Source organism: Hylobates moloch, unplaced genomic scaffold (genome assembly GCF_009828535.3).
Source record: "Hylobates moloch isolate HMO894 unplaced genomic scaffold, HMol_V3 SCAFFOLD_1, whole genome shotgun sequence".
In the NCBI taxonomy this organism is placed as follows: domain Eukaryota; kingdom Metazoa; phylum Chordata; class Mammalia; order Primates; family Hylobatidae; genus Hylobates; species Hylobates moloch.
The window spans coordinates 1846977-1989490 of NW_026652276.1; the positions used below are offsets into that span (position 1 = coordinate 1846977).

Sequence of the window (142514 nt, forward strand, 5' to 3'; positions counted from 1 at the left end):
TGTAAGTTTCTTATATAGCTCAAAATACAATTTCTACATAACCCAGAAATTGGATGCCTTATTTATTTATCCAACCGAAATAAATCTCTGTACACACAGATACATACACAAATATTCATAACAGCTTTATTCATAATAGCCAAAATATAGAAACAACTCAAATACCAATCAACAGATAAGTAGATTAAAATGTGTGGTATATTCATATGCTGGGGATAGTATTCAACAATAAAAAGGGAACAAATTATGCACCCAACAATATGGATGAATCTCAAAAACACGTTAAGCAAACGAAGCCATACTGTATGATTCCACTTACACAAAGTTCTAAAAAAGGCAAACATAAATCTATAGTGACCAAAAGCAGATCAATAGTTCCTTGAGACAGTGGGTAGAGATCATTTGCTGCAAACGCACATAAATGAACTTTTTTGGAATGACTGAATGTTCTATCTTGATTGTGGTAGTATTACATAATTGTATACATTTGACAAAATTCATAAAACTCTGCACTTAAAATGGAGTATTTTAATACATTGTAGCTCATAAGATTGTATCAAAAGGAACATTCCAATAAGAAAATCCTACAGCAATTTGATATTTGGTGAAATATTGTAAGTTCTCCCGCCACACACACACACACACACACACACACACACACACACCCCACACAAAAATATTCAGGTTAATTTATTCTTATTTCCATTGTTTCAAGATAATTTGTTGAAGAGGCTATCTTTCCCCCATCAAACTACCTTAGTACTTTTATCAAAAATCAATTTACCATTTATATGTGGTCGATTTCTGAATCATAGCGTATTCTATACCGCTGGACTACATATCTGTCATCATGACAATCTCACACTGACTTTATTACCGTAACTTTGTAGTAGGTGTTGAAATCAGGCAGCATCATGACAATCTCACACTGACTTTATTACCGTAACTTTGTAGTAGGTGTTGAAATCAGGCAGTAGATATCCTCCAATGTTGTTTTTCCTTTTTTTTTTTCAAAATGGTTTGAACTTTTCAAGGTCCTTTCCTTTCTATACAAATCTAGAATCAGATTTTCAATTTGTGAAGCCTGCTAGTATTTTTATTGGGAGTGCATTAATCTATGGATCCATTTGGGAAGAATTAATATCTTAACAATATTGAAATTTTTAATCCATGAACATGGTATATCTTAGTTTAGTATGGTATATTTTATTTTAGGCCTTTGTCATTTTCTTTCAGGAATTTATTTTAGTTTTTGGTGTTTCTCTTATCAATATTTTGCAGTACTCAGGCTGAGAATTGACAAAGCAGTAGGGTCTTCTGGCCCAACAACTGGTTGGAGACCCAAAGTCATATGTACATGTGTGGGGAAAAATGGCTGAAAGGTGGGACTAATTTTTCTGGGACCCTTGACACAGGAGTCCAATGCACTGTGGCTTCAAACCTGTTGGTAAAGTCCAAATGGGGGCTACAGTTAGATTGAGTAAATTGGACACACTAAATGAGAATCCATAGAATTGCCAGAACTCATAGAGGTTATTAATTTGAAACAATATAGAACACCTGGTAGACAGAAAGAGATTACCACTTTAATTGACAACAGAAGCAGGAATGGTTATAAAGAGATTGTTTGTTCTACAGCTTTGTGGGACCTGTGAAAAGGTAGATGGATCATGGACACTATCAGTGGATAATCAAGCCTTAAATAAAGTGGTGAAGCCAATAGCTTCAGCAGTTCTTAATATGGTTTCAATAATGCAAAAAAATACAGCAAGTAAAAGGAGATTGTGCTCAGTGACTGGTCTTGGAGGTGCTTTTTTTCAATCTCAATCTCAGAAGAGGGCCTTTCATGTAGAAAGGATCTCAATTTACATTTATTTTACAGCTACAGGGTTGTTTGAATTTACCAGCTTACTGTTATGATTTAGTTAGAAGAGATTTCAAATTGATGCAGGTCTTGAGTGTAATAAAACATAAAAAAATTGATATCGCAATAATATCAGAAACTGAAAAGCAAGCTAGAACTGACCTGAAGAGGATGCTGATACACGTGACTAACAGAGGCTGGTTGATAAATCCGACAACAATAGGAGGACCTGTCCAAAGGGTGAAATTCTTAGGAATAACATGGGCAGAAACCACTCTTGACACTCCACAGGCAACTAACATTTAATTGTTGTCATTGCCTACCCCTGGAACTAAGGAAGAAACACAGTGCATGACTGGGACATTTGGATTTTCAAGGATGCATATTCCACAGCTGGGAATATTGGTAGCTCCAATCCATGACACTACCTGAAGGAGGCCACATTTGAACAGGGACCCGAACAAAAAGCAGTAGCTCTATTGATGTTCTTGAGCCCTAATGAGACACACTCAGACATAATTCCGGAATTATTGGCCACTCACACTGCATGCAGGCAGGAGCTCACAGCTAAAGCCTATGAGTGCCACCCAGTGGCAAACACAGGGATTTTGAACCGGAATATTTCCAGATGCATCAATATGACGTAGACTATTTGAGAGATCATAACTAGTTTGCTATTGGGCATTCATTGACACTGCCTCTGCGACTGAATGACAGGAAACAATCTTGAAACCTGAAATGCCCGTGATGTCTTGGGTGATGTCAGAGAAATACTCTCATCAGGAGAGCAAATCCCAGAAGAGTTCCAGAATACAATGGAAATGCTTTACACAGGAGCACGCTACAAGGGGATGCCTGGAAAGTATTCATTGTATTCACAAAACAGCAGCTCTTTTCCTCCGTAGCTGACTTTAGGACCACCTGTGGGACTGCTAGATCCCATTGCCACATGGGAGGTGCCCTATGAGCAGCTCTGGATTGACCAAGGAAAAGCTGCTTGGTTTAGGGACGGTGGTTCCAAGGAGGATAGGTAGCATCCTGTTTGGAAGGCTGCCACCCTATGACCAACTGATGGAAAAACTGATTGAAGAAGGTAAGAATAAACCAGTTCAGTCGGTGGAAGTGCGTCCTGTTTTCCTTGTAGTATTGGAAGAATTGAACAACAATAAGAGCCCTTGTGTTTGGGTGTTTACGGACTCATGGGCAGTGGGCAATGACCTGGGTATGTGGGCAGGCAGGTGGGCCATGGAAACTGCACTATTAAAGAATTGGGTAAGGCCCCATGGCAATCACTATGGGAATTCCAGGGGGCGCATTAAAGGACATATCAATGTCTGTCAGAAGAATCCCCTTCCAGGATGCGAAAGTGATTGGAACCAGCAAATGGAAAACCTGGTGCACTCACTTGAGGTGGCCACCAGGGCCCATGGAATGAGTGGACGCGGGGGCTGGAGCTGTGCAAGGAGGGAGTGCACCTGGATATGCCCCCCTGCACCTTCTGAGGCACAAGATGCCAGAAACAACTGTCCTGCCTTCAGATAAGAGGGACGGAGACAGAGATGGTATGAAGCAGACTCCCTGGGTGGGCACGGGAAGGGGGAAGGCCCCATACCTAGCTGGGCAGTAGACTGTCACGGCACTACTGGTCACTCCAGGACATTATAAATTGGCCACGCAGGAAGAGACACTTGCTCTGGACTGGGCATTGCATACCCAGTGGTAAATGCAAATGCTCAAAATACTATGAAAGGACTGGAACAGAAGATGCTACACCAGTTTGCTCCATGGAGTTACGTTTCCTCAAGCAAGAGCCTCGGAGAGCCAGAGTGACACCATTTTAAAATCAACTCCATCTTAAAACTAGCAAGGAACACTCCTTTCCAGTCACGACCCATGGTCCTAAGATGTTTACAGCTAAGGAGGCAGCTTGGTGCTGCCTGCAAAAACACACTCCTCCAACAACACAAAGTCCAGATGTGCTGATGCCCGTAACAATACAGGCTTGACAGATAATTCTAGCTACGCTTTGATGGACTCACACACAAAAATATTAAGGACAGTTTTCTTTAAATCAATAGAATAATGCATTTTGTCATGCTGTCAGCTCATCCGCACACAGACACAACTTAGCTTAGTCATTGCGTGGACGAGACACTTACATAAGAAAAAACTTAAAGCTGAGGTGCTCCCCATCTTGCTGCTGCTGCTTCTTTTTTTTTTTTTTTTTCCAGACAGAGTCTTGCTCTGTCAACCAGGCTGGAGCGCAATGGCGCGATCTCAGCTCACTGCAACCTCCACCTCCCAGGTTCAAGCAATTCTCCTGCCTTAGCTTCCTGTGTAGCTGGTACTACAGGTGCACACTACCACACCCGGCTAATTTTTGTATTTTTAGTAGAGATGGGGTTTCACCATGTTGGTCAGGCTGGTCTCGAATTTCTGACCTCAGGTGATCCACCCACCTCTGCCTCCCAAAATGTTGGGATTACAGGTGTGAGCCACGGTGCCCAGCCCCCGTCTTGCTTTCTGAGGATGCCCTGCTCTGTAACAAAGCAGCTTTCAATGAGCTCTCTTCTCACTGCCCTCTGTGACTGGCCTTGAATTCCTTCCTGCGTGAGACCCAAGAACACTCTCTTGGGGTCCGGATCAAGACCCTTTTGTCCAGTAACAGATGCAACTAAAACCAGGTGGAAGGCTTGAGCAGGTACATCAGGGAAGGAACCAACTGGCCAAGCAGCATGTGAGCAGGTGCCAGTGTTATTAGCAACGAGGGGAATGCACACTGGAAACACAGGCAGACGCCCAAATGGACAATAAAGATAAAAAATGTGAGATCATCCATGTCGTGTGGATCGATATTCATTTGTTCCGATTGCCAAACAGGACTCCAGCACACAGATGCACTCCAAAGTGCTTATCCATGGACCTGCTGAAGGGCAGCAGGGCCATTGCCAGCTTTGGGAGATGATGGATGGGGCTGCTGTAAACATTCATGTGAATATAGCTTTTGTGTGAATACACATTTACTAGAAGCCGCGAGACCATTTTCCAGAGCAGCAGTAACACTCTGCATCCACACCAGCAGCGTGCGAGGCCCCAGCTTCCCTGCCTCCCAGACAGCATGCAGTGCTGTCCCTGCGTTTTATTTCCGCTACTCTGATGGGCGTGCAGTGGTGTCTCATGACGGCTTTGATTTGCATTTCCCTTGTGGCTAATGGTGATACACATCTTAAAAATCCTCTTTGATAAAGTGTCTGTTCCAGGCGTCTGCCCATTTCCTTTATTCTTTTTTCTTTTCTTTTGCTTTCTTTTTTGTTTTTTTTTTTTGGACAAGGTCTTGCTCTGTTGCCGAAGCTGGAGTGCAGTGGCACAATCACAGCTCACTGCAGCCTCTGCTCCCCTGCTCAGGTGATCCTCCCACTTCCGCCTCCCGAGTAGCTGGGACTACAGGTGCGTGCCGCCACACCTGTCTGTTTTCTTTTTTTGTACAGATGGGGTCTCACTATGTTGCTGAGGCTTCTATTTCTTAATTGAGCCCTCCTTTGCTCTGTCTACTAGCCTTCCTGAGAGTCAGAAAGACCTTGGCAAGTTGGAGTCTTTCTTTACAGGAATACCAACCCTCCCCCACTGCCTCCTCCTGTCTTCTCTCCAAACAGTGTAGCTCCCAGACTTCCTAGGCAGGGACAGGCCTCTGGGTGCTCTCACTTCTTCTGCCACCAGAAAACTATCTTTTGGAAATATTTGCAAGACAGATCTGTTTGGGCTAAGACTGACACAATGATGTTTATGTTGGCTGTATATTTGAGAAAAGAAATTATTATCTTATGTCAGAAACTCAAATTTCCCTGTCCCCTTGAGAGTGACAACATTCCTGGATTCCGGAATAGAGTAGAGTCCCTCCAAGTCCATGTTCCCTGGACCAGGTCATGGCCATTGAGTCTAGAAAATGCCTCTGTCCCCAAGCAGAAGTCACACCCCTCTCTGACCCCAAAGAGAGAGGGTAGCAGAAGTTGTGGTGGGAACAGGGCTGTATGGGTGGACTCTGAATGGACAGGGGAGGAAGGTTGGTCAAGCGTCCCGAATGTCTGGACAGGGCACCAGGGATGGTCAGCAGTAAACGGGGTGAGTTTCTTACTATCGAGGGTTGGGGTCGCTCCTCAGCCAGGCACCACCCCACACATGAGATTCCAGGCTAATTGGCAGTGTGGGGCAGTGACATCTCCATGGCAGGATAATTGGACCCTGGAGTCCCCACATTTGTACACAACAGGGAAGGAAGACACAGCCCCTTCTTCCCTGGTGCCACCTACAAACCAGCTCTCAGGACTGGCCGGGCTGCATCAGAGGCCGATGGGTCAGAGGTGCCAGTGGGCAGGACAGAGGGAAGCGCTGGGCTGCACCAGGCTGAGGACAACCACCATGACTCCCGCAGCTCTCCAGGGTAGGTTTCTTCTGCCAGTGAAGTGACTGAGTCTGGGGGCAGCCCCAGGATCTTGTCCCTCAAGGGCAGTGGTCGGGGTTGAGATCCCTGCCCCACGACTGGCCTGGGACGTGACTGCACAACGTGGGACTCCCCCTCGCAGGGCCCCGCCTCCCACCCCAGCTTCCTCTCCCTCTGCAGCCTGAAATCTTCACCCAGGGGCACAGGCATAATTCCCATTCCCATGTGCCCACCCCCTGGTTTGCCTGCCTGACCCCCAATGTAGAAAGATGGGAGAAGCCACTGCAGGTCTGCTCACTGCAAATCTGTGCCAAGCGTGGCATGTGGGTGGCACCTGCTCTGCCCTCTTCCCCTCCCTGCCTGTCCACCACACACGGCCTCTCCCTTCTCCTGCTGCAGCCTGCTGAAAGGATGCTGGCAGGCACATTTCCGAAAGGCCACGTTCCCTGGGTCTCATGCCAGTGACCGGCTCCCCGCTGGCTGCAGGGCCTGAGCAGGCAGGGCTGTGCTGGGGGGCAGGTGCAGGAGGTGGTGGGCTGGAGCTGCTGCCAGAACAACCACCTGTGCCTGTGCCCTAGAGACGCGGAGGGACCAGAACTCAGGGGGAGGGCTGCCCCTCGCCTGTTCCACCTCCTCCTCTCTGTCTTTCTGTCTCCTCTTTTGCCTCCCTCATTCGAACTTCCTCTTATCCCATCTTTGATGAGGCTGAAAATAACAGGAGGTTTTCCTCGCAAGTGGGAGGTTTGAGGGCTGTGAGAAGGGCAAACAGACTCGAAAAGCCCTGAGCATCGCTTCCCGCAAACATGACGCTCCAGCCAAGTGGATCAAGGGTGCCAGGGAGGCGTCTGTTCGGAAACAGGACGGTTCCCCTGACCCTGATCCAGCCACGGGCCTGACCAGTCCCCCTGTCCGACTCCCACAGGGAGTGACGGCCCCGAACCATCACACGAGGCCCCAAACTCAAACCTGTGTCCATTCCCAGACCCACCCCAAACTCCATCAACAACTAGCAACTCGGGGGGCTCCCCTCATCCCCTCACATTGGGCCTGGGCCAGACTTCGCCATCTTGGTGATTCTGGGGACAGGCGTGACAAGGCATGGGCAGGAAGATGTAGGTTTCTAAGACCCTCCACCCCCCCAGACCTTGCGGCCGCATCCCCTCCAGCCAGCGCCAGCATGCTCGTCTCCACTGCAGTTCAGAAGCACGTGTTCCAGGCATCATCCCTGGAGACAGATCTTCCCCAAAAACACATTCTGGAGGACTCTTGTTTGCTGTTTATACTTTCCATTGTGATATTAACTCCACAGAACTGGGTTCAGAAAAGCTTTCAAGTAAAATACCTACTTACATTTCAAGATACCAGAAGTACAAGGATGAAATGTTTTGGGAAATGGTAAATTGCGAAAGTGCATCAAATTGTATCATTGTTTTCCTTCCTGCTGAGAGGCGTCTGTTCTTGCTAGCTCTGCGCCACTTCCTTTCCAATCCTGCCTGCCCGATTAACATTGAGCTTCTGCTCCCAAACCCTCCCTGATGTGTTTTCCCTCTGCGGTTACCAATGGCCTCCTACCAGCCAATCAGGCTCCCTCCTCTTGGAGGAGCCCCTGTGTCCTGGCTCAGGCCACACGTCCCTGAGTGTCTCCCCACATCTCCCACCACCTTCGCCAGCCCCTCTTCCTCCTCCTCTTCCTGCTTCTAGAGGTGGAGGCTTCCCAACCTTTATTCTTGCTCTCTAAATCTTCACACTTTCCTTGGTCAATCTCATCCACATCCCCGTAGTCAGCACAGATTGACTTCCTGGTGTCACTTTTGATTCTCAGGGACCCAGCCAGGAAGCCTCGTCGAGGCTGCCTTCAGCACACACCGGACAGGTTTGCTCTTCCCAGGCCTCCTGCCCTGGCCTGCGCTCCTGCAGCCTCTTGTCCTGACGACCTCGGGGTCTCTGCACGGGCTCTCCCTCCTCACCTGACCCCCTCCAGCCTGATCTCAATGCAGTGGTCAGAGTCAGCCATCTACAGTGTGGGTGGTGCCACGCCACTGCGGTCAGAGTGAAAGCCACCGCCCTTACCATGGCCAGGAGGCTGTGAGTGGGCTCCTCCTGCTCTTGGTTGACACAGTCTCCTGCCACTCCCTATCACTCTGCTGCAGCCAGCCTTGCCCCAGCCCCCTGACCCCCTTGTTGCACTCCCCAGCCTGCGGCCTTTGCATCTCCTCTTCTCTCCAGCTAGGTGTGTCCGACTGACAGCCACAGGCTAACTCACGTCTCCTTTCAGACTCTGTCCTGGTGTCATCTTCTCTCTGGCGTGTTCCCCCATCCCCCGGCTGCCCAGTCATGCCCACCCTGCCCTTCTCTTCCCATCTGCTCACCACCTCTCACACTCTAAATAATTTCCTTACATGTCACGGGTATTATTTATGTTTCTGACTTCTTTCCTGGCTTCACTAGAATTTACATTTCATGCAGGCACGAGTTTGGACTGTTTTTTTTTTTTCTCCTGATTTATCTCAATTGCCTGAAACAATGACTGGCACATATTAGACACTTAATAAACCTTGGACAGACCGCCCCACACAACTTGACATCTGACCTCGGTCTCTGGTGGGCGTTCTGGATGTCAGGGGTACTCCTGGAGCTCTCTACAGGGTGTCCCATAGGCGCTGCAAGCCCAGCATGCCCCAAACTAAGCCCCTCATCTTCCTCTCCGCAAGTGCACTTTCCCCCTCTGCAGGGAAACCCTAATGAAAGCAGAAGCCTGGAGGCGTCCTGAAATTCCTCATCTCTGGGAGCATCTAACAATAGCATCGGGAGCCTAGGTGAGCCCGTCAGGAGGAAGCGACATCTGAGGCAAGTCCTGAAGGGCAACTGGCAGGGCAGCAGTGGGAACCGAATCAGCACGGTGCTCTCACAGCACTGAAGAAGTGCCTCCTGCAGCAGCCCAGGATTCCAGGAGGGGCAGGAGCAAGAGAGGCAGCGAGGCCACAGAGAGGCTGACCCAGGAGCAAGCGGCTTATGCTAAGAACATGTGATGGACGTGGCTAGGAGAGAGGTCTGCGTGTCATTCCCTGCCACTTGGATGATGGATCAGACAGAGTCAGGAGAGACTGGAGGAAGACCAGTGAGAGAGCAGTGACAATAATCCAGCCTGGGAGGGACGGAACCTGAACAAGGACAGGGTGGATGGCAGCCTGTGAGCGTGGAGACAGCAGACCTCATTCTGGACGCATTTAAGATGTGGGGCAGAAGGACTCAGCGCTTGCTCAGGTGTGGAGGGAGGAGAGGGGAAGAGTCCACACTGGAGCTCAGTGGGGCATCTGGGGGGAGTGGACGGCTGCACCACTCCCTGAGAGGAAGAGCATAGCGGGCAGGGGCTCCACGGCCAGGGGAGGTCTCGAGTCATTGGCTGGACACAGGAGTTGGTTCTGCAGAGGGATCAGGGGCAGCCTAGGGGTCGTCAGCTGGAAGTGACCACGGGAACCGCAGAGGGGGGTACGTTGCTCTGAGTGTGGATGGTGCGGACGGAAGGCTGGGGCCGCAGCGCCAGACACTGAAGGAAAGGGGAGCAGAACAAGAGCCAAAATGTGGGGCCCAGAAATGAGCAAAATGTCACTGGCATCTGGGACAGCCAGTCCCCGAGGTACGCGGCGACAGAAGCCGCATGGCAGTGGGAGGAGGGAGCATGACTGCCAGTGAGTCTTTATGTATGGGAGGAAGAGGGGCTTATCAGAGGCATTCGTGGGAATGTGCACCCCAAGAAGACAGGGGACATGGGGACCCAGATGTATCTGAGTAGGAGCAGAGACACATCATTGCCTGCCTGACACCCTGCTCCACAGCTGCAATCAGGTAACCAGTGGGCAGATGGGGCAGGCACTCCCAGAGAGAGGGGCCATGCCGGAAGCAGGGTGCCTCTTGCACTGTCCACAGGGTGTATTGTGAGTGCAGGACCATGAATGGTGTTGCCTCAGATCTTCCAACTTTTAAAAAGAAGCCAGATGTCGGTGCCTCTGTGTGAAATGTTCTGATTTTCAAAAACAAAGGTCACAGTGAAAGTTTTAGAGAATTGTCCTTCTGAAACGTGCAGGATAAATGACATCCCAATATACCCAATATACAGGCATGTGATGAACAGGCTTGAGAGGTGCTCAGAAGCCACTGGAATTCTCGCTCTGCCCCACCATAAAATCCGTCTCCCTATTTATGCTTAAGAAACGGTGGCTCATGCCTGTAATCCCAGCACTTTGGGAGGCCGAGGTGGACGGATCACCTGAAGTCAGGAGTTCGAGACCAGCCTGGCCAACATGGCAAAATCCCGACTCTACTAAAACAAATACAAAAATGAGCTGGGCGCCTGTAATCCCAGCTACACGGGAGGCTGAGGTGGGAGAATCGCTTGAACCCGGCAGGCGGAGGTTGCAGTGAGCCGAGATCATGCCACTGCACTCCAGCCTGGGCAACAGAGAGTGAGACTCTGTCTCAAAAAAAAAAGTCACAAATAATCTTTAATTGGATTATTCTTTAAAAATCAGTGCTGAAAGGAAATCAACGAGCAGGCTATGCGTGTCGGGCCCACAGGCTTCCAGCTGGGGCTCTACCCTGTTGCGTCCACAGAACAGCAGCTTAGGAGAGGCTGGAGGACCGGCAGGCATCGCAGGCTCTGTCCATCTGAAATGCATTTTCTGATGTAACATATGAAGAACAGACCCAGTTGGTTTTTTTTTTTTTTCAGACTCGGTTGGTTTTTAGCATGGGTTTAATGAACTATCTTGACATCACGTTTAACACAATCCAGGCTTTCCTTGTTAACAGTGTCACAGAAATCCTCAGCTCTGACGAAGGGCTTTCTATACTGTCTCTATGCTGTTCCATTGACTTTATGGTGGTGCTCGTTATCTTTAATATTTATTTTATTAAATTATTATTTTATTTTTATTGTAGTTTTTCTATCCAAAATAGAAACGCCTCTTCATTAACCTGCTTCTCTTTTCTTCTTTCTGAATTATTTTAGCTATTCTCATCTGTTTCTATTTCCAGATGATTTCAAGAATTATTTCATCCTGTTTCAAGAAAAATAAAATTTGGTGAGATTTCAAACAGAATTGAGTTAAATTTCAAAATTAATTTGGAGATATTGACATCTTTACAATATACTTTTTTTTTTTTTTTTTTGAGACAGAGTCTTGCTCTGTCACCCCGGTTGGAGTGCAGTGATGCCATCTTGGCTCACTGCAAGCTCCACCTCCCGGGTTCACGCCATTCTCCTGCCTCAGCCTCCCGAGTAGGTGGGACCACAGGCGCCCGCCACCACGCCCGGCTAATTTTTTGTATTTTTAGTAGAGACGAGGTTTCACCGTGTTAGCCAGGATGGTCTCGATCTCCTGACCTCGCGATCCGCCCGCCTCGGCCTCCCAAAGTGCTGGGATTATAGGAGTGAGCCACCGTGCCCAGCCAATATACTTTTTTTAACCTAAGAATATTCTAATTAGTAATTGTTGGTATATAGGAGGACTACATTTTTAATATTCATTTTGAAATCCCTTAATTATAATAGCGTAGCAGATTTTTCAGGTTAAAAATCCTGCCATCTGGAAATAATGATAATTTTGTCAACTTCTTTATTCTGTTCTGTGGTAGCTAGTACAATGGCACATTGTTACGTAGCAGTAGTTACAACAAAGAGCCCTGTCTTAATCCTGACCTTGGCGGAGCAGGAATGATCCTGCTATTTAGCTGTGGGGATGCTGTAGCTGTTGGTTGAGGCTAGTATTATTTATCATATTAGGAAAAATCACTTCTTTGGGGATGACAAATGCATGAAAGTTTGGGGAGAGTTTTTAATCAAAGCCTTTTAGCATCAGCTAGACTTGAAATGTGATCTTTTCAGCAGATTTGCTAACCTCGAAGTCTCTTTGCACCACTGAAATAATCATGCTAGTGCGACGTGAGCTCTTTCAAAGTGCTGCTGGGTCCTGATTGCTGACATTTTATTTGAGTTTTTTAAGTACAGTTAAAAAAAAATCATTGATACATAGTTTTTCTTCCCTGCAATCTTCATCAGGCTTTTGTATCAGGAATTTGCTATTTTGTAAAATGAATCGGGACTTTCCCACGCTCTGTAAGGGTTTACCGAAAGTAGGAAAGATCTGCTCCTGGCATAGCTAGAAACTGGGCACAGGTGAAGTATCTGGGCCTGTCAGTTTTCTTTGAAGCAATTTTAACATCATGATGCTGTTGAGCTTTCTGTCTTCACTTCACTCAGTTTTCTCAGAAAATAGACCTTTTCTTGACTTTAACATTCACTCTTATATGATTGCTTTTCATAATCTTCTAAGCTCCCAGTCTTTCTTGTCATCTGTAAACTGAAGCTGTTAAGAGGACCACTGAATGGAAGACATATTAGGTGCTTAGTAAATAGCGCCAACCCTTCCCTGTCATTTGGTGGGTCTCCATCAGCAGTTTACTCTTCTTTTAGTCTCTGAAATTGTGCTGCATGCTCATATTTTCCTGTTCATTAAACTAGCTAGAGTTTCATCTATTTTACTGTCCTCAACTCTAAACCTACTTCAGAACAAGTTTTTGCTGCTATCGATCAATTCTATTATTTTTTCTAATTCATAAAAAATGATTTTTATGCCATCATTTTTAGGGAAGTGTGTTATCTGTGATTCTGCTTTGGAGATAGATTGAATATTTTTTGATGCCATTGCAGATGATTTCTCCACATTTTCTAAACAAAGGTGTATATTTTCTCAGGGTTGTGAGTTTATTCTCCCTCATATCAACATTTCAAAGTTATACTATTCTAATTCTAATACTTGGCATTCTAATTTGTTTTTACCTTTGAGATCTGTCAAGTAGTGAGAGGCTTGTACTAGAGTCTGCTGCTGCTACTTTATTTCTGTCTATTTCTTTTTTTTTCTTTTTTCTTTTGTCTCTCTGAGACGGAGTCTTACTCTGTCACCCAGGCTAGAGTGCAGTGGTGCCACCTCTGCCCACTGCAACCTCTGTCTCCTGGGTTCAAGTGATTCTTGTACCTCAGCCTCTGGAGTAGCTGGGATTACAGGTGCCCACCATGATGCCAGGCTAAGTTTTGTATTTTTAGTAGAGACGGGTTTCACCACATTGGCCAGGCTAGTCTCGAACTCCTGACCTCAGGTGATCTGCCTGCCTCGGCCTCCCAAAGGGCTGGGATTACAGGCGTGAGACACTGCACCCGGCCCCTGTCTGTTTCTTCTGATACTAAAGTCAGGTTTTTGCTGACTCTGTGTTGAGGATATATTATTCACGAAAAGGTTTATAAGTAAAACAGACCATTGGGGTCTGAAATTTTACTTGATCAAATGCTAATTCTGCAATCATGCTTTCTTTTTGTTTGATCATACATCTGAGCCTACGGTTGTCATTTCAACCTGAGTTGAAGTTTTTCTTTGTGCATCTTGGGATATAACCGCAATTACTTTTGCACCAACCTAATACAATAGATTCTTCTTCTATGACTTGGGCGTTTTTTCCTTTTACCAGGTGAGTTTATCCTACATACATTTATTGTCACAACTGATTTTTTTTTTTACTCCAGTCATTGTTGTAGTTAGTTTTGGGTGCTTTCTTTTTTTTTTTTTTTTTGAGACGGAGTCTCGCTCTCACCCAGGCTGGAGTGCAGTGGCGTGATCTCGGCTCACTGCAAGCTCCGCCTCCCGGGTTCACGCCATTCTCCTGCCTCAGCCTCTCCGAGTAGCTGGGACTACAGGCGCCCGCCACCACGCCCGGCTAATTTTTTGTATTTTTAGTAGAGACGGGGTTTCACCGTGGTCTCGATCTCCTGACCTCGTGATCCACCCGCCTCGGCCTCCCAAAGTGCTAGGATTACAAGCGTGAGCCACCGCGCCCGGCCGGGTGCTTTCTTATGATTTCCTTTATTTCTATATTTTTTGTTCTTTCAAGATTTATAGGATTTATACCCTTTTAAAAACCATGATTTACTATTAAAATTTTTAAGGACTCATATTACTCTAACAATAAACTCCAGGAATATAACATAGCCTTTTGATGATCTCATCTGAAAATGAGGCAAAACACACTTTTTTTCTTATTACAATGCGGAAACGCATCTCTTTCGTTGGGTGCATGACGCGGCTCTACTTCTTTAGCTCCCTGGTGTGCACCGAGCGTGTGCTTCTGGCCTGCATGGCCTACGACTGCTACGTGGCCATCTGCCGCCCGCTGCGCTACCACGTCCTCGTGACCCCGGGGCTGTGCCTCCAGCTGGTGGGCTTCTCCTTTGTGAGCGGCTTCACCATCTCCATGATCAGCGTCACGTTCTGCGGCTCCAACGTCTTGAACCACTTCTTCTGTGACATTTCCCCCATCCTCAAGCTGGCCTGCACGGACTTCTCCACTGCAGAGCTGGTGGATTTTATCCTGGCCTTCATCATCCTGTGTTTCCGCTCCTGGCCACTGTGCTGTCATATGGGCACATCACTCTGGCTGTCCTGCGCATCCCCTCGACCACCGGCCGCTAGAGCCTTCTCCACCTGCACCTCTCACCTCACCATGGTCACCGTCTTCTACATGGCTATGATTTTCATGTATGTCCGACCCCAGGCCATTGATTCCCGGAGCTCCAACAAGCTCATCTCTGCCATGTACACTGTTGTCACACCAATAATTAACCCTTTGATCTACTGCCTTAGGAACAAGGAATTTAAGGACGCCTTGAAAAAGGCCTTGGGCTTGGGTCAAACTTCACACTAAGACAACTAAATGTCCTAGAGTAAAATCTGTAGTCACGAAACAACATTGTATATGGCACTTTCTGCTCTTTAAATTAATTTTTAAGTTAAATTTAACAAACCTACAGAACTAAGTGAAATTTAACAAACCTACACAACTGTGCACAAGTAACAAGCCTTCGTCTGCATGTTTTCACAAAAGGACCGTGCTCATGGAACCAGCTCCCAGATCAAGAACTAGAAGCTGCCTTCACGCCCTCTCCCAGTCATTATCCCTCCTCCACAAAAAGCACTATCCTGACTTCCAAAACCAGATGCTAGCATTGGTGTTTTTGAGGGGCTTATGCAGAAAGTATGTACCTTGTTACGTTCCGCTTCTTTCATTCACCGTGCTGCTTGAGTGAATCCTTGATGTTTTTGCATGTAACAATAATTCATGCATTCTCATTGCTGTCCAATATTCATAATAAATAATACATTTATACTGTATAATACACCATGCATAATACATTTATACTGGGATAATACATACACTGGGATAATGCATATACTGTATTACGTATTATGTAAACATAATACATTATGCTGGGAGAAACCCTGTCCCACCTCTCCCAGCAGGTGTGAGCCGCTATGCTCAGCCATAATTTATGTATCTAAACACAAAAAAGGTAAGTAAAAATATAATGTCATAATCTTATGGGACTACCATCTCATGTGCTGTTCAGTCCATCATTCACCAAATGTCATTGTGTGGTGCACTACTGTGTCAGTTGAGAATATTTGCGCTGGCTTATTTCTGGATCCTCTGTTCTGTTAAATTGATCTACGTATCTATCAATATCACACCCTCCATTCATACCACACAGTCTTGATTTATATGATTGTGTAGTAAATCTTAATACTGGAAGAGTGACTCCTTCCACTTTATTCTTCTGTTTCAAAATTATTGTGGCTATTGTACGGCCTTTACATTTTTATATACATTTTATAGTAAGCCTGTCTATGTCCACAAGAAAATCTCACTGAGATTTTGCTAGAAATTCCGTTAAACCTAAAAATCAATTTGGGAAGAACTGACTTCATTGCTCTGTTGAGTCTTTCAATCCATGAACATAGTAAACCCCTCCAATTATTGAGGTCTTCATTTTTTAAATCAGCGTTTTGTACTTTTTAATATGCAGATTCTGTGTGTGTTTTGCTGGGTTTAGACCTGAATATTATATTTTCTTTGAAGCAACTGTAAATGGTATTCCATCTTTTATTTCAGTTTCCATCTGTTTGTTGTTAGTACATAGGAAGCAGTTGATTTTCATATGTTGATGTCGCAGCCTGCAAACTTGCTGCGCTCACTCATTAGTTCCAGGAATTTTTTGTAGATTCCTTTGGGTTTTCTATGTGAACAGTCATGTCAACTAAAAATAGACAGTTGTATTTCTTCCTTTCTGATCGGTATGAATTTTATTTTTTATTTTTTGCCTTACTGCATGGGCTGTTTCTAGAACTTCCAGTGCTCTGTTGAATAAGAGTGGGCAGAGCAGATATCCTCGCCTTGTTCCCTCCTTAGAAGGCAAGTATTCAGTCTTTCATGATTAAGTACAGTGATGCAGAGTTTTCGTGCATGTGCTTTATCAAGCTGGAGCAGCTCCCCTTTAGTCCTTATTTGCTGAGAGCAGTTTTTGTTTTTATCATAAATGAGTATTTAATCTTGCCAAGGGATGCAGAAAACTGCATCAGGCCATCTGGTCATAGATTTTGTCTTCTTTCACCTGCTGGTAAGGTGTATATTACATTGGTTGATTTTCAAATACCAGATTAGCCTTGCATCTTTTGAATAAACCACCTTGGGTTGCGGTGTATGATTCATTTCATATAGTGTTGGATTCAATTTGCTAACATTTCGTTAAGGATTTTTGTGTCTAAGTTCACGAGAGGTATTGGTCTGTTGGGGTCTGAAGTTATTTTCATGCTGTCTAATATAGTGTGGACGTCAAAGCGACCTCCTAGAGAACATTCCTAGCTCTCAGAACGTTCTAGCTGGGGAGGGAAAAGGGAAAAAGGGGGGCGAGGAGCGGAGGGACGGGGAAGTATACAGTAATACTTCCCTTGAACCAGTAAAACATTCATGCAAATAGGTTGTAAGAAGTTACGTCTGCGTGCTGTGATACCTAGAGCAACCACTACGAAAACTATACATAATGATATTTCCCAAGACATGACCAGTAAATCAAGATGGAATTCTGAAAAAGTGTACTGTATCCATTGGAAGGTACAAAAAAAAAAGGCAAAGGAAACAAGACAAAAAACAGCAGACATGAGCCCTAAAGCTTGTTAAATGGATTTCAGGGGCCCTCCAGGATCTAAAAATCAGACCCTCCTGCGTTGGGGACCGGGAATCCGTATTTTTGACAAAAAGCAATTCTTCAATTATAGAACCATCCATAGAACCGGCCTTAGTTTACACAGCCGCATTCCCACTGTTTTACAATCGCATGATCATTTCTGAAGAGTTGAAAACAAAGTTAAAGAATATTTAAGGGGTTAAGAACAAAAAGCCCGAGGAACACAAAAGATTATAAAAACCCTTCCAAACAGCAGGCATACATGGAAGGGAACCTCACATGCAAGGCTCCTACGTGGAGCCCAGAGCTCAGGTCCTGACGGGAGCACATTTTAAGAGATGGACTTGGAGCGTGTGCTTTTGTTTTCTATGCTATTCAATGTGTTCACAGCAGGTCCCCTGGATGAGACCACTTAGCCTTCAGCTCCAGAGGCGACCCAGGCCGGCCTTGCCAGGTCCCTCTCCCTGACAGGCGCCCCGCGACAGGGGTCCCACCCCGTCCCTCCGCTCCTCGCCCCCCTTTTTCCACTTTCCCTCCCCAGCGAGAACGTTCTGAAAGCTACAAATGTTCTCTAGGAGGTCGCTTTGACGTCCACACCGCGCCTGGGGGAATTCTGCGGGGAGCACAGGACCCTGGGACGAGGCGCAGAAGTCGCTCCACGCCCTGGGCGGCCTCAGCTCCCGCGACACCGCAGCAACTCAGAACCCAGGCAGGGGCCGGGCAGCCGGCATGCTGCCCCCACCTGCACCTCCAGCCCCCGGCTCTCAGCCCTCACCCCAACCCGCAGGACCCTGGCAGGGCGCTGGCGGCCTCCGCGGAAGCCCCCGAGGGCCTCGGCGCGGCCCCGCCCCCTGGAAGGTTCCCGACAGGCGCCGCGGGCACCCCGGCCGTGACGTCACGGCAGCGCGCCGGCCGCGGGAGAGGGCCCCGTCGCGACCGCGTCCCCTTGGGTCCTTGATCCTGAGCTGACCGGGTAGCCATGGCCTTGCGGCTCCTGAAACTGGCCCCGACGTCCGCGTCCGCCCGGGTTGTGGCGGCGGGCGCCCAGCGCGTGGTGAGCGGGGGACGGGGCGGCGGGGCGGCGGGGTGGGGAGCAGTTCCACATCTCCCCCGGCCTCTGGCGGCGGCTCCTAGGGTCGCTCTCGGGGTGGGTTTGGGGGACCCCTCCTGCCTCCGGAATTGTTTGGTCTTTGGTCGTGGACAGACCTCAGGGGGGGCCACGAGCTTCTCCAGTCCATTTTATCTCAGCTTTAAGCAAAACGCTGGAGCGCGGAGGTGATCGGCCCCGAGGCTGCCCTGATGCGGGAGAGCGGTGTGCGGGTGGCAGGCCGGGGGCACGCGCGCTTGGCATTCGATAATTCACGTAGCAGCCCTGTCAAGAGCCGTTTAAAGGTCGGGCCCTGCTAGGTGCTTGGGTGATGCCATGTTGAGCAGAAACGGAGTTCAGTGCTTGTGTCCTCTTCTGCCTTTACTCTTAGCGACTACTCTCATTTCTTAGCGCTTTGCCCCCACCTTCTTCAGTGAAATTGTTTCATACATTTGTAACACAGCTGGATTGCTTTGTCACATTCTGCCTTACATCCTGGGATCCTTCTACCTAATGAGTTTTTAAAAATGTGCATACATTGAGTGCATTCTTTGTGCTATAAGGGTCTATGGATTTTTTCTTTGTGCTATAAGGTTCTATGGATGTTTTCTTTGTGCTATAAGGTTCTATGGATGTTTTCTTTGTGCTATAAGGTTCTATGGGTTTTGACAAGTGTGTAATAGCATGTCTCCACCATGATAGGTTCATACAGAGTACTTCACTGCCTTAAAAAATTTCCCTCTGCTTTACCTATTAAACTCTTCTTTTCCTCCAACCCCTGACAACCACAGATCTCATTACCGTTTCCATAGTTGCCTTTTCTGGAATGTCATATAATTAGAATCATACAATATATTGCCTTTTCAGACGCCTTGAATACTTGGAAATATCTATGTAAGATTCACTTATGTCTTCATGGCTTGATAACTCATTTCTTTTTAATCACTGAATAATATCTCATTGCATGGATGTACTTCAATTCATTCAGCAATTGAAGGGCATCTTGGTTGCTTCAAGTTTTTGGCAATTATGAATAAAGCTGCTGTAATCATGTACATGCAGATTTCTTTTTGGAAATACATTTCTATATCAGTTGGGTAATACCTGGAAGAGTGATTATTCATATAGTAAGACTAGTTTTCTAAGAAGCTGCCAAGCCATCTTCCAGAGTGACTGTGCCATTTGACTCCCACCAGCAGTGAAGGCTCTCCTTGTTGCTCTGCTTGCTCGCCAGCATGCGGGGCTGTCGGTTACTTTGGATTGCTATCCATTCTGATAGATGCGTAGTGGTATCTTGTTTTAACTTTGGAATATCTCATGACATACAGTGTTCAGCATCTTTTCATATACTTATTTGCTATCTGCGTTAATTTCATTTGCGAGAGGTGTTCACATCTTTTGCCCATTTTTAAATTGGGTTGTCTGATTTGCATTGTTTTGTAACTTGTTTCTTCCTTACTCCCCACTTATCAAGATCGAAAAATATCTTGATATTTTATATTCTCCTGTTTTATTTAAATTTCACAATAAAGTATTTTAATATTTTTGTATTTTCCTGAGTACTTAGTATTCCATAATATGGATATTCCTTAAATTTTTTTAACTATTCCTCCGTTGTCGGACATTTAAGGGTTTCTGTTTGCATTTTTGATGTTACATCATACTTCATTGAGCATCCTTATAGGTCAATCTTATGTATATACCCTTTGAATGGATTCCTAATGCTGTAGACCCGGTGTCCTCTAGGTTTCATGACCATTAGCAGTTTAGGATGGTACTCATTGTCTTGTCCTAACTCTGTAATCATTTTTTAAATTATTTCTCATTTTGATACATGAAAAACTAATGTTTCCTTGTTAATAGTCTTTTTTTTTTTGTAGCAAGGTTGACCACTTTTTCATGTGGTTTTTGGCTATATTTTATAATTTTAAAGTAAGCTGTGCGTTTTTATTCTTTGTTTTCTTATTGTTCTGTACAATCTCTGTATATAGTAAGGCTATTATCCCATCGTATGTGTTGAACTTTTTCAGTTCGTTTTACTTTTGGTTATGTTTCTTTTCTTTTTTTGGGAGGAATGTTTTGGCTTTAATGTGGAGAATAAATTGGGATGCTGGAGACAGGCATTGAAGCAGGCCTTTGCCTTGTAGGTGAGAGGTGTGAGGATGTCTACAGAGTCAGCGCATGGCATAGGGAGGTGACGCAGTGTCCAGAGAGTTTGAAGAGTTAGGATTTTGTGTGTAATTCTGCAGTTGAAGGAAGGAGAAGGGTATCAAAGACGACATTCAAATTTGCTCTCTTTTGCTTGTTAGGTAGTGGATATTCCTTGCTGTGAGGGAAAGCAGATTTGGGGGCTAGGGTATGGATGTTGCATTTCACCTTAGCTCTGTTACCTTCAGGTGCCTTCAGGACATCTAGGTGGAGCTGTTTAATAGGCAGTGGGGTAACTAGGTCAGGAGCTGGGGACAGAAGTGTGGATTAGAGAAATGTTTTTTATTCCCTTCCCTTCACTCCCAAGCTTCCCTCCATCCCTGTCTTTCTTCCTTCCGTCTGTCCGTCCGTCCATCCATCCACCCCTCCCTCCCTCCCTCCCTCCAATTTTTATTGAACATAGTAAACATATTTAATGAAAATTTCAGACACTGTTCCAGGGCCTGAGGATTTAGCAGTGAACAGACAGACGATATATCTGCCTTTAACGAAACTTACATGGACAGAGTGGTGGGGGATAGACAGATAATTAAACAAATTAATAGGCAATAAAGATGTAGATGTTGGCATTTTTATCACCGAGAGGTTTCTTGGTATTTTTACCTAATAGTTACTAATGCCTACAGGAACCGGAGTGGTCACAATGTGCTGCTGTGTAATTTTGTGTTTTTCAGAGAGGAATTCATAGCAGTGTGCAGTGCAAGCTGCTCTATGGAATGTGGCATTTCCTACTTGGGGATAAAGCAAGCAACAGACTGACAGAACGCAGCAGAGTGATAACTGTAGATGGCAATATATGTTCTGGAAAAGGCAAACTTGCAAAAGAAATAGCAGAGAAACTAGGTATGATTTTATGTTATACAGAAGGATACCTTTTTCTCAGGTATATAGTTGCTTATTTCACTGGTTTTTCTTCAATATTAATATTAAATAATATTAAATATTTAATAATTGGGCCTAAGGTGGGTATTTCACATTTTTGTTTATTGAAAAAGCTGTTTTATAAAACAAAACAAGAAAAAGCTGTTTTTAATCTTTTATGTTTGGAAAATTTGTAAAAATCCACGCTGGTTGTCAATTTGAATTGGAATTTTATGTGGACAGTGTAAGCAGGGCACTTCCATGTAAACTGTTGTGTTTGAACTTTGTGACAGCCTCTGAAATAGAGCTGAGGATGGTACTCACTCACAGATGGGTGTACTCCTGAGTGAGCAGATGCCACATAGCTGGGTCCCAAAGCCAAGGTTAGAGCCCCTTCCTGACTCCTGGTGCAGCTGTGTGTCCATTGTACCTTTCTGTAGCACCTGCATGACAGCAGCTGCCCGCTAGAGGGGGCTCCTGTGGTTACAGGGAACGGTCAGGAGGAACCTGGATAAGGGCACTGTGCAAGCTCTGTCGCTCACATGCTTGCTCGTATATGTTGTGTGTTCCCTTCATACGTGATGAAACCCAGGCATGTAGGTGACTTTCTCTAGGTCTTTGGCGCCATCCCCGGCGGTGAGATTCGGGCGGGCTGTGTGTTTTGGCTAGTCCCCGCTGCTCCCTGCGGGGAGTGAGTGATGTGCATCAGACTGCATCCGACTGTTTCTCTTTTCAGGCTTCAAGCACTTTCCTGAAGCAGGGATTCATTATCCAGACAGTACCACAGGAGACGGGAAGCCCCTCACCGCGGACTATAGTGGCAACTGTAGTTTGGAGAAATTTTACGATGATCCGAGAAGCAATGATGGCAACAGTTACCGCCTGCAGTCCTGGTTGTACAGCAGTCGCCTGCTGCAGTACTCGGATGCCTTGGAGCACTTGCTGACCACAGGTGCAGTATTTCTGGGCAGTTAGACTTGTTCTGTACTTGAACGTTATTCTAGAATTCAACCACGTTAAATTGCCACTGAGTCAAGCTTTCCTTTAAGGGTGTTTGATGAGGTAAGTTTTGTCTTTCCAACAAGATCATGAATTTCTTGAAATTGTGTTATTTTTGCTTCAGAATTAAATTAATGCTGTTTCACTATGGATACTGGAGTGAGATTTATGGATTGTATAGAATTCTCAAGGCACTGCTTTAAGCTTCTATACTTACATATTCATTTATATATGAAATGTGTCAAAACAAAGGGGAAAAGAGAGCATAGAAGTGTCCAGGAGGAAATGGGATCACACTTATGAAGATTGTGCATGTGCCATACAGACAGAGATGTGGATGCCAACAAAATAGCGTTGTCCCGGAGGGCCCAGAGATAGGCTGGAATTCACCATAAAGCCACAAGGTAGACGTTAATCTTGATAAGATGACAGGGGGAGGCCGAACACACAGGGTCCCATAGGCCAGTGCAGTAGGGAAGGATGCTTCCCTTGAAGATACCCAAAGCAGGAAGGAAATGGACAAGAGCTGTGTACTGGGGAGCCTGGGAGATGAAACAGGGATCAGAAAGTATAGTTAGGAGAGGAAGGGAAGGTGGATGAAAGGGCATGAACATGGACTACTTGTGTGCAGAATGAGGTTAGGGTCCAGCCAGGGGTTACTATAATCATCCTGGGAAACAGCAGTGCATGCTAGACATCCTGAGAGTTGGACCGCAGATGCAATACCAATTTTTGGTCAAAGCTACCAATTCACAGATAGCAGCAAATGGCCCATCTGTGTGCGGAGAGAGGGAAATGGGTGGATTCTTAGGGCCTTTGTGTCTGTTTTATATTGCAGTGCTTGCTGCGTTCGCTGATTGGCAGTGCCCCGATGAGCTCCTCACGCACAAGCTCAGCTGCCACTAGGGTTGGCTTCATGGGATCTGAACCGTGAGAACAAGAATGTGGTTTTCAGCAGGAGTGGCCGGCTCACGGGCTGCTTCTCAGAGCTGTGCTAGGAGCCGCTGCCTATGCTCCTTCAGGTCTCCACGGATGCGGTGTGTGTCCATGACACGTATCTACACAGTTGTACAGCGGTGGAGTTATTGTCTTGCTTTTCCAACATTTTGTTAGTGCTTCTTTTTTTCTTATATGAACATAAGCCCTGATCTTGGTTAGTGTTACTCCTAAGAAAACAATGTGGTCTGCTGTTTCTGGTTTGAGGTTCTTTACCAGGAGCCAATGCAGGAGCTGATGTCGTAGTGTGGACTTCATACTGACATCCGGGCTTACTCCACGTTCTTTTTAAAGCATTCTTCAACCCTGTCTTCTGACTACTCACTTCTTAAAATGAAAAACATTTTACTTGTTAAATAAAACCTTGCTTTTTTGTGTGCTATAGTAACCTATTTCCCATTTAGAAAAAAAAAGTGCAGCTTGCTCCCATCTCAGTATTCTTGGGGCAAATTGGAACTGGGTTAATGTATTCATTAAATATTTAGTGCATGTCTGCTGTGTGTCAGACCCATTCTGGGAGCTAAGGGTGCCACAGGGAGGGAAGCCTGTGTTGTAGTAGAGGGATGAAGACTCGATGTAGAAACAGGAATGTCTTGTCCCAAGTGAGTGGTGGCTGCTCTGAGGAAGGAGGCCATGGGGAGAGGCTGGGTAGGAAGATTAGGGGAGGCCTCTGCCCAGACACAGCAGGGCTGACTGCAGGGAGGCTGGCTGGGGACTCTGGGGACTAGTGCTCTGAGCTGCACAAGTGTCCGTCGGGGCTGCTGTGATAGTAACACAGCCAGTGAGACTGGGAGTGGACAGAGGTGAGGTTGAGAAGGAGCCCCACATCGGTAGACCTGACTGGAATGGTGGGGGCAGGAGCAGGATGGGATGGGCACCGTAGGGGTGGAATACATTATTTAAAAACAAAGCACTTTTTGTATTAACTGGATGCTTTCCGTTATAGCTGACTTAATGAAACGATGTTATATTGCTCAAAACTGAAAAGATATTTCAGTTTTTGAAAATGTTTTCCCACTTATAAATATGTATATGTCCTTTTCAGTTTTGGTGTGGAAATGGAATTGTAAATGACTGTTATTTTCTTTTTTTCTGAAATGCAGTGATCAGTTGACAGTGCTTTGCTATCGGTCTGATTGTCAATTTCTGTCTGCCTGTGTTGAAACAGGACAAGGTGTTGTGTTGGAGCGCTCCATCTTCAGTGACTTTGTGTTCCTGGACGCGATGTACAACCAGGGATTCATCCGAAAGCAGTGTGAGTCAGCATTGCAGACCCGCTTTTGGGTGTGTGGTGTGACTTTGCAAAGGCCGTAATAGACTCACCTTGCACTTACTGTGTTTATGAATGTCTGTTAGATAAATGAATAAATGCCATTACTTAATCGGTCTCCGCTGGAAAAAGGGACTTCCTAAGTGTCTTCCACCCTTTCTCCCTCCTGAAGTAGGTGTCTTTTGTGCTATCGTCTCCCTGTGAAAGCAGATTGGAGCCCTGGACCTCAAACACACATAGCTTAAAGTGCAGCCTCTACAGCCTCCCGTTAGAACCTCGCCCTCTCTCAGCTTGCCCTAGCAATACCTAGGCTGTAGCTCTAATTGTAACAAACTTTCCAGTTTCTGGTGTGTGATTTTGATGAATTGGGATGTTGGGCCTGCCAGTTGCCAGCATCATCACAGTGCTTCCCTCTGACACGTTGCCGTTTTTCAGGACGGTAGCTTTGTGTTGCTGTATTGGGGAAGGTCTGTCAAGTGGCAAATGGAGAGGAGCAAAGACCCCCTGGTTTGAAGCAGGCTGCCCTTGAGGAGTCAGGGTGGGGTTGGGGTGTCTGTGACTAGGACTGTGTTGGGCGGTGCGTTGAACCGGCCTGGTGGACAGTCTGACTGACGGCATTTTCATCTGTAGACTGGGGTGGCTGGAGCCGGTAGAAAGCTGGAATCTGGGAGCTCAGAGGAAGTACTGCTGGTTAATGAAAGAGGAGGCTGAAGCAAGCCAGGTGATGATTCTGTGGAGGAGGCGCCTGCTTCTGGCTGCTTGTGTGTCCTGGTGTTGCTGGTACTCCACCTGACCTGTGAGCTTGCTGCCCACAAGAGCACTGCAAGCCCCTGCTTCTGATAGGGGCTGATCCTCTCTGGACATGCTGAGCAGCGGGTCAGGTCACCAGCAAGTGTTTCTGGAGTGCCCGTGGTGTGCCAGGCTCTCTTAGGTGCTGGGGATATGAATATGAAGAAACTTAAGACAAGGCTCCCACGGGCCCGGGGTTGGGGGCTGTTGAACCAACGGGGATGGTTAATTGCAATAAAGTGTACTTAGCAGCTCCTGAGCATTACTCCTGGGTGCTTTGGGGGCACATAGGAGAAATGTGTAACCGGCTGGGAGATGGGATAGTGTCAGGGACAGCTGTTTTGACGAATGGCCTGACATCTGTAGTGCAGTGGGAGTGAGGAAGGTGTGGGGATGGTGGAGAAGCCTGCGTGTGCCGCAGGCTGGTGGTGGTGTCCTGTAGTGAGGGCGGGCGCTGGGGGAGAATGAGGCTGGATGAGGCTGCACGAGGAAGGAGCTGCGCTTTGGCGAGGATGCTTGGCTTCTGTCCTGAAACTAGTGAGGGACCACTGGAGGGTTTTTAGCACGGCAGAGATGCGGTTAGATGTGAGTTTAAAATGGTTGCAGGCCTTCATCTGAAGGATGCATTTGGTGAGGAGAGACGGAAGGGGAAGGAGCCTATCTGGGAGGAAATTGGGGTGGGACAGGTACGCCCAGCTGGGAGGCTGCACTGGGCAGTGGGAGTTGCCGCTCAGGAGGGACACTGGGCAGGCCTGGGTGGGTGGCTTCGTGTGTGCACAGTGGGGAGTGGCATGGACCTGCCCTGGCTGGTTGGCCGCTAAGGGGGAAGGATGCACAGGGGCAGTGGGCCGAGGTGGCTTCATGTTTGGACGTTGGATTCCTGAGTGTGAGGTTCCCATGGCAAGGTGGCAGGAGACACCTGTCAGCATCTGCTGAGTGTCCGCTGAAGTCTGAGGACTGGCCTGGGCTGGAGTCTACAGGCGTTGGGGGTCCAGCACTGACCATGGGCATGCTTGTCTTGGGAAAGCCCAAGGGGTGATGGGGGAGGGCTGAGACCAGATCCTTTGGGGACCATTTCTGGGGTGATGAGACCCCCCTGAGGGATTGAAGCTGAGTGATCAGAGGTGCACAGGAGGAAGCAGAGGGGATGTGGGGAGGGTTGGTTGTTGGTGTCACATGTGCTGTGACTGTGATGGGAACTGAGAAGTGACTGTCACGTTTCACCTTTGTGGGGCTGGTGACATTAGCCAGAGTCGTTTGAGTGCTGCGCTGGGGGAAAGCAGATCATGTTGGCTAAAGGACAGGTGGCATAGAGCAAGGTGGGAACCACCTGAGAAGTGGGTGTACTGACAGGAGTAAGGGTGAGGGCGGGAAGCAGGGTGAGAGCAGAGACTCAGTGAAGGGAGGTTTCACCTCAGCAGCAGGAGAGACCGGCCTGCTACCTACTGGTCCAGCAGTCAAGAAGCAGACCCGAGGTCCCGTGTGCTCTGCCTGGCTGCGGGTTTGTGTTTGTATGCTCAGGTGAACGGTACTCCACTGGCAGCCTCCGTCCTTTGCTTTGTCACACCTCCTCCTGGGTGGTCTTCCTTGTTCTTTAGCTCACGTTGTCCCTGACCCTGAGCCAAAGGCCCATGCCACGATTGCCTCTAGAGTGAGGTTAGTAGGAATGCTTACTGGAACTTTTTTTTTTTAATTTAATTTTAATTGAATTTTTAAAATTTTTATTTATTTATTTTGAGACTAGGTTAGGAGACTGGCTAATGTTTGTATTTTTGGTAGAGATGGGATTTCACCATGCTGCTCAGGCTGGTCCTGAACTCCTGGGCTCCAGTGATCTGCGCCCACCTCGGCCTCCCAAAGTGCCAGGATGACAGGCATGAGCCACTGTGCCCAGCCCATTTCCTTTAAAGCAAAATAATTGTCTTTCTGTGGACCCTAATGTGGCCATCTGTCACTTCTGGAAGGTTCCACATGTGAAAAGCTGCAGAGGGGATGGCTTCTCAGGATGGCCTCTCCACATGCACTGGTGTGCACTCCCTGTTGGCTTCTGGGAGGTCGGGTGTGCATGAGCACGTGCAGGTGCAGAGTGCTCTGAAGAGTGGCAGGGTTCCCTTGGGTGGCACGGGCCCTGTGGGTGCCGTCTGGATTATGCATTCTGTGTAGTGATCACTTTAGGAGAATTGTTCCTCAGCCTTAGCTGCTTTCAATTTCATTTTGTCACTAAATCTGACTCAGTAGATACTTCTGTGCAGCTGATTATACTTACTGAACTGGGATAAATGTAGCTTGATGATTTTCAGCTGAGTTATTTGAAACATTAAAGTATTTAAAGCTGCTTTTTATTCTCTAGAGAAGACCAGACTCTTGTATCTATTATTACTATGAAGAAATATAGTAGCAGGTATACTATATACCTGCAGATATACACTGCAGGTCTATGGAATATATTTCAGTTCAAAGGTCACTGAACTGTGACCTCCATCTTGCGTGACCTATGCCTTGCCTCAGGAGCAAAAGTGAATCCTTAAATGTGGCTAAGATGTGCTAAAGATCTGTCTTTTAGGATGATTAAGGTCACAGTTTAAATGCTGGTATTTTACTCTGTGTAAGTAGCTTAATTTCTCTGGGCCTCAGACCTTTGGTTTGTAAATACAGTGGAGGCAAGAAGCCCTGTTTGCAGGGTTGTGGGCACCACAGCTGCTGTCTGCCCATGCCCCGTGGCACCTGGAGCACAGTCACATGCCATATGTGTGGTCAGTGCTTAGAACTGTGACTGAGATAGGGTTTGTAGATTGGTACGTGGCTCTGAGAATTGCATATATGTGTGCCCTTTTATTCAAGGAAGAGTGTCTTAGAAACCCGTGTGGGAACTGGTAGGTGACAGTGCCCCTTTCTCTTGTGTGCCAGGTGTGGACCACTACAACGAGGTGAAGAGCATCACCATCTGTGATTACCTGCCCCCGCACCTGGTGATCTACATTGATGTGCCCGTTCCAGAGGTCCAGAGGCGGATTCAGAAGAAAGGAGATGTAATGCAGTTTTAAATCAAAGGCCAAGCATCTCTATTTTGAATGTAGATCAGCACTAAAAGCCCTGCTTTAATAGCATTTATACCAATTCCTACCAGTTGTCATGAGGAGGGTGACACATACCCTGGTCCCACCTGAGAGAGGGCATCTGCAGGGGTGGAGGGGAGACCCCAGGGCTCGGCCTGGTGCCACCGCCTGAGGACCTGCTGCCCACCAGTGCTCTGCAGTCCCACTGTGGTCCCCGAGTCCCCTCAGCTGGTTAAACTTGGGAGGCTGGGGAGGGCCTCCTGGCAGAGCGTCCTCCATCCCTCTGTCACGTACCTTTCTGTTCTCTGATGAGGTTTTTGTATCCTGTTGTTTTCTTCCACATGGGAAGCAATTTCTAATATCCCTCATCATTTCAATCTGTTTAACGCAAATCGTGCCTCTCCCCCTTTTTCTTACTTACCAATTCCAGAACAGTAGAGCAGTGATCTCCACACACATCCATTTACTCTTTGTAGTTTTCCTTGGATCTTAATTAGGTGGCCTCAAAACAATGCCTTTTGAAGTGACCCTGTGGCCGTCGGTAGCTCTGTTGGTGGCTTGATGGAGGATCCTGAGATGAAACAAAGACCGTCTTTGCTCTGAGGCGAGTTTTTTTTTTTTTTTTTTTTTTGAGACAGAGTCTCACTCTGTCGCTCAGGCTGGAGTGCAGTGGCGCGATCTCGGCTCACTGCAAGCTCTGCCTGCCGGGTTCATGCCATTCTCCTGCCTCAGCCTCCCGAGTAGCTGGGACTACAGGCACCCACCACCATGCCCAGCTAATTTTTTTGTATTTTTAGTAGAGACGGGGTTTCACTTCTTGTTTAATACTGTGTTATTTTCTCCTGGAGGAGAATATGGTCTCCTTTTTGATACTGTGATGAAAATGCAGGGCTGCCTGCCTGTTCCTTGCTCTGGTGCCCATCCTCAGAGCCGGAATTCTTGTAGGTGCACAGGAAATACCTTTCTGGATGGTGGGTTCTCGTCAGGGCAGTAGTAAAGCTCTGGTTATTTTTTGCTGCTCCTGAAAGATCCATGAGACTAACTTTCCTTCTCTCTGTTGCAATAGTAGAAACAGCGAGACATGTATGTATGCCTTTCTATTGCCACTCTGGACCTTTTATTGTTTAAGCATATGCTTTTAAGTATGTTGTATAGTTAGACTTCCAAGAACCTTCCATCAAGTGGCAAAAGGAGGGAACTGCAAGTTCAAAATGTTTGTTTCTCAATGGAATAACTGGACACCTTTCCTTATTATACTGACATTTATTGAGAAAAACAAAGTCATATATTTAACATTCTCCAGATAATTGTTTTGTCATCTGGGGAAACAGTATTTCAAAAATAATTCTGAGGTCTAAAGTAGAGCTGTCAACTTTTTAATTTTTCCAAGTAAAGTCTTCAATACCATCACCAGCTAAAATGACCCCATTTTATAAAAGACATCACATGATCAGTAAGTCTGTGTTCTTATTTTGATTTTTATTTCAGTGCAGTCTGTGTTTCAGTATTGCAGCTTTTGGGAATAACTGATGGGAATATCCGAAAACCATTTCTAGATTCTAAGAAAACAGTCAAAGTGATCAATAACTACATACTTTATCAAGTAACTTCAGTCAGATTTTTGAGATGGTTGTGTTTATGTTGCATGTTATGGGCTTATATTACACTAGAGTTTCTTTTATAATCGGTTAACATTTAATCTTATTCTACTTGGCACATAGCTAATGATAGCGATTTCGAATCATATCACCTCTTATACTTTTGTTGATTTCACTCACTCCTCTAATACAGAGCACCTCCTATATGCAAGGCACCTGTGCCAGGTACCTAGGAGGCTGCAAAGATGAACAAAGATGGTCTCTGCCCAGATACCAAGTCCTTATTGGAAAACAGAACTCCTAATTACAGTCTTTCACTCTTTTGACAGAGCAGTGAAGTGCAACATTGCCTGTATCATCCTTTCCCTGTGCCCCGTCTCATTACTGGAATTAATACATGTTCAGTAAATATTCTTTGAATGATAGGGTTTTTCTTATTTTGAACAGCTTTAATGAGGTATAATTTATGTTCCATAAAATTCACCCATTTTAAGGGTACGACTGATTTTTGGTCAGTTTACCAAGTTGTTGCCACTCTTGCCATAATCCAGTTTTAGAATGCTTTCATCATTTTTGTAGGTTGAAACCGCAGGCCTGTTCTTTTCATTCTTCCTTCCTCTCTCTCCTGGAAGTGTTGATTGAGCATCCACTCTGTACTAGATCCTGCTGGTGCCAGGGACATACCAGTGAGCAGGGTGGATGAGGTCCTCACCCGTGAGCTCATATGCTGATGGGGAGACCTATAGCAAGCAAGGAGATAAATAATAACATCAAATAGAGGTAAATGACATGAAGAAAACAGAACGGGCTGAGAAGATCGTGTGAAGCTGTAAGGAGTTTTAAATTTTAAAACTTGCTACTCATAATTGGATTTTCAAGTTTCTGAAATTGGCATAGCGCATTTCAGATGATGACGGAGGTGAGAGCTGTAGAAAGTGGGAGGAGTGGTTGCAGGGAGATGGGTGAACGATGGAGGTGGAGAGCAAGTTGGAGAGATGCAGGGAGAGTCAGGTGACAAGAAGAGAGTGTGCTGAGTACAGATGGCGGACAGACAGGCCGCTGCCCCCCATTTTTGGTGCTCTTTCATTCCTGCACTCAGGCATGAGGCAGGCAGGAAACACAGGCAGTGCTGCTTCGTAACAGGCATCTTTCTTGCCCTAAGTATACATCTTAGAATGTGTGGAGAAAGTCACGCTATGGGAGCACTTGGGCAGGCTCAGGTGTTCACTGTAGTAGAAGGAGAATGACTAGCTGATGTTGAGACCCTTTGCTGTCACCCCGCAGTCCCCACAGTGCCCGATGTGAGTTGTAAGGAGATAGTGCTCAGTAATTGTCTTCGCATTTTATATATGCACAGGTCAAAGCAAATGAACTCTAAATGTTTCCCAGTTTGATTGTTCTGCTTTTGTTTAGCCACATGAAATGAAGATCACCTCTGCCTATCTGCAGGACATTGAGAATGCCTATAAGAAAACCTTCCTCCCTGAGATGAGGTGAGCCAAACACACGACTGATTTATGGGGCTAAAACTTCTTCGGCACTCGTTTCTTAGGCCCCAACAGCCCAGGGACTTTTCTGTCTTATTTACTGCAGTGAATATTGTGTGAGATGTTTAATCTGATGTTTAAGAAAAACAGGAGACATTTCAGTTTGATTTTTGTGGGGTTTATTGGTTTGTTTTGGTTTGCATAATTATCTTGTCAATACTTTTGCTTTGCTATATTTCTGAAATTTTTTGATGCTAGAAGTAAACCAAGCTGTATTCCATGACAGGTTTTACCATAGAAAACTTGTGTATTTTTACTTCAGGTGGTAACTAAACACTCATGTTTACCTAGAAGGATTGATTGGAAGTGTATTCATGGAGAAAATTCATGAAAGATAACATTTTCTCTAGACATTCTTAATTGATACCTTTGAGAGACGTTTGGATTAGATGAAGGAAACACCACCAGACTGTTTTTCTTTCTTTTCCCCCTTTCTTTCTTTCTTGAAAGCACATGGAAAATGTGGTTTCACTCATTCTATGGCTTGTCATTCTGTGCTCCTTGGGTATATTCGTGTGTAAGGAATGTCTGCCACACTCATTCACGTCCAGTTAAACTCAGATTGTTTGCATAATGCTTGAATTGAAGATTTTTATACTATTTCTCATACTTTTAAAAATCCTAAGCCTCTTTTGGTGCCTAAAAATCTCATGTTATTGTCATTTAAAATGTCAAAGTAACTGTGAAGTTGTGAATAAAAACAAAGGTATAGCAATTTTAGAAAAAAAGTTTTATTTTTAAATTTATTTTAGTTAAATACTGAATATTTACAATGAACAACCTTAGAAGATAATATTGTTAGACCGTAGGTAATTAATAAATAAAATCAAAAGTGAATAAGAGAAATGTTCTATTTAGCGAGTTTTTTTCTGTACCGTAAGTATTAATGTTTATGTCATCTCTGCTTGTTTGTGGTGAGTGTTTCTTTCTTAGGTGGTAAGAAGACAGGGTGGCCTCTGGCTTCATTTTAACCTGTTGTACTGCCCTATTTCCAAGGCTACAATACCAAGGGAAGTATCTAGAGCCAACGTGAATAAACAGAGATAGTTGACCCTAGAGTTTCAGGCTCACAAATTACTCTTGGAGATCTTCTGGCTTCAAAAACATCACTGAGAAAGAGCCTTCTCATAAGTTCTCAAATGGGGTTTCTAGCTACAGCATCAGCAAAATAATGGCTGGTTTCAGCCTGCGCACAGGGCGAGAGTTTCTTTTACTTTGCCCCCCTCATAGACTCGTTAAGCCTCAAGCATTTATTTCTTACCACTTGGTCTTGCTGTGCTTTTAGCTCCTGTTTTAGGAACAGATACAGTCTCTGTTCATTGTTAAAGTAGGTCTTATCTGACAGCTCAAGCCGTATGGATTGATGGGAGCCACCTGATGTAGGGGTCATTTGTCACACATTGAAGAATGAGTACCAGATGTACTCTATGCAGTATGCATTATTTTAAGTGTTGAATTGTAGACCAAGATCAAACTGCGGCTTTGTGATGGACTTGGATCTTAAAAGTTTTCTCATAGAAATTCACTATGAAATTTGGCTGAAACTATTTTATGTAAAATTTCAAGAAACCTATAACGAGTTGTATTTTAAAATTTATTGACCATTAGCGTTTTAGAATTCAGGAGTTATTTTCCAACAGAAACAATATTAGGTTTCCTGGGCTTGTATATTTAAACCGTTGTTTAGTTAAATACTGAATATTTTTATTGTTAGATCTTAGGTTAGACCTTAGAAGACAATATTGTTAGATCATAGATAATTAATAAACAGTAAAGTCAAAACTAAATAGGAGAAATGTTTTGTTTAGTTTTAATACTAGTGTTTGAAATAAAGCAGATTGACCTGACAAGATGATGGCTCCATTGAAGTTCTGGGTCTCCTGTCTTTGAACAGTTCGTCCTGTGTTAGCCCTTCTCTCTGTCACATGCTGATAGATGGTGATGCTTCACTGTTTTTGTATGTGTTGCTTATGAATGCATAACGAGCATTGCAGCCTTTTCCAAAATATTTGTATTGTGGGATTTTAAGAGGCACAACGAGCTAACTCTCATAGGAATATGTATTTTCTGGCTTTGTCAAGGTTTATGACCCAAATCTTAGGCGTACATGCCTTTATCCTCATTACCTTAATTATGAATGTGTTAATGAGTATGAGTATCAGTTTCACAAACATTTGGCCATTCCCTTGTTCAACATATATTTATTTACTCAGCTCCAACACTGCTAGTTCCCAGTGTCAGTGTCAGCTGAGACACAGAGGTCCACAAGACCGGGTAGGGAAGGCCTTTCTGAGAAACAATCGTCTCCTCTGAGATTTTAGAGACAAGAAGAGGAGCACTGAGTGACCAGCCTGACATGTTGCGAGTTTTGTAACTGTCCGTTGTTTCAGATTGTTCTAAGGTGGGTGAGGAGCTGGGGAGGATCTGGAAGTGTTGAAGTAACTTGTGGGTTCAGGAATACAGCTTGTGGCTCTCCTCAGCCCCGAGCGACCTATAGGAATAACCACCATTGAGGTTGCCTGTGAGCTGCCGGCCCAGCCCTTTATGGGGATTTCCTCCAGATCCCTGACTCCATACTTGATACCTTCTTATTTTAGGCCTCCTTTCACAAGGCATTGGGAATGAGAGGCAGGTGTGACTGGACGGAGGTGGTTTTATTTGTCTGTTGCCGAGGTTGTTAGCATGCTGAATCGAGGCACACAGAAGATAGAAAATGGACTCTCTAGGTTGCTCTCAGCAGGTAGTTTGGGGTCTGGAGCTCACTGAGGGCAGGAGCCCTGTCTTCCCCACCTTCCGTACCCCACACAGCACCTGGCTCCTGGTAGGGTTTCAGCTAATGTCTGTTCAGTTATGTGTGTTGAACGTACCTATCACGTCGTCCTGATCTCTCATGCCCATTCTTGTGCAAATATGTCAAATAGTTTGTGACCTTTCATATTGCTGTATGAGAACAAATAATGTTTCTGTGCCAGCCCTGTTCATCAGGGATGTTTAAGACCTCTGTCTCCTGTACACTTCAGTTGAATATTCACTTAGGTGACTTGCAGAGGGAATTATTCTCCTTTGTCACTTTGTGCCTTTCTCTTCGTAATAACAATGAGTAGCTGTAGACGGTTCAGGAAGCAATACAGCAAGTTCCGTAATTAGCGTGGCCTTTTCCTTGCCAGCCCTAATGGCAAATGCGCTAAGTGACTTTCCTCACTATGGATTTATTGTTCACTCTGCTTACAGTTTCTGACCGTTTATGTTGAACTTAAGGGTGCTGTGAGGAGTGCAGTGATTTCGTTGCAGTAAGAATCTATTATCCAGTTGTATGACTCTGAACTGTGAGTTATAGACTTGTGTGGAACAGGTGTGTTACTGAGTGATTGTAGAACTTGAAGACTTTTTTCTTTTTCCTACATTTGGGAAGTGATGTGGGTCAGTAACGATGAGACTTAATAAAATACAAGCACTTTACCTCTACTGTGTAATTTAATTAACCAGTGGTCTGTTGAAGATGGTCAGCAGAGTTGGTGAAGTTTGTTTGGTACCATTGTAGGGGTCAGGTGCTGATTTCAGTATGAGAATAAATAGCTTGTACATTCTTGGAGTATTTATTTACCCCGTATGTTTACATCCTAAATGTGTGGAGGGTGCTGTGGTATAAAGATGCCCTCTGCCTGTGCTCGGTTAGGCCCTGGGCTGTGGAGGGTGCTGTGGTATAAGATGCCCTCTGCCTGTGCTCGGTTAGGCCCTGGGCTGTGGAGGGTGCTGTGGTATAAGATGCCCTCTGCCTGTGCTCGGTTAGGCCCTGGGCTGTGGAGGGTGCTGTGGTATAAGATGCCCTCTGCCTGTGCTTGGTTAGGCCCTGGGCTGTGGAGGGTGCTCTGGTATAAGATGCCCTCTGCCTGTGCTTGGTTACGCCCTGGGCTGTGGAGGGTGCTCTGGTATAAGATGCCCTCTGCCTGTGCTCAGTTAGGCCCTGGGCTGTGGAGGGTGCTCTGGTATAAGATGCCCTCTGCCTGTGCTCGGTTAGGCCCTGGGCTTTGTTGTCCTTTCCTGCGACCGACACCTAAGTGAGAAGATGTCCTTGGTTTATACTGGGCAGATGATGTGTGGGACACAGTAACCCCTTGACATTATGCTGGAAGGGGCTTCCAGCGTTCCTGCCGTGATGGGCACTCCAGTGGGCCTCCTCCTGGTCCGGCCTGTCTGATGGCCTCTCTGGCCAGAGTTGGGACTGCATAGGTTCCCTCTGGGTGGTCTGGAGATGATGGCAGGGGCAGCTTCTTCATTTGGTGAGGTATGGAGATGCCAACCTGCTGCTTTTCAGTCACCCGCTGGCCGGACAGCCAGGTCTCCGAATGGTCAGTGTAGGCATGTGGGGAAGCGAGCATGGCGAACTGCTGCTGCCTTCCTTCTGGGACCTGGTGCTAAATTCTCAGTGGCCGGACTAAAGACCAAGGACTAAGATAACTGAGTTGCTGCTACCCTGTTGTATAGTTTGGCTGAAACACGTTACTTTGAGGGTTTCATTTGTCTCCTAAATTCTAAATCCTAGTAGTTCAATTAACCTGTGTCCCACTTTGCCAGTTTTGTGCCCTCTGTGCCTCTCCTCGGTTAGGCCCTGGGCCTCGTTGTCCTTTCCTGCAGCAGGCACTGCATTTGGCGATGGTATGTGCAGCTGCCAACGTGGCTCATGTACCTTGTTCCTGTGGACAGTGATGGTTGTGGTCTGTCACGCCCTTGGCTTGGGGGCAGTGTAGTCAGGAGAAGGGAAACGAGGAAATGGACCTGCTGTTGTCACTGTCAAGCCAGCCATGAGAACATTCTGGCTTCTTTTAACATGTCCTCCTGAACCAGTCTAGCTCTAATGCGCCCTCACATGCCCAGCACAATGCCCAGTGCAGAGAATGTGAGGTTTTAAATTCGAGCAGGAGACTTTAGCGGTATGTATTCATTTGTACATTTAACTTCAGCTTGGAAAAGTTTACATTGAATTTCATCTTGTTTTTTCTTACAGTGAAAAATGTGAGGTTTTACAGTATTCTGCAAGGGAAGCTGAAGATTCAACAAAGGTGAGAAAATGGTTGAAAAGTTGAAAGTGATTCCTACATTCGATTCATGTGTGAGGTTCTTGCAAATCAGATCGTCAGTTAGATTCCCACTGGTCTTAACACATCAGTATCTTATCACCTGAAAGCAGTGCCAGTCAGATCCATCATCACACTCCCCTGGCCATGAGGTTCTGATTTTCTTTTAAGTAATTCAGTTTCTACGATCTGAAAATTATAGATGTCACAGAATCTGGGGTCATCCACTCCACCATTTTTATTAAAGAGATGGAAAATTGAAAGTTGGATTAGTTAGTGGGAAAGATTTATATGTAAAGATACAGTTTTCCCTAAATTAGTGTGTTTTGTGAAAGTCTAGTAAATCTTGGTGTAGTTTTCAGGGAACTTTATGAATAACAGCCGGACAAACATTAAAACATCTAAAGAAGAATAACGAAAGAACATTTGCCCTCTCACATACAAAAACAAACTATACGATTATAGTAAGGAGAGCATTGTGGTGTTAATGCAAGAATTAATAAAGAGCTTAATGGAACAAAACAAGAGTCCAGAAACATGTATGCACCTGTGTGTGAGTATCTTCAGTTTGGCAAAGTTAGTTCCTAAAAGGATAATTACAAAAATGAAGTAGAGGAAAATTGTTTCCTAAATGGTACTGAGGCAATTGAGCATACATTTGTTAAAAAACAAGTTTTTTTATTTTGTATTTTATAAAGCATAAATTACTAAAAACAAAACAAGGTATAACAATTCTAGAAGAAAATACAAGTTTCAGGATCTGGTCTTGAAGTGTGAGTGGTGCCCGCGTAACAGAGAAGCTTTGCGTAGTTGGCTGCTGGGGTGACAAGCACGCTTCAGTTGCCTCTCAGCATTGGGAGGATGAGAAGAGGGAGGTTAACTGAGCTTTTCTGCACAGAGAGTAGCATTCTCCTTGCAGAGGGAAGCCCTGCATTCTTGCCCAGGCTCTCCTACTACCAGTTGTAAAGTTCTTTTGAGACCTTGGTTTATTCTACTCAGACTGATTAAATTACATTTCATTTTCTCCTCGGCCTTCTGTTTCTGTTTTTAGAGTATTTATATACCTTTGAGAGACTGTTTAGGTGGCATGTATCTTAGAAGAAGAAGAATACATTTTGTCTCTAACACTACGTTATTTGAGTTCATTTTTGAATCTACTCAAATTCTCGAAACTAAAGAGGGTTCCTGAGTTTGGCCTATTGTGAGGAGAGAATGCGTATGGAAAGATTACTCCTCTGGAAGGTCAGACTGTGTAGACAGCCAGCCTTGGGGCCAGGCACCTAGATCATTAGGTCTCTCTAGGAAATGGGTTTATATCTTATTCTTTTGTCATTTTGAGGGGCTAGGTTTTGCCTTTTAGAAGGAACTTACTTGGGAAGAAATGAGTAGCCTGTCCTGAAGGCTGATTTTTCTCCCCTAGTCTTGATTGTTCTCACCTGTCCTTTTCTCCCAGCCTGCAGGGTAATGTCTGTCCTACTTCCTGATCCCTGAGTGTTAGCTAGGCAGGGCCATACTGCGATGCAACGCTCAACCCCGCCATTTCATTAGAGGTCAGCCAGCTTCACTTCCATTCTGACTGTTATGGTGTGATTCTTCCTGCCAAATACTCATAGCTTATAATGTATTAAAATGTTACCTCTTGGCCAGGCATGGTGGCTTGCGTCTGTAATCCCAGCACTTTGAGAGGCTGAGGCAGGAGGATCGCTTGAGCCTAGGAGTTTGAGACCAGCCTGGGCAACATGGCGAGACCCCATCTCTACTAAAAATACAAACATCAGCCAGGTGTGGTGGCGTATGCTTGTAGTCCCAGCAACTCGGGAGGCTGAGGTGCTGAGGTGGGAGGATTGCTTGAGCCCAGGAGGCCAAGGCTGCAGTGTGCTGTGATTGTGCCACTACTTTCCAGCCTGGATGATAGAGCCAGACCCTGTCTCAAAAAAAAGTTATTTCGTTTAAATTTCTAAAATGGAGTTCTCTGTTTAAATTGGAATTTTTCCTGTCTTAGGTGGTAGAGGACATTGAATACCTGAGGTTCGAGAAGGGGCCGTGGCTCAAGCAGGACAATCGCACTTTATACCACCTGCGATTACTGTAAGTGCATCTGTGTGGGGGCTGTTGCACGTCTGGGGTCTACTTGCATGATGGGGAAACTTAAGGAAGTTTGAAATAATTATGTTTCAAGTTAGGTGTTAGCAGCACCAACCCAATACTTAGATGCATTTTCTCTTCCAAACAGCTCCTGAACCCCCTGGTCTGGTACTTAATTTATTGAGTGCCATTATTAATTTAACAGGCATTTTGCTTCCACTGTGTGCAACAGCGTTCCAGATTTAAGAGATACAGTGTCAGATAAAATTCTTGATGTCTTTGAAAATGTGTTTTAATGGGGGGAGACAGAGTAAACAAATAGATAAAACTGTGTCAGGTCACAAAGGCCAGGGAGGGAAGTAACCCTGAGTAACGAGGTGGTGAGTAGCTAGGGGTGGCAAAGAGCCTGTCTTGAGATGAGGCCTAAGTGAGGCCATGATTGGGTCCTGTGGGCTGTGGGGTGAGCAGAGGGCAGGCTCTTGGCAGGTGCAGAGGCTCTGAGCCAGGAGCGTGGTGGGAAGGTGCGCCCAGCAGCCAGGCCAGTGTGGCCGGAACAAGAGTGGGGAGGGGAGGCCACGGCGGAGTGGGGCAGGACTAGGAGGGGAGGCCACAGCGGAAGGCGGGTAGGTCATGGTGCGTTTGGTGGGTTTTCTTCTGAGATGAGATGCCGTTTGGGGGTTTGAAGCAGAGGAGTAATACGATGTGACTTATATCCATTCAGCTATTGTGTGGATTCTTTGGTATCAAATGAAAAACAAAAACCATATCGATTAGGTAAGTTGAAAAAAGCTATCTTCATCTGCATCACTCTATTGAAACTGCTCCTGCCAAGGAGACGGCCTCGCAGTTCCACATGCGGCAGACCCTTGTCTGTCGTCATGCTGCTCCCTGACCCTGGAAGCAGCGCCGCTGCCCCTCTTCTCCACTCCCTTCTCTTGGTTCCATGTCCTCCCCCTCCCCCAGTCTCTCACTCCTCCACCAGCTGCTGCCCTCTGGGGCCGGGCTCTCCTTTTCTGGTTCCTTCTGCCTGCTACCGGGCTCTGGCAGGCACAGTGACCCCGGGCAGTGTCTCGTCCATTGAATTCAATTTCTTGAGGATGTACCTAGTCACACAGCTGTGGATAGCATGGATACCACCGTAGGTCTTGGCCCAGACCTTTCCCCTGCACACCCAGCAAATTTCCCCCGGCTGCCTCTTGCAGTGTCTGTGTGCACTGACCTTCCCACTGGTGATCCCCAGCTCTGCCTCTTCTGTCCTGGCTGGTGCTGGCCACCCGGGAATCTCATCCTGCTTGGGTCTCTCCTCCACCACCCACCCCCTGCTGCTTCTCATCACTGCAACGCCCAGTGCCTGGTACGGGCCTCATATCCAGCGTGCACTCAGGAGATGTATCTGGAGTGAGTGACTTTGATTTCTTTTAGGGCTATAGATTGTACAAAATTCAGAGATGATTTTGTAATGAAAAGTGCTGTTGTATCATAATTCTGATTATTTATAAATCAAGATTCGAGTAATTTGAGGGTCTTTGACCTGTGAAATGCAGGAAACATGAGTAGCTATTTGGGGATCCACCTTTTGTGTTAAGTCTCGAGCCCTTGGCCTGAGCCTGCCCTGTGCTGCTTCCTGCCTTTACCCAGGATGCTGGGTGCAGACCGCACCAACACCTTGCCTCTCGAGGGCCTGGAGGCACAAGGATGACCGGGGCACTCAACTTCCCTCTCCTCAACGTTTGGAAGTAAATTAGGAAGTTGGTGCCTGCAGATGGCAGCTCTGTTCTTGGCCCTGTGATGCTGGCGTTCTTAGGCCGTTGGTGCTCACCTTCTTTCTCTACTGTTGGGATGTGAGTGACACAGTAGTCTTCTGGGACGACCAGAGGGACAGCTGGTTCACTGCACATGCCACTAAAAGTTCACTGATCAAAAGGTAAACAGAATGTGTAATAAGTTTACTTCTGGCCAGGCAGGGTTCACGTCTGTAAACCCAACACGTTGGGAAGCTCAAGTGGAAGGATTGTTGCAGCCCCGGAGTTCGAGACCCGCCTGGGCAATATAGTGAGACCCCATCTCTACAAAAAATTTAAAAATTATCTGGGTATGGTGGTGCATGCCTATAGTCCCAGCTACTTGGGAGGCTAAGGTGGGAAGGTCACTTGAACCTGGGAGGTTGAGGCTGCAATGAGCTGTGTTCACGCCACTGTACTCCAGCTTGGGCGACAGAGACCCTGTCTCTCAAAAGAAGTTTACTTCTGTTTGATGTTTTTAGTACAGCATTAATAAGCAAAAAATAGGTTTACATTAAAAAAAAACTAGTCATTCTACTTAGTTTTTTAATTCCTGATACACTGTTAAAATAGTATTTGCAAAATCAGTTTTCTAGTTAGTGGAATGGATACTGAAGGGTGAGTGAGGTAGGCACGCTGTGGGGTCCTCACGTCAGACTGAGGAGACGGGAAGGGTCAGGTCAGCCCTTAGCTAGCAGTGTGACTTGGGACAAGTCAGGTTATCTGCCTGTGCCTCCATATGTAAGATTATGGCAGTGAAGTAGAGTGCTAGGCCATGTGTGTTGAAGGAAAAAACAAATATAAATTTTATATGTTCCATATATTCACTACTGTATAAAATGTTATTAATCTAAAAAGTAGCTTACTGAAATGATTGGCTCTCTAGAAAGACTTTTTAAGGGAATCTAGCAAATCTTCCATGAGAAAGTAAAACAAACAACAAAACCTGCTTTCCTTGTCTTTTTTTTTTTTTTTGAGTCAGAGTTTTGCTCTTGTTGCCCACACTGGAGTGCAGTGGCGCAATCTCAGCTCACTGCAACCTCTGCCTCCCGGGTTTAGGCGATTCTCCTGCCTCAGCCTCCTGAGTAGATGGGATTATAGATTTTTGTATTTTTAGTAGAGACAGGGTTTCGCCATGTTGGGCAGACTGGTCTCGAACTCCTGACCTCAGGTGATCCACCTGCCTCGGCCTCTGAAAGTGCTGGGATTACAGGTGTGAGCCACTGCACCGGCCTTCCTTATCTTTCTGAGCCATTGCTAGGAGATGGAAGTAAAGCACAAAGCACTGCTTTTGGCCCCTGAATAAATATTCTGCATCCTGGAGACAATGGCCAAAGGTTACAACACATTTCAACCTGAGGGCCGTGAGTTTGCTGATTGACAGGGTGACTGACCAGAAATCAGAGGGGTCCTGTGAGGTGTCTGAATGTAGAAGTTTCTCTGAGTCATTAAAGTCAGCTGGTCATTCCCTGTGCAGCCATTTTTGTTGCACAGTCAGTGTGTGCTTTGCTGTGAACTGTGGCAAGGGCCATCAAACACTGGTTCATGCCGAGTAATTTTAACTTTAGGACAGGGATGCGTAGGTGATGGAGACCAAGAGGAGAAAATAAAAGTATATTTCTGAGAAGAAAATGATTGTTGTAATACCAGAGACTCACCATTTCAAAACCAGGTCAGAAGGATCCCTTGAGAGGGACTCAGCCAGTCACCTGTCACTGTGCCCCTGGGCAAGCGGCCTAACCTCTCTGAGCCTCTGTCTCCTTGTTGTAAAGCAGGGAGAAAATAGAAGCTACCTCATAGGACTGTTGTGGGGATTAAATGTGGGAATAATTTGAAAGGCTCAGAACAATGTATATATATATCGTAAGTACTAAAGTTTTAGGGACTATGTTATGATACTGTTTATGGTATATTATTATACTCTGATTGTAGATTCATGATGTGTTTACATTTCTCCATTAGTATTTTTGTTCTTTAATACGAAGCATTTTTTTTTAACTTTTTAAGTAGTTTTTTTCTGATCTTAGAAATAATTTACATTAATTATCCTCAGTTCACGCTTTATGGAAATCTACAGTGAAGTTGAACCCACCTCCTAAAGACAACCGTGATGAAGATGCTATTCATATTTGTTTCTGTGCATGCGCCAGTGCAGTTTCTTGTTGTAATCCAGATTCCCAGTGTGCCCCGCCCCTTGGTGGGAGAGCTGACCTTCTGAGTGATGTGCCCACCAACTTTGCAGGGTTGAGCACCACAGGGCTTAGCATTGCTTTGTATATATAGTTCTGTGTTGCTTAACGACAGGGATATGTTCTAAGAAAGGCATCGTTAGGCGGTTTCATCGTCGTGAAAACACCATAGTGAGTATTTACACAAGCCTAGATGCTATAACCTGCACACCTAGGTGGTATGGTGGAGCCTGTTGCTCCTAGGCCGTAAGCCTGTACAGCATGGTACAGTACTGAATACTGTTGCCAGTTGTAACACAACGGTAAGTATTTGTGTATCTAAACATAAAAAATAATATGGTATAAAAGATGAACGTGATCCACCTGTCTAGGGCAGGTTCCGTGAGTGGAGCTGGCAGGACTGGCAGTTGTTCTGGGTGAGTCAGTGAGTGAGTGCTGGGTGAATGTGAAGGTCTAGGACACCACTGTACACTGTGCTAGACTTTGTAAACAATGTACAATTAGGCTACACTAAATTTATAGAAAAAGTTTTTTTCTTCAGTAAGAGATTAACCTTAGCTTACTATAACTTTCTTTATAAGCTTAATTTTTTTCCTTTCTTTATATCCTTATTCTAGAAGTATTTTTTGATTTTTAAAATTACTTATTTTTACTTTTTAAACTTGTGTGTTGTTGTTGTTAATTAAGATACAAACACAGTGGCCTAGGCCTACACGGGGTCGGGAGCATCTGTATCGCTGTCTTCCACCTCCACACCTGTCTCACTGGAAGGCTTTCACGGGCAGTAACACGCATGGAGCTGTCACCTCCTGTGACAATGATGCTTTCTTCTGGATGCCTCCTGAAGGACCTGAGGCTGTTTTGCAGTTACTTTTTAAAATAAGTGAGATGAGTACTCTAAAAATCACGATAAAATGTCTAGTATAGTAAATAACCTAAATTTGGCCATTGATGAGAATATCAGGTATTCTGTACTGTACATAATTGTGTGTGCTGGACTCTTCCACGACTGGCAGTGCAGTAGGTTTGTTAATAGCACGTCACCACAAACACAGAAGTCATGCGTTGAGCCACGGCACTGTGACGGCTGCTGTGACAGGAAGTGTTCGGCTCCATTAGAATCTTGCAGGACCATGTTGTGTATGTGACCTGTTGTGGACTGAAATGCCATGTGCTGTGCATGACTGGAAACCGGCAGGAACCTGCCACACTGTACAAACAACATGGGTTTCCCAGGAAGGCCACAGGAAGGCTGTTGTGCGCTCTCCATCAGTATAACTTTGTGAATTTGCCTAACATTTCCATTTTCCCAAAATTCAGCTTTAGCTGCAGCCGTCAGGTTCCTCGCCGGAAACAGGTGGCACATTTGACCAGAGAACAGAAGAGAGTTTAGTAAAGGAACCATTGGTGAAGAGCAGGGCAGGGTTGAGGGAAGCAACAGGATGGTGAGACACCCAGGCCATCCACGGTGGGAAATGGCAGTTGAGGGCGGGGCACTGGGCTTTGGAGTCCAGAGCTGCTGCTGCTGCTGCTGCTGCTGTGGAAGAGGCTGTCCAGCATCAGATGGAGCCCGAGGGGGATGGGGAACCTGCATGCAGGGAACCAGCAGAGCAATCACCCACCCAACTGCACTTGAAGTCAGAGGGCAGTAGAGCCCATAGGATGCAAGGAGCCAGCCTCTGGGCACAGAGCACCTTGGTGGAAGGTTAGAGAGGAGATCTAAAGGGCCAGCTGGAAAACAGCCCCAGACTGTCCACCCAGGGAATGCAGAGGACGGTCAGCATTCACTGTTGTCCTCTGTCCAGAATGAAAACGTGCATCCCTACGTGGGCCAGGGCCAGCCACCATGTCATTGTGCGGTGATGACCATTCATAGTCTTGAGTTGGTCACCGCGGGTGTTTTTCATATAAAGTAGAGGGGGAAAGAAACAACCTGCCACAGAGTTCCTGGAGTCCCCGCTTCTGTGGTGAATTCGGAGACCCACGTTCACTTTGGTAGCTTCCTTGGTTCCCACAGCCCCCTCCCCTCTGCCAGCAGCTCAGATCCATGTGGTCCTTACCTGGTGCAGCATCCTGAGCCTGTGTGCTGTGGGTTGGAGCCTTGGGGGCTGCCGTCTGTGGTAGTTGCCTATCTCTGTTCAGAATAAGATTTATCACAGTGAATGAGGACAGATACACAGACAGATCAATACAAAAAAAGACATGTTGGACTCTGGAGAAATCCATGCACAGGCTCTTCCTCCTGTGAGGGACACTGAGACATTGATTGAGCGACTTTCTCTAGCAGCGAAAAATACGGTAACATGGGCAGTATTTCTGCCTGGAAAGCCCTTTAGACACTCAGTGCCCGTAATTTTTACTGGGGGCTGGTCACGTAGGAATCCTCTGCTTCGCAGCTACTCAGGTTCCAGACTCCCAGAAAGAAGGCAGGTGTTCTCCATAACTCCCATCGTACCCTGGTAGGGCTGAGTTTGCTGCTCAGCCTCATCAGCATAGGGCAGTTTTTAGAAGCTGAGTTTCCAGAAGCCAACCAAGGGCCAGCCTCAAGGAGGCCCTGCCGCAGACAGCAGCGTAGGCCTTCTCTGTCTGTGGCGAAGGAAAGGCTTCTGAGAGCGCAAGAGCTGTGCTTCTGGCAGAAAAACTTCAGGCAGGGGAAGCAAATCTGAACCCGGGGAATGTGGTTTTTCACCGTGGGCAGAGCCTGGGATTTTAACAAGACCAAGGTTTTGTAAGAGAGGGGCAAGGAACTGAGCACAGACAAAATCGCATGTAAGTAGTGGTGAACCATGACGCTTAGTCTGGGTAAGGAGGGAAGTGAAGGAGGGAGGGGTGAGGGGACTGAAATGACAAAGTGGATGAGAGGCCAAAGGCATACCTTCTTGGAAGAGAAAGTCGGGAACAAAGGTTGAATATAGAATCAAATCACCTGCGATTCTGCCGCCACAGTGCCAGGATTAACAGTTGAATGCAGGTTCTTCCAGTCTTTAAATATGTGTGTGTGCATATATTTCTAAATATATCTTGTGTGTATTTTTGTATTCTACTTCCAATATTTTGAGCATGTTCCTGTTTTGTTAAACATTTTAAAATTTGATTTTTTCATGTCTCCCCATATATGCTGCATATATGCTGATTGAGATGCAAATCAGGGCTTGGCAAACTGGCCTGTGGGCCAGCTCCAGCCGCCAGCTGCTAAGAATGATCCTTATGTTTTTAAAGGATTGGAAGGAAAAGAAAGGATTATGTGATGGAAACTGTGTATAGCTCTCAAAGCCTGATATTTGCTATCCGGCCGTTTACAGAAAAAGTTTTGACCTCTCCGACACTGCATAATCCATTTACTGTTTCTTTAAAATAGATCTCTTGGGTTATTTCAGTTTCTTCATGTTCATAATACAGTAAAGAGCATGTTGTACCCCTTTTTGTTCAATTTCAGGTTACTTAAGGTATGAAAGTGGTCAGAGTGTATGAACGCATTTTACAGTTATTGAGTTTTTGCAGAATGATTCTCCAGAATATGTGTACCAGTATTCATACTTGGACCTGGTCCTCTGAATTTCCCTATAAAGAATATAATTAAACAAAATGCAAACAAAAACTTTCGATTCTGATACCCAAACAAGTATTTGTTTTGCTTTGCATTTTATAAACACTAAACTTCAATTTATGTTTTTATCGGCTATTTATTTGCTCTTTGTGAATTTTCCCTTCATATTTATTAACTTTTTCAAAGAACCAGGTTTTTGTTTTGATGATTTATCCAGTTCTTTTCCATTTTATTGATGTATACCCTAGTTTTATTATTTTTTCTCTGCTTTCTTTAGGCTTCACTTGCTCTTTTTCTATAGATTCCTAAGCTTATTGATTTTAGATCTTTTTTCTTGTTGAATATAGTCAGCCCTTTGTATCCCTGGGTTCCGCATCCTTGGATTCGACCAACCTTGGATCATAAATATTTGGAAAAAAAAAAAGCCAATAAAAATAACAGCAATAAAAAATAATAAAAATGTAAAAATACAGTATAACTATTTATATAGCATTTACATTGTATTAGATATTATATTTACTGTATTATTGTATTACATTGTATTAGGTATTATACATACTCTAGAGATGATTTAAAGCAGGGGTGTCCAATCTTTTAGCTTCCCTGGGTCACGTTGGAAGAATTGTCTTGGACCACACATAAAGTAACACTGACGATAGCTGATGAGTTAAAAAAAAAAAAAAAGGCAAAAAAACTCATAATGTTTTAAGAAAGTTTATGAATTTATGTTGGGCTGCATTCAAAGCCACCCTGGGCTGTATACAGCCATGGGTTGGACAAGCTTCATTTAAAGCGTATGGGGGGTGTGTGCATAGTTTATATGCAAATACTATGTCATTTTCTGTAAGGGACTTGAGCATCCTCAGATTTTGGTATTAGTGGAGGTCTGGGAAGGAAGCCCTGGAGAACAGAAGAATGGTTGCATGTGCATTCACTGCTGTCAGTTTCCCTCTGGGTGCTGCTTTTGCTGTATCACACAAATGTGGATAAGTTGTATTTTTATTTTTATTCAAAATGTTTAAAAAAATATTTTGAGACTCTTTCTTTGACCTACATGTTATTTAGAAGTGTATTTAATCTCCAGGTATGTAGGGATTTTCTAGGTATCTTTCTGTTGTTGATTTCTCGTTTAATTCTCTTGTGGTCTGAGAATACACTGTGTATGATTTCTGTGTATGATTTATTAAGGTTTTATATGGCCAGTGTTTCCTATCTTGATTAGTGTTCCATTCAGCTTGAGAAGAGTGTAGGTTCTGCTGTTGCTGGAGTGTTGTATAAATGTCAGATCGAGCTGATTGATAGTGGTATTCAAGTCATCGGTATCCTTACTGATTTTCTCTCTGCTGGATCTGTCGGTTACTGAGAGTTGGGTTTAAATTTCCAACAGCACTGGATTTGTCTATTTCTCCCTTGGGTTCTACTGGTTTTTGCATCACATATTTTGAGGTACTGTTGTTAGGTACATAGTTTATTATCTTAGGTTATTATCTTCTTGAAGAATTGACCGCTTTATCGTTATGTAATGCCCCTCTTTTTCCCTGATGTTTGTCCTTGTTTGAAGTCAGCTCTATCTGAATTTAATATAGCCACTGCAGCTTTCAGTTAGTGTGGGCATGGTGTGTCTTTCTTCCTCTTCTATCTTGAGTCTTTAGTTTTCTTGTAGATAGTAAGTAGTAATGGGGTCTTGTGTTTTAGTCTACTCTGATAGTCTCTGTCTTTTAATTGCTGTATTTGGACCATTCACATTAGAAGTGACCGTGAAGATAAGTTCCATTTTACCATTGCTTTTCCCTCTTTTCAGTTTGCTGCATTTGTTATTTCTCCCTGCCTCTTTTTCTGCCTTCTCTGGATTTCATTGAGCATTTTATAAGATTCTCTTTTATCTTTTCCCTTAACATCTTGATTGTACTTTAAAAAAATGTTTGTAGTGGTTGCTGTGGAGTTTCCAGTATACATTTACAACCCATCTAGGTCCACTTCGCGATGGCGCTGCTGCTCCATGGGGCTGCAGGTACCGACGGCACAGTCTTCTTGGCTCCTCCTCCTGTCACTGTGACATGGCTGCCATTCCTTCCACTTTTCTTTTTCTTTTTTTTTTTTTTTTTTTTGAGACAGAGTCTTGCTCTGTTGCCCATCGCCCAGGCTGCAGTGGCATGATCTTGGCTCACTGCAGCCTCCCCGTCCTGGGTTCTAGCAGTTCTTACATATCAGCCTCCCAAGTAGCTGATATTACAGGCGTGTACCACCACACCCCGCTGATTTTTATATTTTTAGTAGGGATGGGGTTTTGCCATGTTGGCCAGCTGGTCACAAACTCCTAACCTCAAGTGATCTGCCTGCCCTGGCCTCCCAAAGTGCTGGGATTACAGGCATGAGTCACCGTACCTGGCCCTCTTCCACTTTTTATAAGCTATAAAATCACTCAATTCATTGTTGCTGTTAGTCCAGCAAAGGCCATTGATTTTCAGTTTTTTCTTACTGGAAGGATGGAAGTTACAGCTTCCAGCCTTCACCCTTTGGAGCTGAAGCTGGAAGTTCCCTCTTTGTTTTTTAAAACTCTGTTAACATTTTGGACTAGATGCCTATATTCGTGTGTGTGTTTGTAAATTTACCTAAATGATATACTCTGTTATTCAAAACTTTGCTTTAAGAAACCTCCATCTTCTCTTTAAACTGCTCTATTGCAGCGGTCCCCAACCTTTTTGGCACCAGGGACCAGTTTCATGGAAGGCAGTTTTTACACAGACTGAGGCGGGGATGGGGGCATGGTTTCAGGATGATTCAAGTGCATTGCATTTATTGGGTACTTTATTTCTCTTATTATTACATTCTTATCTATAATGAAATAATTATACAACTCATCATGATGTACGATCAGTGGGAGCCCTGAGCTTATTTTCCTGCAACTAGACGGTCCCATCTGGGGGTGATAGGAGACAGTGACAGATCATCAGGCATTAGATTCTCAGAAGGAGTACGCAAACTAGATCCCTTGTATGCACGGTTCACAATAGGGTTTGTGCTCCTGTGAGAGTCTCATGCCGCGCTGGTCTGACAGCAGGCGGAGCTCAGGCAGTAATGCGAGTGAGGGGAATCGGCTATAAATATAGATGAGGCTTTGCTGGCTTGCTCGCTGGGCTCCTGCTGTGTGGCCAGGTTCCCGACAGGCTGCAGAGGTTTGTGGCCCGGAGGCTGGGGACGGGACCCTGCTGAACCGTGTTCTGCTGTTATGTCTGAAATCTCATAGTTAACAGTAGATGTCAACACAGTGTCTAGAAAGTGTTTCGGAAATAATGTGTCTGTTCCACAGCACTTCTGTGGGGCGGGACTCCCTCATTTTACAAGGAGAAGACCATGGCTCAGAGAGCTCGAGCCTGCCAAGGTTGTGTGACTGTGTGTGGGGCGTCTCCCCTCTCGGGCTGCAGGAGCTAGAGCTGCTGCTCTCTGCATCCTCTGTGTGGTCCTGTGCCCTGGGCCATCTTGCTGTCCCTCCTGCCGTCTGTTCAGGCTTGAATCCTGGTGGAACCTTCGACTCCTCCGTCAACCATAATCCTAGCTTGAACCCTCCTTTTTCTTTGCTGACCCCCTTATCCTCCCCAAAGTCACACCCTGCAGGTCAGTGTGCCACTTTCAGTGACTTCTCTTCCTTGTCTCTAACACTTCTGCTCCCCTTAGGGTGTAATCCCCTAGTTCTTGCTCTCTGTTCCTCTGCCTCTTTATTTCTTCATCCCACTCCCACCAGGTTTATTTTTTTAAAAAGTCACAGTGACCCCATTTTCTCTTTACTTGAATCTTTGAGTGGCCTATCTTCGTTTAGTCGTAGATCCGAATTTCCTTTCCCAGAATTAATTCAGAATCCCAGTCTGCCCTGGTTCTGCGTCTTCTACCAGGATACCAGGCAATCTCCCAGGCCCTTCTTCCACCAAGCACCACCTGCACAGTAGTTACTTAGAAATCCTAGCAGTCTTTAAAGCTTGCCTGTAATCACCCTTTTTTCTCCCTGACACCTTCCCTTGACTCTTGTAGGCTGTTACTTAGATGAATGTGTATGGTATCCCTGTGTGTTAGTATTAGCTACTGCTGGGCATCATATGACATCTAACAAACTTACCGAGACAAGGGATTGTGTCTGACTTGACCTCGCTTTGGTAACAGTGTCGTTTTCTAAACACAGTGTGAAATATGTGTTGATTCAGTTCTGCACCGTTCGTGTAGTTATTTAGTTATGTGCTTATCAGAGCATAGAGAAGGATCCTGTAGTTCCCCCATAGTGTATCAATTATAGCATTCAGTTGTTTTAATCTAGTTCACTATGAATGGTTTTGTTCTTTTTTCTCCTGATATTTTGTCTTTCTTCCTCCCCAAAGATGTTTCGTAAGTTTACAATATCAATTGTGTTTATTTTCATTTGAGTACCATTTCTCAATTGAGGGACTCAAGTGATAATTATGACCAATTTTCTAACATAATTATTGTAAACATGCTGTTTACCAGTGACATTCATTTTATCCAGAACCTGACCAAATTATTGGTTTAGAACATTTCTGCACCATCTCAGTTACATGTTGCCAGTGTCTAATTATGTGTATGTGTATAGCTATGCTTGTGCTGAGAGGCAGTAATTGTATTTTTCAGTCTTGTTCGTATCCACATCCCTAACTGACTGGCGCCTGCTTGGGCTGGTTTCAGTCCAGTCAGGACCTCCGAGGACACGTCATGCCTCCAGCTGTGCAAGCTCCTCTCAGACCATCCCTGCTTCTCCAGAGCCCAGACCTTCACACCCACCCTCTTTTGCTTAATTGCTAAGATTTTTACATGACTCCTGGAGCACGTCTTTTTAACATGAAATTTCAGTGCTACAGAAACTGTAGCATGTGAGTTTGGTATCAGAAGTACAGTGTTTCAGATAGAACTTTGCAATTCAGGAGAAACTGAAAAATAGGGTTTGGAAATGTTATAGGACAAAGTGTTGACATTCTTTTAATTGGGAAACAGCTTGAGTCATAAAACATAATTTACAATTTTGTTCTTTTTTCTGTCTTCCTGCCTTACTCTTTTGTTTTAAAATATGTGGCCCATCACCTCATATCGTAACCAAGCTCTAGTATATTTTATCTTCTTCTTTAGACAGTGACTTATGATATTAAAAGGATATATTATCCTCAATCAGTTTTAAATTCTTCTTAATGAAACTAAGTGCTTTGTGAAGAGAATATTTTCTTTCACTGCCTTTTGCTTCCTGAGTCATCAAACGATTCCTTGTATCCTTATTTCTTACTTAAATCTAGTTCACTGGAGATATACCATGGACTCTTCCTAGTAGTCATCATTAAGCTCATAGTAATAAATTGAAAGGGTAGTTTGGTTAGGTATAAATAAATTATAGAATCATTGCAACAGATTCTTTTTTTAATCTTCAGAAATAGTTTGAAGCGTACTTGTTAAAAGATTTTCCCGGACTACATGTAATGTTGCCAAGTTAAGCATAGATGGCGCTGTTGCTCTCTATACTACACATGGTCCAGGCCACTGAGTGCTTTCACGTTTTCTAGCATTTTCTTAGGTTTTTCAAACTGTAAAGAGAACCATGTCACCTCCCTACATTGATATTTATTAACATTTAAAATATGAACTTCATTTTTAGTTGGAATTTCTTATTGTGAGATCACTTCAAAAATTATCCTTATATTTGTGTTAACAGTAAGAAGATACAGACTTGTAGATTATTGACACATGCATGGAAGTGTTTAGATAGAATGCATAAGGAAAGCCAGCAGCAGTTTCCTCTGGAGAGGGAAATTGTAGTCTTATAATTAAAGCAGTCTTAACCAAAGACAACAGCTTTATTCCCTTCACAAACTTTCTGTTTTGCTTGCTTGAGTTTTTAAAAAATACTTGAATATCTTTTGGCAAGTAAAACCAACTTAATAGTAAAACTAAGAAAACGGTCTTATCTGTAAGTATGTACATTACAGCCATTTGCCTACCCATGTGGAAACGCACATAAATACACTTAGGAAAGCAAATGATCATTGTTATCCTGGCAGCAGTTTCTTGGAGGGGCGTTTGCATTATTGGATCACTAACTGCGTACGAGCGACGCGGTTTCTACTAGGATGCTCCTGACGCTATGCCTACCGTCCACTCATCTTCAGCTTGCCGCAGGTTTGCAGCTCTGTGGCTGTCTGTGGAAGCATGATTCATGGATCCCGTGAGCCTTGGGTTCTGGTCAAGTTGTTCTGTTTGTGGGAGAGCCTACCTGGGTACCGTGGGGAACAGGCCTTGGGTTTGCTTAGTGGGCCTGGACTGTCTCACAAAGTCTGGCTGAGAGCCAGATACACTCACATAATTTCCATTTGAGCCATTACAAATGAGAAACGTCTCCTGCTTTTATAACTCAGTAATGGGAATGTGACGGTTGAAAATAATTATTTTCTTTGTTTTGAGCCCTTAAGAAAAGAGACTTTAATTTTTTTTTCCCAAAAGCTCAAAAAATGCTTTTTAAAAATCTTTAAGTATAGTGGTTATATTCAGACTATATTTAATTTAAAATAAGCAAATTGTAACAAAGTATAAATATTTTAACATTCAGCAAAATGGAATGATAAAGCTAAGAGACTATCCTATGATTTGTATGTTTATTGGTGCCAAGAAAAGTGGAGAATTAGACCTTTTACAAGCCGTGGTACGACAGACCATCCTATGTCGGCCTCAGCATACAGAACAGAGCAGTAAGACACTGGCTGCAACCCCAGAGGGACTGAAGCTACTCACCGTTCCTGCCCCAAGATCCACTCATCTGGAAAATTGTTAATGGGGGCATGCTTTATGTGGAGCACTGTCATATAACCGTTTGCTTTTAGCTTTTTATTCCTGCTATTCCTGTGTTTAGAGCACACTTTATCTCCTTTTTCTGTCTCCAAAACAGCATCCGTTCCCAGAAGGTCGTCATTTGTAGGTACTGAGGCTTTTAAAAGATGCTACCTCAGGTTCTGAGAGTAATATTAAAAAGCAGGTCCAGATCCACCAGCTCCAGATCGACCAGTGGTCTTTGGGAGGAAGGCTTTGCTTCTGGGATGACTGCTTGGCAACGAATAGTATTTATTGGAATATATAGATTTTTTAATATGGATGTTTAAAAAAAATCAGACAAACTTCTTTTATTGTATTTATTTTGGTAGTTTGGTGTGATCCACATGTGTCTTATTTTTTAGGGTTCAGGATAAGTTTGAGGTGCTGAATTACACAAGCGTTCCTATCTTTCTCCCGGAAATCACCATTGGAGCTTATCAGACTGACCGTGTCTTACGTCAATTCAGAGAGGTAAGACTGGAAATGGAGAAAGCTGGCCGTTGGATGAGTCTGCAGCACCTGGGGACAATGCAGTCACTTCTCCATAAAGGGATTTTTGTTGTTGCTGTGTTTTGTTTGTTTTAGTGAAGGAGCCTCTTTTTCATTGAAATAATTCTCCCTTTTCCCCGTATTTCTGTGTGGAAAGCTGATGAAGTCCTCAGATGACAGCCCCAGAGCAAAGATGTTCTTCTGGAAGGTGCTTCATCAGGCATATTATCTTGATAGGAGAACACTCTGTTCATCAGCTGTTATGTCAGTTTCTTTACTGTCAAATGTTACTTCTGGTATTGTCTTACTCTTTGTCTGTAAATAACAAGGGTTCCATTTCTGCAGAAGGCCCTTAGGCCATATGGGAGGCACAGGGAGGGCAGGCAGAGCTCGGGACAGACAGCGAGGGTGGAAGTTCGTAGGGGCAACTGTGTCATTGATCTTCTTATCCAACTGCCGTACCTTCTTAGTGAGTTATTTGTTCTGGCAAGATTCCATTAGGTTCGAGGCGTGTGTAAGTTTTGCTGGGAACCAGCGGGTGAGTTGCAGCCTGCACTGCAAATCCCATTGTCAGTGGACTGGGAAGAGCACGATCCATATCCATGGCAGTGGCGGCTGTGGTTTGTTATGGGTAAAAGTGAAATAGTTGTATAAATCAGAACTCCAAGCTATGCCTTCAACATGTAGATGAGTTGAAATCTAAATCTTTTTGCATTACTGTAATTGTCTGAGTTGATACAAGCAAATTGCCTGAAGCACCCACTGAAAGTCTGAGTAGATCCCCTTGCTTTCTTTCTTGAGGTACTTGGCATTTTCTTTTAAGTAAATTTTTTGGATTGTCTTGGAAGTGGTTTTATTCAGTGTGAGGATTTGGGGAAAACACATAAAACCATAAAGATATCTCTCGGCCGGGCGCGGTGGCTCACGCTTGTAATCCCAGCACTTTGGGAGGCCGAGGCGGGTGGATGCCGAGGCGGGTGGATCCCGAGGTCAGGAGATCGAGACCACGGTGAAACCCCGTCTCTACTAAAAATACAAAAAATTAGCCGGGCGTGGTGGCGGGCGCCTGTAGTCCCAGCTACTCGGAGAGGCTGAGGCAGGAGAATGGCGTGAACGCGGGAGGCGGAGCGTGCAGTGAGCCGAGATTGCGCCACTGCACTCCAGCCTGGGCGACAGAGCGAGACTCCGTCTCAAAAAAAAAAAAAAAAAAGATATCTCTCAGAGGCACCTGCGGTTAATAATCTGTGCACACCTCCTTCTGTCCTTGTATACATGTGTGAGCGCATGTGCTGTTTCTCCCTTTCTGTCCTTGTACACGTGTGTGAGTGCATGTGCTGTTTCTCCCTCTTTGAGTGGGGCTCTGCAGATTTGCTGCTTCCCTGCATCATCGCTGTAGCTGGTGCCTTGCTTGCTGCTCTTGTGTAGGCCAGAAAACCCACACTTCGTGTTGGTTCCCTGTCTCTGCTTTTGTGCGTGGCCAGGTCCTGTTGAGTCTGTTTCACAAGTGGCTTCGCTTCTTCCTGTTGACATCCAGGCTGCCATCATTCCCACCTGAGCTCCGTCGGCGGCTTCCTCTCTGGTCTCCTTGGGTTTAGTCTCTGCCCTCAGTCCTTCTCCAGTAAGGCAGAAGCAGCCACGATCTCAGTGCAGAACCCACGATCTCAGTCCTGTGCCTGAAGTCCTTCCTTTCCTGTGGGAGGTGTGTTAAAGTCTGCCACTCTTTGTAGATTTGTGCCTCCTTTCCGTTTTGTCAGATTTTGTTTCATTTATGTTTTAGGGCTGTATTATTAGATGCATACAAATTTAGAATTGCATTGTTAGTAGAGTCACCCTTTTCATTATGATACTTTCCTCTTTACCTTTAGTGGTGGTTCTTACTGTAAAGTTTATTCAATATTTATGTAGCATCTGAAACTTTCTTTTGGTTAGTATATGCATGATGTAACTTTTTCTGTGTCCTTTAATTTCAACCTTTCTGTGTCTTTATATTCAATATGGATACCTTATAATTTGCAGTTATTTTTAAATTTCTTATTAGTCTGAATATTTGGAATATTTATCTGTTCACATTTAATGCAATTACTGATATATTTGTAAATAGCTTATCTTACTGTTTTATATTTTTTCTAAGTGTTCTATGTATTTTTTTCTTCTTTGATTAAGTTTTTTTCTTTATTCCATTTACCCCCACTTATTTCCCTACTAGTTATCATTCTTTTAATAGCTTTTTGTTACTAACCTGATAATTAAAATATTTATCTTTGGTTTAATGATATTGAGGATCAATCAGCTTTCCGGTTCCAGAGCAGAGTTACCCACTCTCGTGTTTTGCATGATCTCGGTCATCTTAGTTCTCCATACGTGTTAGCCCCACAGGCATCTGCGACTGTTCAGAGCCGCGCTCGGCAGCTCTGCCTGTGCATTCGCCCCACGGCTGCCCACCCCTTCCCTGGGGCAGCTCTGCCTGTGCATTCGCCCCACGGCTGCCCACCCCTTCCCTGGGGCAGCTCTGCCTGTGCATTCGCCCCACGGCTGCTCACCCCTTCCCTGGGTCAGCTCTGCCTGTGCATTCGCCCCACGGCTGCCCACCCCTTCCCTGGGTGCTGCGCCTGCGTGTAGCATCCTTGGCCTTCTGCCTGAAGAATTTTTTTGCTAATAGTAAATTCTCACATTTAATTTTTAAAATGGACTTTATTTGATCATCATTTTTACCTATTTTTTTTTTTTTTTTTAGTTTGGAACATTCCAAACTAAATAACTTTTCCTGGACCATTTAAGGTAAATTATTAACATGATGCTCTGTTATCTTCAAACTCTTGAATGTGACTGTTCGCAGAGTGTGGTCTCGGCGTCAGGATCATTTGAGCTGCTGTTGGGAATGCAAGTTCTCAGGCTTCAGTCCAGGCCTCCTGGATTAGCCTCACAGGGGATGGGGCCCAGACATGCGTTTGAGTGAGTCCTCCTGTCGATGCACAGCGCCCAGTTTGAGAATCGTGGCTTGAATGTGTAATTCTCACAAACAGGGGTGTTCTCCTCCACAATCCCAGGACAGCTGTCAGAGTCAGGAAATGAGCATCACGCGTTACTGCTGTCCAATCCACAGGCCCTCTTCATGAGCAGTCATTTATCCTAGCCATGTTCTTCTGAGCAAGAATAGCCAATCCAGGGTGATGGCCTGCATTGAATTGTTTCCTCTGCTACGTCTCTGTGAAGCTGGATCAGTTCCTCAGGCTTTTCTTGGCATTCAAGACCTTGACATTTTTGAAGACTACAGAACAGTTACCTTGCTGAATATCCCTCATTTTGGTTTTGAGGGATATTTGACATATGGTTCCCGTTTGTCCCATCACTGCTTTTGTTACCTTTATTACTTGTTAAGGTGGTGTCTTCACTATAAAGTTATCTTTTACTCTTAATATTTAGTCAGTATTTTGAGGGGAAGTACTTTGAGAATATGTAAATGTCCTCTTCCTCATCAAACTTTCACTCAGTACTTATAGCATCCATTGATTTTCTTGGCTAAATTATTACTACGATGATTGCTAAATTATAATTTTCTGTTTCTATCGTTCTTTCTATATGACCAGGTAGTGTCCTACTAGAAGCAAGTAGTTTCCTTTCTCCCCATTTATTTATTCATTGATTTCCATATATCACTATGGACTTCCAGATTCCTGTTTATTCAGATACATCTGTACTTGTTTCTGTGTTTCTATTTGTTGAAAACTGTGAATACACACCAGTGTCTCCAGTTCCAGTGCAACACAACAAGGTTCATTTTGGTGCTCTCCTGGTCCATATCCTTCTCAGATGATGAGAAACCCAGCCCCTGTGATCTAAGTGTATTTACCTGCCGGAATCCCACAGGGCGTAACTAGTCTCCTGTCTCTGCTACCATGGCGTCCCTAATCCCTGCCACCCAGGCAAGTGCAGGCATTCTTCAGTCCTGCAGAACAGCTTTCCATTTGAACTTGAAGGAAGGAAGGCTGTCTTCATTCCTGCAGGTTGTTTTCATTGGGTATTGAGTTTTAAATTGCCAATATTTTCTTTCAGTGCTTTCAAACTTCACTGTTTTATATTTCTGGCTTTTGTGTTTCTAATGATAGTTTCTCTTCGGAAGATATTTCTTATTTCTCTGGCAGGTTTTTTCCCCTTCTTTTTTAAAGAGATTTTTCTGACTTGGTTTTATGCATTTATACTATCTGGGGGTGTGTGTTGTGTAAGTAGGTGTGCATGTGCATCTGTACTCACTTGGCCTGAGGTTCATAACCCTCTTTGAGCCTTTGGCTGGTGTTCATTTTCTGTGTCACTTTTTTTTTTTTTTTTTTTGAGACAGAATCTCACTCTGTCACCCAGGCTGGAGTGCAGTGGCGCAATCTCACCTCACTGCAACCTCTGCCTCCCAGGTTATCAAGTGATTCTGCTGCTTCAGCCTCCTGAGTAGTTGGGACTACAGGCATGTGCCACCATGCCCAGCTAATTTTTTGTATTTTTAGTAGAGACGAGTTTTCACCATGTTGGCCAGGCTAGTCTCAAACTCCTGATCTCAGGTGATCCGCCTGCCTCAGTCTCCCAAAGTGTGTCTGTATCGCTCCTGCCGCATTTTCTGTCTGCCTTGGCCTCCCACAGTGTGTCTGTATTACTCTTGCCGTATTTTCTCTCTGCGCTCTTTCTGGTTCCAGTTGTTCATATGTTGGACCTTTTCACCAGGCACCATGTTCTTCATGTGTCTGTTCTTTTCTGTATTTCTTGTCTTTTTTTTTTTTTTTTGAGCGTGCATCAGCCTAGATGTGTTCTTCTAAACTGCCTTTCAAATTACTAATCATCCTTTCAGCTCTTTCTAATCTGTTGTTAGACCTGTATTTCTTATATTTGAGTTTTGAATTTTCATCCTGGTTCATTTTTGATTCTAGAGTTTTCATTCTGTTATAATTTCAAGTTTACTGCTGAAATTATTTTGTCATCTAATTTCTTAAACATATTCATCACAAAGTTACACAGAATTATCTGATAATTGCAGTATCTGTGTCTTTTGTAGGTCTGTGTGAGCGGTCTGGTCCCTCACGTTTGGTTTGGGGTTGTTTAATCTTGTTGTTTGGTGGCCTCATCATTGGTGTTTTGTTGTTTTCCAGTGGCAGTCATTTTTTGTGGAGACTTTGCCTGGAGTTATCTCACTCTGGAGAAGATGCGCTTTACCGCCTTCTGGCAGGCATGGAAGTCAGGGCAGGTCCCCTGAGCATTCAGGAAGCAAGCTGATGATGCTGAGCTTCCGTTTTGTGAGGTCTGGGGTGTTTCCAGCTTGCCCTTACTGAGAGGCCATTTTTGCCAGGGTCCCTTCTTTTTGGTGGGTCCTGAACTGCTTGTTTGGCCCCACAGTGCACTCCCGCTGCTGAAAGCTCTGTCGGGCTTCTTAGCCCCCGAGCTCTGCTGGTGGGACCAGGGAGCACCTCAGGGAGGGGAATGGTGCCACCTGTGCAGCCCAGCTGTGTTTGCTTCTTCCCTGGACCTTGGCACCCAGGGCCTTCTCTGCCCTGTTGCCTTTACAGCCTGATGTTCCCTTTGCAGAATTCTTTTCTACATTGTCCCCTGTTTGGTAGTTCAGGAGGGGACAGATGTGTTAGCCGTTTTAACCAGTTACACGGTGAGCTCACCCAGCAGTTTTTCATCACTGTGTTTTATGTGGTTTTGTCTGCTTTTCAGTTTGTGAGCATTAAAGAGAATCTAAGAGAATCTATGATATTGGGCTTGTGGTTTGAATTAAATGTTTAGAAATGTTAAAATTTTGAGTTGTATTTAAATGACTGGGAAAATCTGATTTTTAAATTTCTAAGCATTTCTTGAATTTTTAGAACAGCTTTAGATTTACAGAAAAACCGTGAAGCCCTCATATCTCACATCCAGTTTCCATTTTATTAACTTCTTCTGTTAGTATGGTACACTTGTTATAATTAATGAATTAATAATACTTATTGGGTTTTTGGTTTTTTTTTTTTTTTTTTTTTTTTGAAAACGAGTCTCACTCTGTCGCCCAGGCTGCAGTGCAGTGGCATGATCTCAACTCACTGTAACCTCCGCCTCCCGGGTTTAAGCGATTCTCGTGCCTCAGCCTCCTAAGTAGCTGGTATTATGGGTGCGTGCTACCACGTCCAGCTGATTTTTGTATTTTTAGTAGAGATGGGGTTGCACCATCATGGCCAGGCTGGTCTCAAACTCCTGACCTCAAGTGATCTGTCCACCTCGGCCTCCCAAAATGCTGGGATTACAGGCATGAGCCACCACATTCGGCCCTTATTGTTAACTAAAGCCCACACTTTGAATTATTCAGATTACCTTAGTTTTTCCCTAATGTTCTTTTTCTGTTCCAGTACCCTGTCTAGAATATCACATGACATGGGGTCCTCATGTCTCCCTAGGTACCTCTTGGTTGTAACATTTTCTCAGACTTTGTTTTTAATAAGGAGTGCTATTGAGGTATTTTGTAGACTCTCCCTCAATTGAGTGTTGCCCAGTGTTTCTCTAGCGATTAGATTGGGCCGTGTGTTTTGGGGAGGAATCCACAGAGGTGAAGCATCAGGGGCACTTGCTGTCAGTGCGACCTGGCACCGTGGCCCTGACCGTGGGCTCCTGGCTGAGGTCGTGCTTGCTGGGTCTCCACTGGAAGCTGCTCTTTCTCTTTCCAGAAAGCCCCATGCACATCACAGCCTTTATGTTCCTCTGTTGAGTGAGAATTGTCTGATTGTTTAGAGGATTTTGTTTAAGGAAATTCCGTTGCTTGATATTAAAAAATGATCAGTTGAAATTAAATAGTAATAATAATGACCATTTCTATAAATTCATAGAATTCCTTTTGTCCATCAGAGACATCAACAGCAGTTCTCATTGCATTTCCTTCTGGAAACAGCGTGGAGGTGAATGAACAAAGCCCCTCTGGGTTTCATGTGCAGCTGTTTCAGATCTGGGAAGGTTTGTGGCTTCTCACAAAAGGCTGTCTGCACGGGTTGCAGAGCTGCTTTCTAGATTGGCTTCTGTGGGCACTGGGGAAAGCTCCCTCCTCTCCGGTAGTCCCCTACCTCCTGAGCCTGTGCTCAGGGGGCCCCTCAGGGAGCTTCATTCTGACCTGAGTGACTTCGGTAGAACCCTTAGCAGACAAGGAGGCGAATACCGAGATGTCTCATGTGAAGTCTTCTGTAACTGTGTCTCCTTGCACACACCCCTGAGAGAGTGCAGGCCTTCCCCAGGAGCAGGAGGAGATGGAGGGTTTTTATTTCTAACAAAAGGCCCCACCCTGGCGAGGGCAGCTTCCTTTTATCTGGCCACTCGACAGACAGCTTGTGCTAGCAGCAATTTCCGTCAGATGCTGAGGGGAAAAAGCAACTGTTGCTCTAAAAACACATTAAAAATCAAACCCTAACTATAAAACCCATTTTCTCCAACTCTTTTCCTTCTTTTGGAAACACATACTAATGGTGTAATAGGAAGGCAAATGTTCATGAAAATGTAGTTTCTCTTGAATCATTTGTGTTTCAGGTTGCCTTCATCTTATTCCTGTCTAGTTCAGCTGGAGACAACAGGCATAGCTAGAAACATGGAAAGTGTATAGGAAGAGAGGGCCCGGAGACGGGAATGTGTGCAGGTGGAGGTGTGTCTGATCTCATCAGAACAGACGGAGAACATGCCAGAGCCCAAGGAGCCATCAGTCTCTGACACCTCAACTCGCAGAGGCCACCAGGCAAAGACAGTTGAAGCTGTTTTTAGTTGGGTCACAGTTAGAGGTTCTGAGGTTTGGCAAGAATTATTGTGATGTTTGAATTGCTAACAAAATTAAATGCTGTTTTCTATAATTGCACGTTAGAAGAAACAGTAAATACAATCAAGACGAGAATGAAGCTTTTTAGAAAAGAGTTCAGGTTTTGCTTTATGAAAATTGCAAAAGACAAGTAACTAAAGTCAAGTCAGCCTTTGTCAGAGGCGAGGTGAACGGAATTGTCTCATCCTTGCAGCTGGGGATCCCCTACCCGCAGCAGGCTGCGCAGAGTGAAAGAGAGGGTCCTGAAGTACTTCTCACTGGTCTTTGGAAGTGGGAAGACCTTCTCATCCGTCTTCAGGTACACGTGTCAGGTCACTGGTTTGCTGCAGGGGAGCAAACAGCATTTGAGGACATTCCACAGAACGTGTGAATATTAGAGCAGAAGGTATTTGGTGGCCAGTTATTTCCTGGAGCAAGTGAAGGCCATGGATGCCTTTTCATGGCAGTGGTTCTTAGAAGCCTGTTACCCTGCTAGGCAATTTCTCACTTTCTGGGAGACTTTTTTTTTTTTAATGTTGAAAATATGGGTTTTAGCCAAATTCTGCCACCACCATGAGAATTTCTATAATCCCAATTAATGTTATAAAAATAATAAAATTACTAAAACTATGCCTTATAATTTCATGAGAAACTTAAAATATACTTGCACTGTGCTTCTATAAATAGGTGGTCTGTGTCTTGTAACACACCCAGGACATTGCATGCGTATTTTATGATGGGTATTGTCCTTGTTGATACTTGGAGGTTAGGAGTTATTAGGTAGCAGTTCTGATTCTTGGAAAAGGAGTAATGCTTTGACCTTTATTCTTTAGATTAAGGATTATAGTCTTCGTTTTTCTTCCAGAATTTTCCTGATTTTTCTGACTTTAGTGTTTTTGCAGTTTTGCAAGATGGGTCTAGATTTGAATTTTTCTTTATGCCAGTGCTATTTGCATCTTGTTGGTAGGATCTTATTCCTTGTTGGTAATTCCCTCATTGCTTCTCTTTCTGTAGATATTTTAAACCTAGTTACTGTCTGCTCTGTCTCTGGAGCGCTGCTCTGGACGCTGTCTGATCTTGTTCGTTGTTTCTTCTTCTTCTCACCTGTAGTGGCTTCTTTTCTTCACTGTGTTGGAGACTTTGGGTACTGAGCTTCTGCCCTGTGGGGCTCCCTCCAGGGGCATTTGGTGAGAGTGGGTCCCTCCTGAGTCAGGTTGCCAGATGAAGTACAGGATGCCAAGGTAAGCTTGAACTGACAGCAGCTAGTATTTTAGTGTAAGTATGTCCCAAGGTTTTGAACCAGGTATCCTATATGAGTTCCCAGTCCTGGCAGCCCTACTCCTGAAAGGACCCTTTGCTGCTGCCAGGCCTCAGATTCCTGAGGAGCAGGGAGGGATTGATGGCACCTTTGTTGCTTGTGGTATTCCAGGCCCTGGAGGTCATGTGAATTTCAACCCTTGAACCTGTGTGGAGAGAAGCTCTGGTGACGAATTCCCAGTGGAGAGTGGTTTCACCACTGGGTGCCAGCTGGGGTCTCCTTGCTGGCAGGAGGCCTTCTCCCCACACTGAGGGTGTGGCCCTTCAGGAGTCACCTCACAGGGACACCAGGCCGTGTCTTCTGGCCCTCTGCAGCTCTTCTTGGGCGTCCCCAGGGCACTTTGACTTCAGCTCACCACTCTGGCTTTTCCACTCGCTCTTCGTTCTTAGCCCCTTGTGGAGCCCCTTACGGAGCTCAGCAATCCATGTGGAAGCGTTTCCAGAGGTTTTCATATCAAGAAGTTTTTCTGCATATTAGGGCTGCTGTTTCGCTAGAAATGGAAGGCTCCCGTATTTTTCTTTGTAACTGGAAACCCTGTTTTGGTGCTGGTTCTTTCCGTAGCCATTCTGTGGAGGACGTGTCTGAATTAGAAAGTCTACATTTTGTATACTCAATGGGTATTCACCCAGTGAACAATCCCCCAGAATGCAGAATTGATTAAATCCCCAACCCCAAAGGCACAGAAGGGAAACCTGGCTGATCAAAGAATTCTTGCTTTTAATTTAATCCAGGTTCTATCCCAGAGATAGAGGCAGGCATCTTGGGCGTGCTAAGGTAGTAGGAACGACAGTTTACCCCAATACCTGCTGCCAAGCCTGAGATTTCAGACCTCCTGCCTGACAGTGTCATCCCAGTGTCCTGCCACTTCTGCACTTAGCCCTGATTAGATCTTTATTGTGCCAGGCACTGTTGTAAGTGTTGGGGCCACACCCGACAGTGAAGCCAAGCCCTGCCCTCATGCAGCTCACCTCCTAGTGGGCAGGGAGACAGATGATAGATAGGTAACAGAGTGCCAGGATCTTGGAGAAAGCACAGCCGAGGAGGCTGCTGTATGGAGAGAGGTCTCGGGCACCTGACGCAGGGGACTCAGGGATGTGGGGGTGTAGGGGAGCAGGTGCCGCAGGGGAGTGAGGGATGTGGGGGTATAGGGGAGCAGGCGCCCCCCCGGAAGGCAGGAACAGGTGGACACGTTCTGGAGCTAGAGAAGAGCCCGTCATGGTGAGGTGTGATGCGGGTGGGGTGAGCTTGAGCAGGGATTGAGCTGAAAAGGCAGCAGGCCAAGGTCAGCTAGGGTCTGCAGCTGCCACGGGGACCTCAGTTCAGCAGTACTCCTGGTGAGGTGGTGGCACTGGTGTGCCGGAGAGTGGCATCATCTGGGTTTCAGGTTTAAAGGGTTGCTCTGCTTGCCACGTCGAGTATCAACTGTGGGGGCAAAGGCAGAGGGCCAAGGCAGTGAGGGAGGATCCTGGTGGTGTAGGTGAGAGTGCTGGTGCTATGGGCGGGGGCCCTGAGCGTAGGCACCGTCTCTTTTCCTGAGAGCCCCCACTTACCAGGGGCGTTGTTGCCCTTCCTTGCCTAGGCAAGTTCCTTCTTGCTTTTTAGGTTTTCAAAATTAAGCAGACTATTGCTAAAGGATTCCAGCAGAGGGAGTCAGGGAAGAGGTGCAGGGTGGGGAGCGGGCTGCTGAGGGCCTGATGGTGGTCTTTCCTCACAGGGCGGTGGAGCCCTGGGCCTCTGCTGTGTTGCCTCTCCTGCAGAGTTGTGTGTATGACTGGAGCAAAGGGGTGGAGTGAGTTCAGCCAACACTGGGGTCTTGCTATAAAGCACATTAGAGACAGGTAGTGGCATCCGGGTGGGGTGGGGCTGTGGGGTGGGGTTCTAAGATAGGCATTTGCCATTTGTAACAAATGAACTTTGGTGTAAAGGCTTTAATTTGGGAATCCCAGGCGTACTTCCTCATGGATCTTTTCCTGACCCTTATGTTTAATTTACTGATGGACAGATGAGCCCAGAAAGGGTTACTCAGGAGAGCACTTCTCAGGGAGTGGTGTGACGCTGGGGAAGCTCGCCCACCCTGTGTCTGAGCAAATTTCTGAACTCCGTTTGGAATTTATACATTGAAACAAAGCCGTTATTCTAACTTTCATATGAAAAGAGTTCCATGTCTTTTAAGATACTTTTTATTAGAGTTCAAGTTCTTTTATAAGCAGAAACTCCCTTTTTAGGTTTCTAAAAAGCATACAAACAGTGGGAAGATAGAATTCTTCCCCAAATCACCTACAGGTGGTTCGCCCACACCTATTTCAATAGACCTTATTTTAGCGACTCACCTTTATCAAATGGTTCCAAAGTGTTTCAGCCTAGTTTTAACAGAACAGCAGCTCTTCCTTTTCAGACTCATAGTTTTCATAACATTTAATTAAATTTTGCAATTGCAATGACAAGTACAACTGGCGTCACTGCTGGGAAACAGACCACTGACTCATACCGCTTGGTGGGAGGGACAGAAGTGCCTGCGGGCCAGTGGGAGCAGGTCCTGCCACTTGGTGTCCTGTGTAGGCTGGCCTGTGAGTGGTCCAATCGGGATTGGTCAGAGGAGCTTTCTGCTGAAAGGAAGAGGAGCTGGTGAAGAGGACCAAGTTCACCAGAGTATTAGGAGGCAGGCCAGACCGCATGGGCCCTGGGCGCCAGCAGAGGAGCCTGTAGAGGGGCGTCAGTGTCTGTCAGAGGCCGCAGGAAGGTGAGGGGTGGTGAAGCTGACCATGCCCAGGATACTGCGCTGATGACCAGGTCATAGGTGAACCTTGAGAGAAGTGTCAGGAGACTGGTGGGAATTAGAGATTCCATCTTCTATAGCGTGTTATTTTATCTTGTTTTTAAGGGCTAAGGCATTCTCGGTGTGTTTATAGGCAAAAGGGTAAGTGCTTGTGGAAAGAGAGAAAAGATGCAAGAGAGGAATGGGACCGTTGATGGAGCAGGGATCCCAGAGGCAGGGAGGCCTCTCGGCTCATCAGAGATCCCAGTTCACCAAGCAGGCGTGGCCAGGCCGGATCGCTGCTTGTTTCACAGGACCCCAACCTAGTCTGCTGAGGGGAGGCTGGAGGGATGGGTGAGGGCTCTTTCCTCCCACGGGGAGACACTCTCTGTTGGATTGGCCATGTGTGGAGTGGAGGCACAGAACCTACATCCAGGGTGCTGCGAGGATAGGTGAGAAAGCCAACTGACCCATGCTGGGTGGTTGACCAGGCCCAGTGACCACGTTGGCCATTGTCATTGAAGCATCTCATTCCTTGATTAAAATGCACGGGTGCTCTTCACATCACATGGCCAGTTCCAGACAGTAGATTACAGCCATTTGATGTGTCACATTTACGTTCTCCTAGCGTGAAAGCAGCAGTTTGTGTGCTTAACATTATAAATATGCATGGTTGAACATCCTGGATGTGATGGCTAATGAGTCTCTCTGGAACAGATTGATCTTGGAGATGTCTTGACTGGCCTTTAAGGGGCACAGTCGTCCAGCTGTGGAGCACTCGTTGAGTCATATCTCCACACAGTGGTTCTTGTCCCTGTGAATCCTCTCACCTGCGTGAAGGGCCTGGCTGCTTTTCTAGGTGTCTGGGAAGCCTGCTCTTTCCCATCAACTCATCAACTGCATCCTTGAATGGGGACTCCAGAAACAGGAGCAGCGTCAGGGGCGAGTTAGAGGGCCTAGAATGCTACACTCAGGGACAGTGGCGGGATGCTGGCAGGAGCAGTGGCAGCTCATGGGGCTCTGGATCCCAGGTTCCTGTGCTCGCCCACCTGCACCTGCCAATGGATAGGTGACTTTGAACTACGTGAGAAGACAGCAGTTGGGGTCCAGTGGCCTTCGTTACTGTTAGGAAGAAGCTCCAGCTATCCATTCTAGACTTCCTGTCTCTCTCGTCTGTCTTTCCTTATCCCTGAACCTGGCTTCCAGTCTGAGTTTAGGGAGATCTGTTCAGGGGGGAAGGTTTCCCAGCTCTGCCTGTGGCTGGATGGAGTCAAAGGCACCAAGACCTGAGTCTAGGAGGGGTTTAGCCAACTCGTTTTTCTTCCTGGGGTTCTATAATTATTGCTTTGCTTGCCCTTGTGTAATTGTAAGAGGTGCACAGCTGCTGTTTGGGATGCAGTTGTCTAAATCAGTGGTGCCCCAGAAGTTGCCAGTGTTCTAGAAGCTGCTCTTACTGAGAGAATCATGTGTTTTTACTGGAACTCCTTCCTAGGGCCACTCTGAGCTCTCACAGCCTCTGCCGCAGCTCGTAGTTTCTGGCTCCGCGTGGCGGAGTCGCCTCGCCTTCCGCCACGGCTCCTGCTTGGCACTCTGCGGTGCACTCAAGGCCGTTCAGCCTGTTGGCGGGAGCTCCACCTTCCCTGTGCATTCCTCTGGCCCCCATTTCACCACACTCAGTGCCAGACACTGCACCAGGGCTGGAGACACAACCCAGTTTCCACACCCTGGAGACTCGGCGGAGACACGTGTGCAGAGGATGCGATGGAATCCCAGAGGCTGTGGGGACCCGTGAGAGGGTAGGGACGTGCAGTAGGCTGCTGTGTCTGGGGTCTCAAGACTCGCACCTCACAGGATGGGTATGAATTTGCCAAGTAGAATAAAAGAGTTTTTGGGGGCAGATGAGGGAGAAGGAGGATGGCTGTGAAGGCCGGAGGCTGCAGGGCATGGCTGGCAAGGGCCATGATGTGAAGGGAAAGGAGATAGTGACCCTGGGGTGAGCATGATGTGAAGGGAAAGGAGACAGAGCAGGTGGGGAGGGTGACGAGTGGGGCGAGATTGCACAGGGTCTCGCGGTGGACTGTGGAGCTTACTTTTCATCCTAAGCCATGTGGGGGTTACAGCAGGCATGAGATTAACCCGAGGAGTTCAAATATAACAGAATCAGAGAGCATTGCACATTGTTACATAACCAAGTCTTGAATTGCAGTGTAAAGAACTTCTTATCAGCATTGATGGGATAATTAAGAAAGGTTGTCAGAGATGTTGCAATTTGAACCAGAATTTAAGATTCATAGAGACTGAGGATTTATGGGCTTTATTTAGAGTAACTTCTTGACTATTAGAAACCCTATCAGATAAATTTTGAAACAGAGACCCAGAGCTGAAGGTTAAGACTCCTAAATGGATGATGTGGGGTGAAGGTTAAGATGACATTTTCCTGGCTGGTGCCGTGGCTTTGGTTGGGAACAGCGAGAGATACAGAACCGACGAGCTGGGATCCGGGAGGGTGGTTGGCGACAGGAAGGAAGTGTGGACACTTGATCCAGGAGGCACTTAGGATTAATCTGGCAGCCATGGTCTGCGAGGTGGGGAGAGGCTGGTGGAAGGAAGGATTATGGGCTGGGGGCTGGAGTGTCATGGGCTGAATAGGACCTGACAGGAAGGGGAAAGAGCAGAGAGACGGAGGCTAAAGAGGGCACCACTTCTGCTGCTGATCACAGTGGTAACAATACCAGGTCACCCTGAGCACCTTCTGTGTGCTGGGCACCATGCTGTTGCCACAAGAAGGCACTATTATTCTTATTCCCATTTGCAAATGAGCAGTTGGACACAGTGGCTTTCCGAGGTCCTGTAGCTTCTGGGAGGGCAGGACTCACATTTGGGCAAGTATGGCCAGGCGGCTGTGCTGCTTCCCATTTCCCTGCTTCTTGCAGGGACCCTGGGGTAAGCACCATGCACAGACTAAGGCGTGGGGGTTGTATTAGGCTGTTATCGCATTGCTGTAAATAAGTATCTGAGACTGGATAATTTATTTAAAAGGGTTTTGTTGGCTCACAGTTCTGCAGGCTGTACAGGAAGCATAGCAACTTCTGCTTCTGGGGAGGCCTCAGGAAATTTACAATCATGGCAGACGGTAAAGGGGAAGCAGGTACATTCTAACATGGCAGGAGCAAGAGAATGGGGCAGCAGAGTGTCACATATTTTTAAATGACAGATCTTCGGTGGCGGAGTGTCACGTATTTTTAAATGACCAGATCTTCGGTGGCGGAGTGTCACATATTTTTAAATGACCAGATCTTCGGTGGCGGAGTGTCACATATTTTTAAATGACCAGATCTTTGGTGGCGGAGTGTCACATAATTTTAAATGACCAGATCTTCGGTGGCGAAGTGTCACATAATTTTAAATGACCAGATCTTCGGTGGCAGAGTGTCACGTATTTTTAAATGACCAGATCTTTGGTGGTGGAGTGTCACATATTTTTAAATGACCAAGTCTTGTGTGAACTCAGAGTAAGAGCTCACTTATCACCAAGGAGATGGCCCAAGCCATTCATGAGGGATCCGCCCCCATGATCCAAACACTTCCCACCAGGCCCCACCTCTGGCACTGGGAGTTACATCTCAGCATGAGATTTTAAGGGGACATCCAAACTGTCATTTGATGAACATGCTCGTGACACGGGTACACAGACTAGTAAGGAAAGACCTTTTCACAATAGAGTGGATCTTAGATTTTCATATGAATAGAAGGGTTTATGATTTTTGGTTTTGTTGATCCTGTGACCTTGGAGTTTTTGACCAATCCTGTCACTTGTCTGGCTAGTGTCCTGATGGCTCTCAGGGACCTGTCCACACTCTAGGCGACACCCAGCGCTAGGGCACTGATGCCTCAGGAATCCAAGTTTTCATCTAAAATAGCGTTTTCATTGGGTGCAGTGGCTCACCCCTGTAATCCCAGCACTTTGGGAGTCTGAGGCGGGCGGATGACTTGAGGTCAGGAGTTGCAGATCAGCCTGGCCAACATGGAGAAACCCTGTCTCTACCTAAAAAACACAAGAATTAGCCAGGTGTGGTGGCGAGCGCCTGTAATCCCACCTAGTCGGGAGGCTGAGGCATGAGAATCGCTTGAACCTGGGAGGCGGGGGTTGCAGTGGGCCAGAACTACCACTGCATTCTGGCCTGGGCGACAGAGTGAGACTCCATCTCAAAAAAACTAAAATTAAATAAAAAGAAGTAAAGCAGCATTTTCAGAGGGGGATGTGTACCTGGGGTCTGAGCAATATTTATGAACATGTTTTTCATTAGCGACCCTCCTCATTCTGTGCCTGGAACTGGCCCTGTGTGAGTTCATGAAAATACTGAATGTGTGCGGGACAGGCTGCTGATTCTTTAAAGTCACGTCTTCAACATTGTATCAGGTCACTTTGTATTTCTGTACAGCTCTTCCTTGGATTAGACAAACTGTGATTTGGTTTCTATTTTACCAATTCAGTCTCTTTTCAATGGAAGGAGGCCAGATGCTGTTAAGATACTGCGCTCCCTCCATGAAGCTGATCGTGTCCAAGATAGTTGCTAGGACAACAGAATCTTCTGTTTTCTCTCCTGCTATTTTTGTTTCTTTTACGATCTCAAGTTGTTTGCATTTTCAGTATCGAGTTCTCCCTTACCATTTTTTAAAATAGAGACGTTTTTAATAACTTTAATATATTAATACTGTATGTTCTTGCCGTTATGAAATTCACCTTACAGAAAGGCACTAGGATCAGTTTACCTAAACACGCTGGAGGTGGAAGGCCAGACGTGATTGCTTTAGATTCCTCATGACATTCACACCTTACTTGGAACTCAGTTTGGTATCTAGTTGTGTTAAAATACAAATTTTCAGTTTATAAGTTACTTAATGGGGTTTGAAAGTAAATGCATAATGCCTTCAGTGTTCTCTCCACTTTGTGCCCTGCCACATGCACTGTGGAAATTAATCATAGAAACTCAGCATTAATCTGTATGCCCCAGTTATTTACATCTGTGTGTGTGGAAAATTATCAGCATGTGTCACTCGAAGAAGATGATTAGCATAAAAGGTGCTGTTTACCAGGTCCGTTGGTTTGTATGTGATTGCTGCTGGTGGGCGGCATCTGCCTGTCCGCTGATGGGGAGTGATAAGGTCATGTCTAACATGCAATTTGGAAAACCAAGTGCCCTGACTTTACTGCGTGTTACATACAATTGTATTTACTTTAGAATTTTTAGAAAGCATACCATTTTCAGGTTTAAAACAAGCGCTTAGGTTAGGAGCTTTTCTATTATTCACAGCTAATAAGAGTTAAGGAGGATTAAGACATTTGAACTATTGTTAATACTCATTGCAACAAATATGACAGCTAAATAACGATATATTTGTAGGAAGCTATAGTTTTAGGTGTTAAAAAATAGAACACACATTTTCAAAATAAAAATATGGTTTTTGAAAGTTGACTGTTAAAAGATTTTTTGAAAATTGATGCCAATTTTGTTATACTCGATTTGTGTTCTACAGTAATGGAAATTACGGGAAATTGTGTATCAGAGAAGTGTCTTTAATATCTATAATGCTAAAATTAATGAAAAACTCAAAGCAGAACTGATTAGCATTTAAATATTATAATGGAAAATAGGAGTTGGAAACTGGAATTTCCAAATCACCCCAGAACTGTGCAGTAGTTGGAAGCTCCTTAGTGCATCTAGAGAGAGGGGAGCCAGGCATGCCTTGCATAACCCATTTCTTGCCCCAGTGGAGTGAAGCCAACCCAGTAGACAGGCCCTCACTCAATCCTTTTTTTGTTTAATTTATATATTTACAGTAATACAATAAAGGATTTGTTGCTGGAATATACACATTTATTTATAAGTATGTATAATATTTATCAATATATTTACCAATATATGTATACATGTACACACACACACACACACACACATGTCCTTCATGAAAACTCTTTCAACTGGGAAACTGTGAGCATCCTTGAATGTCCCTGAGGTGACTACGAGGATATAAACATCCCCCAAGGGAAGTGCTTTGAGTTACATATGAAAGGACCTGCAGAAAGATTGGAGTCACCTTTACCCGGGTAGAGTGGATTGTGGACCCTAACCTAACAGACACCCAAGAAACCTCATAGCTGAGGCCTTGAGCACCATACCTTTACTATATGCTGATCGACAGACAAATGGAGAGTTGGAGGGAATGAGGGGATTCAGTAAAACCTCATATAAGTAGTGTGTGATTGAGGAAAGAGCTTATTGTGTTATTTTTAAGAGTTAGCACACTGAAAGTTACAATTTAATTCAATGAATATTTACATGCTGTAGTGGGAAAAAGATCCTGGACTTGATCGTTAAAAGATTGGGGCTCACTTTCAGCCTGCCACTAGCTAGCCATGTGACCTTGGGCAAGTCAAGTCTCTGAACACCCTGTCTCTTTTAAAATAGAGACTGTGCCTTCCTTTACCTCATGCTGTCAGGGTCACAGGAAATAACACTAGTAAAAGCGTTTCTACTTAGAGGCTGCCCTCTAATATCAGTATCAGTGATTGCATTGGACATAACTTTTTGATGAGTACCAAAGGAAAAGTCAAAGGATGAAGGGAGCTCTGAGAAGGAAGGGGCATTATTTCATGGCAGGATTGGAGGAGGCAGAGGTGGCTCAGGACAGCACTTCAAAAAGAGTGAGTGACACAGGCGTTCGGTAGAGAAAAGCCACGGCCTTGGCCAGGAATAGCAAGTCAGCTGCCGCGCTCAAGGAAGACCTGCTTGGAGACCTTTGCGATGTACCTGGGCGGGGAGATGCTTGTTCAGGAGGTTTCTTTGGTTTTCTCCTGAATGACATTTCCTGAGATATATCTACTATCAAGTTAGTCACATTCACTCACCAAATAAGTTCTTGTCTGCTCTCTTTTTACAAAGTAGCATTTGAGAACGTTTTTATGTGGCACTTCTTTCATGACTTTAGTTCTCTGATAAGTAACTGCATAGAGCAGTAGGTAGGGCTGTTAAGTGTTACAGGCTGTCTTTGCAAAAACTGAAATAAGGATGCAGAGAAGTTTGTCCATAAAAATGAATGATTCAGTGACATCTGTTGTTATTAGCCAAACCTTGGATAGGAACTTTCTTAGAGGGAGGTGAGGTGCCCTCTCTGGCTGAATTACCTGCTCCTTCTTACCTTACATTTCAACCATATATAATAGCAGGTGAGATTCACCTTTACATCTTTTCCTAGGTTCTTTTTAGACTGGTTATGTGCTGTAATTCCATCTTAATTCCTTTGTGGCCTTATGAGCTACCCCTCTTTATTTCATTTCTGATGATTGCCGTAGGGTTTCACCATGGGCAACTCTTAACTTGTCACAGTCAACCCACACATCGTCAGCATTTAACCGCCTCACACAGAATGCAGGTTATCTGGCCAGAGGCTACAGCTGTTCCTGCCCTCTGTGTTCTTTGTGCTGTTATTCTCATACACTTTCACAGAAACCACACAATGGACTGTTGTGATTTTGGCTTTAAACAGTAACTTATCTTTTAAAGAGATTGAAACAATTTTTTAGTCTTTTAGTCTTATCCTTCCCTCCACCATTTCTGATGTGCTTCATTCCTTTGTGTGGACCTGAGTTTCCATCCGGCATCATCTTTCTCCTGTGTGTATAACTTTCTTTAGCAATTGCTATAGAACAGGTCTGGGAGCAGTGAATTCTATTCGCTGTTGCTTTTCTGAAAATATGTAGTTCAACTTCATTTTGTTGAGTATTTTCTTTTGATATAGAATTCTATGTTGACAGTTTTTTTCCCCTCCAACACATAAAAGATATTCCATTTCCTCTTGGCTTGCATAGTTTCTGATGACAAGACTGCAGTTCTTCCTAGCTTTGGTTCTTGTCCCTGATGAACCTTTTTTCCCTTTGGTTGTTTGTAAGATTTTCTCGTGATCTTTTTCTTACTAGTTTTTCATAATTTAATTATGGCATGCCTCTGTGTGGTTTTCTTGGTATTTATCCTGCCCAGGGTTTATTGAGTTTCTTGGGTGGCAGGATTATCATTCTCAGAACACATGGAAAATGTCTGGGTATTATTTCTTCAGATTTTTTTCTATCCTCCCTCTTTTGGGGACTCTTATATATCCATGCATTAGGTGACTTGCTATTTTCCACAGGTCCCTGGTGACTCTGTCCATTTGTTTTTGGCCTTTTTCTTTCTGTGCCTAATTTTGGATAGTTTCTGCTGCTCTGCCTTCAAGCTCACTTATCTTTTCTTCTGTGGATGTATGATATGCTGTTAATTGCATTGTGTTGGTTTAGGTCTTCCAAGAATCAGAAGCCAAGAGATTAGATGTCGAAGAGGTCTGTTGGAAGAAAACACCTTTGAAGGATCAGGGAGAGGAAGCCTGAGATGGCAGGAGAGCCTTTGCTCTTCCTTGTGGGACTGTGACAGGAGACAGGAAGAAAGAATCCAGGAAAGATTTGGCCAGGCTGATGAGTGTCCTAGAGCCAAAGATGCCTGTCAGGGAGTCCATGTCCACAAGAACAGGTGGCACCAGAAGCTCTTCTGTGCTCCGTCACTGACCAGGCACATTCTGTAACGTGCGTGGCTGTGGCATGAACAGGCAGCAGATCCTGAGGGTCAGCAGATGCAGGGTCAGGAGCAGCAGGAGCATTGCAAAGGAGCACACTCTCCTCCCTGCAGCAGGAGATCTGCAGAGCACATTTTCATGGCCACCACACTTGTCCAATAGAATTGTGTTTTAGGAATCCTGTTTTTTAGCTCTAGAAATTCTGTTTGGTGCTTTTTATGTTTTCCAATTCTGTCCTTATTATGTTTTTCATTTAATTCTTAGAGCATACTGAACATTTTTATAACAGCTGTTGTAATGTCTTTGTTTCCTAATTTATCGTCTTTGTCAGTTCTGAGTTGGCTTGGTATTTTTTCCTTGTTATGGGTTACGTTGTCCTGTTTCATATGCCAAGAGACGTCTCACTGCTTGCCATACGTTGCAAATTTTACGTTTTTGAGTGCTAGATCTTGTTCTATTCCTTTGAACTGTGTTAGAACTTTTTTTCTGACAGCAGTAAAGGTACTTGCAAGTCAGTGTAAACCTTTTGAGGCTTGATGTTTCAGCTTTCTGGTGAGCCTGCAATGGGCTTTCTTCAGGAAGGGCTTAGCCCAGTACCAAGGCATGGCCGTGGGGTCCCTGTTGAATGCTGCATGTGTGCAGGGAGAGGCCCCTCTGCTCTGGCCAGTGGGAGCGCGCTGACTCTCAGCCCTAAGTGAGCTCTAGGAGTCATCTGCTTGCACCTCCCTGGAAACTGTTCTTTCCCTGAAGTCGACTTTGTCCAGCTTCATGGAGTTTTACCCCCTGCACACACTGATTGGTACTCAGCCAAAGACCAAGTGGGTCGCCTGTGCAGATTTCTGGAGCTCTTTTTCTGCCTAGGTCCCACCGCTTTAGTACTCTGCTCCCTAAAATCTAGTCACTGTGTCCTGCCTAGAGTCAGATGCACCCAGCAGACTCAGTTTCTCCAGTTTCTAAATGCATCTGGCTGGGAGGCAAGTACAGACCCTGTTACTGCCTCAGGAAACTGTTGAGTGTTACTTGGCCTGGTGCCTCTCACTTAGGCTCTAACGGTATAACTGATTGCCCAGGAGCTGCATAGTTCACGTTGACTGAAGTCTGGAGTGTATTTCGGGAGGAGACATTATTCCATGTCAGGGCTTCTTTAAGACCACAAGGCTGAAGTCTGTGCTCGCTGCTCCACGGAGGCTGTGCTCTGCGCATTGCGTGCATTTGCTGCCTCCTCCCTCATCCCGAATGGCCACCTCTTCCCTCCTGATAGGCACCCTGTCCGCACCTGAAGCCTCTGTCCGTGTTGGTCAGGTAGGATTTCTCCACCCTTTTCGCCCTCCATCACCTTCCATCGGGCTTCTCCCACATTCCAACTTGTGTCTAGGTTTTTCTAGCCAGAGAAGAGAGGACTGCCTTCGTTCATCTCTCTCAAAGCAGTTAGGACACAGCGTTTCACCAGTAGAAGGAGTTTCCTCCATTAGAATGAGTGACTCTGTGTGTGTGTGTGTGTGTGTGTGTGTGTGTGTGTGTGTGTGTGTGTATTTTTTTCCTTGACTGATTTCTGTGCGAACAGCTGGCATTTGAAGCACTAGTGTAGGACATGTCTAAATTGTGCACCCAAGAGAAGCTCCTGGGAGAAGCCTCAGTGTGCGGCCTGGGCCCTCGTGGCACAGATCCCAGGCTGGCTGTAGCATTTAGAAGTGGAGACCTTTCTTTTTTTTTTTTTTTTTTTTTTTTTTCTGAGACGGAGTCTCGCTCTGTCGCCCAGGCTGGAGTGCAGTGGCGCGATCTCGGCTCACTGCAAGCTCCACCTCCCGGGTTCACGCCATTCTCCTGCCTCAGCCTCTCCGAGTAGCTGGGACTGCAGGCGCCCGCCACCACGCCCGGCTAATTTTTTGTATTTTTAGTAGAGACGGGGTTTCACCGTGGTCTCGATCTCCTGACCTCGTGATCCGCCCGCCTCGGCCTCCCAAAGTGCTGGGATTACAAGCGTGAGCCACCGCGCCCGGCCGAAGTGGAGACCTTTCTAACATCAGAATTCATCCAGTCCTTACGTTGAATCACACAAACTCAGTGGCGTCAGCACGTTTCAGCTGCCTCTGCGACCCCACCTGGAGCTGGGGAATCACCCTGTTCCCCGCTGTTGCCCGGCACAGGACCTGACACCTGTGGGCACTTAGCCGGCACAGGACCTCGTACCTGTGGCACTTAGGAAGTAATTGTGGGCTAAGTGAATTTAAACCACGTCGTGGACTCAGCTTTACTGTCTTGTTACCTTCCTGTCTTTCTTAGGCCAGTGATCAGCAAAGGTTTCCTTTAAAGAGCCAGAGAGTAAAGATTCCCAGCTCTGCGGGCCACACGGCCTCTCACAGCCGCTCAGCTCTGCGTTATGTGAAAGCACCACCAGCCAGTGTGTAAATGCATGGGCCAGGCTGTGCCAGTGAGGCCTCATTTACAGAAGCAGTCAGCAGCCAGATTTGATCTGTGGGCTACAGTTTGCCGACCTGTGCATGAGGCGATAAAAGGCCAAGAGCCTGGTATAAATTCATAACGAGAAAAGAAGGCTCTGAATCAGCCCCGAAGTGTAAGCAGCAGCATAATGATCTGGACCAGCGTCTTGGTGTTATTAAATTCAACCCATTCCGATGGCTGCGTCAGCATCTATTGCTCTGTTTATTGTGTTTCCTTAAGCAGTTCCATTTCTAGAAATTTATCTCAAGCACATAAATCTAGAGGGGGCACGTCGGTGTTATTTATGATGGGAAAACTGGAAACACACAGCCCTAGGCTGGAAGAGGCACAGCCTGATGTACAGCGTGGGCCAGTGGTTAGGAGCAGACTCAGGAGCCAGCGGACACGGCTGCAGTTCTAGCTCTGTGAACACACTGGCCGTGTGCCACCCTCAGCAAGTTACTTCATCTCTCTCTCTTCTTAGGAAAAAAAAAAGGAAATCCTTGCACATGCTGTAAAATTCAAACGATGAGAGTAATGTTCCTTCTTTGTTCCCCAGCTGCCCAGGGCCCCTCCCTCGGGCAGCTCGGTTCAGGTTTCTTTGTAGCCTTAGGGTTGGTGGGGGAGAGGGTAGCACCTGGGTGTGTGTGCCATTCACCCCCTTAACTGTGAGGGTCAGGAGAATCATCATGTTAGTTTACATTAAGCGTGGACTTCTGACACACAGATTTGCACGCAGATGTTTGCGGGAAATCGGGAGTGGGTTTGATGAGAGTGTCCAATACTGTCTCTTCTCCAGTCTTCCCTGTATGTGAATCAGGATGCATGGGTGAGAACAAGCCCAGTCCTGTGGGGTTTTCCAGGAGAAGAAAGTACAGATCCACATCCCCAAACAGTCTGGGCCACATCCCCAAGCAGTCTGGGCTGCAGTGTGCACACCCTCATGTGTCGTTTTGTATCTGCTAGTACAAATGTGCACACCCTCTGCAGCCTGGGATGGAAGCCCACCCTGCTCATCCTCCGTGTCTGGGCTCCAGCAGGGGGCTAGGGGGAGTTGTCATTTCCAGCCCAGCCCCCCGTGACCAGCAGCTCTTAGGGAAGGGAACTCGGTTTCTACACTGGGTCAGCCCAGGTTGCCGGGGGTGACTGGGCAGTTACCTCCCAGTGCACTGTCTGAAATCCCTTCCCAGCTCCAAGCCTCGCCCTGGAACACTCCGGGTGGGCCACCAGGGACTGACGCACGCCAGAGTCATGGGAGGAGGGCAGCTTAGCTGCTTGGCTCTGGAGGAGGACTTGGAATGTTTGGCTTTGTAATTTATTGAGATTTTTTTCCCTTTCTTCAGTAAACTTCCTCTTTGATTTCTAATGGAAAATGGAATCCAGGGAAAGAGCCTTGTGGAAGTGTGAAACTTCTCCGAGCCCTGTGAATCTACTGAGCCCAAAATGCCTTGAGTTCAGAGACCCAGCGAGGGAAACACCGTTCGCCTTGTGCAGTAGAGGGGATTGCAGGGGATGAGCACTGGAGGGGTTTGTTCCTTTTTCTGTTAGGCGCTCTTCCTTCTTTTGCTCCTTAAGGATTCTTGGTTTGCTCACCGGTATACACTCAGCAGAAGCCCCGACTTCTGACAGGAGGAAAATGATTTTCTTTTCATTTTAAAGTGGGTGTACGGCCTTGATAGTTCACCTGAGATAGTTCACCACATGCCCTTTCCATCTCAACCTTCGGACGCACAGCCACACACGTGGGTGTCATGCACCCGGGCACCATGAACGAGCAGATCCGGGAAAGCGTGGCTCGGGAGGAAGGTCTGGCGAGGCCCGGTGGGGCCCCCGGAGTGAGGCTGCCCTGCGAGGGAACCGGCTTTGCTGCTTTCCTTCCTGAGGCATCACCATGCACTTTTTCTCATGTGATGAGTGAGCACTGGATTTTGGGGGTGGAAGGCTTATTTTAAATTAGCAGATACAGACATGAAGTAGTAATGTAAACAAAGGGGATGGTTTTGCATTTTCCTGGTGTGAGATGCTCCAAATGAACCCCTCCCCACCGCGTGGGTCTCTGTTGGCCTAAAACACTGAAAAGAGACCCCCAGGATCTGAGAACCCTCCTGGGTATCAAAGGCCCATTAACTGCTGCCCAAGAAGTCCAGAGACAAACTTTCCGAGACAATTAACGGCCACTGGCTGGACTTAGCAGGTTTGGTGTTCTGCTAGTTTCTATTCTCTGCTCTGGTTTAAAATTCTATTTGCAGAGATGAAAACAGAGCCAGACTGTCCCAAACCCAGCCCTTCCTCTGTAAGTACTGCTGTGAACAGACCTGCTTGGCTGGTCCTGTGTTTGGGTAAAACATTAAATGACAACTTTAATTGAAAAACCCTGGGGAAGCTGACCCAGGGCGTCTTAAGAGAGGTGCCCACTGGCTGTCGTGTGGGTTTGTAGCAGGTTGGTTAAATGGGAAAACCTTTCAGGTAATCTTTTGTTCAGTTGTCAACTTTCTGTTCTTTGGACTTAATTCTGCAGTTGGTCCTTCAGGGAAAAGAAATGAATTTCTGGCAGGACCACCTGTCAGTTGTGGAGCCAGCTACAGTGTTAGCGTTTCCTGGCTGCCGCAGTCGTGCTTGAGTGTGGTTCTGCTGGAGGCGCCCTGGCCGGCAGTGTGCCTGGAGGGCCTTGCTACTTTCGCGGCTCTCTGGCCTGCCCCTCCCTCCGGGTTTGTGTTCTTGGGGGTGACCCACCCTCTCCTGCATCCTCAGCCTGTTCCCCTGCACAGCTTTCTTCTTCCTGGTGTACAGATGTGCCCCAGTATCTCCCATCATAAAAAGCAGACACCCTGCAGGAGTCGCCTGTTGCTGCTGCTGCCAGCTACCACTCTCTAGCAGCTTAAAACAGTACACATGTGGCCTCCTAAAGTTCTGGAGGCCGACGTTCTAAAATCAGGGTGCGGGTGGGGCTGGCTCCTTCCGGGGCTCAGGGGAGATGGGTGTCCTTTCCCTTTCCAGCTTCTAGAGGCCGCCCACATTCCTCAGTGCCTGGCCCCACATCACTGTGGCCGTTGCTTCCATTGTCACATCTCCTTCTCTGATTTCTGAGGACCCTAGTGATGGCCTGGGGCCCACCCAGATAACCCAGATGATCTCCCAGTCCCCTGCTGCAGAGGCCCTTTTGCCAGGTGAGATCCTGTGCTCACAGGTTCTGGGGCTGGGTGTCTTGAGATAGAGCTCTCCACCTCTTCTTGATGCAGAGACCCCGCCCACCAGCCCCCTGCACATGCACAGGCGGGCAGGCACAGACACACGTGCCATTACCTGGCGTGTGAAAGGTGGCCCAGGCGTTGTGTCCCTTTCCTCAGCTGCTGACTGCTTCCCCGCTAGTGTGGTCTCCTCCCACCCCGCTCCTCGTGTCTTCGTGCAGAGCTAATGGCCATCTGGTGACCGTGATGTGAGGCCCCATATGTCACGCGTGGTCACACCCAGCTCCTCCTGTGGCCTGCGCGCCTCACTCCTCAGTCCCTCTGCAGCCTCAGGCCTCAGCCATGCGGTGCTGCTCTTCAGCCTCTTCTCTTGTCCAGCCAACCTGGTTGGCTCACGTGGTGCTGCCTCCCTCAGTTACTGGGAGGTGGCTGCACAGCCCTGTCTTCTAAGCCACAGACGCCGTTTTCCAACTGCCAATGGGTCATCTCTATGGGGCAGCCTGCCGTGTAGCCCCCACACCCTGCACCTATTCTATAAGCAGATCCGACACTCACCTTCCCTAGGGCCGACCAGCTCTTCCTTTCTGTCACCCAGGCCTTCCTGACCCTGTCAGGCCCTTTGAGACCAACCCCAGGTGCCTGTCACTGCTCCCCAGTCCAGGAACAGCACCTGCAGCCCGTCTGACACAGGTCACACCTTACGCCAAAGGTCTTGTCAGACCATGAAGCCAGAAAGTCACGCCCCTCTCCTGCGGTCTTTCTGCCACTTGTAGACACCTGTAGTTCCAGCAGCAGTGTTGGGGGATCCCCCTGACCCTGGAGGGTCCCTCACTGTCCTGACGCCTCCCTGGACTCTGCCGGACCAGCTGCCTGTGCTCCCTGCTGGGATCCCAGAATACCAAATCCCCTGGGCTGTCTTGGCATCACTGGCTGAGAATGACCTGGGCTTTCATCTCAGTCTCTCTTCAGATTTCAAACTCCTGAAGGAGCTGGGCTTTTCTTTTTTCTTGTGTGTCCCAGAATTCTCCTGGTACCCAAACAGAACCGTCTGCATCCACACTATCCTGGGCCAGAAAGCTGGAGGCTGGCTGTGCCACCCAGCCCTCCCTGCCTTCAGATGAGCATTGATGTACTTAGGATGTCTGTCCCTCCAAATCTCATGTAGAAATGTGATCCCCTGTTGGAGGTAGGGTCTGATGGGTGGTGTTTGGGTCATGGGAGTAGATAGATCCCTCTTGAATGGCTTGGTGCCCTCCTTGAGGTAATGAGTATGTTCTCACAGAGTGCACGTGAGACCTGCTCATTTTAAAGTAGGCGGCAGCTCCCACCCCGCGCCCGCCTCACGCTCTTGCTCTTGCTCCCACTTCACTATGTGGCGTGCCTGCCCCCGCTTTGCCTTCTGCTGTGATTGAAAGCTTCCTGAGGCCCTCCCAGAAGCAGATGCTGGCACCATGCTTCCCACACGGCCTGCAGAACCTGAGCCAATTAGACCTCTTTTCTCTCTGCATTTCTCAGCCCCAGGTGTGTCTTTATAGCAGTCCAAGAATGGACTAACACAGCACCGGCCCCTCCACTTCCAGGGCCCACTTCACAGCTGCGCACCTAGGAGAGGAGGGGCTTTCTGGGGAGGGGGAAGGGTGGCTCCTGGGCCTTGAAGATGCTCAGGCTCTGCCTGTCCTGTGTGTGAGATGGCTGGTCTTGGGGCGACCTGTCTGCTGCTCCGTAGGATGTGTTGTGTGTTCGTCTGTCACTGTGTGGCCACTGTGGCAGAGGCCAGGCAAGGCACATTTCAGTGACTTGTGGTCCAGGCAGCCATGGCCGTGTGGCTGGCTATGAATGCCTGCTGCTGATTAGGATAAAGGAAAAGCTGATTCTTCTAAAAATGGTTTTAGTACCTGTTCTTAAGGGCAGAATTTGGAAGGGGTGTGTGTGTGTGTGTGTGTGTACACAAATCGGCCGTGTGCCCATGCTGATTTGAAAATATGAAAAAACTCATCATTTTCCCACCTGTCATCACTGGGCGACATACACCGTGCTGGGCGCTTTCCTCCTGGCTCCGCAACGAGGTGGTCCTGTGGAGCGACACTCCTCTTTCCGCCTCAGCCAGCTCTGTTCCGGCCGCCTACCCTCATGGACAGGCGTCTTTGTGCTGGCGGGGGCTCTCCCTGTGCCCTGTGAGGTTGGCCTCTGTGGACCGCCACCTGGGCCCCTGACCTCTCCCAGATGGTGGGAGAAGTGGGGGCTGTAACCTCCTTCCTGCAGCTCCATCACTGCCAAGCTCAGCCCCCGCCGGCCTCTCCGGCAGCATCCGCTCCTTCTGGGCTCTGTCGTCCCTTCCTCCTGTTGCTCCTGGAGGTGTTCAGTGGCTCCCCCAAGGGTCAGTCCTGCAGTGCTTCCCCCTCCTTTGCTGGTTTTCCTGAACGCTGCCCATGCCTACTTAAAAGGCCTGGATGAAACTCACTTTCCTACTCCGCCAGGGGCCTCTTCCAGCCTGCGGCCCAGCCTCTGCAGGCCCTCTTCAGAGGGGATTTCACCCAGTGGTTTTTCAGAGATAACTCGGTGTTTCAGATGGTGAACTGTGGTTCCTGGGCCCCAGCCCCACCCCTGTGTCTGTGTGGCTGTCCCCCCTCAGGGCCTCCCCTAAGTGTCACCCATTGCTCTCTGTCCCCCTCCCGTGGCACTTGTCACCCTCCTGACATTAATGAGAGCACTCAGTGGTTCATTTCCATTTGTGGCTCCCAGCCCTAGGTCAGAAGCTCCTGGCAGGCAGGGCTGGGTTGTGGTTTGTGTACCTGTGGCATCCTTGCACTCACAGGAGACACCTGCCGCAGATCAGGTGCTCACCAGCATTGTTGAAGGAACTCATGAATTACAGGCATCTGCCTGGTAGACATTGAACTATGAGCTGGGAAAACATTCATTCACGTTAAACAGAGTGCACCAATGCCTTTTTCCCCCACAGCTGCCGGGCCGCAAGTACAGCCCTGGGTACAACACCGAGGTGGGAGACAAGTGGATCTGGCTGAAGTGAACGGGCCGCCTTCCGCTCCAGCTGCGTCACAGCGATGGCCAAGCTGCATCAGCCGCACTCTCCTGGACGCCATATAGCTTTAAGATCGGGGGGAGGGTAAATAATGCAAAAATTGCACAGTGGAAGAAGTGGTCTCACAAAAAGCAAAAGCAATCCATCCCGTAGTATAGGTAATGGAGTTGGGAGAAGCAGCTTCCATTCTGGATGTTTGGAACCCTTTAGCTTTGTTTTAGAATGGCCCACCATTCTCACTGGAAAACAGTGGTCTGCTGTGAAAGGCCAGCTCTCCACGGCCCCTGTGGTTTCAGCGCTGCCACTGTGTGTCATTCAGGTTGTGTACATTGTTTTTCTTCCGACTTCCAGAAATAAAAGCGTTTCCATGGGACTTTCCCCATCGTAAGTCTGTGTGCGTGCGGGCACGTCAAAACTGCACACGTGCACACACGCTGCTCTGGGCCCTGACTGTTTGGCGTGGTGTGGTTTAATTGAGACTTACATTATGCTGAAGAGTTTTTCTAAAGGCCTACTGTATTTATTTTAGTAATGTGCTACATTAGAGTAGAAAAAATAAGAAAGTGAAGAAGAAATAGCAAAAGGAGAAAATTACTGTAGATTTACAGAACAATGTGTTTTAAGAGAGACGTTGAAAAAAGGTTCACGTGGTGGCCGTCCTCAGCATCTCAAACTCCTTTGAAGGGAGATTTGAGCTTAGACTGTTGATGGCATAAGATGCAAAAGCAAAATAATATACTCTCTTTATTACCCAGAAAATCGAGATGCCAGTCAAAACTGAGAAATGAGAAAGGCACATTTTCTTTATTCATCTCTGTTGAAGCCTAGAAAATCAAAACAAGCTGGTTGTGGTTCAGCATCATCGTTTAGGAATTAAGCTGTCAGTTGTGAGTCCTACTGAACTGTGAATTTTCCACTGTAAAGCCCCACTGTATCCAATATGGTAGCTCCTAGCCACATGTGGCTATTGAAATTTAAATGAGCTAAAATGTAATACAGTTTAAAATTGGGTTCCTTGGTTGTACTGGCCATAGTTCAAGTGCTCCGCAGCCGCTGTGGGCAGTAGTTCCAGTGCTCCTTCCTTCCTTCCATCTTCCTTCTTTCCATCCTTGTTTTCCTCCCTTCTCTTCCTCCCTGCCTCCTTCCTTCCCTCTTCTTCCCTCCTTCCCTTCCTTCCTTCCGTCTGTCCTTGTTTTCCTCCCTTCCCTTCCTCCCTGCCTCCTTCCTTGTTTTAAGAATTGAAAACAAAGTTTCCCAGGAGTTTTGGAGTCCAGATTTAAGTGGCTGAAGTTTTTGCATTTCACCAAGAAGCCAACAGCTTTAATCATGAAATGAAAGCACAGCTGGGCATTGGGCCAGTCACAGAATGTCTTTTGCTCTAAGCACCTCACAAACCCATTGTGGAGGGGAGGAAAGAAAAAGAAAACCATCTTTAATTATCTTAGCTGTTCCTAATGTCTTTGGCTGCAAAGAGCTAGCTGTTTCCTTCAACCTTGGTGGTTGCACGGGTAGTGTCCTCAGCAGTGAGAGGGCAGGTCTGCCCTGTGGTCAGGATTGCCCGTGTGAGGGCAGAGCTCCAACCACGCAGGGCTCGGTGTTGGCGTGGCGTGGACTCGGGTGCTCTGATCGTCCCCTGCATTTGTGTCTGACCCTGTGTGGTTGCATTCCCTTGATGGAGTGGGAAGTGTGTAATTTGTAGTGCTGAGGACATTCCTTTGTTTGATTTTCTGGTGTTTTCAGTGACATGCATGTTCAGCAGAGAAAGATGAATAAACACTGTCCAATTCTTCTCTCCACATAGAAGCCTCAAGAAGAGATGAGGAGATGCCCCTATTTCCTTATTTCAGAGCAGTACATGAGTTCATCTCACGAAAGCTCTTACAACTAAAACAACAACAGCAACAAACAGGATCAAAATAATCACGCCTTTTCCAAGATTCCATGTTGGACTTCTCAGTGCTTTGGAGACAGGAAATAACCATGTTGTCGTAGCAGTATGGTTTTGTGTCTGGATTTTATTCATACAGGCATGTGTTTACAGGCATGAGAACTTTGTATTGAAAAGAAAGTCCGTGTTTTTTTCTAACGTATCTTTCTGTTCCATCAACTGTTATAACCAGATTGTTAAGAGCATTGAGCTTCTTAGGAGAGATTACATGCAGCTACTTACGACCACCTCAGCAAAATGGGGTTGCCTGGGTAGGTAGCAGCAGCAGCAGCTCAGCAGCCCCACGCTACCAGGCAGCCGTGGAACCTCCATGTTCTGCCCAGGGGTTGTGGTAAGAACAGCAGGGAAAGAGGCGGCCACCTCCAGGCCGCAGGTGGACCCAGGGACCTTCAGTTACGCTGCTTCAATTAAATTCGTGTTGGTTTCTCTGCTACAGCAGAAGTGGAAGGAGCTCTTGTCTTGCTTGACATTTCTCCCATTTTTGGCCAATAATTGGCTTTGAATCTCTCTGTGTCCTGCTTACCAATTATAGCTTTCTGGATTGGCTGTTCTTAGCAGTGCACATGTCAACGCAAAGAAGCAAGCAGGCAGCTACTTTCTGGGAAGAAGCATAGTCCGTGCTCACACTGGATGCAAATCTGCAAGATTTGGGGGTTCGGCAAAATAGGGGTGGAGAGAAAGCTGCGATGGCTGTCATGCACAGGGGCTTTTCGAAGAAAAGCTTGTGTAGGCAGCAGCCACTGGCTGGCCAGAATTCCATGAATGGAAGCAGGTACCCGAGTGATCTGGGGCTTTACATCTGGATATAAATAGAAGCCGGGAGCCTGAGGCTTTGCTTTAGGAAAATCATGAGCCAGAAAACAGAGGAGGTGATTCTCAGTAGTCACCTCACGTCGCTAGGATTTTCTAATACTCTCGAGTTGTACAAAGCAAAGTACCTTTTAACAGCAACACATGTGTGACTCAAAGCAGCGAGCTTCCCTTGGGGAAAGGAGCCTCTTCTCAGCAGAGGATCCCAGCCTTTCCATCCTCCCTCACTGGAATGCCGGGCTCTGTTAGTTTGGATGTTGGACATTGCCACCTGAGTTCCAGGAGGCCGGGGAGCTCCAGTTGTGGACTTGTCCCCAAAAGAGTGGTGCTGTTCTCAGAGTGATAAGTGTTCCACTGAAAGTGTCTGTCCCCTGCCTCACGCTGGCTGCACTTGCTTGAAGGAGGCTGATTTAAGGGTTCTAATAGGAAGACAAATGAAACTATCAAATTTTATCTTTAAGCATGTGAATAAGTTTGCTCATTTGCTTTTACTGTTGATGTATAGTTTTCAAATTCTTAATTTAAAAATTATTTCAATAGTGAATTTTTCACAAGTGAACGCTTTTTATCTTTAAATTAAAATTCTGAAGCTCCCTAGTTAGATCCAATTGCTGGTTACATTGTGGGAAACACTCATTTTAGTGCTATGTAGTTTCATTGTATAAACATTTTTTTAATGAGACTATACCTGGTGATTATATTAAAAATCCCAGCTTTTAATTTCTAAACAGCCGTTTCCTCTGGCACGTTACACGTGGTAGTGTAGGTTTTCTTACAGTGAACGTTGATGGGGCCTCCTGCATCCCAGGCAGCGTCTCAGCACTGGACACCTGGCAGTGAGAGCAGAAATGCTAGTGGTGGCTGAGGGGCGAGGCCCAGGCGGAAGCCCCTGATGCAGGGTTGTGCATGTGCAGAATCTGAAAGCTGTGAGGCTTGGCGAGCCCACAGTGGAGGGGGGTGTCTGAGCCGCGAGGAGGGTCTGGCCTGAGCTGCAGGGCACCCCCCACCTAGAGCCTACTGTAGGTATTGGAGAGCTGAGGAGAGTGCAGAGGGCCTGGGAGGCAAGGGAAGGAGTGAGGCAGCCAGGCTGGGTCAGGTGCTCCACGCGCGTCAGGGAGAGGACCTGCAGTGACTGTCGACACGACTTTGGCAAGCTCTGTGTCCGCAGAGCTGGGACTGAGCTGGCTGGGGCGGGGTCACAGCGTGAGAATTAAGGAAAAAACAAGCAGGTAGGGTAGAGAGCCGGACTACCATCAAAGCATGAGTTTTCTGCTGCCCAGCTCCGCCGTGACGCCACTCCTCCCACCAGAACGAGCGCGTTTGTCTCCACACTCTCCCCTGCTTGTCATTGAGCTTTGTTCTGTTTAGGAAGCACGAACAGAAAGGTGGCTGTGACTGGCAGCGGGCTGGAAAGTGCATTTCCACGGGTCTGCCCTCTCCTGGGACAGGGTGAGCTTGGTGCTGAGTGCTCGAATGTCCCGACTCCAGGAGCAACACTGGTCCTCCAAGCACAGGAGGCTTTTCCTCCTCTCAGTATTGCAGCAGGCAGGGCACAGCCCTTCTGTCCAAATCTGGGAACCTGAAAGACTGTCGGAATCTTGCTGTTTTAGACATTGTAAGAGGAGCAGGTAGGACCCCACGTGCTCGGGCCCCACGCCCTGGATCTACCCGCTCTGCAGCCAGAGGGACAAGCAGCTGCTGTGCTGGTCATGGCCTCATCCTGTGTGTGACGATGGCCACTCACGTCTTCTCATTCTACAGAAGTTATGACCGTGCGTCAGACTTTTATTTGGATTTTGTGCGTCTTGCATGTATGGTGGGGATGACCGGCCCCACCTCCAAGTGCAGGCGCTGGAGCCCCTGGGGACGCAGCACTGCTCGTTCCTGACAGATGGGTTGCACCAGTGGGAGGGATCCAGATGCGTCTTTCTCTTAGGAGCCAGTGATGGGTGTACTACCGGGAATGGCCTGGCATGTGTTTCCATTCAGAAACTCCCAGTCCCTGCCTGGAAGCTGGCTCCTTTTGCTGGTTTTTGCCCCCTTTCCTGTCCCTTTCCTGGGCAGCTGGTCCCTGCTGTCGCCCCTGCCTCCTGGCTGCAGAGCTCTCCTCTGGAGGACTCGACACAGAGCCTGTGCCGTCTCCCACTCCGGGCTCTGCTGCCCTGCCCTGCTTTGGTCTCTCAGGTTGGAGTCGAGGTTGCATCTGCCGAGAGCCATGCCCACAGGTGAGGTAGCATCAGGTCCCGAGCCAGAGTCCATCGTCCCCTGGCCGTGGGTTTGGAGCTGCCAGCCACCCTTCCCTGAGAACCCAGCCTATGACTCGGCTCCCCTTGGGCCTGCCCCATCTTTCCCACCTGCCCTGGTCTGTCCTGCGGCCTCCTCAGTCCTCATGGCCAAGTCAGCCAACAGCAACCCACACACAGAGGACACTTCTGGATGGGTGTCTGGCAAGGTGTGGGTCTGAATTCAGCCTTTTGCCTCACGTGCCTACCCCCGTGTCCTGGGCTCTCCAAGAGCCACCTTAGGAAGATGGGGAGTGGGTCTGGACCACTGAGCAACTGGTCATTCTGCATCAGCTCCTGAAAGTCCCTTGTGGGACCAGGACCCTGATGAGGACAAGCTCTTAGCTCAGAACAACACAGAATCCAGCGCTGGCCATAGGACGGCTGTCTAATGGTCCTTCTCTAGAAACCTCTCTGTGCCATTCTGAAAGTGGAAAATGCCGGTATTGGTCACGTGACCTTGCACAGCTGACTGTTCTCGTGCTCTCCACCCACTCTGGCCCCTTTGTGTTTTGTGGAGGGAATAGCAGACCTCGCCCCCCGCCCCAGTGTTATGAGGTGACTTAGACACCCTCAACTTGAAGTTTTCACATATTTTCTATCTATAGTGTTTGTATACTTCACACGAAGCCTTATTAGTGGGTAAATATAATAAACTCCTTCCTATTGAAATAAAATTTGAGAAGAACATGGTATGTGCCAGCCAAAGCCCAAATTCAAATGAACCCTTCTGTGAAGGGGAAAAATCAATCTTGTTGAGAGAATGTGATTTAGATGCAGAAAGAATCCCAGCTGCCTAGAAATCCCCATTGCCAAAAGTAGGCGAAAGGAACCGCTCGTGTGAGGAAACATCGCGGGGCAGCGGCAGGTCGGGCGGCAGCGCGGCAGCTGTGAGAACGCGGGACTCTCACTTCCGGGGTGTGTCACCAACATTGGCAGCCAGTCACCTGCCAACAGTGCCACCCAGTTGGGGGAGCATAGATGGTATTGGTCTGGCTCTATCCAGCTGTTTGTTAGCAGTGAGTACAAAAAATTTAAAAAATGATTTTTTTTAGCTGGTCAGAAATGACTTGAAAGACCTCAGACTGTTGAGTTAACTTAAAACAGCCCGTACTTCTTTGCATCTAACAAAGTAATAACATTGTGTGTGTTCATCTAATGGGTAAATATGCAGCCTCTGCTGTTTAAAGGAAAGTGGAAGGCTCAGCAGTGTGTGTTATCTTGCCCTCCTTAAGGCATGCTTTTCCGATGAATGTCCTTGGCTCAGAAAGCTGGTTGTCAGGGAGCTTCACTAGGGTCTCTGAGGGGACTTCTCCAGAGGAGCTGGTGAAGGAGCACGTGAGGACACAGGAGAGCAGCATCTCTGGCTGGCACTCCGCCTGGCCGGGCAGGTGGAGCCCACTCTTACGCCCCCGAGGCGGTCACAGCCCGACCGTCAGGGGGAACCCACTCTCACAGACCTGGAGTGGTCCCTCGGCGGTCCTGGCAGGTGGAACCCACTCTCACAGCCCCAAGGCGGTCGGTCACTCAGCCCAGCCCAGCCCAGACCAGCAGGTGGAACCCACTCCCCACTGTCGCAGCCCTGAGGCGGCGGGGGCATCCTCCACCTCGCTCTTCCTGGAGAGACGCCAGTGTGTGGGTTTGGAAGTGGAGTCTATTTTAAGTTTGCAGTTCCTGAAGGAGCCTGTGTTTGCTGTGCTGTCTCCACGTGGTCACAGCCTTGAAGCCTCCAGCCTCTTAAGGGCAAGCCTCTGCCTGGCTGCCTGTGGTTGGGGCAAGCCGCTACTTACGTTCGCGGTGCCTGTTGCGTTTTCCAACCTAAGAGGGCACAGGAGGAGGTGGAAGGGGAGTGGAACTAAGACAGGGGACTTGAGAGCAAACCGTGAGTGTCCAGAGCTGTAGGAGGTTCTGAGAAGACACCGAGGGCTCCTCCTGCAGGGTGAGAAACGGGCCTTGGCGGGATGAGAATCCCTCCTGTTTCTGATGGCCTCATGCACCACCATGCTCAGGTCACCCGGCAGGCACCCTCCCTGGGGCTGAGCCCTGATCAGCGCGGAGCAGTTTCCCAGGGCTGCGGTAAGCAGCTGCCTTGCACTTTGCGGCTAAAGCAGCACAGATCGATTCTCCTAAGTTCTGGAGGCCAGGAGGCCTCCAATCAAGATGTCAGCAGGGCTGGTCCCTCCTGCAGGCTCCTAGCCTTCCCAGCTTTCCTGGTTTCCTGGCCTTCCGAGCTTCTAGAGGCTGCCTGCGTATATGGTCTTGTGACCCCTCCTCTAGTCACCTCTTCTCTCTGCCGCCTCCCTCATGCAAGGACCTGTGTGATGACATTGGGCCACTCAGTCCAGGAAACCCCCTATCAAGATCTTCAACCCCATTTGCTCAGCCCCTTTGTCCCCTGAGGTCTCATGTCCCAGGAGCTGGGGATCAGGATGAGGCTGTCCTTGGGGCCCTGTTCTGTCTACCATAGTCCCCACCTCGGGCTGACAAGAAGGCCCTGTGGAGACTGGCAGCCACAGGCCCTGCTCTAGGTGGCCCTTCAGCTTCTCACCTCCCACATGGCTGGAGAGGAGGGTCTCACCCACCACAGAGACGGGCCTTCTGCCTCAGAGAAGGCATGGAGCAGCGGGGCTGGCATCGGCAGCTGTGCCTCGTGTTTTCTGGCAGCTGTGAGCAGCCCTACCTTGCCCGCTTGGTCAGCAGAGCCTTGTGTCTGTCGTGGGCTGACTGCACCCCTCCGGGGCCCTGGCCCAGGCCCATCCCTGTCCCCATGCAGTGCACACCGTGGGGAGAGGTGGACGTAGGCTGTCCCATGTGTGGTGACAGGTGGTCTCCATAGCCATGTCTGGCACAGGATTGCCCATCCGGGGGGGGAGGCCTCTGGGAGGAAGAGAGGGGAAGCTGCTTTGTCCGTCGTGGAAGTTCAAGAAAACCAGAAAAAGCCCTGCAGGGGTACCTGGAAGCTATTGGTGCTCAGAAGCTCTTCCCACCTACAGATCTTGTGATGGGGCCTGCAGGTGAGTGCCCACCGGCTGCCAAGGAGAGCCCCAAGCCGCACAGCTGGGGCCTTGTGGGCCAGTGGGGGTGGGTTTGCTGCGGGCTGCACAGTGTTGGCCTCCTGAACCCTTCACCTTCCACAGAGAACAGCATCCTCATCTCTGCCCAGGAGGTCTGCTCGTTTCTCCTGGGCCCTCCTCCCCAGTCTGCCTTCAGAGCCCTTTGTGCTTTGGCCCCCACCCTGCCAGCCCCCTCCCTGCGTCCCCCTCCTCACCACCCAGCCCTTCATGCAGCCGTTCCTCTCCCTGGGCCTGCAGGTCTGCCCCGCCAAGGACACAGCCAGGCTCTCTGCCCTCTGCGAGCAGGTGTGGCACACGTGTTGCTGGTTCATCCCGTGGGCTCACAGGGCAGCTCTTGTGCAGACCTCTAGTGGTTGTGAGACTTCAGGCAGCTGCCTTTGGCCCCTGCCGGCCCACACCCCAGGACCTGTGCCACAGCGCTGACCAAGGGAACGAGACCAAGGGGCATGCCCCATCTCAGGTCTCGAGAGGGACAGAGCCAGGCAGGAACCTGGGCAGGCGTCAGCAGGGCCCCCATGTGTCCGCGGGTCCCGCTGTCCTTCCCGCTGCCTAGGGCATGGCCAGGCCGGAGGCCTCGGTGTGCCGTTGGGACCAGGCCTGGGAACCCCTCTGGTTTGTTTCCCCTTTTTAGTTACACAAATACTTTGTGATCACTTCTTAAAATTTAGGAATTTTAGGAAGGAACAAGGGAGAGAGCTTTAGAGTTATATACATTTTCTTTTACTTGCCATAAGAGTCTTCCTAGACCCTGTTTTTTAAAGATGCCTAACCCTCCACGCCTGGATGTGGCCACGCCTGCCGCCGCTCCATCATAGCTGCTTCTCATTGTCCGGCACATCCTGTACTGGGTGCTGAGGGGACCTAGGGAGGGTGTGGTGAGAGGAGGACCCTGACCAGGCATCCATGGGACACGGCTGCCCAGCATGGGCATTTTTTCCTTTTTATGGAGGCTCAGGAGTGAGGCCTGAGAACACAAGAGAAACGGCCTCGTTAGACCCCGGCCCCACCTTCTTCCCATTCTCAACCACCTTCGACGACTCAGTCATCGATGTCTGCGTCTCTCCCCCTACCGTCCTCTGTAACCCATGGGTGGCTGATGCAGCCATTATCCCTGTCTCCAGGGCAGCGGCACAGGAGCGTGGCCCTCCCGAGGCCCCTCCCGCACGCCCCATGGGCGCCCCGGGTCCCATCGGTCACCCTCGCTGCAGGGTTTCCTGTCTCAGTAGTAGCCTCTCCTGATGTCTTGTGGTCAGATGTTTGCTGGAAAGGGCCACAAAGCCCCAGCGAAAATCAGACTCAAAGATGAGACTGGAACGGGAAGTGTCAGCATTGTTTTAGGATTTTTCACTTCAGAAGCCAATAATCCTCTGAAGCAGGGCCCCTCTGCACTCCTTCCAAGCTCAGCAACTGCCTGACAAAGGAACCAGGGGCTGAAGCGGAACGTACTGGAAGCCCTGGCCAGCAGGTGGCCAGTGGGACGCTGACTTGAAGCCTCTTTGAAGCAGTCATGGGAGCAGTGGGAACAATTGCCCCGTAATTGTTGGACAGTGTCACACAACTAGACGGACACCTACTTGAATCACAGAATGGAGCTGTGTGGTTCTGTGACACTGGGATGAAGCTGCAGGCACGAGCAGGGGTCTGCACAGCCGACCACGGGGACAGACAGGCATGCGGCTGCCACTCACCTGCACATGGTGGCCATGTGACAGGCACAGGCCCTGTGTGGGGCCCTTACACCAAGGGCACTAGGTCTAAACACAAGTGGGAAAGGTCAGTGTTTACATCTACACCTTAGATGCCTAAAAACAGAGTCTTCGGGGAGCAGGGAGGAACCGTTCCCCAGATTTCCAAAGGTCATGCCCTGAGGGGGCAGCTTGGTGGACTGGAGCCGTCTGAAAAAGCAGGTGGTAGGCCAGGAGCCCTGAGCCTCCTGCTTAGGCCAAGGCATGCCCACAGGAGACCTCTTGCCCACTCACGGACTCGGGGGCCTGAGGGATCCCTGAGGAAGCTGTGAGTGGTGGGCAGCCGTCTAGCTGTAGGAGATGCATCATCTCAGCTTCTTTATAACAGGGCCAGCCTGTGCTGCTGAGGGATGACCAGAGCCACACAGCATGGGGCGGAGGAGCTACAAGGACTGGAAACCTTTCTAAATCTCTGCCACCACTTCGTGAGCCCACTCTGAGGTGTGCCCCCTCCCTAGATTCTCACAGCAAGCCTGGCTGCAGGTGGGGACAGCCTGATTTTTCTCCCATCATGTACATAAGAAAATGGGCTCTGAGGGTGGGACCTTCCCAGTCTCCCAGATGGAATGTGGTGGGTCCAGGTTCAGGCTCAGTCAGGGCTCTCCTGAGAACAGGACCCACAGGAGGTACAGACATGGAGACAGTTGTAAGGATTCTGGAGGCTCAGAAGCCCCAAGATCTGCTGTCTGCAAGCTGGAGACCCAGGAGAGCCAGCGGTGCAAGTTCCAGTCCAAGGGAAGACCAGTGTCCCACCTCAACAGGCCAGTGTCAGGTACAGTGGCTCACGCCTGTAATCTGAGTGCTTTGGTAGGCTGAGGTGGGAGGGTCGCTTGAGGCTGAGTTGGAGACCAGCCTGGGCAACATAGATGAGGCCTTGTCTCTTCAAAAAGTAAAAAAATGTGTGGTGGCACACGCCTTTTGTCCCAGCTATGTGGGAGGCTGAGGTGGGAGGATTGCTTGAGCCCAGGAGTTTGCACTCCAGCCTGGGCAAGAGAAGACCTTGTCTCTAAAAAACAAACAAAAAAGCAAAAAACAAAAAAACAGGCAGAGAGTGGGAATTCTTTTTTCCACCACCTTTCTGTTCTTTCCAGACCCTCAGTGGACTGGAGGATGCCTGCCCACGCTGGGGAGGGCCGCCTGCCTTCCCGAATCCACCAGGTCACATGCTGATCTCATCCCCCACAGATACACCCCAAAAATCGTGTTTGACCAAATACCTGGGCAGCTGTAGTCCAGTCGGGTTGGACGTCTAAAGCTGATCTGTACAATTTCTAACTCACTTCACCCTCTGAGCCGTGCATCTCGCTCCTCAGACACAAATGCTGGTGCTCATTCCTGCCCCAAGCTTCTATCTGTACCAGTGTTGGAAGAATCTGCTCAATCAGCAGTTGGTTTGCTTTGATTTTACCTTAAAATCCTGACGCTTTCCTGGTCATAATGAGCTCTCATACATCCATCCCAAAGAGGGACATGTGTCCGTTGCATTCGTGGGGTGAAAGCAATGAGAAAACCTGCCAGGCAGGAAGCCCTGTACTACAACAGAAAGGGTTGGGGGCTCCAGGGGAGGAAGGGGGTGCCCCGCGACATCTGAGACACTGCATTTGAAGCACAGAGCTGTCTCTTCTGGGCTCCTGCTTGCTTTATCTTTGTGTGAACATTCCCTGCAAAATAAATACACAGACCTCTGCTGGCTCCTGCCTAGGTCAGGATGGCTCGAGGCTTGGTGAAGTCCCCAAGGAGGGAGGGCCACCTCGGCTGGCTCTATTTTTTTCTGTCCCAGACCCACTGAAGGCCTGGATTTGTGGAAGATGAAGGGACATACCGAGTTGCATCGTCGGGCTGGCATCTGAGCTGCCTTTTCAAGCCCTAGTTTGTCCTTGTATTTGGAGTGCTGGAGGCTGGAGTCAGGACGCGGCTCCCATCGACGTGTGTTCGTGCTTTCAAGATGGCTGGGGCTTTTAGCCGTGGCAGCTTTGCTCGGGCAGGCCTGCTGCTTTCTACATTGGGTTTTCCAGCGACTCTACTTACAGCTGCAGAATGGACAGTAGGCTGTAGACCTTGAACAACGTCAGGTTAGTGCATGTTTTGAACGCCTGTTACTTTTCCGTCGCCACTCATGGAGCGGAGGCTGTGGAGATGTCTCGGTTATTTTCTATCCCCTGGGTGCTCAGGACCCAGCTGCAGAGCCAGCCTTGAATGAGACCACAGGGAGCCTCTGAACAGGGCCCTGAGGGGCCGAAGGGAGAAGAGCAGCCGGGAGGCCGTTGTCCAGAGCACAGCCTGGCTTCGTCTCTGCAGGGCGTCTCTGGAGAGTGTGGCTGAGGCTGGGAAGAGGGATGTGTAGGCAGGGCCCAGGAGGTTCTAGCTCTTAAGTGTTGGTGGAAATGAGCTGCTGTTTCCCTAAGAATTGTGCACAATCCTGAACCTTGCTGCTGTTAACTGAACTTCCGGACTTTTGCTCAAACAGCTGTAGTGACGACAGAGCTTGTCCCCCCACCTCACCTCCCCTACCTCATCGCCCGAGGCTGTAAATTGGCTAACTTGGCCTGGGAAGACCCGCTTGAAGGGCAGGGCCCCCTATGCACATGTGACCTCCATGTTCACCCAGTGCCCACGCTCAAGAAGGGCCCACACTTGATTTAATGTTCAGCTGTGGCCGTCCTGAAAGTCTCAACAAGTTTTGGACAAGAGCCTCCTGTTTTCATCTTGCACTGGGCCCCACAGGTTATGTCGCTGCCGTGGGCGTGCTGAGGCACCACCCAGTGCTTCCTGGAGCCCTCACCCGCCTTGCCATCTGGCAACAAGAGCTGGGCTGGCTTGTTGCATGGTCCTTGAGGCCTTCAGTGGATGGAGCAGGAGCTCACGGCAGCAGGAAGGCCGGTGTGTGAGAGGAGCCCCGGGGAGGAGCCCCACGGGACCCTGGGCCTGGAGGCCTTAGGCTCGGCAGGGAGGGCGGTGCTTGCTCTGGGCCCCAGAGAGTCCGGGGCTGTCCTTGCCTGTGTCTGGTGGGCAGAGAGGGCGGGGCTTGCTGGGCCCTGGTGAGGAACCTTCCCTCGTCTGTGTCTGGTAGCAGCGGCCTCCTGGTCTTTGTCCAGCTTCTTCCTTAGGCTGAGCATTTGGCTGTGGCTGCAGGAAGCCCAGCGGGGTGTGGAGAAGGCAGGCACACAGGACAGTCACCGAGCTGTTTTCCTCTGTGGGCCCCGGGAGCTCTGTCCCTGGGGGCTCTGGGAGTTGGTGTGGGATGCAGGCCTCAGGCACCTGCATTGGCACAGGGCTGTCCTGGTATGACTTCTTGGTATTCTCAGGCTCGGATGCCTGCTGCCAGATAATGTCCAGGGCCTTGGTCCAAGCAGTGTGAGCAGGCCGGATGGCCCCAGATGGCCTGGCCTGGGCCTCCAGGGATTCTGTCCCCATGAGGAAGGGGCTGCACTGCAGCCCGGATCCCAGTTCCTTACTCAGGATCCCACCCCCACTACCTGCTGAGCACTGGGCTGCGGGACTGAGGAGTCGCATGGGGGGCACAGCACCCACCACCATGGGCTGGGCATCCGTCTCCTGGGCACTGCCCTGGCACTTCATGCAGGGCTCCCTCGCTCCTTCCGCCAACCTTGTGAGGCTGTGGCCTTATCCTCATTTCACCAAAGGCAGCCTGAGGTTCAGAGAAGTTAGGTAGGACATCAAAGACACACGGCGGGCATTTCCAACGTGGGGCCCTCTGGCCCCAGAGCTTGTGCTTGTAGCCGTCTCTCTGCCTGCAGGAACCTCACTCCGACTTTCCCCAAAATCTGACCAAAGGGAGTGAGTGCATTTACCACACCTGGGCACACATCCATGTCAGGTGTGCCTGACAAAACCTTGGTCCTGCCTCCTTCAGGGAGGTCCTGCGCCAGCGTCAGGAGCCGTTGAACTCAAAGCTTTTATATGGACAACAAAGGGATTCATTGAGATGAGCTGCAGCTGGGCTGGAGAAGGTGTAGCGTCCGTCAGCGTTGACCTTGATCCCTGAACGATGTGGGGGTGTTTGTGATTGCAGGGAGCCCTTGGGCTTGAGGCTCACTCCATGGCCCTGAGCGCAATGCCTGCGGGGAGGACCCCTGGAGGCATTGCTGAGGGGTTTGTAGGCCCAGCACCTCATACAGAGCATGCGGGTTAACGAGCTAATTCCATAGTGGGTGGAAAGGGACGTCTTCCCCTAGTAACACCCTACCGTTTGGAAACCTCCCAGCTCATCACTGCACCCATCTCCCTATCTGCTGGGGCCAGAGCTGTGGTATGGAGTGCAGGGCTCACGACCACCTGGGATTTGAGTGGCTCGAGTGGCCAGGTGCCCGCCTGGGAGGGTGACGGAGCCCCAGCCGGGGCTGAGGAGGAGCAGGTGGGAGGAGCGCGCAGCCATCCTTCCTCAACTTTGGGAAGTTGCTGGAGTAGGGGCCGAACACACACAGCTGCCAAGGTGTGGCCCCGTCTCTCTCTGGAAACCTGCAAGGGACACGTCTGCCCTGGAAGCCTGGGTTCCCTGTTCAGAACGGAATCCCTGGGGTCCTCCTCTCCTGTCCTGGTCTGGGGGTGCAGCTCACTATGTGAGGCTCTGGGCTGCTTCCTGTCCGCAAGCGGATCCCATTCTCAGTGCAGTCTCTTCTCCCACCCTCCTGCTCCAGGCACCTAGGTTGCACACGGGGTGCTTCTGCCTTGCAGTCCCAGAGCCCTGTGGGCCCTGCAGCCTGGGGACGGCCTTCAGGGGGGTCTGGAGTGGTCCACTCTGCACATTTGGCCGTGATGCCTGGTTGAGCTGCAGCACTTCTCTTGCTGTGCACATTCATTGTGTGTTTGGAAAGTACAAAGTCACTGGGTGGAAGCTCTGGAGATGCCTCTGCTCTGAGATGCTGGCTTTCATCCCAGGGCCAGTCGATCCATTCCATGAGAAAACTTCATGAAGGACCAGTGTATGGCCAAGTCCTGCCTGGAGAGGGCCTCAGCGCCCAGGATCCTCCCAGCCTGGCCATATGGAGTAGACTGCAGCCCTGACTGGCTCGGTGGGGCGCAGGGAGCCTCGCGGTGTAGGCTGCGTTCCGGTCAAGGGGTGTCCACTCGTCCCCCAAGGAGCATCCCAGCGTCTTTGAATGGAGCCAGAGCGATGCTCAGAGGTGAGGAGCTTGGTCTTGGTAGTGAGGAGGCTCTGATTTCCAGTCTCCACTCAGCAGCAGTGTGACTTTGGGCAAATTGCTGATCTGTGAGCTCGTGTCTTCCTGGCTGCAAAGCAGGAGGAATGATGGCGCTGCTGCCGCGGTTGTGCAAATGAAGGAGCCCAGCATCTGCAGAGTGGCCTGCTCAGCGCCTGCCATTGGCCTGAGAAGTGGCTTATCATTTCCTCCCCAGTCAGGCCCTCCCGCGGGAGGGGTGCTGGGGCTCTGATGGATGTACACATGCCTTGGTTTCTGTAGAGAATAGAGAGAGGGGAGGCAGGGAGGCTTGCCAGGGAGGCTGCTACCAAACCCATGGAATTCTGCCTCGGGGAGGCACCTTGCAATAGAGAAGTGGCCTCCACAGGCTCCCTGGGAAGTCACCCCCATGGCTGTGTCTGGAGATGAGCTCTGGGCGGGGCGCAGCCTGGGAGGGCCAGTGTGCCCCCCACCTGGGGTGGTCTTGCAGCCTCTTCCTTCTCTTGTTGATGGTGGCGGGTTGGCCGAGCTTTGGGGACCAGTTCCCTCCAAAGTTACTATGGCCCCAAGGCTCTGGGGACAGGGGCAGGTGGCTCTGGGCATGGACAGAGCTTGCTCCTTGAGCTGGAAACCCTGGCTAATGAGTGAGCAGAGGCCCTGGAGCCACCAGGGGCTGTCGAGCTGCACTCTCCAGGCTGCCAGAGGCTTCCATTAGGCACATTGGTGTTTGATTTTGTTTCCTTGGAAGATCTGGAGTTTTTGTCAGTTGTGAGTCATTTTTCTTGATCTGGGCTGCCAGTTCCATGAAGAAAATCACTTTCGAACAGATGTGGAGGAAACTGTACCTCCTAGCTTGTCCAGACCCAGCCTGAATTCATATGGAAAAGAAATCATTTCCCCCATGAGCTCACTGCGAGTCCGACAGCACTGTGAGGGGAGGGGCCAGCCAGGCACCCAGCCTGAGTCGTGACCAGAGGTCCAAGCCAGAGGTGCAGCCTTGGGATCTCGGCCTGCGGCACTGGCCCTGGGGCCACACTCAGCATGGGGGACGCCAGGCTGGAGCAGAGGCCAGGCCCAAACAGCCACTCTGCCCCCGGGGGGCCTTGGCAAGGCTGCTGCCTACGTGAAATGATGGAAAGGTCTAGGCTGGCCCCAGGTCCTTTCTGGCATGGCCTCAGGATCTCGGCAGGAGGATAACAATGCCAGGAGGGGGTATGCTGAGTCGTGTGCCTCCTCTCAGGGGCCTGGCTGCAGTGGTCAGGGGCAGTGTGGCTCATTGTGTGGGCACCAGTGCCCTGCACCGGGGGAAGACCAGCAACAGGACTAGCCAGGCGGCCCCAGGCCCTTAGGACACAGGGGAGGCCCAGGATGTATGGGAAGGAAGGAGCAGAGCACCTGAGTCTGGGGACATCTCGGGACAGGCACTGCTCCCAGCAGCCTCAGCTTCCCCCCATAAAAGGGACAGACGCTGCCCCATACCTTTGGCTCCATCACTGTCCAGGGACGGGGACTGACCCTAGACCCTTCACCCCCAAGGATTCTTGGGCTGCAAGTCCAGCTCTGCAGAGGGGCTGCAGGGAGCATCCAGGGCCCACACTCATCTGCTCATCTCTCAGTCTCTGTGTTTATGGAACACAGGGGAATGCCAGTGCTGTGCCAGGAGGGGCGGTTGGTGCTGAGTGAGGCCCGCTCCCCAAATCAGACACATTCTTATGAGACTAAGATTTGTCCCCGCTCATGGGCATTCAACAAAATGTCAAAGCAGGATTAAGCAGAATCACAATGTCCTGCCCCCAGTCCCTAACAGAACAGAAAGGAAAAACCAGAAAAATAATCCCAGCAGAAAACAAACAGGGCCATACACTTTGAAAATTTGTAGCCAAAGGCCAGGCGTGGCTCACGCCTGTAATCCCAGCACTTTGGGAGGCTGAGGTGGGAGGATCACTTGAGCCCAGCAAATTGAGGCTGCAGTGAGCTCTGATTGCGCCACTGCCCTCCATCCAGCCTGTGTGGCACAGTGAGACCCCATCTCAAAAAAGAGAGAAAAAAAATTAGTAGCCAATAAAATAAGCAAAAGATTTCAGAGTACAGCAGAAGGCAGATTCGCCTGGCTCTGAGCTGCCACCAAGTCCGAGTCCCACTGGTACACAAGCGGAGCCCCAGGCCACCTCTGTGCTTGGGATCTGGAGACAGGGAGTCTTGCAATGCCTCTGGCAGACATGGGAAGATAACTGTGAGTTGAAACTCTCCGTAAGAAGTGGAGGCTCCAGGGATGCGTTGGCCTGTGGGCACGGCCTGAGACCAGGACTGGATGCACCACTCTCCCTGTGATGAGGTGAAGCCAGCTCTGGTCTGGGCCATTTCACAGGATTCCAGAAGCAGGAGCAGAGCCTCAGCATTTGAACAAACCTTATTCCGCTTCGGCTGAGCTCCTCCTGCCACCACCATCCCTGCAGGCTTCCTGAAGGTGGCCTCAACACAAACTGCCTGGGCTTCCTGTGGCTAAGGGGGAAGACGAGCCTTTGCCAGGTTTTGTGGAAAGAGTTAAAACCCCTCCAGGGCTGTGTTAAAACATACGAAGACCCGGTCAGAGCTGCTCAGCTTGAACAGGATGGAAAGGCAGGGAAGGGGAGGGCAAGCGACGGGCAAACGTCCCACAGAGAAACCTGTGACTCAGTGCTGGAGAAGGGACCACAGCGTGCGCAAGATAAACATGTGGAGGGCGGAGGACGCACAGCTCGTGAACAGGAAAAAAAAAAAATTCCTGTGCTTTGCCTAAGAGAATAGTTTGATAAGGACATGAATTCAATAAAATAAATGTCAAAAATGTATAAGACTAAGAAATGAAAATAAGATGTCAGACCTCAGGAAGCAAACCGAAAACCGAAACAGTGTCAGTACCGACCCAATACATTTCAAACTGCAACGAACGACGCAGCAAGGCTGAAATTGCTATTGACAGAAATCCATCGTTCTCCAAGTGTGGCTCCTGGACCAGCGGCCCCAGCCTCCACCTGGGAGCTTGTGGGAAATGCAGGTGTCTATGCCGCCCCCAGGCCTGCTGGCTCGGGCGCCCTAGGGGGTGGGCCCCAGCAGCATCTGTGTTTAGCAAGGTGATTGCAGCACACACTGCAGCGTGAACACCGCTGCCCTAGAGGAAAGGCTGAAGACAGCCGCAGTAAGTAAAGGTAAACGTGGTAGAGGGAGATGAAAACTGTATGAACTTTGTATATGTAAACCCAATTTATAGGAAGATGGACAAAGGCAGTCCGGCGGAAGAATCATTGGTGTTCAGACCGAAGTGATTCCAAGTGAAATAGCTGGTGCACATGTGGTGTGATCTTTCAATATGCAGAATCCATTTGCTTTTCTCAGTTCAGGGGATTTTAAAATCTAAGGTCCATACTGTTTTGGTGCAGAGAATTCACAAGTTTTACTTTCATTTGCTTATGTTGAAAACTGATATTAAAATAAATCAAATGTAATTTAAGATAGCATCGATAGATCCCATTTCATGAAAGCATACCCGTCTTTCTGTTGGTATACAGGCATAAAAATATCAGGATGTTGTTCACTGATGTAGATGGTTTTTCTGAAGAGAGGAATTTGGAATTTTTTTTCCTTTCTTCCTTGAACTTTTTTTTTTTTTTTTTTTTTTTGAGACACAGTCTTACTCTGTCGCCCAGGCTGGAGTGCAGTGGTGTGATCTTGGCTCCCTGCAAGCTCCGCCTCTCAGGTTCAAGCATTCTCCCACCTCAGCCTCCTGAGAAGCTGGGATTACAAACGTGTGCCGTCATGCCCAGCTAATTTTTGTATTTTTAGTAGAGATGGAGTTTTACCATATTGGTCAGGCTGGTCTCCAACTCCCGACCTCAGGTGATCTGCCCGCCTCCGCCTTCCAAAGTGCTGGGATTACAGGTGTGAGCCACCACATCCTTGAACTTTGTCGTTTTGATGGAGAGGAAGGAACCTCTGACACCGAGGGTGGAATAGCCACAGTTCTGTGCCCCCGGTGCATTCTCATCATCGGGCGTGGGAAGTGCCTGTCCCTGTTTGTGAAGATAACTTTACCCCATGTACCACTCCCATTGCCCTTGTCCAGGGGGGCCAGCATTCTCTGTGCTTGATAGATCTTTTTGTTTGTGTATGTTCTGACATAATGTGTTGTTTCGTGTGTTTGCATTTTTAAGGAACGTAAATGGTTATGGGTCATACGTCTGTTGCCTGTGTGTTTTCACTCAACTGCCTCCGTAAACTCCTTCCTCGTTCCTTGGGTGTGTCTGGCTTGCCTGTTTCTGCACCTTGTGGTGACCTTGCTGCTGTCCAATTTTGCTTACCCTTCCTGGCTGGCGGGTACCCAGATGGCCTGCAGTGCTGCAGGAAGAACCTCACACATGGAGAAGAATATCTGTGGTTCACAGAAAACTGTGCATTGCCTAGAGGACACTCCTCAAGGTTATTGGATTCTACTCTGTCATTATTTAGAACTACCTTATAACTCTGTTCCTTGTTGGTCACTGATAGCAATACAAAAGAATTCATATAGACAGGAATGTTCTGTGCTGTGTAGTGGAAATCCAGTGAATACCTCCCATCCCCAGGAGAGAGCCCGGTTTGCCTTCACTTGCATATTGATTTAAATCTCTCTGATCTCTAAGTGTGGCTATTCTTTGGATTCTGTGTTGAACTGTCTGATCCCTTCCTTGATAAGTGAATAGACTAAATTTCAAACGTATTCCTTTTTATATTTCTATGAGAGTCATAATTTTACTTTTTTTCTGAAAATTACCTTTTAACACACATATCTCCTTATGGATCTGTGTAAAAATTTGCTTGCAGAAATTTATCAAAGAATAGCATTGCCAGATGTGCTAGGCATTACTGGGGTTCATCAATATTCAATCCTTGCCTCCTTCTGGAAACTCAGACCATACTTCCAGCAATGTGGCTCATTCTGTCCCCAGGCTGGGAATAGCCGTGACAGTGTCATTTCTGGGCCAAAGCAATGACAACCGTGGTGAGATCCTTATGCCACACACTCTATTCCCTCACCCTGGTGACTGCCAGTGTTTTAGCTCAGGGCTGGCAAACTGGCCTGGAGGCCACATCCCACTCACCATCTGTTTTTGTAAATAAAACTTTATTGGAACACAACCATGACATGTCATCTGTGGCTGGTTTTGCCTGGAGTTGAGTATTTGTAACACAGGCTGTGTGGCCTACAAAGCCAGATGTGATGTCTTTACCCTCCAGCCCTTTACAGAAAGTTTGCCAAGCCCTGTTGTGGAGGGCGGAGCTTTCAGCCGCCTGGGTTCCTCAGAGGTGGTGGGAAGCAGAGCCTACCCCCAAGTCATACCAGTCCAGTCACCTGAGCAAGACATGACCCTTCCCCGGGCTGAGCTGCCAAGCCTGGGCAGACTTGTTGCCAGGCCTCTCCTGGTCAGCCCTGAGTAGGGCTGGCTGCCCCATGGAATCACAGCTTGGTCTGCACTGCAGCCGGTTCGAGGAGGGGCCATGTGGCCCTCGTCTCCCACACCTGGGATTATCAGGTCCCCAGGGCCTGGCATAGCTGTGCTTCCAGTGGGTAGTGCCTTGTTTCCGTGTGCCTAGCAGCCCCTGGATTTCTTCTTTGCCCGTTTACATCCTTTGCCCCTCTTTGGCTAGGATAGCTGTCCCTTCCTTGTCGATGTGGAGAAATTCCTTTCCTATTTGGAAACCTCAGACATTACAAATACCTCTCACCATTTCTTGAATATTCTGCATGGCTCAAATCCTTCATAATGAACTTGTATAACCTTTATCCCCCCAAAATGATTCTCTTTAAAAATGCAAAAGCAAACAAAAAGTGTGGCAAGAGCAGAAATGCCTTCAGCAATGGCAGACACGTTGGAGTAAGCGGGTGGCCCCCAGGGAGCTGTTCCAACTGCAGCAGCGTCACTTCCTGGGACAGATGTGGGCTTTGCTGCTTTGTGGTTCTACCCCTCTCTCTCCCCGAGTTCCACTCGCCCTCCCCACAAACCCAGGAGCATTTCAGCAGGTGCCCTGCTGGGGCTGGTTTGAATAAGTCACCTCTTTGGAAAGTGTCCAGAAGACACTGGCTGGCATGTTGGGGCTCGCCAAGGCAGAAACCCGACAGACCCCGAGGCCTCCCTTTGCACTCAGTGAGACTCATGACAGTGCCGCGGGGATGAAATGCGGGCAGCTGGATCCTGACTGTCCGCGGGTCCGAGGGTCCTCCGCACGCCTGGGCGCTCAGGGCCACCAGCTTACGTCTGCCTAAGCCCTGCGAAAGGAGAGCATTGCGGGGTCTCGTGAGGCAGCGTCTTTCCGCCGAGCGCTGTTTCCTCCAACCCAATGGCTGAACAGGAACCAAGCCGTCCGCGGGGGCCGCCGACCTCTGGCTGCGCTGGGTATGTGTTGTTCAGTTCATGCACTTGTGCACCGATGCTCGCTGGACGGTGCATTCACCGCGCCGTCTTCTCTGTGCCGTTTGGGTGAAACTTCCTCACTCCCGCCAGGATCTGCACCCTCCCCTGCCTCGCTGGCTAGCTGCCCCCGTTTAACTGATCCACAGGTCTCCCGTGCCGGCATCTGCGCGACTCCACCCTGCAGCCCCCCAGGGCAGCTCATGGGAAGACATAGGAGAGTGAGATCCAGAGATCATGGCAGTGGATTAACCACAGCTGCCCGGGAGCAGACCCCACTGGGCAGGAAGAGACGCTGCCCTGGAAGTAGCCGCTTCCCAGAGTGTCCTGGAAGAGGCATCCTGAAGCCCACACACATGGAAGAGCTTCTCCATTGATCATACAGCCTCTGACAAACCAGGAAGCAACTGATCTATTGCACAAATTGGAGACGAAAGGCATAAACCCTGTGTGCGTCAGTGGCTGCCCAGGCCAGCGGCCGCCTCAGTGCAGGTGAGGTCTGTCCTCGGGGGGTGCTTGTGCAGCGCATGGAGTGGCGGGAGGTGTGGGGTGGCCAGCCTGGACAGCCGGTGTCTGTAATGGGCAGAGCACTGCCATTGCCACGCTACGGGTTTATTCCACATCACGGTGCTGTGAGCTACATGCTTTTACCACCCCCATTTAAAGGTGGGGAAACTGAGGCCCTGACAGATGGAGGAACTGTCCAAGAAAAGTGGGGGCTGCTGGAGAGTGGGGTGCTGGGGTTGCGGCCGAGCACTGGGCTCCCTTCTTTTATCCCCGAGGCTGTCCTGGCGTCAGGGATCCGGGGAAAAGGCCACCAACCAAACAGAGCCACAGAAGCACAGCAGTGAGTATGTGTGGCTGCTCTCCAAGAATTTAAACCATGGTTCGGTGGCCCCAGCCAGTGACAGTGTGGCACATTGGGGTGCTGTGAGCAGTCATGATCAGCTGTGAGGTGTGTTACAGATAATTTGTTACAATTAAAGTCAGGCTTCCCACCAGAATGGCTGTAATAAAAAGGTAGATGGTAACCAACGTTGATGAGGATGTGGAGAAACTGGAACCCTTGTGTGTTGTCAGTGGGGTGTAAAATGGCCCTGCTGCTTTGGAAAACAGCTTGGTGGTTCCTCAAAAAATAAATGAGTAGAATCAGGATCAACTCAAGAACATTGAACGCACATGTCCTCACAGAGTCTTGTACATGGATGTTCAGAGCACATTATTCACAATAGCCAAAAAGTGGGAGCAGCCCACATACCCGTCAGCTGATGATTGGATGAGCAGACTGTGGTGCATGCACATAGCTGATGACTGGATGAGCGGACGATGGTGCATGCACATAGCTGATGATTAGATGAGCGGACTGTGGTGCATGCACATAGCTGATGATTGGATGAGTGGACTGTGGTGCATACAGATAGCTGATGATTGGATGAGTGGACTGTGGTGCATGCACATAGCTGATGATTGGATGAGCAGACTGGTGCATGCACATAGCTGATTGGATGAGCAGACTGTGGTGCATGCACATAGCTGATGATTGGATGAGTGGACTGTGGTGCATACACATAGCTGATGATTGGATGAGTGGACTGTGGTGCATCCACATAGCTGATGATTGGATGAGCGGACTGTGGTGCATACACATGGCAGACTCATTAGGCCATAAAATGAATGAAGCTGGGATCGAGGCCACCACGTGCATGAACCTTGACAACAGACACAAAAAGCACATAGTGTATGATGCCAGTTACTTGAAATGTCCAGAACTGGCAAATTCAGGAAGACAGAAAGTAGACGAGTGGTTGCCAGGGGCTAGGAGGAAGGGGAATGGGCAGTGACTGCCCATGGGCATGGGGCATCCTTTTCAGATGATGGAAATGTTCTAAAATCGTACCACAGTGGTTACGCAATTCTGTAAATTTCCTAAAAACATCATTGAGTTGCATACTCGAAATGGGTGTATTTTATGGTATAGAAGCTATGGCTCAGTGACATTGCTTTTAAAAAACTGATGGCAAAGTAGAGTGCATGGGCTCATGTTGGCAGGTTCTTGACCATTTCGTGATCACAGCTGTGTGGTGAGCGTCTCTGGGGTGGCCACTGCGGACTGCCCCCAGCCCTCCCCTCTGCTCCTGATTGGTCAAGAGGGGGCATGTGGCCATGGACACACGAGGGGAGGGCAGCTGGGGCTTCCAGAAAAGATTACATCACTTGTACTTATTTCTTTAAGACTTATTTTTTATTTTTATTTTTTTGAGACAGGGTCTCTCTCTGTCACCCAGGCTGGAGTCCAGTGGCGCGACTGTGGCTCACTGCAACCTCCGCCTCTCAAATTCAAGCGATTCTCCTGCCTCAGCCTCTCGAATAGCTGAGATTACAGGCATGCACCACAACACCTGGTGCCTGGCTAATTTTTTTTATTAGTAGAGACAGGGTTTTGCCATGTTGGCCAGGCTGGTCTTGAACTCCTAACCTCAGGTGATCCGCCCGCCTGGGCCTCCCAAAGTGCTGGGATTACAGGCATGAGTCACCACAACCTGGCCAAGACTTACTTTTTTAAAAGCAGTTTTAGGTTCACAGCAAATCTGAGCGTAAGGCAGAGATTTTCTGCGTGCCCCCTGCCCCACACTTGCATCCTTGTTCCCCACCAGAGTGTCTGTGTCCTGCTGTGTGAGCCTGCACTGACCCGTCATCATCCCCCAGCCTGCAGTTTACTTTAGGGCCCCCTCGGTGTTGTGCCTGCTATGGGTTTCAGCAAACGCATAATGACAATGTATCCACCGTTTCAGTGTCACGCAGAGCAGCCTCCGGCCCTAACAGCCTCTGAGCTCTGCTGTCTGTTTACTTCCCTGCCCCCACTTACCTTTAAGGAGACACCAGAAGCAATGCCCATTCTCTGCCTGGGGACACCGCCGCCTCTACCATGTTCCACTGCCCTGCCACCCTGAGGAAAGCCAGCAGAGACCCTGGCAGATCCTGGGTTCTGGGAGCTGCTTGTGTGAGTCAGCGTGCACAGGGCATCTGCTGCCCACACCTCCACTTGGCCTGACCAACAGTCACTGTTCACTCTCTTCCTGCACCCTCATGAGTGCTCTTGAACAGGAGAAGTTCTGGGGCTGGAGCCACAGCTGCCCTTGTAATAATTGCAGGATCCCAGCACCTGGTTCAGGCTGCCCAGCCCTGGGGGAGCAGGGAGTAACAACAAGGTCTGTATCGAGAAGTACCTTCCAGTTACTGCAACACAGGGCGTTTCTGAAAACAACAGTTTCCCTGTGTGTTAGTCTGTTTTCACGTTGCCAATAAAGACATAGCCAAGACCCGGTATTTTATAAAGAAAAAGGTTTAATGGACTCACAGTTCCACGTGGCTGGGGAGGCCTCACAGTCATGGCGGAAGGTGAAAGGCATGTCTTACATGGCGGCAGGCAAGAGAGAATGGGAGCCAAGAGAAAGGAGTTTCCCTAGAAAACCATCAGATCTTGTGAGACTTACTCCCTACCCTGAGGACAGTATGGGGGAAACCAGTCTCACGATTTCATTATCTCCCACCAGGTCCCTCCCACAACATGTGGGAATTATGGGAGCTACAATTCCAGATGAGATTTGGGTGGGGACACAGCCAAACCGTATCATCCTGATCAGTTATGTCAGTGGGAGTGAGACAGGCAGAGAGTCCCCGTCCTCAACTCTGTGGGAAAATATTAGGCACCATGAGCCGAGCGACGGAGACAAATGCAGAAATGGGAAGGGCAGGCTGCTCCCCCAGTCCCGAGCTCCGACCCCCACACGGCCCTGTCGGCCTGCAGGGCCCAGGGAATCCAGTCAGCCGTGAATTGTAATTTTCCCATCCAGCGGCACAGGTCACCATCCACATTATGAAAGTGGTTTTGAGCTAAAATCCGTTCACCCAATGTGTTTGAGTGGCCTTTGGATTGGCTCTGACTTTACACTTAACACCACAGGGCAGGCAGGGACTGGGGGAAACGAGGGCCTTCCAATACTTGCCCAGGTCCTGCAGGGCAGGGCTGGCCACAGAGGGAGGCACCCCGTTCAATTTTGCATCCTGGGAACCAGCCCTGAGGGAGGGCCGGGAAGGACATGGCGGGTGCTATTTCGGACCAGAGGCGAGAGAGAAGGACTCTCCCAGGAAGAGCAGGCAGCGTCCACGCAGGGGAGGCCTCCATTCCAGGGGCGCGAGGTGGTTCCGGGGCTGTGGGTAAGGCAAAGTGGGGAGGGCCAGGCTGGTGGGCACGCGGCAGCTGCACCAACTACGCTCCTAGTCCCCAGTGGGAGCTTGGATTGAAACCTGGCGAGCGAGAGGGGGTGGGGTTGTCTGAGTTGCAGGCCCATGTGTGGAGAACAGGCGGGGGTGGAGGCGGCTGGTCCATGCGATGGACAGAGAGAGCCAGAGAAAGGAGCGAAGTGATTGATGCTGCATGGAGGTCACAGTGAGAACGCTGCGCTGAGACCTGTCAAAGGACAGACAATCGCAGCTGATAGGACGAATGGGGTCCAGCGCCCTCTACTGCTCTAGGATGACTCTGCACTTAACTAACCACATGCAGCTTCAAGTAGCTACGAGGAGGATGTTGAATGCTCCCAGTACAAAACAGGGATAAATGTTTAAGATGATGGGTAAGCGAATTACCCTGATATGATCACATACATGATATGGATCCAAACATCATGAGTATGTACAACTCGTCAATAAAAAAATAAAATGAAAAGGTGATGAGAAAAGAAGCCAGACGTCAAGGACCCCATATTGTTATAATTCCTTTCACGTGAAATGTGCAGAGTGAGATTTGGTTCGTGGTTCGTCAGCCTGGGGGTGGGGGTGGGGAGGCAGGAGGTGGAGTGAGAACTAGGAGAAGGTTAAGACCTACCAGCCCCCCACTCCCTCCCAACATGGCAGTGACTCTGCTGAGAAGTGGCCGGTGTCGTCACATGTGGGAGGCAGAATTCATGGGACAGTGTGGAGACTGGGAGCCAGGGCGGGAGGTAGTACCTATTAGTTCACTTAAATCTGGCGAGGCGTGGTGGCTCACACCTGTGTAATCCCAGCATTTTGGGAGGCCAAGGCAGGAGGATCGCTTGAGGCCAGGAGCTCAAGACCAGCCTGGGCAACATGGAGAAACCCCACCTCTACAAAAATTAATAAATTATCCGGGCCTGGCAGTGTGCACCTGTAGTCCCAGCTACTCTAGAGGCAAAGGCAGGAGGATTGCTTGAGCCCAGATATTCAAGGCTGCAATGAGCTGTGATCGTGTCACTCCACTCCAGCCTGGGTGACAGATTGAGACCTCCTCTCTAAAAAAATTCAAAATACAAAACTGGATCCTTCAAATCTATGTTCCAATCCTCCTGTGGAATGGTGTTACCTTGATTAATCTCTCTTCCCTGTAATTTTGGGATGTGCCCCTGTTTCACTGACTTCGTTCCGTACAGGGCCCTACATATCATTCCTTAGATCTTTGGAGCACTTGATGCCTGTCAAAGCATTTTCATGCACAGGGTTTTACAGGACACTACCCGTAGCCCTGGTAGGAGGCTGCAGGGACTTCCTGCAGATGTAGCTGTGCATTAAGGTGGAGGCTCTGAGAGATCGTGCTACTGCACTCCAGCCTGGGCAACAGAGCGAGAGTCCGTCAAAAACAAAAACAAAACCAAAAAAACATGGAGGCTCTGTGGCTTGGCTGTCCCAGCCTACAGCAGTGGTGGCAGGACTGGCAGGACCAGCTGGCTCCAGGTCGCTCCCACAGGCCTGGCTGCAGCCTTTGTCCTCAGGCATAGACACATCATTGGTGTGGCCTGGGATGTCCCCAGGAGACAGCGAGACAGGGAACTCCTGGAGGGTAGAGATGGAGGCCTGAGCTTGGAGCATCTCTGAGCAGAGTAAGAGGGACCCGAGGCAGATGGGATGGAGGGATATGGTCTGGGTGGGCAGAGTTCCTTTATTCCTCGTCTGCTGTTAGCCTTGAGAAGGGCAAGGGCTCCCAGCATCCAAACCGCTTGCCTCCCGGGGGTCCCTCCCCAGCCCCCATCCCTCACCCCGATGTCCTGCTACTGCCTGGGACCTGCCGCTGTGCTGGGAGGTGCCGAGATGCTCCCACCCCAGGCCCTGCCACGGGAGACAGACCACAACCTACACGGGCTGCCATCACTTGTCACAGCCCGCCTTCCCCACTGAGGGCCACTTCTAGCATGTATGGTGGAGTCTCGCTCATAGTGTAGGCTCTTAAAAATGCTTTGTAAATAAATGGATTAATAAAGCCTATTAAATACTTTGACCAGAGGCCGGGCACGGTGGCTCACCCCTGTAATCCCAGCATTTTGGGAGGCCAAGGTGGGTGGATCACAAGGTCAGGAGATCGAGACCAGCCTGGCTAACACGGTGAAACCCCGTCTCTACTAAAAATACAAACCCGTGATGGTGGGTGCCTGTAGTCCTAGCTACTCTGGAGGCTGAGGCAAGAGAATGGCATGAACCCGGGAGATGGAGCTTGCAGTGAGCTGAGATCCCGCCACAGCACTCCAGCCTGGGCCACAGAGCGAGACTCCGTCTCAAAAAAAAAAAAATACTTTGACCAGAGAGTTTCACTTTTGGAAACTTACCCCAGAGGAAGACCTAATTTACCAAAGGGCTCACAGCTTCATTTTCTAAAATAGCAAGAAACGTGTAAGCAATGTACACGTCTGCGGGCTTGCGAGGGTGCTGTGTCAATCGCAAAGCACAGAAATGTTTTACTGCTACCGAATGGTAACCATGTGGGCTTTGCAGGTGCTTGGAAAGTAGTTTTTTAAATGGTTAGAAGAAAAGCAGAATGCAGAGAAACACAGGTACAACGGTTTCGGCCATGCACAAGTGTCAAAATAAGGGTTTCAGCCAAGCAATGAATTAATAGATTCTCGGTGCTAAGAGGAAAAAGGGTATTTGGGTTTTTGTTTCCCATTTTTTTCCCAAAATATAAAGATGTCTGTTCAATAAATATGAAAAAGGAACTATGTGTGATTAAAGGAGCAGAGGTGCAGATGAAAGGCAGCTCTTCAGAGCCCAGCACTGTGAGTGTGATTTGCCCAGAGGGATGGAGGCTCCTGGGGAGCCCCAGGGCAGCTGTCTTCTCACAGGACGTTCCAGCCTGGGGGCGGCTATGGCCTGTGGGCCAGCCTTCTCATCTTATTGAGCTTGTATTCATTCACTGAGTAAACACTGACTTGGAGATCCAGAGGGCACAGTGCAGGTGGAGACCCTGCTTGGTGGAAAGACGCTGTGGTGAGGCAAATGGTGTCCCCAGAACACGTGTCCACCTGGGACTTGTGAATGTGACCTCATTTGGAAAAGGGATCTTTGCAGATATATTAGTTAAGGATACTGAGATGAGCTCATCCTGGCTTTTGGGCACACCCTCATCCAATGACAAGTGTCATCTAAGGAGAAGGAGAGGGAGGGGGCTGTGTGAGGACAGGGGCAGGGGCTGGAGCGAGATGCCTGCATGCCAGGGGTGCTGGGCACCTGCAGAGAGGCCCGGAACGGCTTTTTTCCTGCAGCCCTGCAGACACCTGGATGTCTGCAGAAGTGAGAGAGACTGCATCATGTGGATTAAGCCGGTCTGCCCCAAAGAGCTTGTGCCTGTGGCCAGGGTGAAAGTTGCTGTTCAAATGCTCGCAGGGAAAAGCCAGTGGGACCAGAAGCACTCAATTTAGCAAATCAAGTTACTGTTCTGCTCAAAACCCTCCGAGCCTCCCACGGCCCTAAGAAGCTAAACGCCATTCTCCACGGGGCCCTGCTGCCTCCCCGACCTCCCTCCCTGCCACACCCCTCCTGGACCCTGCCCCTCCTCCTGGGCACGCTGCACCCGTCCACCGGTTCCTCCATGCCTGCTGTTCCCCTGCCCGGAACTCTTCTGCACGCCCTCTGGTCCGGCTCCCGGTGCATCCTTGCCTTCCACCTCCCTGTTTCCCACAACCCCGCCCTGTGTACCTTTCCTTCCTGCTGCTCGTCACTGATTGGCCGGGTGCCACCTGTGAGTCTGTGGAGCTCTTTGGGGGCGGCAGGCAGGGTCAGCAGAGGCTGCGCACAGCGGGGTGCAGAGGGGCTGGAGCCACTGCCCGCAGACGGGCGGGACCGTCTTTCTGCTTGGTGTGACCTGGTCATTTCTCTCAGCGAAGTGGCGATCAGGACTGGATCCGTGGGGACGGGGTCAGGAAAGGTCTCTGAGGAGGGCATCCTGGGAGATGATCTGCATGCACGGCTGAAGGAGGAAATTTGCAGGGGGTGTGAAGGTCATGGCAAAGGTCAGAGCAGGGGCAGTGGAGGAGCAGGGGTGGTGGAGGAGCAGGGGTGGTGGAGAAGCAGGGCTGGCAGAAGAGCAGGGGCGGTGGAGAAGCAGGGGCAGCGGAGGAGCAGGGGCAGCAGAGGAGCAGGGGCAGCGGAGGAGCAAGGCTGGTGGAGGAGCAGAGCTGGTGGAGGCGCAGGGGCAGTGGAGAGGCAGGGGTGGTGGAGAAGCAGGGCCGGCGGAGGAGCAGGGCGGGTGGAGAAGCAGGGCTGGGGAGGAGCAGGGCAGCTTGCTGGAGCAGCAAGGGCTGCCGCACTTCCCAGGCTTGTGAGATACACTAGCCCCCAACAAGAAGGAAAATCACCACTGATTAAATAACGTTGAGAGGTGAGGAAACACTGTCATGGCTTGTTTATTTTGCATTCCTTGCAAGAGCTCTTTTTGACTCATTTTTTCCTTTTTATGGAGGCTCAGGAGAGAGGCCTGAGACCACAAGAGAAATGGCCGCCTCAGACCCTGGCCCCACCTTCTTCCCATTCTCAACCACCTTCGAAGACTCAGTCATCCATGTCTGCGTCTCTCCCCCGTACCGTCCGTCCTCTGTAACCCGTGGGTGGCTGACGCAGCCATCGTCCCTGTCCCCAGGGCAGCAGCCAGGCCACGGGTTGGTGCCCAGGCACGCACATCACTGCAGCATCAGGGCAGCGTCTCGCCTGGGTGGCTGCATCCCGGCTTTGGAGACGCCGGGTGGCGATCTTGTTACGATCTCGTTAGCCAGATGCAGCGTTCTCTTCATTTTTAAAGAGCAGTGGGAAGGCACGGGAGGGGTTCAAGCCTGCTTTGGTTCTTGTCTTCAGCTCACCGGGCGCCAGTGGGGAGCACTGGACAGAGACACGAGTAGGTGCAGGAGGAAGAGTTGGGGGCTCCTGACGTCTGGAGTGGGATCCAGGTGGCCGCAGGGCGATGGGAGACGAAGCGTTTCGGAGTCAAGGCTGGGAGGATTCGCTGATGTGAGGAGTGGGGTAAAGGAGCAGCCACACAGGCTCCGAGGTTGGGCCTGGGCTGCTGGGAACAGGGATGCCACCTGTTTGGAAGGACGCTGCAGGGAACGCAGAAGGGTCTGACATCCATGCACAGAGGGACCTGGGACGGGACGCTGTCACAACTCCAGGGTGGGAGACAGGAACTGAGTTAAACCCGGCCACCCTCCGTCACTGGGCCCGGCTGTGCCCTCTGCTGCTGAGCTTCCCCCCAGCAGCCAGAGTGGGGGTCCCCGGCAGAGGCCACCCCGTCACTCCTCTCTGAGCCTGTGGAGAGAGGGTCTTCAGGGGCTGCAGGGACCGACAGGCAGCCACAGAGGCAGGACTGGAGGAGCCCGGGAGGCCCCGGGTGAGTGGGGTCACTCGGGTGGGAGGCCAGCAGAGGGAAAGCAGCGGCCACGGCAGGCCAGGGCCGGGGAGTCTGGCGTGGATTCCGGGGATTTCCTGCCATGAGGAACTGACTTCACAGAATAATAATCATAATAGAAGTAATTTTCAGATCGGAAGTGGTTTTCCTTTTTTCCTCTTTGTGTTCTTGTTTCCAGCTCTATATTTCATCTTGTCTTTTGCCTTCTTTAGTCATGATTCATGGAATTCATGTGCTCCTTTATTTCTTGGAAAACAAAAGCAGTTGAAGTACACATTTTCTTCTGTTATGGAACAATTATGCCTTCAAAGTGGCATTGGTACCTGCCTTTTTTTTCTGTTACATTTGTTTTCTTCTTTTGTTATTTTTTTTTAAAGTCCTGGAGTCTTTGTACAGACCTTCTGCCCCTTACTCCCGTTTGCGGTGGGCGCTCTGTTGGGGTCTGCTGTTTTCCCATGTGGGGTGGGAGGGCCCTTCTTGACCGCAGTCCCTGTTTACCTGGGTACTGGTGTTTTGTGTCTTTGTTTTTAACTTTTAATTTGATGACTACACATGCACAAGAAATTGCAAATGCAGCATGCAGAAGGCCCCTGTGCCCTTGCCCAGCACCCCCACAGCCACTTTACTGGGGTACCAGGGACCTGACAGTGATGGGCCCACCAGCCTTGCTGAGTTTTGCCAGCTTTCCTCACACTCGTTTGTTGTTCCATGTGGTTTTATGGAATTTTGCCACCTGTGGCGGCTGCCACCCTGATGTCATCGTGTGACTCTCCCTCAGGCTGTCCCCAGTCGCCACCCAGGCTCCTCCCCCTGCCCCACCCCTAACCCCGGCAACCACGAAGCTGTTCTGCAGCTCTGTGATTTTTTCATTTTGAGAATTTTGTATAAATGGAATTGTGCGGCATGGGACCTTTAGAGAGTAACTTTTAAAATTCAGCCTGATGCCCTCGAGCCCCTCCAAGCTGTGAGTGTGGCAGTGCAGTCACGCTTTGCAGAATGATGGGGATACATCCTGAGGACCGCACCGTTAGGTCGGTGAGTCAGCCAGTGCGTGGGGAGTGAACGTGAAGCCCTGGGACGTGACTGTGCACTGCTGCAGACTTTATAGACATTGCACACTTAGGCTAAACTCAATTTATCGTTAAAAATTTTCTTTCTTCAGTAAGCTCACCTTAGCTTACTCTAAGTCTTTTACTTCATATACTTTTTGATATTTTTTAACTTTCTGACTCTTTTATAATAACATTTACCTTAAAATACATGTTACAGCTCTATTTTCTTTCTTCATATCCTTATTCTGTAAGCTTTATTCTATTACTTTTTTTTTAACTTTTAAAACTTTTAAAAAGATACTAAGGCACAAATGCACACAGTAGCCTAGGTCTACATACAGTCAGGATCATCCATGTCTGATATGGTATAACTGTGTCCCCACCCAAGTCTCATCTTGAATTGTAGCTCCCATAATCCCCATGTGTCGTGGGAGGGACCTGGTGGGAGGTCGTTGAATCATGGGGGAGGGGGTCTTTCCTGTGCTGTTCTTGTCACAGTGAATCAGTCTCATGAGATCTGGTGGTTTTATAAAGGGAAGTTCCCCTGCCTACGCTCTTTTGCCTGCCACCGTGTAAGACGTGACTTGCTTCCCCTTCGCTCTCCACCGTGATTGTGAGGCCTCCCCAGCCATGTGGAACTGTGAGTCCATTAAACCTCTTTCCTGTATGAATTACCCACTCTCGGGTACATCTTTATTAGCAGCATGAGGACAGACTAATACGATGTCACTGTCTTCCACCTCCACCTCTTGTCCCACTGGAAGGTCTTCAGGAGCAATAGCACACATGGAACTGTTCTCTCCGGTGATAATGATGCCTTCTTCTGGACACCTCCTGAAGGACTTACCTGAGGCTGTTTTACAGGTATCTATTTTTTTTTTTATAAGTAGGAGGAGTACAATCCAAAATTATGATAAAAAGTATAGTGTACTAAAGATATAATCCAGAAATATCGTCATTTATTTTCATCATCACTATTATGTACTGTACATAATTGCATGTGCTAGACTTGCATATGACTGGCACACAGTAGGTTTGCTTACACCAGCTTCGTCACAGACACGCTATGACATATGATGGCTACAGTGTCACTAGGGGATAGGATTTTTTCAGCTTCATTATAGTCTTATGGGACCACTGCAGCATATTTGGTCTGTTGTTGACTGAAGCATTGTATGCCAGTTTTTTCTGTTTATTGCTGAGCTCACATTACCAGTGTACCACAGTTTGTTTAACCATTCACCCATTGAAGGAAATTGACATTGTTTCCAGATTTTGGCAATTATGAATAAAGCCACTGTGAACATTGGTATACAAGTTTTTGTGTAGACAGAAAGCTTCATTCCTCTGGTGTAAACACCCAGAAGTGTAACTGCTGGATCATAGGGTAAGTGTATGTTTAATTTTTTATCAGAGACTCCAAAATGTTTCCCAGAGTGGGGTACCACCTTACATTCCCGCCAATGATGTGTGAAGGACATAATCTCTCAGCATCCTCATAAGGCTTTGATGTGGTCTCTATTTTTAATTTTAGTTGCTCTGAAAGATGTATAGTGATACTACATTTTGGTCTTAATCTTCATTTCTCTAGTGACTGGTGATGTTAACATGTTTTCATGTGCTAATCTGTATATCCTCTTTGTGAAATATCTGTTCATGTCTTTTGCACTGGATTGAGCTTATCACTGTTGAGATTTGAGACTTTCTTTATGTATTTCAGATTTTGTCCTCTGCCAGGCGATCTCCCACCCTGTAGCTTGCCTTTTCATTCCCTCACTAGGGCTTTTCACAGAGCAAAAAGTTAAATTTTCATGAGGGCCAATTTTACGTATATTTTTAAATTGATAATACTTTACGAGTCAAGTCTAAGAATTCTTCACCTAACCCTAGATCCCAAAGACGTCCGTCTCTGTTGTTTTCTACAAGTTTAGTAGTTTTACACTTAACATTTAAGTCTGTGGTCCATTGTGAGTTAATTTTTGTACATAAAGGGAGTCTTAGGTCGCAGTTCATTTCTTTTGCCAATGGATGTTCGCTCACTCCAGCACCATTGATTTGTAGAAAGACTGTCCCTTCACCATTGAATTGCTTTTGCTTCTTCGTCAAACATCAGTTGGAAGTAATTGTATGGATCTGCTTCTCGGTTCTTTATTCTGTTCTCTCTTCTCTCTGTTTCTCTACAGTCTTGATTACCATAATGGTGCAGTAAAAGTTAAAATCAGGTAGAGTGATTCCTCCCACATTTTTCTTCTTTTTCAAAATTTGTTTAAGCTAGTCTAGTTTATTTTCCTTTCCATATAAAATATAAGATATGCTTATTCACATCTGCACAGATTTCTGCTAGGATTTTAATAGGAACTACACCAAGACTATAGATGAATTTAGGGAGAATTGGGTTTTCCAATTCGTGAACATGATATTTCTCTCCATTTATTTAGATCTTATTTTACTTATCTCATTAACATTTTGTAGTTTTCAACATGCAGATCCTGCACATGGCATGTTTTTTTATACATAGGCAATTTTTTGAGTTATTGTAAATACACTGCGTTGTATTTTTAATTTCAGTTTCTATGGGCTCATTGCTATTATACAGAAATACAATAATTTTTATGTGTGTTGTTCTTGTATCCTGCAGCCTTGATGAACGCGCATTAGTTCTAAGAATTTTAAAATAATTGAGGAGGAGATAATGTCTATGTTATACCATCATGTCATCTGCAAATAGGAAAAGCTTTCCTTTATTTTTTTTCCAATCTCTATGCCATTTGTTTTCTTTTCTTGACTTACTACTCTAGTTAGGATTTTTGGTCCTACATTGAATAGGAGTGGTAATAGTAGACATCTCCAACTTCTTCATGATATTCAGGATCTGAGTCTTTTATCATTAAGTGTTATGTTAGCTGTGATTTCTTTGTTTTGGTAAATGTTCTTTATCAAGTTGGGGAAGTTCCTCTCTCTACCTGTTTGCTGAGAGTTTTTTTTACATCATAAATGAGTGGGTTGACTTTTGTTAAGTACATTTTCTACATTATCAATTGATATGATAATGTGAGTTTCTCTCCTTTACCTGTTTACCTGTTGATGGTGTATTCCATTATTTTCCATGAACCCTACTTTGCATTCCTGCAATAAAACCCACTCGATTGTGGGGTATGATTCTTTTTTTTAATGTGATGTTTGATTGAATTTGCTAGTGTTTTGCCGGGATGTGTGTATCTAAGTTCATGAAGGATATTCATATTTTTCATTTTTGTGCTTTCTTTTTCAGGGTTTTATTAAGGTAATACCAGTCACATAAAATGAAAAAGGATATGCTTTTTTCTCTTTTATTTTCTGGAAGAGATTGTGTATGATTGGTGCTAATTCCTCTTTGAATGTTTGATAGAATTCTCCACTGATACCACCTGGGCATGGAGACTTTTAAAGAAGCTTTTAAATTAAAGATTGAATGCATTTTGTATTGGATGAGCTGTAGTTTTCAAGTAATTGATCCATGTCATCCAAGTTGTGAAATGTATGTGTGCAGTAATGTTTGCAATATTTGCTCCTTTTAATGGCTGCAGGGTCCGTAGTAATATCACCTGCTTCATTTCCAGCACTGGTAATTTGTGTCTTCTCTCTTTTTCCTTTGTCTGTCTTGCTAGAGGTTTATTAATTTTATTGATATTTTCATAGAAACAAGTTTTTATTTTCTTGATTTCCTCTTATTTTTCTGTTTCCGGTTTCATTGATTTCTGCTTTTTAATTTTCTTTTTCTTTTTTTTCTTGCTTTGTGTTTATTGTATCCCTTTTCCTAGCTTATTTGTGTAGGAATTTAGATTATTTTGGCACTTAAATTATTGATTTGGGACTCCTCCTCTTTTCTAATATAAGCATTTAATACGCACCCCACGAATTTTGATATGTGTGTTTTTGTTTCTATTTTGTCTGTATTATTTACTTTTCTTCTAGGATATTTCTTGAACCCATGTGTTCTTTATAAATCTGTTGTTTAATTTTCAAGTGCTTTGAGATACTCCTGTTATCTTTTTGTTGTTGATTTCTTCTTTGGTTACCTTATGGTCAGGAAACGTATTTTGTATGGTTTCAGTTAGTTTTTTTATGAACCAGGATATGGTCTATTTTGGGGAACTTTTCATAGGTATAAAATGTATAGTATGCAATTTGAAGTGCAACAGTCTAGAATATTAGATACTTTTGTTTGATAGTGCTCAGGTTTTATGCATCTTTGCTGATTTTGTGTCTAGCAGTTGTATGAATTGCTGAGAGAAGGGTATTGAAGTCTAGTTTTATTCGTGGATTCGTCTATTTCTACTTTCAGGTTTCGTGTTATGTATTGTGAAGCTGTGTTGTTCAGTGGCTATGTGTTTTGGATTGCTGTGTCTTCTCACGTATTGACCCTTTCATCATGATGTATATAATGGCCTCTTTTGTCCTTGGTAATTTTCTTTGCTCTGACTCCTACTTTATCTGATAATGTATATAGCTGCTCATACTTCTCTTCTTTTAAGCCAACATCTGTCTCCATCCTTTACTTCTAATTTACCAGACTTTGATGTTCTTGAGCCCTGGCAATGCCAGTTGCTCCTTGGTTTGCAGCCTCGTGGTAATCATTGTCCTTTCTACTTCGCAAAGGTGTGGCATCTGTACCCAACCATCTTACCCACTGGCACACTGCACACCTGTGACGGGGCTGGGGATTCTTAGGGTGCTTACGGCTCCAGGATAACACCTGGGGTGGAAGCCCACTTCACTCTCCCTCACAGTCTGCCTCATCAATTTTAAACCAAGTGTCCTTTGAATCATAGCTGTCATATCATGTTGGTACAGGGGCTGGGATGAGCCCAAGGACCAAGGCACTGTGGCGTAAGAAAGTCACCCTGATGGACGACAGTGGTAATGGCAATGCCCAGCCTCTGATTTTTCCCAGGTGGCACCGCCTCTATTCCCTGAGAAGTCATTGTCCTGTCTAGAGGACCACATGGTCACTGTCCGAGAAAGACATCCGTGTGTGGGAGAAAGACCTGTCTCTGCGTACCTGTCATGGAAGGCGGAGGTTGGGCATGGTCTGTGAGTGCTCCTCTCTGTCCTGGGGTCCCTGATGCCTTGGCCTGCAGCTCACTGCCTGCCTTGAGCCCCTCTGAGCCTGGGTGGTGGCATTGAGGGCTCCCAGGCTGCCCAGCCATAGTCAGCAGAAAGGCAGACCGTGGGGTTGGTCAGCTGAGGTGCCTAGTTAACTTTCAGCAGAGAATCCAAGTCACCCAAAGACAACTGTCCACTCCAGAGCAGAAGTGAGTATAAAGACAAAGGGACGCCCAGGACACTTAGCAGCAAGGTAGGAAAAGCTCATTTAGGGGCAACTGCTTATAATTGAAGGGAAAATGGAAGGAAGGGAGGAAGGAAGGAAAGAAGCAAGGAAGGAAGGAAAGAAGGAAGGGAGGGAGGGAAGAAGAGAAGGAAGGAAAGAAGGAAGGAGGGAGGGAAGGAAAGTGGGAGGAAAGGAGGGAGGGAGGGGAAGAGGAAAGGAAAGATGGAAGGAAGGACAGAAAAATGGAGGACAGGAGAAAAGGAAGGAGAGAGGGAAAGAGAGAAGGAAGAGGGTGAGGAGGATGGACCTGAGCAAAGAGCCAGCAGTGCCCCATCCGCACCCTGCCCCCAGATGTGGCTGAGCCTGGTTTCGTGAGGGCTCACCCAGAGGGAGCTAGAGCTCCATCCATAGAACCTCACTAATGTCAGACCCGGCCTCATCCTGGGTCTCCCTGGCCTGGCCTTACAAGGGGATTGTAAAATGCACCAATCAGTGCTCTGTAGTAGCAAGAGGTTTGTAAAATGCACCAATCAGTGCTCTGTAAAAATGCACCAATCAGTGCTCTGTAGCTAGCAAGAGGTTTGTAAAATGGATCAATCAGTGCTCTGTAAAATGGACTAATCAGTGCTCTGTAAAATGGAACAATCAGCAGGGATCCTAAAAGTAACCAATCATGGGGAGGATTGAAAAAAGGGCACTCTGATAGGACAGAAATGGAACATGGGTGGGGACAAATAAGGGAATAAAAGCTGGCCACCCCAGCCAGTAGCTGCAACCTGCTTGGGTTCCTTTCCACACTGTAGAAGCTTTGTTCTTTCCTTCTTCAGTCTTTGGGTCAGTGCCACCTTTAAGAGCTGTAACACTCACCACAAAGGTCCACGGCTTTGTTCTTGAAGTCAGTGAGACCATGAACCTACTGGAAGGAACCAGCTCTGGACACAGCAGGGTTGGGCCCGATAAGGTGCAGCTCACTCGCCTGCCTACATGGCTCGTGCCCCCGTCCCTGCAGGCTGCGACCTGCCCTAAAGTTTCCTTAGGTTCAAGCCATCATATTGATTTGCAAATAATATCGGTTGATTGACAAACGGTCACACAGTCCTGTGGGACAGTGGCTCGGGCTCTTGGTTGCTCTGTCCACAGAACCCTGTGGCTGTGTGGAAGATGCTGCTTCCTGGACTATCATCTCTAGGCATCCAGCCTTCCCCAGGATACCTGAGGAGAGACAAGAGAAACCTGCCCACCTGGGGAGACTCAGAGGGGTTGCCTGAGGATTAAAGGGGGCAGCCAATGACCAGGCACCTCAGATGACCCCACGCCTCTGCCTTCTAGGAACTGTGTTCATCTACATCTGCCAGGCTTTCTTTCAATAACAGTTGTGGCTGGGGCTGATTCTGCAGAAAAACCAAGAATCAAAACCACAGCGCCTCCATCGCCGTCATGCAAAAGGCCTGGGAGCCCTTCCCTTAAAGGCCGCGGCCCTTCCTTTACCTTCCGAGTTGCTTCCTTCCAGGAACTGTGTGGAGCAGTTGGGTGTTGGGCTCTAGGGAAGTTAAGGAGACGGAGACACAGCTCCTTTTGGCAAGTGGGGATGCTATTTAAGGACTCCCGTTCTCAATTTTTAGCTTAGGAGAAAACACTTTAAAAATAGTCTGCGGCTCCAGCCCCAAACTGGCTGTCTGGCAGCTGAAGCCTTTTGATTTTCTCCCCCTCGGATGCTCCTGTCCCTGGGGCCTCAGCCTCCAGGATCTGCCCCAGGACGGGGCTGAGCGGGCACTGTGCCCAGTCCCCATGGCAAGGGGACCTTATCCACGTGTCAGTCTGGGCTGCTGTACAAACTGCTGCTGATGGGATGTCTCAAAGGACATTCCGTTTTCAGCTCTGCAGGATGGCAGTCCCAGGTCAGGGTGCTGAGGGGTTCTGTTCCTGGGGAGGGACCTCTCCCCACCTTCCCGCTGAACCCTCACATGGGGTTGGAGAGAGAGGAAGCAGTGTTCTGCTGTCCTAGTCCCATCATGGGGCCCCACCCTGTGACCCCACTTAACCCTGACCACCTCCCAAAGGCCCCACCTCCAAATTCCATTATGCTGGGACCAGGGCTTCAACATATGAATGAGGGGCAGCACCCTGGGAGCAGGGTGAGGGGGCCCCCAATCTCACAGGTGCTGGGGCACACACAGTACTGCACCTTAATTTCAGGCCTTGGACCGTGGCTATCCTGATGGGGAAGGACTGGCGTAGGCGGGGGCACTGGCCTCTTTGCCTCCCTGTGGCAGAGCTGGGCAGCCCCACCCCTCCTTCTGTAGGGGCCCTGTCTCCCCTCACATTCTCTCCAAATGGCAGGAGAGCTCAGAGTTCATGGAAGATGTGTTCAGGGAGGGGTGAAGTGTGGAGAGAGGCTGCAGGTGGAGAAGCCCTTTGGAAAACGAGGTATTCTCAGGGATGGTTTTGTTTGTGTGTCAGGTTTTCTGAGAGTGTGACCCTCTTAGGATGGGGCCTCACAGTTTCACAGGAATTACTTGGATTACTGTAGGAAGAATGCTAAAATCACCCATAAGCCCACTCCCAGTGGCGGGCACTGCAGGTGTTTCAGTGAATGTTTCTGTATGAGCCTTAAGACTACATTTGGTTATTCCTTCACTCACCCCATACCGCATGCCCACTGTGTGTCAGGAATCATCCTGGGAGCTGTAAGTGCAGCAGAGAACAAAGCCGTGAGGACACCCCTGCCCTCAAGGAGCCGGCATTCTAGAAGGAGACAGAAGTAGGCTAGTTGAGTAATTCAAGGAGCCATGAAGGTCAGGGAGGGGCAGAGAGTGAGGAGGGAGGGGTGATTTTAAGCAGGGGTGGGACGCCCCACTGCCAAGGGGGCATGAAACAAACCAGGAGAAACAAACCATCAAGAGAGAACAGCCCAAAGAGGGGCAGGGCTGCTGGTGTTGGCGGCTCCAGAGCTGCATGCCATCTCTGCCACCGAAGGTCCATATGGTGGCCGGAGCAGGGACTGGAGTCCTGGGCTGGCTTCCTCTTTAGCAGTGAGTGTCAGTCTGTCCCACCTCGGCCCCTCTGCTGCCTCCCAAGATGGTGCTCAGACCCAGAGAGAGAAGTGCCACATCCCATCCCTGCTGTCTTCAGCTCTTGTCAGGAGTCTGCCCTTCATGGGATGGAAGCAGCCAGTCACTGTGTCCCTGCCATCAGCCTCCCACCTGACGTGAGTGGGGATGGGAAGACGGATGCTGGATGAGCAGGAGGAGGGTGAACTCCATCAGAGGCAGCTGAACCCAGACCTGGAGGAGACCCTGCCACATGGGCCACCCCTTCCTGAACTGGCTGTGTCATTGGCAAACCCTCAGCATGGAGAGTGAGGACACAGGGGTGGGAGCTGACGTGGGTAACCGGTCATCATGCGTGGTCCCAATGCTGGATTTCCATCTTTGTTCTGTGAGGGTGAGGCACCAACTCCACCCCTACCCACACCTGAGAATAAAGTGGAGGAGAGAGAACTTGTGAATGGTGGAGAGCTGTTCTCCAGAGCTGGGGGCTTTCTTAGGGTCTGTGGATGAGGCTGCCACTGTAGGAGGGGAGGGAACTAAGGTATGAGTTTGTGTTCATGGGTGGGAAAGTGATTTTGCCAAGTCAGATTTTCCTTGGCCTCTGTGTCAGGGTCTGTCCTGGGGAGATGGGATTGGGTTAGCACAGGGGTGGAGGGGCTCAAGAGGAAGTCTCCGCTGGTACTGAGTGCCAGGCCCGGCATGTGGGGGCACCTGGGGAGGCCTCAGGTTCAAGGCTCCTGCAAGGGTAGGCTTCCTGAGAGCAAGGGCGATGGGGCACGTGTATGTCCTGTGTCCAGTCCTCCTTGGTGAGGGCCCCCCTGGCCTGTTGCAGCCTGGGGCTGTGTGACCTCAGTGGAGAATACCCAATGGTGGGTTTTCCTGGCAACATGGCAGGAGCTGGCCATGTGCCAGAGCACTCATGGTCCGTCTGTGGCACCCTCCTTGATGCGGAGGGTCCCTCAGGCCCCAGAGCAGGTCCAAGGAGAGCGGAGACCCCATAATTCAGGCCCAGGCAGCAGAGACAGAGGCCCTTCCCCTGAGGACCAGGAGCAGGCCCACCTGGACAGCCCAGGCCTCCTCTCCCTACCTGGAGTCCAGGGCTGCTGGGCTGCAGCTCCACCATGACTGGCCCTGTGGCTCCCATTCCTGCACTGCAGCCCAGGGCTGGGGGTGCTGCTCCTCTCCTGAAACCTTCTCAGGGCTCACATCTCACTGGTACCCGCCATAGCTGCCATCTTCCCCAAGGGGCTCTTGTTGTGGGAATCAGGAGGATGAGAGAGACCTTGGGGTAAAGCAGGAGGATCTTTATTGAGTGCATTCAGACCCAGCAGACTTAACATCTGGAAAACTGGGCCTAGAACAAAGACAGCACTTGACTTTTATATACACTTCAAAAAGGGGGTGGGCTAGCTTGAAGCAGGCTTACAGTTACAGTGGTATGGAAGCAAGGATACAGCGGCAAAACAATTAGTCAAATTGTGACAGGTTCATAACTCAGGATTATACATGACTGTTGCTCTGCAACCCAGATGTCCATTATCTAGGTTTTTCTCTTGTGCCTAGCATGGCTTAGTCCATGATCTTCACTGTGGTGTCCAGGTGGCTGTATCTCAGGCCTGCCCAGACAGTTTATGATCTTCACGCCACTGCTTAGATAAAACAGAATGCTTGAAGTTACTAGTTACAGAGAACAGGAATCTATAAACTCATACTGTAAGAGACAGGAAAATTTGTTTTTCTTCTCCCTGTGTTGAGGGAGTGCTGAGAGAGTCTTCAGAGCACATTCCTTTTTGTCCTAGCTTCTTAGTGTTTATCAAGACACTTCCTGGGTGTGGGCCTTGCCTGCCACTGCCTTTGGGATGAGTCAGCCTAATCCAGGGAAGCCTATTTCTTTCTCTTTTTAATTTTATTTTTCTTTATTTGTTTAATTTCCCACCTCACTCTGGCTGCCTGGACCCTTCCCTTCCTTGGTGCTCAGCATCAGCCCCTCCCTGGCCTAACCTGAGACCCCACCCCCAGCACAACTTCCTGCCTGGATGTGCTCAGGGCCTCACTCTGGCCGGGGACTGTGACAGGTGTGTGTGTCTCTCTGGGTGTGAGCACACCGGAGCGAGTGTTATGTCCACAGTGTTTCATGTCTGCCCTGTAATGCCAGAGACTGGGACAGTGCCAGCACCCTGTGGCTCCTGGTCCAGCCATGCTGGGGTCCAGCATCAAGTCTGAGTCTGACCCCAGGGGTTGAGCCCTAATGGCCAAAGGGATGGTGCAAAGAGGTGGAGCCACCAAGAGCTGGTGAGGCCGTGAGGGCTGCTCCTCCTGAGGGGTTCGAGGCCCTCGTGAAGGAGGCTCACACAGCGCCTGTCCCGCACCTGCCCCTCACCTTCCACCCCAGAGGTCGCAGCACAAGGCGCCATCCTGGGAGCAGACAGCGGCCCTTGCAGACACCAAACCTGCTGGCGCCTGGACCCTGGACTTCTCAGCTTCTGGAACAGGGAGGAAATAAATGTTTGCTCTTTATCACTTGTGCAGCGTTGGTATTTTGTTACCCACCTATGCAGATGAGGACGTGGTCTTTGCTGGATCTTGAGATGTCGGGGAACTGAGCGCGGCCTGTGATGGGCATTTGGGCTCCTCCTGCAGGTTTCAGTGTGGTGCGTCTCTGTGTCTCTGTGTGTGTCTGGCTGTGTCTGTGTGTGTGTGCATCTTTGTGGGTGTGTATCTGTATGTGCGTGTCTCTGTGTGTGTTTGTCAGTGTGTGTATCTGCATGTCTGTGTATGTGTGTATGTGTGTGTTCTGTGTGTGTATGTGTCTCTCTGTGTGTGTCTGTATATTTGTGTGTGTCTGTGTGTGTGTGTGTTCTGTGTGTGTGTATGTTTGTGTGTGTATCTTTGTGTGTGTCTGTATATGTGTGTCTGTGTATGTGTGTTCTGTGTGTGTATGTTTGTGTGTGTATCTCTGTGTGTATCTGTATATTTGTGTGTGTCTGAGTATGTATGTGTGTGTTCTGTGTGTGCGTATATTTGTGTATCTCTGTGTATCTCTGTGTGTCTGTATATTTGTGTGTGTCTGTGTGTGTCTGTGGATGTGTGTGTTCTGTGTGTGTGTATGTTTGCGTATCTCTGTGTGTCTCTGTGTGTGTCTGTATATTTGTGTGTGTCTCTGTATGTATGTGTGTGTTTGTGTGTGTATGTTTGTGTGAGTATCTCTGTGTGTCTCTGTGCCTGTATATTTGTGTGTGTCTGTGTTTGTATGTGTGTTGTGTGTGTGTATGTTTGTGTATCTCTGTGTCTGTGTGTATCGGTGTATTTGTGTGTGTCTGAGTATGTGTGTGTTCTGTGTGTGTGTATGTGTATCTCTGTGTGTATCAGTATATTTGTGTGTGTCTGTGTATGTGTGTGTGTGTTCTGTATGTGTATGTTTGTGTATCTCTGTGTGTCTGTGTGTCTATGTATTTATGTGTGTCTGTGTATGTATGTGTGTGTTCTGTGTGTGTGTATGTTTGAGTATCTCTGTGTGTGTCTGTATATTTGTGTGTGTCTGTGTATCTATGTGTGTGTTCTGTGTGTATGTTTGTGTATCTCTGTGTGTCTCTGTGTGTGTCTATATTTGTGTGTGTCTGAGTATGTATGTGTGTATTCTGTGTGTGTATGTTTGTGTATCTCTGTGTGTCTCTCTGTGTGTGTCTGTATATTTGTGTGTGTATGTGTATGTATGTGTTCTGTGTGTGTGTATGTTTGTGTATCTCTGTCTCTGTGTGTGTGTCTGTATATTTGTGTGTGTCTGTGTGTGTTGCCTGTGAACTCCGTTTCACCTGCTGGTCTGGGGAAGTGAAGGTTTCTCAGATCTTGCCAAGCCCAGAGTTTTGTGCTGTCCTGAGCTAAGTCCACGTCCGCCTCAGTTCCTGGATAACGTTGGTGTCACTGAGAGAAGACAAATGCCCTCCTTGCTTTAGGCAGGCGGGGGGGATCCCTCGTCCACCTTCAGGCCCCTGCCCACCCTTGTTCCACCTGTGGGAAAGGGGAGCTGCTGAGCAAACTGACCGGGGACTGGGAGAAGCTGAAGAGGCCACACATGTGGATGACAGCAGGACGCTCTCGGCCACGTCCTCCTGCACACCGAGGTGATGCCCCTTTCTGGCATCTGCACACATGTGCACAGACACTGGCCTTTGCTTCAGGTGCTGGAACATGCAGCCTGCCAGATGGGGTGGGATCCCAAACTGCATCCGGTTGAGCTCGGGAACTCTGCAGTGTTGACAGATCAAACGTGGTTGAATACTACAATTTTCCGGTTCAGCCTGTAGGGTTACAGCAGTGGGAGGCAGAAGGCCTGCACAGATGTGAGCCCGACGCATACGTGCAGGAAAGGACCCTGCCCCTTGGGCCGTGTGGCCCAGAGCTCCCCGCAGTATTGAGATGTCTGTGGTGGTGGCAGACAGCCCCAGGGGGAGAATCCCGCAGAGGCGTCCGAGGTGCAGAGCAAGGCCACGCCACCCACCCAGCGTGTGTGCTGAGCCCCTTAGAAAGGAAGCTCTTGGCCAAGGTTCACCACGTGACCACAAGGCCAGCCCACCCATCGTGGCAGAGTCCTGTAGGACCCGTCATGTCCTCAGGTTGCATGGGCCGAGCAACAGGCCCTCACAAGCTGGAAGTGGTGCCTCTAGGCCAGCGTCCTCGGAGGAAAACAGTAAGCTAAGCACCAGTGGCCTCACCCCCAGTCAGCTACGACTCCCACCTGGTTCACTCCCCACGGAGGGCAGTCTTGGCGCAAGGTACAGCCCCACAGAGCGCAGTCTCTTTCAACCAGCTGGCAGAGGAGGAAGAAGGCTGGGCGTGGTTCAGGGATGGGTCAGCTTAATAACTGGATGCAAGCCAAACGTGGGCTGGTGGTTATCCTACAGCTCCACTCAGCAGCGGCCCCGAGTGGCAGAGGTGGGGGAAATCCTGCCGGTGCCAGAGCTTTGGGTAGGGCACCCGCCACTTGCTTTCCACAGAAGGAAAGGAGCTGGAGGAGAGTACACACGTGGACTCGGGCAGCTGGGAACGGCTCGGCTGGCTGCACCGAGGCTTGGAAAGACCTGGGAATTGGAAGATCAGGGACAAGGAGTTCTGGGGATGAGGCAGCACATGGACCGATGGAGTGATCTGAATGTGAAGCTCTATGGATGGACATTGACACCCAGGTAGACAGGATGACTTGGCCAGTTGACCACCACTAGCCTGTGTCACCTGTGTCCTCAGTGTGACACAATGGGCTCCTGGGCGGAGAGGTGGTGGTGGCAGGGATAGGGGTATGCGTGGCCCCAGCATTGTGGGCCGCAACTCACGGAGGCTGATCCACCTACTGCCAGATGTCCAGCCTACGAGCAGCAGACACCAATGCTGAGCCCCCACGTGGCACCATCTCTGGGAAAGGCTGGCCAGCCGCTCAGTGGCAAGTTAATTGCATCAAGAACATTCTGCCCAGGAAAGACCCCAGAAGGGTGAGCAGCTACTCTCGCCTGGCTCTAGCACGTGTTCCGGGTACGAGTGTGTCTTTTCTGCCCTCAGGGCCTGGCCAGCACCACCAAGTAGGGGCTGACCCAGCATTGGCAGGGGTGGCAGGAGGATGAGTATCAGCTACAGCCTGGAGGCCAGCTCGGCCCCACGAATCCGCTTCCCACACTTCCTCTCCCAAGCGTTCTGCGCAGGATGGGAGCCTGGCCAGAATCCTAGAGATGTTCCCAGGTAGGCAGCCTTATTCTGTGGAGCCAGGGGAGCCCAGCAGGACCAGACGTGGGTGCAAAGTGCTGGGTGCTCCACGCGCCGCTCAGACCCTCCTTCAGGACTGAGGCCCGAATGTTCTAGCTACAGGAGCACTGGCTTGGGACGGTTCGTGCCTGAGTCCTTTAGAAAATTCTGTGGGCCCGAGGGGTGTGCCTCCAGCGAGTGAGCCAAGCTGCGCATCCTCTCTGGGGCAACATGCAGCTGGTGCCTGCTAGACTCGTGGTCCCAGCAGCTGCCCTTGTGCACAATCCCCGGAAACCCCTCAGGGCTGTTCCAGATTCAGAGCTGCCAGTGGGGCCCCACTGGAGTCAGTGCCTCCCCTACTTCCTTGAAGCAGTGATTCTTGTCTTTGTTTCTGGGGAATCTGGCCTGCAACTGCTGGTCACCCGGGGGCGTGGACTGGGATTTCTGGGTGGTGTGTGGTGTGTGTGTATGTGTGCACAAGAGAGAGACTGGGGGGTGGGCTGGGGGAAGGAAGAGGGGAAAGGGGAGAGAAGGAGCAACAGAGGGAGTAGGACACACACACACACACACACACACACACACACACACTCGTCTCATGTTTTGGTGTCTGGGCTAGGCTGGCTTTGTAAGTGTTTTTGGGTGCTTTTATGCTTTGTCTAACCTTGGAAAGGTTTGAATCACGCCAGCAGCTGTGCTGTACTGAAAGTGTGAAGGAATTAACCCGCGGAAGGCTCAGAGTGTGACCTTTTTCGGAGCATGTTGAGCAAGGCTGGAGGATGTACCTCTCAGGCAACTTCTCCTTTCTTGGTTTAAGCAAACCTTCTCTTGTTAGATGAATGTGCACGCCCCAGTCCCCCAGGGTTTGCAGAGCTGGTGGCAGGGAGAGAGGCCTCCTCATTCTACACAGAGGAAGGGGAGCCTGCTGCAAGACAGCAAGAAAGAGTCGCCCGCTGCCCTGGGGGACGCAAATTTCCTGCAGCAGCCTAGGGGCTGGGAGAGTCCTGAGCCCCTTCTGCCAGGTCAGGGTGTGAGCCAGGATTACACACACAACGCCCTCCAGGGAGGGGGGGACAGTAGTACGTGGTGTCGCTTGGAGAACTGGAGGACGCATAGGACCCATCCCAAGGGGACTTGAGTTTCTGGCAGGAATGAGGCCCCAGTGTGGGGTGACTACGGCGGAGTGCCCTCTGCCCAGCAGACCCTCTAGGGTGTGTGTGGTGGGTCTAGACCACTGGAGGTGCTGTGGGGAAACACACAGTGTGGCCGTGGTGGGGTGGCTGGGCTGCAGCCTCCTCTCTGCCGGGCACTTGGAAATAGGACTCTCTGCTCAGGACTGAGTGGCCCCTGCCTGTTGGACAGCTCACAAGGAGGAGCCGGGGGCTCCAGAAGGAAATACTGGACTTCCTGCCATGGTGGGCCAGGTGGCTCAAGTGATTTCTTTTGGAAAAGGTTGATATCAACATTTGTCTCTCAAGCTGGTGATGCTGGTCATCTCGATCACATGATTATCCTTTTTTTTCTTCCACTTTCATTTTGAGTTCAGGGGTACATGTGTGGGGCATGTGGGTTTGTTGCATAGGTAAACCTGTGTCATGGTGGTTTGCTGCACAGATCATCCCATCACCTGAGTACTAAGCCAAGCATCCATTAGCTACTCTTCCTGAACCTCTCCCTTCCTCAACACCCCCCAGCAGGCCCCAGTGTGTATTGTTCCCCCGATGTGTCCGTGTTCTCATCATTCAGCTCCCACTTACAGGTCAGAACATGTGGTGTTTGGTTTTCTGTTCCTGCATTAGTTTGGCTGAGGATAATGGCTTCCAGCTCCATCCATTTCCCTGCAAAGGACGTGATGTCATTTCTTTTTATGGCTGCATAGTATTCCATGGTGTATATGTGCCACATTTTCTTTACCCAGTTTATCATTGATGGGCATTTAGGTTGATTCCATGTTTTTGCTATTGTGAATGGTGCTGCAATGAACATATGCATGCATGCATGTGTCTTTATAATAGAATGAGTTATAATCCTTTGAGTATATATCCAGTAATAGGATTGCTGGGTCAAATGGTACTTTTGCTTCTGGATCTTTGAGGAATCACCACACTGTCTTCCACAATGGTTGAAATAATTTACATTCCCACCAATAGTGTCAAAGCATTCCTTTTACTCTGCAACCTTGCCAGCATCTGTAGTCTTTTGACTTTTTACTAACAGTCAGTCTGACTGGCATGAGATGCTATCTCACTGTGGTTTTGATTTGCATTTCTCTAGTGACCAGTGATGTTGAGCTTTTTTTTTTCCGTATGTTTGCTGGCTGCATGTTTGTCTTCTTTTGTTTGCCTTTCTTCTTGTATATTTGTTTAAGTTGCTTGTAGACTCGATATTAGATCTTTGTCAGATAGGTAGATTGCAAAATTTTTCTCCCACTCTGTAGATTGCCTGTTCACTCTGATGATGGTTTCTTTTGCTGTGCAGAAGCTCTTTAGTTTACTTAGATTCCATTTGTCAATTTTTGCTTTTGTTGCAATTGCTTTTGGTATTTTTTTATCATGAAATCTTTGCCCATGCCTATGTCATGAATAATACTGCCTAGATTTTCTTCTAGGGTTTTTTTGTTTTGTTTTTTTTTGTTTTTGAGATGGAGTCTTGCTCTGTCGCCCAGACTGGAGTACAGTGGTGTGAACTCGGCTCACTCCAACCTCTGCCTCCCGGGTTCAAGCAATTCCCCTGCCTCAGCCTCCTGCGTAGCTGGGATTACAGGCACATGCCACCATGCCTGGCTAACTTTTTTGTATTTTTAGTAGAGATGGGGTTTCACTATGTTGGCCAGACTGGTCTCGAACTCCTGACCTCGTGATCTGCCCGCCTCGGCCTCCCAAAGTGCTGAGATTACAAGTGTGAGCTGCCGTGCCCGGCCTAGGGATTTTTTAAAAATAGTTTTTGGTTTTACATTTAAGTCTTTAATCCTTCTTGAGTTAATTTTTGTATAGGGTGTAAGGAAGGGGTCCAGGTTCAATTTTCTGCATCTCGGTCACATGAATATTAAGAGCCCACTTTGGTTTTGTTTGATTTTTCTAGAGTCCATCTGTTTCGGTTTGGGTTTTCTCAGAAGCAGCCCCTAAGCCAAGGATTCTAATGCAAGAACTGTTATTTCTTTGGGAGGCGCTGGAGAAGGCAGTGGGGTGAGACGAGGAAGAGACCAGCCAACAGAGGGCATGTCATTAAGTCAGTCAGCTAGCGGGGAGCTTGGGAGCCGTCTCAGACCACACCTTGGAGTTAGCTGCCCAGAGAGGATGCGGGAGCTGGGGCATTGATCCACTGACTCTGGGCACTTGGTGCTTGGGGGCTCCTCCTGGGGTGGGGGCTGACCCTTGTCACTCCAGGTTTCCAACAGGGAGGTAGCTGCAGGTGCCACGATGGCTGTCATGGTGTGTAACCCCGTGGGAAGGTGGGCTGTGGAGGGCACTGAGGGCCTGGCCCCTTCTCTGACTGAGACCTCTCACGCTCACTTTCTTTTCAGTGTACCTCATATATTGCAAATAAGGGAGTGATCGCTGTTAAAAATAAGTTTATCCCATTTTCTTGTACTTTCCTAACAGTGCATTGCTGGACATTCTGCCATCTTATTTAAGGTTTGCTGAATTAAAGGCATGCCTGCTGTTTCTTTGTGAAAGTCATGCAGTGAGTCAGGGAGCCCTCAATCCCCATGGGACAGGACGGGAGCTGCCTTAGCAATGGGAGGCACTGTCAGGCTGGGGTGGGGCCCTGACTCTCAAGTCTGGGAGTGCCGTGCCCAGGGGCAGGGCCTGCAGTCTCCAGGACACCTTTTTTTTTTTTTCTTTTTTTTAAATTATGCTTTAAGTTCTAGGGTACATGTGCACAACGTGCAGGTTTGTTACATATGTATACATGTGCCATGTTGGTGTGCTGCACCTGTTAATTTGTCATTTACATTAGGCATATCTCCTAATGCTATCCCTCCCCCCTTCCCCCACCCCATGACAGGCACCAGTGTGTGATGTTCCCCACCCTGTGTCCAAGTGTTCTCATTGTTCAGTTCCCACCTATGAGTGAGAACATGCGGTGTTTAGTTTTCTGTCCTTGCGATAGTTTGCTCAGAATGATGGTTTCTAGCTTCATCCATGTCCCTACAAAGGAAATGAACGCATCCTTTTTTATGGCTGCATAGTATTCCATGGTGTATATGTGCCACATTTTCTTAATCCAGTTTATCATTGATGGACATTTGGGTTGGTTCCAAGTCTTTGCTATTGTGAATAGTGCTGCAATAAACATACGTGTGCATGTGTCTTTATAGCAGCATGGTTTATAATCCTTTGGGTATATGGCCAGTAATGGGACAGCTGGGTCAAATGGTATTTCTAGTTCTAGATCCCTGAGGAATCGCCACACTGACTTCCACAATGGTTGAACTAGTTTACAGTCCCACCAACAGTGTAAAAACATTCTTATTTCTCCACATCCTCTCCAGCACCTGTTGTTTACTGACTTTTTAATAATCGCCATTCTAACTGGTGTGAGATGGTATCTCATTGTGTTTTGATTTGCATTTCTCTGATGGACAATGATGATGAGCATTTTCTCATGTGTCTGTTGGCTGCATAAATGTCTTTTGTGAAGTGTCTGTTCATATCCTTCACCTACTTTTTAATGGGGTTGTTTGATTTTTTCTTGTGAATTTGTTTAAGTTCTTTGTAGATTCTGGATATTAGCCCTTTGTTAGATGGGTAGATTGTAAAAATTTTCTCCCATTCTGTAGGTTGCCTGTTCACTCTGATGGTAGTTTCTTTTGCTGTGCAGAAGCTCTTTAGTTTAATTAGATCCCATTTGTCAATTTTGGCTTTTGTTGCCATTGCTTTTGGTGTTTTAGTCATGAAGTCCTTGCCCATACCTATGTCCTTAATGGTATTTCCTAGGTTTTCTTCTAGGGTTTTTATGGTTTTAGGTCTAACATTTAAGTCTTTAATCCATCTTGAATTAATTTTTGTATAAGGTGTAAGGAAGGGATACAGTTTCAGCTTTCTACATATGGCTAGCCAGTTTTCTCAGCACCATTTATTAAACAAGGAATCCTTTCCCCATTTCTTGTTTTTGTCAGGTTTGTCACAGATCAGATGGTTGTAGATGTGCGGTATTATTTCCGAGGGCTCTATTCTGTTCCATTGGTCTATATCTCTGTTTTGGTACCAGTACCATGCTGTTTTGGTTACTGTAGCCTTGTAGTATAGTTTGAAGTCAGGTAGCGTGATGCCTCCAGCTTTATTCTTTTGGCTTAGGATTGTCTTGGCAATGAGGGCTCTTTTTTTGGTTCCATATGAACTTTAAAGTAGTTTTTTCCAATTCTGTGAAGAAAGTCATTGGTAGCTTGATGGCGATGGCATTGAATCTATAAATTACCTTGGGGAGTATGGCCATTTTCACAATATTGATTCTTCCTATCCATGAGCATGGAATATTCTTCCATTTGTTTGTGTCCTCTTTTATTTTGTTGAGCAGTGGTTTGTAGTACTCCTTGAAGAGACAGCACACCTTTTCATCAAGAAGAAAGGAGAGGCACCTTTAGGGTTGGGTGCAGGGCAAAGCGTCTGGGCCAGCATTCCTGGGGGCACACTGGTTGGCTCTTGCCATCCATGGGGTGCACTGCCGTTTTCTCTAAATCTTGGGCTGTTCTCTGTGTTTTAGCAACAGGTCCTCTTCATGTTGTCCTGCCTGCCTTAGCAATGGGAGGCATTTTAAGTGCGGGGGCTCCATGAATTGGCGTGGGGGCCCCTGTCTGGTGTTCTCAAGGCCTGGGGTGCTTCAGGAGCCCTTGTTGTTCTGATTTCAAGGGTCATCTGGAGTGCTGAGGTGAAGGTGCCCTGAGTATCCCAGAAAATGGCCTTGGCATCTATCAACAGGGCAAGGTCAGTGCCCAGACAGTCAGCAAGGCACAATTGAAGCCACAGTTTTGTTAAGAGCTTGAACAGTAGATGTTTAAATGATTTTTAATCATATACTGACTTCCTTCGGGGTAATATTTCCAACCACCTGGAGGGCTGGGGGTTCTTGCTAAAAGGTGTGCTGGAGTGTGAAATGTCTGGGCACAGAGCAGGGCCTGCCCAGAGCCCCCGAAGGTCATGAGCTCAGCACACGTCTGTGGCCAGGGCTGCTTCAAGGTCCCCTGAGCACCTTGCAGGTATGGCCCCTCAGGGCTCCAGGAATTCCTTAGGGGAGTTCTGATCCCACCACAGGAGGCCAGGCCTCCTGCTCATGGGACAGGACAGGAGCTGCAATAGCTTTTTGCAGTGTGGGGGAAGCAGGCCTCCACTTCGGGGGAGACCTCCTCTCCCACCTGGACTGCTTCCTCCCATCCCCTCGCCTCTCGGGCTGCTCCCCTCCCCTCCTCTGCCCGCTTCTTCTTCAGAGATGATTAGCCTCATCCCTTGGCAGATCCACAAACACCTTCTGTCCTCTGTCCTGGGCCTGCCGCCTTCCCTCGGAAGCTCTCCCTCTGATGGGGCTTGTGCCCGGGATCCAGGTCTGTTAACAAATGGGACCAGGCAAAACAAGGGGAAGAGCAAGGAAATCCGACTGACCTCAGGCTTTGCTGCGAAAACCCCCAGACGCAGCAGTGTCCCATGAAGAATGTGTCCTCAGCATTGCTCAGTGCGGAACCGACAGCAGGCACTGTTGGCCTCACATGCGTGTAGATGCACATACTCCCCCACCACACACACGTGTGCATGCCCTGCTCCACCTCAGTCGCCGAGAGTCCCGGTGCAAATCTTCAAGGCTGCTGAGGAGCCCAGGAGCACATGTGGCACCTGGAAGTCCCCGGAACCTAGTGGCCCTTTGAGCCGGGAGGACCAAGAATGCCCACTGGAAGCGCTGCCCCTCCTCTGTCCTCTGTGAGCCTCAAAGGGTTGTCCTTCCATATGGTGGCCGAGGAAGCCCCCTTCCCACACTGTGCAGTTAGAGGGGGGTCTTCACACTGCATGGGGTAGACGGGACCCCAACAGGCCCGGGCACACATTGCGTTCAACCCCCTGGGCTGGGAGGGATCCAATGAGTTTATACCCAGCAGAGTGAGTAGAACAGCAGTTTCCAAAGATACCCTAACCCCTGGAGCTTGTGAATGGGAACTTATTTGGAAAAAGGGTCTTTGTGGCTCAGTTAAAGGTTTTGAGATGAGACCCTCCTGGATTAGGGCTTTCCATTGACAGGTGTCTACATAAGAGGCAGAAGAGCAGAAGGCACAGACACAGTGAGACACCAGTGTGAATGCAGAGGTGGGATCGGAGCCATTCCACCACAAGCCAAGGAAGCCTGGAGCCACCAGACACTGGACGAGGCTGGAGGAGTCTCTGGGAGAAGACAGCTCTATGGACACCCTGACTTCGGACTTTGGCCTCAGAGCTAAGAGAGTGTGTCTGTTGTAAGCCCTACGCCCGGTGTGTGGCCAGGTGTTATGGTGGCCCCAGGACATGGATGCACCAGGCTGGGGTGGGGTCCTGGCTCTCAGATCTGAGGGCACGGTGCCCAGGGCAGGGCCTGCAGTCTCTAGGGCACCTTCTCAACAAGAAGAAAGCAGGGGCTGGGCACGGTGGCTCACACCTGTAATCCCAGCACTTTGGGAGGCTGAGGCAGGCAGATCACTTCAGGTCAGGAGTTCGAGACCAGCCTGGCCAACATGGCGAAACCCCAACTCTACTAAAAATACAAATATTAGCTGGACATGGCGCGTGTCTGTAATCCCAGCTACTCAGGAGGCTGAGGCAGGATAATCGCTTGAACCCTGGAGGCGGAGGTTGCAGTGAGCCAAAATCGCACTACTGCACTCTAACCTGGGTGACAGAGAGAGACTATGTCTAAAAAATATGTATAACAAATAAATAAATAATAAATAACTAAAAAGAAAAAAGAAGAGGAAGAAAGGAGGAGGCACCTTTAGGGTTGGGTATGGGACAAAGTGTCAGGGCCAGTGTCCCCTGGGGCACACTGGATGCTTCTGGCCGTCTCTGGGGTGTACCACCACTTTCTCTAAAGCCTGAATTTATCTGAGATAGGCCCCCGCCCCTCCTCCTCTTGCCCCCTTTGCCTGGCCTCCTGTAGTTCTGTGTTCCTGGAGTGGCCCCATGCGCTAAGGCCCGCCTGGGCTCCCTGGGATGGGCAGACGCCCCCATCTTCCAGGGCGTCTGGACCCTGTGCTGCCCCTCTGTTACCACTGCCCGCCCCTGGTTCTCTGCATCCCTGAGGCCAGGCGGCCCCTGCCCCACCTGATGTCAATGATGCAAAGTTCTCTCCTGCATCTAAGAGCTGTGGGATCTTCCCTACCCCACCCTCAGCCCAAAGTGACTCTGTTCCAGCAGGGCCTGGTTAGAAACCGGCAGCTGCCAACAAAAAGGACCCATCTGTGAGGAGGGAAGAAACTGGCTTTTAGAATATCTTGACAATGGGGAAGGAAATTGCAGGAAATGGGAAGAAATGGCAGAGCCGGGGCACATTTTCCAAACTGCAAAGATTTTCTGCATATGCATATAATAGGTATAATTTACATTCTTTTCCTTATAAAATGCTTCCAGATGATCTCGTTTCCCCTTTTCAACAGGGCAGCGTCCAGCCTTATTTGTCAGGCATGCTCACGCCTTATGTCTGGGCTTATAGAAAAACAGACTTTCACCCAGACCCTCACTCCAGAAGCATCTGGAGCTGCCCTGTCCTGGGACCTGCAGAGCAGCCCAGGGAGAGCAGGGACTGCGGGATCATTCCGTCCATGGCGACTGCAGGTTGGCTGGGCTGAGGTGTCCAAGGTCCTTCCTGGTCACCTCCAGCTAAAATGCAGAAGGCGCTTCCCCACCCTGAGCTCAATGTAACATACAAGCCCGCCATGCTGACGTTCTGTGGCCACATTCCTGAGAGGTGTTTTGGGGCCCAAAGCACTCATGAGAAGTCTGGTTTTCTAGAGAAATGTTTCTCAGTGGGGAAGGAGCGTACGTCTCTCCAGCTGCCCTGTGTCGTGTCCAGCTGTGACCCTGGGAAGCCTCAGAGCCTCAGGGTGACCTCACCAAGCAGAGGTGAGGTGAGCTGGGTCAGACAAGAACGCGCTCTTGATGTCCACCACAGCCACTCACTGCCCATGTGAGTTCCAGGCCTGTGTTTCCACGTCTGTGAAACAGGCACGTGTCTGACCTGAAAGGGTGTTGTATGGATTGAGTGAAATGGCCAACTGCAGCCCAAATATCGGCTGGGCTCCTGCTGTCTCTTAGTTTTAATTAAAATCAAGTCAAATCTGCATTGGGGGAGCAGGAGCCCAGCCCCCTTTTGCAGGAATCCTGGCTGTTTCCCAGGAGGGGCTCTCAGGGCCGCTTTGGGTCTGGACTGCAGGTCCGGGTGCTTTGTTTGCCTCAGGAACCACCCTGCCGCTAAACAGTGTCACCAAATTACCTTTGCCTAAGGTCCCACAAACAGCACACACCAGGCATGCACAGAACAAGGCCGTTCCCATTCAGGATGAAAAATGTATTTTAGAGCACAAGCCCAGTCCTGTGGACACGGTATGTAGAAGTGTGAACAGACATACCTTTGGGGTATTGCAGGTTCAGTTCCAGGCCACTGCAACAAAGTGAATATTACAAAAAAGTAACTTGCATGGATGTTTTGGTTTTCCAGGGCATATAAAAGCTATATTTATACTATACTATAGTATATTCAGTGTGCAAATAGTATTGTGTCTTACAAAAACAATGCGCATACCTCACCTTAAAAATACTTTATTGCTAACAAATGCCAACAGTCATCTGAGCCTTCCGCAAGTTGTAATCATTTCACTGCTGGAAGGTTTTGTCTGGAGCTGGTGGCTGCTGACTGCATAGGGTAGTGGCTGCTGAAGATTGGGGTGGCTGTGGCAACTTCTTAACACAAGACAACAATGAAGTTTGCTGCATCTGTTGACACTTTCTTTCATGAAAGAAAAAAAAAAATATATATATATATATGAAGGGGAGTTCATTAAGGAGTATTGACTCATACGATCACAAGGTGAAGTCCCACAATAGTCTGTCTGCAAGCTGAGAAGCAAGGAAGCCAGTCCAAGTCCCAAAACCTCAAAAGTAGGGAAGCCAACAGTACAGCCTTCAGTCTGTGGCTGAAGGCCCAGAGCCCCTGGCAAACCACTGATGTAAGTCCAAGAGTCCAAAACTGAAGAACTTGGAGTCTGATGTTCAGGGGCAGGAAGCATCCAGCACGGGAGAAAGATGAAGGAACGGAAGACTCAGCATGTCTGCTCATTCCACTTTCTTCTGCCTGCTTTATTCTAGCCTCTCTGGGAGCTGACTAGATGGTGCCCACGCAGATTGAGGGTGGGTCTGCCTCTCCCAGTCCACTGCTCAAATGTTAATCTCATTTGGCAACACTCTCACAGACACACCCAGGGATACTACTTTGCATCCTTCAATCCAATCATGTTGACAGTCAGTATTGACCATCACAAGGCCTTTGGGCTGGGGGAGCTGGAGGTGGCTTACTAGAATGGGGGCTCTTATAGCCATTTTGGATTGGACCTAAGTTAGAAGCAGAGACTAAAATTAGAAAAAAAGTTATTAATCAAGTCTTTTCCACTTGGGGCCAACTGTTACAGAAGAGTCATTATTTACCTTCTGGGATTGTCCATAGAGCTGGCAGGGGCATCATACATGGCTGACTTATTCACAGCAGGCTGGCCCCAAGCTGGTGCCTGTAGATGATGGGTGGGCGTCTGGGACTGGTGACTGTAGAAGATGGGTGGGCTTCCTAGGTTAGTGACTGGATAATGGGTGGGTTTCCTGGATTGGAGACTGTAGATGACAGGTAGACTTACTGGGCTGGCGATTGTAGATGATGGGTGGGCTTCATAGGCTGGTGAATATAGATGAAGGTGGACTGTAGATGATGGGTGGGCATCCCAAGCTGGTGACTGTAGATGATGGATGGGCTTCATAGGCTGGTGCCTGTAGATGAACGGTGGGCTTCCCGGGCTGGTGATTGTAGATGATGGGTGAACTTCCCAGGCTGGAGACTGTAAATGATGGGTGGGCTTTCTCAGGCTGGTGACTGTAGATGATGGGTGGGCTTCATTGACTGGTGACTTTGGATGATTGGTGGGCTTCCTGGGATGGTGACTGTAGATGATGGGTGGGCTTCCCCGGCTGGTCACTGTGAGTGATAAGTCAGCTTCCCAGGCTGGTGACTGTGGATATTGGGTGGGCTTTCTGGGCTGCTGAGTGAGGATGATGGGTGGGCTTCCCAGGCTGGAGACTGTAGATGATGGGTGCACTTCATAGGATGGTGACTGTAGATGATGGGTGGGCCTTCTGGGCTGGTGACTATAGATGATTGGTGTGCTTCATAGGCTGATGACTATAGATATTGGGTGGGCTTCCTTGGCTGGTGACTGTAGATTATGGGTGTGCTTCATAGGCTGGTGACTGTAGATATTGGGTGGGCTTACTGGGCTGGTGACTGTAAATGATGGGTGGGCTTCCTTGGCTGGTGACTGTGGATAATCTGTGGGCTTCCCAGGCTGGTAACTGAGTGATCGGTGGGCTTCTCGAGCTGGTGACTGTAGATGATGAATGGGCTTTTTGGGCTGTTGATTGTATATGATGGATGGGCTTTCTAGGTTGGAGACTGTAGATGATCGGTGCACTTCATAGGCTGGTTATTGTCGATGATGCATGGGCTCCTTGGGCTGGTAACTGTGGATGATAGGTGGGCTTTTCGGCCTGGAAACTGTGGATTATGGTTGGGCTTCTCAAGCTAGTGACTGTGGATGATGGGTGTGCTTCCTAGTCTGGCGACCATAGATGATGGGCATGCTTCATAGGCTGGTGACTGTATATTATGGGTGGACTTCCCAGGCTGGTGACTGTAGATGATGGATGGGCTTCCCAGGCTGGTGACTGTAGATGATGGGTGGGCTTCCCAGGCTGGTGACTGTAGATGATGGGTGGGCTTCCCACGCTGGTGACTGTAGATTATGGGTGGACTTCTTAGGCTGGTGACTGTGGATAATGTGTGCGTTTCCTGGGCTGGTGACTGCAGAAGATGGGTTGGCTTTCTGGGCTGGCACCTGTGGATGATGGATGGGCTTTCTGGGCTGGTGCCTGTGGGTTATTGGTGGGCTTTTCAGGCTGGTAACTGTAGATAATGAGTGGTCTTCCCAGGCTAATGACTTTGTAAGATGGGTGGGCTTCCCGGCCTACTGACTGTGGATGATTGGTGGGCTTCCCAGCTGGTGACTGTGGATGATGGGTGGGCTTTCTGGGCTGGTGACTGTGGATGATGATGGGTTTTGTGTGCTAGATGCTGCAGGTCACAGAATTCTGTTTTTACATCTGGGCTGGACATTGTCCATTCAGCCTCTTACTCCCTTAAGTGTTGCATTGAGGCCCAGGAGCTTCTCTACTCTCAGGGATGTGCAGAGTGGCCCAGTGGCTCATTGCTTTGGCTCTGATGTCCACCTGCCTTACTAACTGACTTTGTTGAGTTGGAGACTTGTTTTTCGTAGAATAAAAATAACTATCAACCATTTTCCAGGTACCTGGCCTGGAAGCTCTAGTGGTGCAGTTTTCTGTTTCATCCTGGAAACTGTGGAAGGGACCATCACACCCCTCCATCACACCCCTCCATCACACCCCTCCATCACACTCCTCCATCACACCCCTCCATCACACCCCTCCATCACACCCCTCCATCACAACCCTCCACATTCCTCTGTCACACCCCTCTGTCACACCTCTGCATCATACCTCTCCACCACACCCCTCCACACCCCTCCATCACCTCTCCATGATCCGTCTCCCTCCATCACAACCTCCACATTCCTCCATCACACCCCTCCATCACACCTCTCCATCATAACTCTCCATCACACCCTGTCATCCTCCTCCACACCCCTCCATCACACCCCTCCATCACACCCACCTCGATCCTCCATCAACCCTCTACCTCACCCTCCATCACCCCTCCATCTCCCTCCATCACCCCCTCCATTCACAACCTCCATCACCCCTTCATCACATCCTCCATCATCCTCCTTCACCCTCCAACCCCGCCTTACAACACACCCTCCAACACTTTATCACACTCCCCATGAGAATCATTCCCTCCATCACACCCTCCATCATCCTAACCCTCATCCACACCCCTCTATCACACTCCTCCACACCCCTCCATTACATCCTTCCATCACACCCCTTTACATGTGGAGAGAAGGAGACAGGCCTGGCACGCTGTAAGCTCAGAAAAATGCTTGCTGTGCTTTCGTATGTT

At 48.4% G+C, this 142514-nt stretch overlaps 2 protein-coding genes across 6 annotated transcripts; both read left to right on the forward strand.

Moving 5' to 3' along the window:
- Positions 1-14396: 14396 nt before the first annotated feature.
- On the forward strand, positions 14397-15053 carry LOC116809727 (olfactory receptor 6B2-like). Its single transcript, XM_032753597.2, is given in 3 exon segments — positions 14397-14733; positions 14736-14814; positions 14816-15053. Coding segments are annotated over 3 exon segments (654 nt in total).
- Positions 15054-18263: 3210 nt separating this feature from the next.
- NDUFA10 (NADH:ubiquinone oxidoreductase subunit A10) lies at positions 18264-116432 on the forward strand. 5 transcript variants are annotated; one of them, XM_032762150.2, is made up of 11 exons: positions 18264-18424; positions 21340-21508; positions 22263-22478; positions 24690-24776; positions 28488-28609; positions 31648-31727; positions 36787-36841; positions 38859-38944; positions 53673-53781; positions 61800-61904; positions 82855-83308. In XM_032762150.2, the coding sequence occupies exons 1-11, from the start codon at positions 18350-18352 to the stop codon at positions 82921-82923; spliced, it is 1173 nt and encodes a 390-aa protein (XP_032618041.1). In that variant the 5' UTR covers positions 18264-18349; the 3' UTR covers positions 82924-83308. The 5 variants fall into 5 exon arrangements, with proteins under 5 accessions (XP_032618041.1, XP_058292742.1, XP_058292739.1 ...); XM_058436759.1 differs by lacking the exons at positions 61800-61904; positions 82855-83308 and adding an exon at positions 115816-116432; XM_058436756.1 differs by lacking the exons at positions 61800-61904; positions 82855-83308 and adding an exon at positions 84737-89510.
- Positions 116433-142514: the final 26082 nt, after the last annotated feature.

Bases quoted from the DNA above. Each gene is read 5' to 3' on its own strand.
- NDUFA10 (XM_032762150.2), top strand. From the start codon at position 18,350: ATGGCCTTGCGGCTCCTGAAACTGGCCCCGACGTCCGCGTCCGCCCGG. The intron at 24,777-28,487 runs GTGAGTCAGCAT...CTTGTGTGCCAG, and splicing joins GGGATTCATCCGAAAGCAGT to GTGTGGACCACTACAACGAG. The intron at 36,842-38,858 runs GTGAGAAAATGG...TTCCTGTCTTAG, and splicing joins AAGCTGAAGATTCAACAAAG to GTGGTAGAGGACATTGAATA.